General features: G+C 46.0%; 7 protein-coding genes and 1 long non-coding RNA gene across 9 annotated transcripts; 2 read left to right on the top strand and 6 right to left on the bottom strand.

Annotated features, from left to right (window-relative positions):
* Positions 1–33303: 33303 nt before the first annotated feature.
* On the top strand, positions 33304–44142 carry dcaf8 (DDB1 and CUL4 associated factor 8). The gene is made up of 13 exons (XM_066723035.1): positions 33304–33879; positions 34810–34890; positions 35118–35231; positions 35336–36150; positions 36615–36755; positions 36996–37090; positions 38027–38137; positions 38315–38445; positions 38566–38673; positions 39504–39634; positions 39795–39914; positions 40873–40989; positions 41097–44142. The coding sequence occupies exons 2-13, from the start codon at positions 34854–34856 to the stop codon at positions 41211–41213; spliced, it is 2037 nt and encodes a 678-aa protein (XP_066579132.1). The 5' UTR covers positions 33304–33879; positions 34810–34853; the 3' UTR covers positions 41214–44142.
* A 584-nt stretch (positions 44143–44726) lies between these two features.
* On the bottom strand, positions 44727–47535 carry LOC136768710 (uncharacterized). The gene is made up of 4 exons (XR_010822014.1): positions 47270–47535; positions 45278–45385; positions 45074–45187; positions 44727–44853 (listed from the first exon to the last, which is right to left on the bottom strand). It is a non-coding gene; the product is annotated as an uncharacterized LOC136768710 (long non-coding RNA).
* Positions 47536–57490: 9955 nt separating this feature from the next.
* Positions 57491–63115, bottom strand: LOC136768707 (L-asparaginase 1). Its single transcript, XM_066723043.1, has 11 exons — positions 62973–63115; positions 62644–62737; positions 62109–62235; positions 61732–61857; positions 61295–61390; positions 59278–59404; positions 59085–59191; positions 58470–58649; positions 58171–58281; positions 57826–57876; positions 57491–57635 (listed from the first exon to the last, which is right to left on the bottom strand). Exons 1-11 carry the CDS (start codon positions 63064–63066, stop codon positions 57630–57632), a joined length of 1119 nt encoding a protein of 372 aa, XP_066579140.1. The 5' UTR covers positions 63067–63115; the 3' UTR covers positions 57491–57629.
* Positions 63116–71285: 8170 nt separating this feature from the next.
* LOC136768705 (L-asparaginase 1-like) lies at positions 71286–82513 on the bottom strand. Its single transcript, XM_066723040.1, has 11 exons — positions 82400–82513; positions 79668–79761; positions 79331–79457; positions 78905–79033; positions 78503–78598; positions 76184–76310; positions 75919–76055; positions 73079–73258; positions 71979–72086; positions 71721–71771; positions 71286–71527 (listed from the first exon to the last, which is right to left on the bottom strand). Exons 1-11 carry the CDS (start codon positions 82485–82487, stop codon positions 71432–71434), a joined length of 1233 nt encoding a protein of 410 aa, XP_066579137.1. The 5' UTR covers positions 82488–82513; the 3' UTR covers positions 71286–71431.
* Positions 82514–90767: 8254 nt separating this feature from the next.
* On the bottom strand, positions 90768–100897 carry LOC136768704 (L-asparaginase 1). 2 transcript variants are annotated; one of them, XM_066723038.1, is made up of 12 exons: positions 100573–100897; positions 96425–96518; positions 96036–96162; positions 95638–95766; positions 95138–95233; positions 94623–94749; positions 94464–94528; positions 94112–94234; positions 92572–92751; positions 91666–91773; positions 91322–91435; positions 90768–91067 (listed from the first exon to the last, which is right to left on the bottom strand). In XM_066723038.1, exons 1-12 carry the CDS (start codon positions 100826–100828, stop codon positions 90972–90974), a joined length of 1515 nt encoding a protein of 504 aa, XP_066579135.1. In that variant the 5' UTR covers positions 100829–100897; the 3' UTR covers positions 90768–90971. The 2 variants fall into 2 exon arrangements, with proteins under 2 accessions (XP_066579135.1, XP_066579136.1); XM_066723039.1 differs by lacking the exon at positions 100573–100897 and adding an exon at positions 99605–99846.
* Positions 100898–101466: 569 nt separating this feature from the next.
* Positions 101467–106407, bottom strand: LOC136768706 (L-asparaginase 1). Its single transcript, XM_066723041.1, has 11 exons — positions 106234–106407; positions 105905–105998; positions 105341–105467; positions 104410–104538; positions 104013–104108; positions 103396–103522; positions 103175–103281; positions 102521–102700; positions 102222–102332; positions 101860–101910; positions 101467–101616 (listed from the first exon to the last, which is right to left on the bottom strand). The coding sequence occupies exons 1-11, from the start codon at positions 106325–106327 to the stop codon at positions 101611–101613; spliced, it is 1122 nt and encodes a 373-aa protein (XP_066579138.1). The 5' UTR covers positions 106328–106407; the 3' UTR covers positions 101467–101610.
* A 7729-nt stretch (positions 106408–114136) lies between these two features.
* LOC136768708 (zinc finger protein 271) lies at positions 114137–122129 on the top strand. Its single transcript, XM_066723044.1, has 3 exons — positions 114137–114357; positions 114923–117371; positions 120009–122129. The coding sequence occupies exons 2-3, from the start codon at positions 115014–115016 to the stop codon at positions 120630–120632; spliced, it is 2982 nt and encodes a 993-aa protein (XP_066579141.1). The 5' UTR covers positions 114137–114357; positions 114923–115013; the 3' UTR covers positions 120633–122129.
* A 218-nt stretch (positions 122130–122347) lies between these two features.
* On the bottom strand, positions 122348–141907 carry znf219 (zinc finger protein 219). Its single transcript, XM_066722194.1, has 5 exons — positions 141587–141907; positions 133031–133136; positions 130233–132879; positions 129292–129438; positions 122348–128752 (listed from the first exon to the last, which is right to left on the bottom strand). Exons 2-5 carry the CDS (start codon positions 133130–133132, stop codon positions 127488–127490), a joined length of 4161 nt encoding a protein of 1386 aa, XP_066578291.1. The 5' UTR covers positions 133133–133136; positions 141587–141907; the 3' UTR covers positions 122348–127487.
* Positions 141908–142243: the final 336 nt, after the last annotated feature.

Here is a 142243-nt window from a genome sequence, read left to right as displayed (position 1 = left end):
CCACATTGTTAAGCATCTCTCACAGTATGTGACTTTCATCCACATTACTATTATAAATATATAATTTGTCTTAGTTGATCAACTAGGAAATCAAGTCATGAGAGAGCAGCAGATTCCCCACTAGAGGGCAGAATTTCTGAGGGAGGCTGGTTATTGCAGTGTAGGCTCTGGGCATCACTGGTGACACTGATTTGTGTTGTTTTCCCTTTAACAGAAAACATTTCTAAAGACAACTATAAGTATTTAATAGTCTCATTAGTTTTCCTAGTATGTCATTTGTTATTTTATTTATTTATTTATTTGGGGGAGGGGGGCGGTCATTTCAGTTTAGGTTTATTTCTGCTTAAATTTAGCTTTTATATAGAAATGTATTTTTTTTTCATGTTCATTGTGTTTGGATTGTGGTCTTCTATTATTTAGTTTTTATTTAGTATTTAGTATTTTTTGCATTTCTGTATTTTAATTATTTAGTTTAGATTTATTTCTGTTTAATGTATTTTTTATGTAGAGATTTTTTTTGTTGTTCACAGTAGTTGCTGTCCTTAAAATGCGCTGTAGACACTGCTCATTCTCATAACTTTAACATCAGCATAACTATGTTTGCATTGTGGACTTCTATTTCATTTTTTATTTTTACAAGAATTTATTAATCTTAAAAATATGTTTTAGTTATGATTTTTAAAATACTTCCTATGCAATGTAAATTAGATACCAACAGAAAACTGTCTGAATTCTCTCATTTCCTCCTCTGCAGCTGAGCTTTTTAAACAACTGGGTGAGAAGCAGCCAGTGTTTGTTCTTCTTGTGTTTCTTATAGTCAGTATCCTTTTTCCTCTAAATAACCTCATGTGCTTTAACTTTGTTGTCAAGATTTTCTCTCTTTTTCATGATTGTCAGCCCCAGGGGCCTGGCCATGGGGGTCAGATTCACCATCATAGGGAGTCATTTCTAATGTCAGGAGGTGGATGATGGGGTCTGGTTTCTGCAGATCTCTGCTATTGCTGCTGTAGTGTTTGCATCACTGGTGTGACTGATTGTTCGTTTCCCTTGACAGAGAAACTTAATAAGGAGAAGAGTACATATGATACATTTTTTTCATTTCCCTAAGGTTATCAATCCCTTTTTTATATTTAAAAATTAGAGGTTTAGATTATTTTGCTTTGAATTAACTTACAATACACTAAAGTTATATGAATAGTTTAATTATCCCCTGCATGTATTGCTAATTACAAATAAACCATTAAACCTTTACATATAAACATGTGTACATGCCATTGCAATTCCCTGAAGTGCTACTGTCAGAAAGTCTTTATTTTGTGGCTAAATGCTGCCACCTTGTGTTCGGAATTCGTTACTGTTCGGTTTGTACACATCATCTCAGTGAGACGCTTTCCTTGTGACTCATCATAGTTAGATGTTCCTCTGTATTAACCCAGTCAGCAGACGCTGTATATTTCTCTTTCCTTCAACATACCATGTGTCAGTGCAGAAACACCACAGATAAACACTCTCGGGTTGCTAACAGTACATAGACTGGATAGGATCCTCGGATCACTCAGTTATTAAGGGACACCAAACGAGCACGATGGGTCGAATGGCCTCCTCTCGTTTGTAAACTCTTATGTTCTTCTTCTTATTATTATTATTTGGATTATCTACTGGCTGAACCTGAATAAATTCACCCCTTCTGGAATTCCTCTGTCTCTCGCCTCAGTAATCTGATCGTGACTCCTATCCTTGGTCATCTGTTGAACTTTTCCAGACGAGCTAGCCTAGCCTAACGAGGTCCCTGCTCTCTCTTACAGCTGCCTCTGACTGTTTCAGAGCAGCGCAGGTTGATTATTGTGCAGAGATTACTCTTTCAGTGACTGAGCTCAGTGGCTGAGTGAATGAAACTAAAGAAATCTGACTATTGTGCTGGACTGTGGATGCTGAGGACTCGAGCTGCTGCCCACACTAGTCAAGGCCGGGTCAGATTCAGCATTTAAGAGAACAGGGGGGAGTAAAGTGGCTTTCAGTGTGTGGATGTTCTTGCTATCGCTGCTGGCTTCACTGTTTCACTGGAATTGTTTGTGTTTTCTCCCTTGTTTGTCATGCACAGCTTCTCTCTCTGCTCAGAAGGCTATGTGTACAGCCTGTCTTCTGACACACCTTTTAAAACCTTTTGGTTTTTATTTTAGTTAATATTGTTTCTGAAATGGAAGTTTAATGTGAGGGAAAATGTTTTAAAAGCTGTTTTCAATAAATTGTTAATACTGTTTAAAAAACAGTGAGATTACTTTTTTGTAAACTGTTTTCTCTCACCTGCAGATCACTTTTTCACTGAACTGAGTAAGTCCTCTGTATTAGAGGTCTTCACGGGTCCACAAATATATGCCCGAACCCGAAGAGACCCGGAAATATGGTACCCAGACCCGGCTATTATTTGAAAGTTTGGACCAGGACCTGTGCAGAACCGAGAAATTATGAAAATGTACAACCCGGACCCGACTCGGACCCGACTATTATTTGAAATCCGGACCCGGACCCGGCCGGGACACACAGACCCGATTGAACCTGATCGGCACAGATCCCACAGCTAATCGCTATTAACGAGTTAATTTACAAGTTGTGACGTACACAGTCCGGCCTCCTCGCCAGGACAGCTGGTAAAATGACATCCATGTTGTATGCCTTGCTGTCTGAACCAGCAATAAAGAGAAACAAGTTGTTCTTGATACACAGTAATGAGATAATATTGTAAATATATATCTCTCAAAGGTTTAAGTGAGCTACACTAGCAAATTGTATTCATCTCTTGTGTGTTTCTGTTGTAAAGCCTCTTTCTGGTTTCTACATGTTTATACATCATTGATTTTATTTTTGCTATACACTCACCGAAAGGATTATTAGGAACATCTGTTCAATTTCTCATTAATGCAATTATCTAACCAACCAATCACATGGCAGTTGCTTCAATGCATTTAGGGGTGTGGTCCTGGTCAAGACAATCTCCTGAACTCCAAACTGAATGTCTGAATGGGAAAGAAAAGTGATTTAAGCAATTTTGAGCGTGGCATGGTTGTTGGTGCCAGACGGGCCGGTCTGAGTATTTCACAATCTGCTCAGTTACTGGGATTTTCACGCACAACCATTTCTAGGGTTTACAAAGAATGGTGTGAAAAGGGAAAAACATCCAGTATGCGGCAGTCCTGTGGGCGAAAATGCCTTGTTGATGCTAGAGGTCAGAGGAGAATGGGCCGACTGATTCAAGCTGATAGAAGAGCAACTTTGACTGAAATAACCACTCGTTACAACCGAGGTATGCAGCAAAGCATTTGTGAAGCCGCAACACGTACAACCTTGAGGCGGATGGGCTACAACAGCAGAAGACCCCACCGGGTACCACTCATCTCCACTACAAATAGGAAAAAGAGGCTACAATTTGCACAAGCTCACCAAAATTGGACAGTTGAAGACTGGAAAAATGTTGCCTGGTCTGATGAGTCTCGATTTCTGTTGAGACATTCAGATGGTAGAGTCAGAATTTGGCGTAAACAGAATGAGAACATGGATCCATCATGCCTTGTTACCACTGTGCAGGCTGCTGGTGGTGGTGTAATGGTGTGGGGGATGTTTTCTTGGCACACTTTAGGCCCCTTAGTGCCAATTGGGCATCGTTTAAATGCCACGGCCTACCTGAGCATTGTTTCTGACCATGTCCATCCCTTTATGACCACCATGTACCCATCCTCTGATGGCTACTTCCAGCAGGATAATGCACCATGTCACAAAGGTCGAATCATTTCAAATTGGTTTCTTGAACATGACAATGAGTTCACTGTACTAAACTGGCCCCCAGAGTCACCAGATCTCAACCCAATAGAGCATCTTTGGGATGTGGTGGAACGGGAGCTTCGTGCCCTGGATGTGCATCCCACAAATCTCCATCAACTGCAAGATGCTATCCTATCAATATGGGCCAACATTTCTAAAGAATGCTTTCAGCACCTTGTTGAATCAATGCCACGTAGAATTAAGGCAGTTCTGAAGGCAAAAGGGGGTCAAACACAGTATTAGTATGGTGTTCCTAATAATCCTTTAGGTGAGTGTATATTATTATAGACACTCTTATCCAGGGAAACTTACATTTGTATCCATTTATACAGCTGAGCATTTTACTGGAGCAATCTAAGTGAAGTTCCTTGCTCAAAGGTACAACAGCTCTGTCCCACCTGGGATCAGAACCCACAAACTTCCAGTAATGAGTCCAGAGCCCTAATCACTACTCCACAGCTGCTCCTTATGTTATATACATCTTTTTTGCTTATGTGTAATACATATTATTCTGATTTTCTGAAATACATTTCTGAGAATTCTCCCGACTGAGATTTAATTAAAACTTGATTTATATATTGTGGGGAAAACAAATATCTCACCTGCAACGAATACTGGTTATGATTTTAGATGACCAGCAGAGGGCGCGCTAAGCCTGCAGCAAGACCTGTCTAGTTTGTGCGTCTCTGCAGCCTTACAAAAACACAAAACCTGGGACCAGGGATATTAGTGTATTTGTATTTTATTATATTAGTTTTGTCCCTAAATCATCAAATGATTAAGCCTTCAAAGTGTGCAATTTGTGGTCTGAATTTATACAGATATTGTCTTCAAGTCTGTCTGTGATGAAACAGGTTTGTCCTGTGTGTGAATGTGGGCGACTGTAGGCTCAGTTCAAATAAAATGTCGATTCAAGAGGAACGTGGCAATGCATTTAAATTTCTGTTCATATTTCATTTGTTCAGTTCCATGTTCACTCTCAGTCCACACTGTACCTATGAGTGATTGATTATGTACACTATTCAGCACCGTGTCCTGGATGTGCCGGTGGACAGATACAGCCCCCCTGCTGTGGGTTTCAGAGCCCTGTGGATGGATGTCAGAGAGGTACACTGGCTCTCTGTGCCAGATCTGGGATCGATCGATTGGCCTCACCAGAAATATCTAATATGTCTGAATCAACGATTATTAAAACAACAACAACAGCAGAGCAGCTGTTCTGTGCTCGTCTCCCACAGCGCTGAGAGAGAGAGAGAGAGAGAGAGAGAGAGAGGCCTCCAGATGGGGGTTATTTGAGGGCAAGGGGGGGTACATATAATAATCTTACTCCTCTGCCAAACCCCACACACCTCTGCGCATCACTCCAGGGGTCCTGGGAGGTGGGGGGGGTATGACAGTCCTGTGTGGCAGTGCTCTGCCAAGCGTGAGAAACACAGGTGCAGTTCTGCACAACAGCCCCCCCGCAACTGCGCTGCTGCCCAAGAGGCTCCTCACACACTGGCAGCGCTGGCACAACAGAAGCCATCAGCCAGAGGAGCCCTGGACACTGAACACTGAGCACTGAGACACACTGAACACTGAGACACACGACACTGAACACTGAGACACACGACACTGAGACACACGACACTGAACACTGAAACACACGACACTGAACACTGAAACACACACTGAACACTGAAACACACACTGAACACTCCCAGGGACAACTTTGTGACGCTCTGCCACACGGCTCCCTCCTGGCTGCGGGGGTAACTGCTGCACCATCAGTCAGCTCTGACGTCTCGGAGGGTCAGAGGCACATACAGTCAGATCAACATATATTATAAAGCACACGCCTTTATCCCACCTGGCCAGACAGGGTTAGGAGAAATGTGTGTGTGTGTGTGTGTGTGTGTGACAGAGAGAGAGAGAGTGTGTGTGTGTGTGTGTATGTGCTGTATATGGCAGGCATTATGTGTAGAGCACAATCACTGTATCGTAACCATTTCTTTGGATACACATGGAGCCCCTTGACATCAACAGTGCATAGAGATAATAGAGAGACAGAGATGAAAGAAAGAAAAAGAAAGAAAGAAAGAAAGAGACAGACAGACAGACTCACTCACTCACTGTTTTCCTTGACATGCATCCAGATTCATTTTTCTGTCCTTGTTTTCTGTTCCATTCTGTGTTGTTTTCTGTCTTAGGATCAGGCCTGGGGGGGCAGTTCTCACACCTGGTGTGGAGTCAGATGTAATTAAACACATGTGGAGTGCGATCTCCTCTCACACAGACCTCTGATGTAACACAGGGGACCCTGCACACGGCGGTGAAAATGAAACGGGAAGGAGTGATTCCTGTCACTGGAGCCCTCATGCTCTCTGTCTTCTCTAAATCTATTTCTCTCTCCCTTTCTAAACCCCACTCTCTCTCACACACACACAAACACACTCCACCTCTTTTCTGCTTTCTCTATTTCTCTCTATTTCATCGCTCCCCTCCTACATCTCCTCTCCCTCACTCCTTGTCCCTTCTCTTCAATCATTTCTCTCTGCAGAGGTGATGTGTGCAAAGTGTTCCTGTACAGACCAGTATCACCGCCCTCTCTCTCCCTATCTCTTTCGCCCCTCTCCTCCCGTCTCTCTCTCTCCCCTCCCCCACTCTCCAACTCTCCCCCTCTCCCCATCTCTCTCTCGTATGCAATTGTGTTTATTTCGCAGTGCTGTGTAAACGCTGCCGCTCTAGTGTTTATTAATAGCGACTCGGCGGCCCCAGCCCCCGCACCGGAGTGCACAGGCCTTCCGGCGAAAACGTGGACCCCACTGAGACGCTCTCCTCCACTCCCACGGAGACTGCCCCCCCGGCTCACTTCACCGCAGCAATTTGGTTGTGCGGCCTCTTCCTGTATTGTATCACTGCCTCCCTCTCTCTCTACTGTCAATCTGCCATACGCTACACTACGGCACAGTCTGTGCTACAGTATCTCTCTCTCTCTCTGATACAGGTGCAGCCAAGTCTTTTTCTCTGCTACAGTTCAATACAGTCAGTCTCCCAGCAATGTGCTCCATTAGTCAGTGTTGTGTGCAGTGCAGTGCAGTGCAGTCTATCCTACAACACAGTTCAGCCCCTCTCTCTCTCCCCATCTGCGGTACAGTACAGTCATCCTTTCTGTGCTTGATAGTTCAATAGTCAGTCTCTCTGCAATGTGATACATTAGTCAGTCTCCTGTGCAGTACTGTACCATCTCACCAACCAAACAGTGCCTCCTTCTGCCTCGCTCCTTCTATCTTTCCCTCCCTCCTCCTCTCTCTCCTCTCCCTCTTCCTCTACTTCATTTACCTTTCCCTCCTCTCTCTACTCTTTTCTACTCTCTGCTATAGTTCCACACAGCCAGTCTCTCCGCAGCGCTGAGGCCTCAGTCAGGGCAGGACCCCTGGGAGCCGAGGGCCAAGAAAGAGCAGGCGAGAGGCGGACCACAAGTCTTAAAGATCCCTTTATTCAGACACAGCTTCGGTGAGAAAAAGTGGCTCAGTGGTGTGACAGGTACAATGATTGACACTTAAGTACGGCTCTTGGAACAGGTGCTGTGGGACAGCCTCCTCAAACACAGTGGGGTGGGGGGGTGGAGGGGGAGAAAGGAGGGACATGAGGTCAGAGTCTGGAGAGATGTGTCTTAATGCTCATAAGCGACGCAGGACCAGCAGGGCAGTGAGCCGCTCCACTGCACTTTTGGACTGTTGCGCCACGGGCCATGAAACCAGAGCAGTTGAAACTAAAACACATTGGGGGGGCGCCTGGTGTCTCAAAGGCCCCCCAGAGGCCACTTACATCACCCCGCGGAGAAAAGAAAATAGCTCGGCAGGGTTTTGGATATGAACAGTATTTCCGGACTGGACTGAGATGCGATGTACTGATGTGGGTGGGTGTGAGGGGGGGGGGAGTTGTCTGTACAATAATGAGCAAAATATTGATGCTAAAAACAAAACGGTTAGGTTTCCTAGACATTTGGAAACACAAAGACGTTGTTTCATTTCCCCTGAGGTAGAGAAATACACTCCGGCTAAACGGACCCCCTGGGAAACAAGGTCTGATTACAGGGGGTGCACAATTTATTTGTGTTTGTATACATTAATTAATGTCTATGTATTTACGTAATTATTTAATTTAAGATCGAGGATCCTTCACCTTCTTAAAATTCCCCTTGCATTTATGTCCCTCTTATTTAAAAAAACAATCTGTGCCATTCCCCCTCTCCCCTCCTCCAGGTCTGTGTCACGCATGACCCCATACCTACGCCCCCCCACGCTGTCCCATGACATCCCTGTGCCGCTCCACCTATTACTGTGCTTTTACCACAGTGCACCCCAATACACTGCTACAGTCGCTTTGGTACAGATGAAATATCAAGACAACCCACTGAAAGTCTCAAATGCTGGGGACGAGATCGGTGGAGTTTGTGCCTTTGTGACTGTGTCCTGGTCTTCGTTTGCTGCTTGTGTGTGTTTATTTGTTTATTATTTATATAGAAAATAATGTATTATACTGTTTTTATGTCATAATGATGTAATAATATGAATAATAGTTCAATAATAGGAGGAGTTTGAAGCAGGTATTGGTGAGTACAGAGCTGCGTGCTACATCGAAGGAACAGGTGCCAGTTTTAAAGGGATGTGTGCTTGGGAACGAAGCGGACCTTAGCTGTCCGTTTCACTGTCGCCCTCCTCATGAAAAGCCCACTGCGTTCTATTCATTGATTCCTCCATTTAGTCATGCATTTGTCTTCTCCCATTTTAGGAGGCAAATAAATAATAACTGATAAAGAAAACTAAACCAAAATCCGTACAGGCGTTTGCTGGGAGGGCAGATTTAGGGAGGTCCCTGTGTCGAACCTGGACAGGTGTGACAGGGATTCCCCCCTAAGGGGCAGCACAGTTTTGGTGGTGGTGCTTTACAACCAGTGCCCCTCCCCCCCTCCACCACTGGTGGATGCCCCCAGAGCAGCCTGTGGGAAGGATGGTGGTTTAAAGAATAGTGAAAAGAATAGTGGAATATGAAACCGAGAAGAAAAATGTAAAATATATATATATACTGTGTATTTGTACATATATCATATCTGTACATATGTTATTTATATATATATATATTTATATTTATACACCTTTATCCAAATGCTTTGTTTTATTGAGTGCGGTTCAGCGTCCCAGTCACGGGGGGGGGCGGGCCGGTCTTGTTCTGCGCAGTGGGCTGTGAATGAGAAGTGTCCTTAGTGGACATTACTCGTCTCACTTGTCATCATTTTTATTATTCTTATCTTCCAAGATATCTGATGAGGGTAGGGGGATCCAAGGGGTCAGGGGTCAAGGGTCAAGGGTGGGGAAGGGGTCAGGGTACTTTGGGAAAGGGGGATCATGCGTGATAATAATCATAGTTCTATCTTCCGCTCCCTCAATATCTATCTCTGTCTGCGGGGGGGAAGCTACTTCTTTTTCTTCTGGAAGCGTCTGAACTGGTTCTGGATGGCCAGCGCGGCCTTCTCGGTCTCGGGGGCGTTCAGGTCGATGTCCACTTCCTCCTCCTCCTCCTCGGTGGGCTTCCCTGCCGAGTTCTGCGCCTTGTCTGGAGGTGAAGACAGAGAGAGAGACAGAGAGACAGAGATGGAGAGAGAGACAGAGAGATAGAGATGGAGAGAGAGGGAGAGAGGGAGGGAAAGAGAGAGACAGGAGAGAGAGAAAGGATGACTTCTTCACTCATTACAAGTTCTTGATTCATTCATTATAAATTACGTGAGAAAGCAGCCCATAACAGAGCAGCGTTTACAAGCATTAAAAACACTTTACAATAGGTCTCCCTAAATACAGTGTTTTACACAGTAATTACATCTTAGTTACACATAAGAACAGTGTATTTATGCATTTGTTAACATGTACTTAATGTGTTACAATGATTAACTGTATATGTAAGTACACGTTTGTCTGGTAAGGATGCCTAAAGCTATTCCGGGTGTAGCTTTAGGGGCGGACGGGACATGTCCCCCCCAGTGTTGAGAGAACCTTAAATTGTCATCCCCAGCATTGCATGCCCAGCTCCATAGGGGTAGGGGACACATGCTTCCCAATATTGACAGTGTTGCCCCCAGTTCTGAAACAAAACATACGCCCCCTCCCGGGAATGGCCCACTTTTTACACATTATGCATGTTAACAAATGCATAATTAAACTGTTGTTATGAGTAACTAAGATGTAGTCACTGAGTACCTACTATGTTAATACAATGTAACTAGGGAGACGTATTGCAAAGTGTTACCAACAGTCTTGCATGTGAAAACATCTCTTATACAGTAAGAGACGCTCTTCATACGACCTATTCACTTGTATAAAATGGTATATTATGGTTGTATGGTGGTCTCTGTTCTATGAGTTTGCTGGGCAACTAGGATGGGGTGGGGTGGGCGGTATCCTGGCCGGGTGCCTGCGCGTCCAGGTGGCTTCCTATTTCAGACTGCAGTTCCCAGGATACCCAGTGTCTCGCCTACACATTTCCACACTGACTACTAAACACACAGGAAGACGCATTGACAAGAGAATCTCTCTTAGAACTCAACAAACACAAAGGGACAGGAGATGCAATGAGAGAGAGAGAGGGAGAGGAGATGAGAGAGCTGAGAGAATCCATGGGGAATAAAGACACACACATACACACACGCTTTAGGACAAGAGAGAGACGGAAACAGAGAATCCCTCACTTATACGCACACACGGTAAGACATTAGAGATGCCGAGACAGACAGAAGATTACACAGAATTCCTCAGTAATACACACAGACGTACACACACATATGGGACACAGTGAGACGGGGAAGAAGAGGAGCTGGCAGGGGGATCCGGGGACGAGCTGGGCTGCCGCGGGAGGCGGTGACCTGTAGTTCGGCGCCGAGTTTAATGGTGTGTTTAAAAGCACGAGCTGTCAGAGAGAGAGTGTGGGCACGACTGGGGCCAGCTGCCAGCTCCACAGTCAACATTCACCATGGCAGTGCAGTCACACCAGTGTCTGAATTCAGTCCGTTGTAATTACACCCCCCGAGAGAGAGAGAGCGAGAGTGAGAGATGGAGATGGAGAGAATGAGAGGGAGAGGGAGAGAACACAAGAGAGAGGAAGTTTGAGAGTAGAAACGAGAGGGAGAGGGAGAAAGAGAGAGAGAGCAGGCATCACACAGACACACGGAAACCCACTGGACTGCTGACACACTGAGAGTTGGTTCAAGACTGAATAGAGAGAGAGAAAGATGGAAGAGGGGAGAGGGAGAGAGGGTTTAAAAGCGAGTTTAGTCTTGGCTTGGCTCTAGCCTAGGGTTGGGTTTTCTCATGACAAATCGTCTTCCTTTACGGTAAGGGTTGGTGTGTGTACTCCTCTGGGTCCATCTGGGACTGAGGTGGGGCTGAAACGCAGTCCAGCAGCATGTCCTCTCAGCATGTCAGCCATCCCGCCTCCAGAACTAATTCTATCCCTTACCCTTTGATTTCTCGCGTGTGGATTCTGACTGTGATAGCCCGGTGGGCGGATAATGGAGATGGGGGAGAGAGAGAGAGAGAGGCAGGGAAGGAGGGAAAGAGCCCATTGTGACACTCTTTGCACATGCAAGCCCCGGGCACGGCACTGCAGCAGTAATAGCATGGTAGACCAAGTGAGTGGGTGTGAGTGGCGGCGGGCGGACAGGGTCTGTAATTCGGTACAAGCAGTTTCAGCCCCCCCCACCCCTCCAACCTCTTCCTCCAGCATCATGCTCTTTGTGTCTGACAATTATAGCCCCCCCAGCCCACTGCGGCTCTGAGAGAGAGACAGAACAGCGAGGGAGCTGCAGGGACAGGGTACGCAGTGCTGCCTGTTCTTCAATGCCTTTATCGCATGTCATTTTATTGCGCATTATGAGTGGTTAATTTATTTCGAATTGCACATATTATTACCAAACCACCCCAAGCACTTCCCCCAGCCCAAGAGAGGGGAAGCAAACACAAACACATGCATACACACTCACACTCATCCTCCGAGGTATATTCTTGCTCTTTTCCGCAGTGCCCACACTTCCCCCTGTGGTGGGAGGACTGAATTACACCCACCTTTATTGTCGGGCACAGGTGCCTCGTTGCTGTTGGGATTCCCAGTTGATTGCAGCTGCAAAAAAAGAAATAGACTGTTAAAATGTATACTTTTATTATAAGACATAGTTGTAGTTGAAATCATAGTAGTAGGAGGAGCGGTAGCGGGGTCTTACAAAGACATCCTGCCTACTCCTGTTATTGCTGTGTAAGCTGAATGATATAACAATTGTAGATGCATTCTCTCTCCTCTCTCTTGCTCTCTCTCACTCTCTCGCTTTCATCCCTTCCTCCCCCTTAGTCATTTCTTGGATTAAATGTTTAATTTTATTTTTGTGCGGAAACGTCAACGCCAAAGTGTACCTCAGATAACCTCTCACCCCCCCTCCTTTTCACTTTCTCTTTCTTTCTAAGCCATTTGTGGATTAACAAATCAAAGTGCCTTTTTATTTTAACAACTGTGTTCACAGATAACCTCTTCACTCACGCGTTCTCTCCATGCATGTCTCTCAACGCAGACCGGATAAGAGAGGGGGAGAGCTTAGAAACGCGGCTGGTAATAGAGGTAGGGCCACTCGGCTCCCCTCTGACTGGAGGTCTCATTTCTTGGCTGTTTCTCTGCCTCCCTTAGGGTCTCCCCTACCTGTACCAACAGCAGCTTATAAACCCTTATGTGTTAATGCTTATACTGACCCTGTCCTCACCAATCACATCACAATGAGGGAGAGAGAGTAGCGGGAACACACACACACTCACATAAACGCTGTTACCAAAGCATAGACAAGTTTACTGTCACACGGAAAACACACGTGTGCACACACACCCAGATGCACACTGACAAACACACACACACACAAACACAGATATGCACATTGTCACACATGCATATTTGTCGCAGAGGCTCATGGGAATCACCGGTGCACAGACACTTTTTTAGCCCGATTTTCTGAAAAGGCCGAAATAAGAAGTTGGGCACGAAGATGATTCTTAAAACCCTGAGTTGCGTAACCGGCTCACTGCATTCCCATCTTCAAAGGTGCAGGAAGGGGATTCAGCAGATTTTTTGTATAAATCCTCCAGAAGGAGATTAAGTATCCCAAATGAGGCTTTAGAAAATACTTCTTATCCCCCACCTTCTTGATAACCGTGCTGTTCATACACACTGGTTCTCTAACGTTTCTGCAAACCAGGTGTATTCCCAGCTAACAAATTCCATTCTAGCAACGTTGGTTAAGGTTATAGTTTGGTTATATGTTGGTTGTGACTGACAATGTCACAAACATATGACCCCTGACTGGTAATGTTCTCTGTCTGTTGCATCATAACCTTGACTGCACATCACAGGTAATTTTACTTCAGCTTTATTCTCTGTATCTACAATTTTGTGTGAATACCGTTTCATTTCAGGTTTATGTGCTAGGTCTCTACACCCGATATACGCAGCAGCTCCTATAAGTGTCTGTGTTCAAGGTGTGTGTGTATTCATTGCACACACGCACACACTCTGACTCCAATAAGAGTCTGTACACCTTATATAAGCCAATGTACCGAACGTAACGAAATGACTCATGCCCTAATTTAAAGCTTTCCATACTTCCCTCCAGGGTAATTTATCCATGTAAAAATAAATTTAGCCCCAAAAAAAGAGAGTATATATTAAATATAAAAAGATTACTGACAGCAAACTTCAATTTACAGCACGTTACAGAGACAGAGAGAGCGAAAGAGTGAGAGGTGTGTGTCTCTCTGTGTGTATGAGAGAGAGAGAGGGAGACAGGGAGATAATGTGAGAGATGGACAAAGAGAATAGAAAGAGAGAAAGAGCAGTTTCCACAGGGTGAGAGAGAGGGGGTGACAGGAAGTGACAGTGTTTTTCATTCAAGTGAAGCGCAGCGTGAAAATACAATATTGTGACACTTACACAATTATTTTTCATGTCATGTTATTCTTCCTCGTTGTTCTCTCTACTGCTTATATATAATCACTCCTGACTGTATTTCTGCATAGAATTTCAACTTTACATCCTACTCTCCTCTACCTTTCTTTCCATCCTTCTTTACCCATTTACTCCTTACTTCAATCTTGCCCTTCCCTCCATCTCATCCACCCTCCCCCTCTCCTGTCCTCCACCTTTCTCTCACTCAATCTTCATTTTCTCCAGCTTCTATCTCTTTCTTTCTGCCTCTCTCTCTCTCTCTCTCTCTCTTTTTCTCCCTTTAGCCTTGAGGGATGGATCTCTGCCTCGGTGCAGCTGGAGAAAAGAAAGGCAGGAATGCGAAGGAGAGGAACGGAGGGAGTGGAGCAAAGGGAAAGAGAAGGACAAAGATAGGATGAAAGAATCAGAGAAGAAAGGAGAAGCACGAACAAAATGCAATAATGGTCGGCATCCTGGGCTGTGAAGAGCGGGAATGGAAGGGCTGAGGGAGAGAAAGAGGAGGCTGGGGGAGAACAAGGTCGCTACGTGAATGACAGTGAGAGAGAGAGAGAGAGAGAGAATCCTCCCACGCACTTACGATAACTGGCTTTCTACTCTCTCTCTCTCTCTCTGTCTGTCTCCTCCTCCTTCACTTTCTCTTTCTTGCTCCTTGATTCACTGAGAAACACCACCGTTTTCATCAGCAGGACTCTCACTCTCTCTGTCCCTGTCTTTTTTTTTTACTTTCTTGCTCCCTGATTCACTACACTTCAGTTTTTATCAGCAAGACTCTCTCTCTCTCTCCCTCTCAATTTCACCATTTCCGGTTGTGTTGGGTGTTTTATAACTGAGGGATTGCCTCTCCCTTCCGTTCCTCTCTCCCTCAGTGCGGTGTTATTGCATGGTCGGCCGTGTCCAGTCTCTCGGTGTGTGTTTATAAGTGGTGATCTATAAATCCCCCTCGCTCCCTCTCTCTGTCTCTCAGTGTAGTGTTCATGCTCTGTAGTGTCCAGTCAGTCAGGGATTCCATAACTCAATGTTATGATCTATGAACATTATAACTCCTCCACGTATTAAATCACAGTAGTGTCACAGTTTTGTGGGACAGCTGAAGGCATCGGTGTAGAGAAATGCAGAGAAAAAATATTGAGCAAAGGGATACAACCCCCCCCAGCCTCTTCACAGGCATAGTGAGTGAGTGACTGATTTAGTGATACATTGACAGACTGACTGATACACTGACTGATTGACTGGACTCTACAGTACATTAACATGCCAATAAGAGAGCGAGAGAGATTAACAGAGACAGTGAGTGATTGGACATGACAGTATATTAACACTACAATGAGAGAGTAAAGGAAAGAGTGTGTGTGTGTGTGTGGGGGGGGGGTACCAATGATGTATTAGGTAAAGACTGCAAGGTAGGAAAACAGTTCATAATAAGTATTTTGAATATTAATTAGGTATGAGACTAATAAATTGCCATATCTGTGTGAAATAAAGATTTTTACGTTTAGGACAAAATCACAATATGAAAAAAAATGAAAATACAAAACTAGAACAAGTCTTAAGCTTTTCCACACAGTTAACTGGACTGTGTGTAGATTTGTAAGGGCCAAGGTTGAGGTGTTGGCGTTGGGCAGGGTTGGGGTTCAGGCTGCTGGTGGGGCTTAAAATAGGGCAGGTACCCCACTAATACAGTAATACAGTGAGTTTTAGTGAAAAGTCTCTCCTTTCTGCACTGCAATCCAGTATCAGAGTTCAGCAGAAGCAGTCTGAATATTATTTAGGTTGATTAATTTCCATCCCTGTATGAAGGGGATATTTCGAAGTTCGAGGTCGGTAGTTAACCTATCGATGCAACGCGATCAAATTTTGGACGGCGCGCTAGAACTGTGCTGTGGGAGAGAGGAGTGAGAGAGCGAGTGAGGGAGCATGGGCAAGCAAGAGGGAGCGGGAGAGAGAGACAGAGAGTCACAGATGGGGAGAGAATTGTTAGACAGAGACAGATTGCTGCATTTAAGTGCCTTGCTCTGGGGGAATCCTGCGAGCGATGGAGAGAGTGGGAGAGGGAGGGAGGGAGAGGGGGAGAGGGAGAGAGCGAGGCGAAGGGAGGCCTGCCGTGGATTATTAAGATGGACTGCTGCAGTCCAGGGCTATTGATAAGACTGCCCCCCCCCCACACACTGACACACACAAGTGCACCACTACAGGTTGCAGCATGCAGACAATTAGATACACACACACACACACACACACACACACACACACACTCACAGACCTGTGAAACACAACCTCTACATACAACATGCACACACACACACACACATCCAGACAGCGGGATATATAGACAAACGGAGAGACCGGACACATACACACTCCCTTTGCCCCTCTAAGTTTTCCTTCTCACTTTTCTCTGCCTCTCTCTCTCTTTTCTTTTTCTTTCTCCATCTCTCTCCAGCGCACTGCGTTCCCTCTCTCTCCTCCCCCCTCCACTCTCTTTCCCCCTCTGTTTCTGCATACTCCTTCTTTTCCTCTTTCAATCTCACTTACTACACCCCCCCTTCCTCTGCCAGGAGGGAGTAGCTAAATTTAATCTCTCCATTTTAAAAGCCATTTATGCATCTCCATCATCCCCCCCCTCCCCTACTGAGCCGCAGAAATGGCATTCCTTAATGGCATTCAAATTTCTACAAATTCAGCACTTCGGAGATGAATATACACCATGAGCACAATACATCAATTCACATCTATATTCGGGGGGAGTCTTGACAGATACTTATTATTGTTTTTATTACTATGATTACCCTCTCTTTTGTATAGGCTGTCACTTTTAAATTCGCAGGCATTGTGCTACACTGCCTTGTTCTGTCCCTCACTGCTTTTCGGCTGTCACTGTGCCATACCACTCTACCACTTTACTGTACTGTACTGTACAACACTGTCACTCTACCGTACCCCAGTGTCACTGTATTGTACTACACTGTCACTGTGTTGTACTACACTGTTACTGTACTATACCCTAATCTCACTGTGCTGTACTACATGGCAAGCCTCTGTATCCCTCTCTCCTCTTTCATTCCCCAGCATGCACAGGGTTAAACTCTCTCTGGCTTTACGTTTCTATTCATTTTTCCTTTTTTTCTATATTTTCTGTTTTTTCTCTCTCTCTCTCTCTCTCTCTCTCTGTGGCTGCAAGCACGGCTTTCAAATGCAAATCTCTGCAGATCCCCTCCACTAATCCTGTTTAGAGGTTTACAGAGAAAGAGAGAGAGAGGGGTGGAGAGGTATGGAGAAAGGCCGGGATAGGGGTAGAGAGAGAGAGAGAGAGAGAGAGAGAGAGAGAGAGAGAGAGAGAGAGAGAGAGAGAGAGAGAGGGAGATAGAAGGGGGGAAAGGGGAGGGAACAGAATAACAGAGAGGAGCCTGAAAGAGAGATATGAGAGGATAAAAGGGGAGAAAGATAGCAAGAGTGATGGAGCAGTGTGGAGAGGAGGGAGAAGAGGGTGGGGGAGAGAGAAAGAGGAGAGACATGGAGAGTTTAGGGAGAGAGGGGAAAGGTTTAGAAACAGGCAAAGTGAGAAAGAGGTAGCAGTTGTAGATGGACAGACCAGACGTTGAGTGAGCAGCAGGGGAGCGGGGTCCAAACACGGACAGGGAGGTCTACCTCCTCCCCCTGATGCACCTCCCCCTTCTCTCGTTAAACAAACCCAGTGTCAGGCGCTCATTAAGGTTTAACGATGTTCCTCTGCCCCCGGCTCCCTCAGATCGTTAGCAATTAACAAGGACTCGTTTATAATTTAGATCATCCCCCTCCACTCCCCCCTGTCCTCCCTCTCTCTGTCCCTCCATCTTCAAATCTCAATCTCAATTCCCTCCAATTTCAATCTCAAAGAAAGAGAAACCTACATGAATGTGTATGTCTCCTATATATACTTATACGGGGGGGTTGTCTCTCTTATTGTGTGAGGGTTTTCTCATTTATCTTCTCTCGCTCTCTTGCTCTCTTTATCTCTCTTTCTGTCTCCTCTCACATTGTGTGTTTATTTCAGAGACATCTGCTAACTCCTCTCTCTCTCTTGCTGTGTCTCCTGTCGTATTGTGTTTATTACAATTGTTCGCGCTCTTCTTCCTCTCTCTGTTCCCAGCCGCTGTGTTTCCTGTCCTATTGACCCCACCAGGTGTTGCCCTTTCGTCCCAAGATTTTATTTCTGAGAATTTTTTTTTTCAGAGGTTTAATCTATCCCCATTTGCCCTAAATATCTCTCTCATGATTATTTCTCTCGAACGACTCTCTCTCTCCCTGTCCTCCCTTTCCTCCTCCCTCTCCCCCTCTCTCTCCCTCTCTCTCTAACTCCCACTGTGACAGCATTGCAGTGGGCACCGTATGCCTCCTCTCAAAACCCCTCCTCTCTTCTCTCTCTCTCCCTCTCTCTCTCTCTGTCTGTCTCCTTTTTTTCTTTCTCTCTCTTTTGACTCCCTTCGCATTTTTTTTGTTTTTCCATTCCCTGAGTGTGTGTGTGTGTGTGTGTGTGTGTGTGTGTGTATGCGTTTGTGATGTACTGGAACAGACAGCAATATTGTGCTGCAGGTGACAGGGTCAGGGCTGGAAGGGGGGGGGGTGGTTGGGGCAGCAAGAGGCTCTAGGTCAATGCTGGTCAGTATTATATGAACTGACAGAGCACAGTGCCCCCCACCCCGTGCCACTCCGCAGTGCTGTATGTGAATTAAAGGCGGAAGCCTCCGTAAGTGCATTGAGTAACCGTGTGGCCGTGACTCACGCAGAAAGCCATTTTACATATCTTAATTTCCCCCCACAGGGGAGAGCACTTACTAAGGAACTGCAACAATGGCCAACACCCCCCCACCCCCAAACTAAACCATTCAGTAAAAAAAATATAATTGCTTAGTGAAGAGGGGGGGCAGTGGAGGTAGGGGTCAACCTTAACTGTCATATCAGAGATGGTGTGGGGGGTTAATGAGTTAACAACGTTACATCAGAGTCCTCAGGATCGCTCTGCATCGCCCTGGCAGCCACCGACAGGGGCTGCACTCGTTAATTAATCACGCTGATCTCGTGAGCGCGGGGGCATCTTGTTAGCGTCGCCAGGCCAACCCCTCAGCCCTGCGTTGGGGAATCAGCTGGCTGGCCGCCAGGCAGCCGGGCAGTGACCAGCTCGGGGGGGCAATGGGAGGCTGGATCGGTCTGGAGGAGCTGGGAGCTACTGGGACAGCTAACAAGTATCAACTGGCATCCAGCAGCTCACACACGCTCACACACACATTGGCGTGGACCACACTGAAGGAGAAAGAACAGCGGAATGAAAGAAATGTATAAAAAGACAGAAGAACTAAGGGAAGACGCAAAGGAAGGCAGAGGGATTGGACTTGACTAAAATACATGTCAAGTACACACATATGGGGGTGCAGGGAATTTAAAAGGCACCTTCGTGCGGCAAAATAAACCCCCCCTCCTTAAACCCGAAGAGTGCTCACAGGGGACGCCTAATGAGTGACTAAAACCTAAGCTGCCCGGTGGGAAAACGATGCAGAGAGAAAGGCCGGAGTCCACGGCTCTCACTGTTGCGGCTGTGGTTTCACGGTCCGTCAGGCGAGGCGAGCGCTCTGGAAAAGCGCGGCCACCGTGCTGGCAACGGGACCTTGTTCATTATTTATGCCTTCCTGTGTGGCTGCTACAGCAGGATGGATGCTGATTCAGGCTCTGCGCTGTGTGTAAGCGGGAAGGGTTCCTGGTGCTGGAGCGCACAGTCACTCTGTCCCTGGTTCAATTTTGCGCAGATTCACAAGGCAGGTGACAGCGTGCTGCCCACGGGTGCACATCCATTTTGAAAACTTGACCGCCTTGCTTTCGTCATACTCACATTGCGTGTGTGTATCTCTCTGTGCATACATTGTATTTGTATTTATATAGGAGAATATAAAGGTAGAGAGAAGGACCGACAGGAATTGAGTACGTAAAATAAAAAAAATCTTATAAATAATAATAAAGCTTTATTGTCCATTAATAAAACATCAAATGGAAATCATAAAATATCACTCCCCATGCCCTCCTATAGGAGACACAGAGTCTGCCTGTGTGTGTATTTAGCCATTCACCTCGTTCCATCATCTGGGATTAAAATTGCAGAGGGAATAAAGACTTTTTATAACCGTTCTTCCGTTGACCTGCTGGCAGTAATTGACCCAAGGGATTCAGGGGATGTTTATCATCTTTAGATATTTGTGTGGCTTTTCCTATCAGATACAGATATGATTGTTTCATTTGTTTAGTGCCCATTATTTTGCTTGCCTGGTTGACAACTCTGGCCAGTTTGGTTTTCTTTTTACTGAGAGATTGCTGTACCGCGGTACAATATGAAAAGTGAGAATCCTGTCGATGAGATCTATGGACAGACACCAAGAAGTCGCTGTTGTGCCTTATTGGATAAATAATCTTCATGAGGACCTGAGGTTTTTGTTCAACACAGTGCCCAGATATTTAAAACTAGAGACTTTTTCCACCTCTTGCCTCTGTATCCTAAGTGGGTCAAAAAGGGGAGATTGTGAGCCTAATGCTTGCCTAAACACATTTATTTTGTTTTCTGAATGTTTAGTTCTAAGAAGCTTTAGTTCTCAGAGAGTCGACATACTGTAGATACCGATACAGCGAAGATTAATCTTTCAGACATGCCATTAGTGCCATATCATCCGCATGTTTAATCAAGGTATAATCCCCCTCCTCTCATTGATGTAAATTGAGAATTAAACAGGGTACAGGAATCGGCCCTGAGGGAGTCCTGGATTTAAAACCAGAAAAAATCCCTCTTTCACTTTGACACGCTGTGGACGATCACGCAGAAACGCCCTGATCTGCCGGACAATCGTTGGATTTCTTTGCAAATCACACAGACCTTTCAGGAATATGCATCACTGCATTGTGCTAAAAGCAGAAGAAAAATCCATAAGCACAATGCGCACGGAAGTGCCTGAGATGTCTAGATGGAAAAGTTGTGTCCTAATTGTGCAGCACGTGCTTTCAGAACCCTTCCATTTAGGCCACCTGGCCCAGGGGCCCGATGTAGACTGATCCCAGGGAGAATTTGCACTACATGCTTTTCCCTCTGGGTCCCCAGCGATGCGACGAGGTAGTGACACAAATCATCACACTCTCTTTTAAAGTCTTTCCCAGCAAACCTAGCTTAACAAGAGCTTCATTCATTTGCAGTTTACAATGTGTGGCTACTGCACACTGTATGTGTGTATATATACTGTACATGTTTAAATAGAGAGGGAGTGACATATTTGAGTAAATAAGCATTAATATTTATACAGAGATAAGAGAGAATTTGCCATTTTTCCCAGTGAATTTCAACAACCCAGATTTATTCAAATAGAGGAAGGGGAATGGAAGAAAGGAAGATGGAGATAGAGAGATGGGGGGGTTCCAATCTCTCTTGCTTTATCCTCATTAGAGACCAAGAGCCTAATGACCTTCTCCCGAATCAACCTCTTTTTTAAGAAATTAATTAGTTTTCTAACGAGGGGATTTTGGCAGAACCTCCCGACAGCACCGCTGCGGTGAGAGACAGGAGTCAAGGACAGACTGCTGCCCCTCCCTCTCTCTTTCTCCCTCCTCTCTCGCTTTCCATTTTCCTTTTTCCTGTTCTAGTTCTTTTTCTTTATTCGTTCTACTAATCCTGTTTCTCTCTCTCTGTGTTTGCATGTCTGTGTGTGTGTCTGTATGTCCATGTGTGTGTGTGTCTCTATGTCTGTGCATGTGTCTCTACATCTGTGCCTGTGTGCGTGTGTATGCGTGCGTGTGTGTGTGTGTGTGTGTGTATAGAGCAGTGAAATGTCAGGTGTGGCCAGGGGCTGTGCAGGAGCAGAGCACAGTTCAGCCAAACGGGCAATCAACTGTCATTTCTCACTGCGCGTCAAGCCCCTGACTGTGCCAGCTACCTACACACACACACACACACACACCACAATGCAGCTGTTTCTCACTCTGAGTGCCAGCCCTGTATGGGGTTGTGACTTTGTGTAACTGCGCTCCGTGCACACTGACCCGGCCACACTCGCACTGACCTGACAATCTGCGATCTCGCTGCGCTGTCTTACACCACATGGCACGGTGCCGCTCCCCGACTCTGCTCCTCACACAGGGCTCAGAAATGCAGAAGAGGTCTCCCTCTCCTCTCCCTCCCCCTCGCCTCTCTCTCTCTCTCTCTCACTCTCTCCTCCGCCTCCCCCCTGCTATGCAACCCCAAGCTGTCACTGTTCCCCACTGTTCCCCCTGTACACAGAGATATTACAGCAGACACTGGGCACTGACTAATTTAAGCTTCCAGTTTTCCAGTCTGTGCCAACATTCAAATCTCAAATGCATACCAGATAGATAGATAGATAGATAGATAGATAGATAGATAGATAGATAGAGCACCAGTTGTCTAGATAGACAGAGAGACAAACAGACAGACAGAGCAAGAGGACTCCGGTTGTCAATGTCGTGCCAGGACAAAACTGACTGGTTTATTGCACAATGCAGTCAATTATACAGCAAAAGGGGATCCAGGACAGGACAGGACAGGACAGGGTACATCAGTCACAGGGAAAGAGCTGCAGGTCCAAAGAACAAGCGACGCAGCAGAACTGAGGGTTGGACAACGGGGCCCCCAGCGCTGTCATCTCCCCGGGGGGCAACGTGAGCAAGACACTCAGCAGAACACAACATGTTAATCATATTCTTGTTCCGCACCTTCCTTAATTAACACCTCCGCCTCGTTGGCTACTTCTAGACACTTTGTCTCACTTTTTCTGAAGGAGTAACAGGACAGCGTACTGTCAGCGCTGACGGAAAAGCACACCCCCCCACCCAGACCAGTACAACGCCATAACACGTTCCATAAGCTGGAACAGCACAGTACTGAGAACAATCCCTGTCTGGACTTCACTCGGCCTACAGGTGTGATAGAGCACCTCTGGGATGAACTGGGGAGACACGAGCGACCTGGCGGTAGACACTAGGGCTGAGGGGAGAGGTGCGGCCAAGTCTCCTTAGCAACTGTCCATCAACAGGGCTGCAGCAACAGTCTCCATATGGCCAAGAAACACAATCTGCTGCATTCATTCTTTTTTTTATCTTTTACGGATACGATAACACTGTTAAACACCGGCTGTGTGTCCCGACTTTATTTCTGTTTTTTATTATCATTTTGTTTGTTTTTCTGGTTTGTTTTCGAGACTGCATCTTTCCAGCATCTGTCAAGGGTCACCATATCCTCCCCCCCGCACCCCTCCCACCTCCCTGAGCCATACTGTACTGCACTGCAGCTCTCAGATTACACACAGCCACACTGCCAAGAAAATGGGTCGCACAGACTCGGAGAGAGACACGTAGCGCGACCGTAAGTGGGATCAGATTTGATTTGTGGAGAGCAGATAATGCAATACTTCAGAGCAAGAACAACAATAGGGGATTAGGATCCAGCTCCTATCCGTCTGCCGGGCCCTTCTGTTTGGGAATCTGCAGGTCTCCAGGGCTCCCAAAACACATGAAAAAACAGGGGCACCTGTGGCCGCATACGGGCACCACATGTGGGTAAAGATCGACACAGCGACACCGTCGTTGCGAGCTTTGGGAACACACACACACAAGGGCGCTTTTGTGTTGTTTCTCAGCTTTGGTCCAGTAATTGGTGCCGTTACCCCAGCACAAAAGGGTCCAGCCAATGAGAGCGCGATCAGAGAGTCGCTCACGCAGAGACTCTGTCTCCTGGGAAACCGCTGGGCTTCTTAATTAGGTAACTGATCTAATTAAGGGAGGGATGGAGGACGAAAAGGCAGGACAGAAAGAAGGGACACATGAAGGAGAAAAGGGAGACGGAAGGGTGGCGAGGGAATGTGGAGGACAGAGAGAATGGAGGCAAGGCAGAGAGGAGGAAAAACAGAGGTAAAGGTAGGAGGGATGAAAGACAGAATGGGAAGGAAAATAAAGAAAGAAAGGAAGAATTTGCTCCCTCAGCTGCGCCAGTGTAGCCCCTTTCACCCAAGCCTGGTGTTGGTATACAGAGGCCTGTAAACCACAGTGGGCTGGACTCTGGCCCCTCAGCACTCAAACCCTCTGCTGCAGACGAGTCCCCGAGCCCGCACTGCCCGTCTCCGCGCGCTGGCGAGAGCAACGCACACTGTGTGCTGCAGAGCCACTCCAGAGCCCCTCCTCCACCTGCAACCCTCAGCACTCACGCACTCCACTCCCTCCCAGGGGCCCTCATCAGCATCCCTGTTCATTCACGAGCGATGCACATGACCCTGTGGATCCTACTACCGGAGTGGTGGTTTTCTTTTTTGGTTTGTTTGTTTGTGTTCCCTGCGTCTCTCCTGTCACTGTTCTAATTTCCTTCACATGCCACTGGGAATATCAGCCCTGGATTCCGCCAGTAATTGACGCACCGACTGCCGACACCTGCTGGGGGCCCCGGCGCCGTCTCTTGCCAGTCCCTCTGGAGGACACACACCAGCGCAGTCCCCCCAGACTGTTTGGCACACTTACACCTTGGGCAGCAACTAGTACACCTCAACATGCTGGCTGTACTTCCCAAAGAAAGGAGACAGCCAGCAAAGAAAAAAAAGAAAGAGAGAAAGAGAGAGAAAACAGAAAGTGAGAGAGAGTGAAAGAAAAAAAGGGAGAATAAAGAAGCCCCTAACAGATTATTACAGCCAGAATCCCCTGGGAAACCTTGACTAGATAGATCATCCTTCCTCCAGGCAGGCAAGCTCCAGATCTCGCAGTGCAGACTGTCAGGGGAGGGTTATGTGTTAATGTGCAGGGCAGCTTCCCATCTCAATGTAAACCATCTGAGAGAGCCCCCCCGCCCCATATTCCCCCACTTATGCACAGAAACACAATTTGCAAGTACAGCAAGACATCCCTTAGTCGGAGCTCTTGAGCTCATTGTCCTGCTCACACCAGGGTCTGCTCATCTGAAATGGACCCGACATTTCAGGATAATCCAGTCCAGTCCAGTCCCGAGGTGGTATTTAGACTGGAAATTAAATATAACACACACCGACTATAATACAAGTAATAATAATGGTAATAATAAAAACGCTTCCCATTATATAGCGACTTTCAATGCTGAGGCATCCCAAAGCACTTTACAAGAAGGACGGAGAAGGGTGGGGGGAAACTAGTGCTGCTAACTCGCGGACCGAGCCGAGACTGAGTCCATGAGCCGTTGGACGGAATGCAGACAGTGACCACTAACCAGTGAAGCCGCCCTTTGACCTTTTTACGCAAGTCTTAAGGAGCAGCTGCTGATTTTAAAGCTGGACAGTGCGGTCGGCCTGCTCTCGCGATCGTGACCCCCCCCCCCCCCACACACACACACACACACACACACACACACACGGGTCAGTACTTAGTCTGTGGTAATAGGTGGCAATGGTGGTAAGTACCACTGCATTGATTTACACAGCAGTCAATAACAGTTTCCTGTAGCAATTCCCCCCCGGCTATCTGTCTCTACATTTATCAATCTTTTAAGTCTACAGGACATAAAGTGGAGACCACTAGAGGATTGCCTATTTTTCACTCGTTCTCTCTCTGTCTCTGTTTCTGTCTTGTCTGTCTGACTATCTTTATATCTGGAGCAGCTACAGACACAACCAGAGCCCTGTTTATGTTCATCTGTATCTTCTGAGCACCTACTTAGCTCATATTTATGTATCTGTCCGTTTATCTGTCTAATCTATCTATTATCTATATATCTGGCCATGATCAGTCTCTCTCTCCTCGGATGCACTGGTTATGTATCGCCCTCTCTCTCTCTCTCTCTCTCTCTCTCTCTCTCTCTCTCTCTGCCAGTCATCCCAAAGCCGCTCTTAATATCAGAAAATCCCTGTGTTACAGAGCGAGAGAGAGGTGGGGATAACAAGAATCAAAGATAAACAAGTAGTCTCTCTCTGTCTCTATCCATATGAGGGCAGTGCAGTAGGCTCGGCATGCCTACATTAATCCCTCTTTCTTTTTATTTCTCTCTCCTGTCTCTCTCTCTGCCTTCCTCTATCTCCATTTCTGTTCCCCCCCAGCCCTCTCTCCCCACTCCTTCACTTTCCCCCGCCTCCTCCCTCTCCTTTTCTCCTGTCTTTCCCCTTTCCCTCCATCTCCTAATCATTGCCTTCACCTCTCTCTCTCTCTCTCTCTGTCTCTCTCTCTGTGCATCTCTTTTTTTTATATGATTTATGCCGTCATTATTGCTCGCTGTGCCACGCGCGGTGCGGGTGTCCTGCCGGGATGCTCGCGCGTGAATCTTCACGTGCTCTGTGCGCTCGCGCTGTTGCTAAGGAGAAAGTGCATGTGTGTAAATATACATCTATATAGATATATCGATAGATATGGAAAAAAAAATCCAGGAAATTACTTTAAGGAAATGCACAAACACCGACGAACAGCATCCACCGTGCCGTCGGCTTTATTGGAATGAGAACTGGACGTTTATTGCGTAAAAGCTCGAAAGAAAAAGGGACGTTCCATTGCCTGTCAATCAAAAGTAAGCAGGTCCGCAATATGTCATACTGTAGTAACAGACGCTGTACAGTGCGGAGGATAGATACATGGATGGGTAGAAAGATAGACGTATAGACAGATAGACATAGAGAGAGAGTGAGAGATGTGCTGGACTGTAGGAGAATTATTTGAATAGAAATCCAAACAGTAATTAATAGAACACAATAAATGGAGATGCTATATCATTTAGTCTTAGTGAAAATACTTAAAAGTCTTAAGTCATAACTATTTAATGATATCGTCATCATCATTATAATTATTAGAATTAGACTTTGTGTTATTATTATTATTATTATTAAAATACGACACAGTCTTCTCGATCAATTAAAACACAGCAGGCAATATAACTAACACAGATAGGAGAGCTGGCTGCACGGTCTCTAACGCCGGTCACTTCAGGTTTATAACGGCGAAAATATAATCGTTCCGACGCGTCCGTGGCGTCGTAGGTTCAGCCGTCTAATTCAAGCCAACTTATCTGACAGCCACCTTCACTGCACTGCACTGTGCTACAGACAGATGGATGGATCGATGGACAGATAGATGGAGAGGAGTCCATGTCTGCAGCTCCTTAATATTGAACGCGATTGGAGCTGCATTGGACTTTAATCACATCCTCATCCCCATCCTCATCTGCGGACACTCCGAGAGACGGACCACGCTCACAATGCAACCGGCAGCGCCTCGCTATCTCTCCACCTGTGCCACCGTACTTTCTGTCTCTTTCTTTCTTTCTTTTTACACTTGCAAGCAGTCTCTCGCCCACCGTGCACATGCCCTGTGTGTGTGCCCGTGTGCGTGTCAGCAGCGCGCATACAGACGCGTTGTTTTGCTCTTCTTTAGTCTGTGTGTCTTTGATTGATTATCAATGATCCCCTTACCTCACTCATGTTGATTGACAGCTGGGGTTGCCGGCGGATGTGGGTCTATTCAGCTCTGTCCTCCTTCTCTCTCTCTCTCTCTCTGTCTTTCTCTCTGTCTTCTCAGCCTCCCTCGGCGCCGACTTATACTGTAGCGGGGGTCTGGGGGTCGCTCCCGGCGGGCTGCACGGCGCTGTAGTCCGGGCGCTCTTCTCGGGTGGCGGCGGCGTTAGCTGGGGCTGATTCCTCACCGCGAAGCCTGCTTGCAGAGAAAAGCCCCGCAGTGCTGGTGCAATTGCCCGCTTCGGTCTGTGTTGTTGCTCAGCTGCCCGCCTGCCTGCTTGCCTGCCTGCTCCCCCTTAGGCGATGCTAATATCAAAATGAAATGCGATTTAATAGAGAGAGCACACGCGGGGGACATAAAGATGGGCTATGCAAATCAACGGAGAGATGAATAGAGAGATGAAGAAATAAGTGCAGGACGAGATGAGCACGCTTTCGCCGGCCCGTGTACAGATGAACTAATCTGCAATGTGCACAGAGCGCCTCTCTCTCTCTCTCTCTCTCTCTCTCTCTCTCTCTCTCTCTCTCTCAGCCACAGTGGGGCGGTGGGCTCAGTGCGCCTGTATTAACCCCTCGTACACAATCTCTCTCTCCTGTGCAAGCCCCCCCTCCTTTCTCTCTCTCTATCTCTCTCTCCCTCTTTCCCTCTCTCTCACACACACGCTCCTTTTAGCTGAGTGTCAGTATGAGTTAGCACACCGTGTACCATGTTCTCTATTACACACTACAAAGTGTTTGAAGCAATTAAGGAATTTGCGTTTTGGCATCAAAAAACAGCGTCTCTCACATTTGATTCAGGGGTTTTCTTTAACATACAAATAAGCAAAGCAAGCTCTCACTCTGAATTTTAGTTAGGCTGTAAGTAGTGCACTGTAGCGGCGCCGCAGTTTGCTGTAAAGTCCATTGTCCAAAATGTGCATGTACTTAAAGTCAAACCACCCAGTTGTTCATATTCAAAATCCAACATCAATGCGCGGGTTTGTTTAAACACAATATTGTGTGTGGGAGAGAGAAAAATGGGGGGGGGGGGGACAATCATATCTGTGTTTCTTTCTCTCTCTCTCTCTCTCTCTCTCTCTCTCTCTCTCTCTCTCTCTCAGGCTCCCTCAGTCTCTGTGCATGTGCTATTCACCCATTCGTAAAAATATATAGCCTAAGCGGTGTGTGTACTGCGGTTCCGAGCGAAAATGCTGCAGCGCTATTTCCTTTCCAAAATCCTAGGCTCTGCAGTCTCTCTCTCTCTCTTTCACCCTCTCCCTCTCTCTCTCTCTCTCTCTCTCTCTCTCTCTCTCTCTCTCTCGTGTGTGCTTCTGCCTTTCCTTTTCCAAACCCCGTAACCTACAGTGAATGAAAAGAAAGGAAAACAAAACACACACAGTTGACCTTATAAAGACCTGTGGGGCTTAAGTGTCTCCGACTCAATCGGCTCGCACTGTGCGGGTTACCCGTGTTGATGTCCCGCTATAGCCTCCCGGTACTTAAGGGATCGGGGCAGTTGGCACAACAAACCGCTGGGAAACCGCTTAGTTTCAGGGCAGCTGAACGGGCAGTTCTGGGGTGGGGTAGGATAGGGTGGGGCAAGAAGCCCAGTTGAGCTAAAAAGCCCATATATCCCTAGGCATGCATTTAGACTTTAATGATATACGATACTGTCATAATCTTAAGGGGTTCTGTAACTGTCTGCTTACGTTTTCAGCTGATTTTATTACTAATTCCGTGACATTACCCCTCCCGTAATTGCTAATATGCACAGGCTCTACAGTTTTTAAGTAATTTTTGCTTTACATACTGGTAATGTTTGAGTGATAATAGAACTACATAATGCATTATAGATCTTTTTGTTAGAAAGTTCAAATGGGGCAAAATGCCCAGAAAGCATAAGGGGCAAAATGCCTACTGTGGGCATTCTGCCCCATCTTAGAAAACATATTTATTTCAGTACTTTTGCATTTTCTATTCACAGGCTGCAATTAAATAGAAAAGGAAGGCTAAGAGGGGAAGTTATGAAAGTGAGCATCTGTTTGCTGCATTGGAGGCCATAGAGGATTCTGGCATACTTTGAGGTGTCATTTCAGACCCAGGCACAGTCAAGCTAGGTCGACAACCAACATTATCAGAAGAAGCTGAAATAGCAGCAGATGACAGATGGAAAAATTGGAGTGAAACCTCCTTTGTAGGAGGACACCAGAATGGCAGGCAAAGACTGGCTCTCCTTTTTCTGTCTTGAATATGCATAAGCATAAGCATCAGAGAACCATAAGGAACAAACCTAACCCTGCAGTGGCTGTTTTTTAATTGTATATATAAGTACTGGAAACACAGACCTTCTCTCCTCCTCATATTGCAATTACAACAGTCCAGACACCTGGTGAAAGTGTAGCTTCCACAGGTGTGTAATTACAGTTACAGTGCTCTGTGTGATGAGTGTTGCAAAACTAAAAACTACTTCTTTGGAGAAAAACAACAAAGTGGGTCCAAAAATGAGTAATAATTACTCATATTCATAAGTTACTTCGATAAAGAGCAAAAACGTCAAACTTCAGTCTGAGTCACTTTGCAAGCAGCAGCTTTCCATTTCCAGGACCGGACAGCGGCTGCTATAGGAGTAATCCAGCCCTCAGTCTGTCGGACGGGGCTGGGAGCCTGTATGGAGGGAAAGGAAGCTTCTGCTGATGAGAGTAAAAAAAGAACATGATCATTTTCCAAAATGGGAATGAGACCAAGCGATTTCGAAGCGAGTATGAATGAACAGCAAGCTTGCCAGCGCTGAGGAGGCGGACACCGGCACCGAAACCTTAGTTTAACCTCTCTCTTTTATAGATATATATACATTAGCAAGCTGGCACCCAGGAGGCAGAATCAGAATGAAAAGAAACACTTATTGATACATACATCAATTAAACCTCCCAGCCCGGGCTTCCTAAGGGGCCTTATCCTGTCACACTCCCTTCCCCACAAGAGAGACATAGGCCAGCCAGCGTTGCATTGTCTCCCCGCACCACTCGAAGAACCCAGGCTGTTTTGGTCTTCCGGACACCCAGCTGTGGCCCTGGATGTCCAGCCCCCTTCCTGGTACAGGCTGACCGGGGCTCTGCCAGGCCAACCACAGACACAGACACATATAAGAAATTCTGTTCACTCCACCATTCAGCTCAATCCTCCCTTTTCTCCTGGAGAGGTCACACCCTGAAGCTCTGAAATATCTCACTGACCTGTCAGAGGTGTGCAGTGGGGACTCTGTAGAGCACACGTGGGATCAACACCACTACACACACACACACATTCCTCTTCCCATATTCACACTCCTATAGGCCCCAGTGTAGATCAGACAGACAGATAGATGGATAGGCAAGTGAGACAGCCAAAGAGTTGGTCAGATATTCAGGCAGCTAGCGAGGCAGACAGGATAACAGACTGTGGTAATACATAGGGGAAGAAAGGGTAGGCTATATTCAAACATAGCCTTAGAGGTATCATGTGTTGTTTATGTAATAATAATAATATTACACAACATGCGTGTTGTCTGGTTGGACTGAAATAATGACATTGACTTAATAATAATAATAATAATAATAATAATAATAATAATAAGAAGAAGAAGAAGAAGAAGAAGAAGAAGAAGAAGAAGAAGAATAATAATAAGAAGATGATAATTCATATTATTATATGATCTCATTTCCCCGCACTCAGTGCAGAGATACGGTGGTGATATTACAGTGGCCCTGTGTGTTATACAATCCTCTCCCTCTATTACCGGTGATATATTTAAACCCAGCGGTTCCGGTGCGGGGGTTACTATGGCAGTATAGAAACAGCCCCCCCACAGCACCCCCAGTCCCCCCCCCACAGCCCGTCTCTCTGTACGTCGGCGGCGGCTGCTATGCGACGGCTGTCTGAACTGCTTATTGTTGACAGTAATTGCAATCATATTTTTTTCCATTTCCGCCAAATAGCCTCATTAAAATCCAGTTCTGTGCGCTGGGTGATACTGTGTGCCTCAGATAGAAAACCCCAGAGGACTTGCTGGTAATTATGTACACACACAAATACATGCTGAAAACAAGTGCATGTCATGTCCAAACAGGGAACAACTAAATATTTTAATTTATTATATATATATTTTTTATATATGTAAGTGGTACTATTGTGTTAAGTATTATTTGTATTACTAGTATAGTAGTAGTGCCCGTTGCATTAAAACTACCTGTGTGTCTAATACTTAATCAGTCTTCAGGCCCGGCTGAATTACAGTAATATGACACTGGCAGTGTGTGCAGGCAGATCTGGCACAAGGTTAAGTGACGGTCCTGACCCCCAGCCCCCACAACGCACACATCAGTCACACAGTCCGTGAATAGTGGCCGTGCTATTATGTAGGTTATGTATGTATACCTCAGAAGCGGTGACTTTGGGGTATGTACTTTAGTAATTAGTGTTTAAATAATTAATTTAAGTATTGTACAAAGCAACGGCGTGTCATAGGGGAGAGGTGTGTGGGAGAACAGTAAAGCCTCTGGCCCATTTGATTTTAACTAATTTTTACCATGTTTTCCCTATATTTTTAAGATGATTTGACTATGTTTTTACTATGCTTTAACCATGACTTCACTATTATTTTACCACATCAATTTTACCACAATTTTTACCATGCTTTAACCACAGTTTTACCACGCTTTACCATGGTACACCACACATTTTTAATCATATGTTTAACATGCACCACCACACTTTGCCATACTGTATTTTATACCATAGTACACCAATCTATGATCTGAAACAAAAGAGTCACATATTTGGCCTATGGTCCCATATAATATTTCTTGTACTGTATGACATGTTTAATAGTAATAATAAGTATACTTATAGTAAGATACATACAATCATGAACATAAACACACCTATTATACTACAAACTACTAATCTTCTTAGTGTTACATACTATAAGCTCAATTCTACTACTACTTAATGTCAGTACAAACTGTTCTGGTTACTATGGAATCTTAAGCAAAGGCAGAGAATCAGAAACACACCACACTGCATGTTACTGTGTTTTTACCACAGTACACCACACCACACCTTACTTTTGACAGCTTACGACGTGATTTTACTGCTGTCACGGTCGACACAAGGATAAGTGATGGCACGGGCAAGGGGTGTCAGACCTGAGGGGGTTGCAGTCTCTGCTGTTTACTTAATTCATGTCATGATTTACTCAGGTAGGCTTCTTCTTTTATTGAACCCACAGAAGGTTTCAGAGTCTGGTTAATTGATTAATCAGACCAATTAGGAGACAAGAGCTGGGCTGGAACAAAACCAGGCACTGCGGGCTCTTCAGGACTGGAGTCTGACACCCCTGGCATAGGCGAACTGTAGCTATAGGCGCCCACTACATAGCCCCCTCCCCGAAAAAATGTGTACCAATCGCACAGTTTCACTTGGCCAGGTTTAATAATAGCTGTCTGCACTGTGGCTGTAATGTCAAGATGTCCACAGGAGGGAGCAGCTGAGCCCCGCAGCGGTTAATCCAAGGCTTCCATTCGAAGTACTGTTTGTGGGTATTGCATTATGTATGTCTGTACGTGTACATGTATGTATTTATGTCCACATATATGTGTTGTAATCGTTTACCTTATGTCATGACATTCTTGCCTGATCGTTGAGCTTATTGCATTAGAGTAGTGCCTCATTTGCATGTGTGGGCTGAAACTACATTACTTCCAATCTACAAGTCGCGTTGCATTATTAAATTATATATATATTAAGGAAGGGAAACATTCGTATTGTTTTCATAACATTTATTTAAATACATCTTTTAAAATGTACGTCTTCTTTCCATTGTGAAGTAGAAGAAGAGTACCCGTTACAAATGCAGCCCATGGACGCCATTTTGGCTCCAAAAGGACACACCGGTGAACTCACACCTGTAGAATGCAATTGTACTTCCACTCGGTAGCGAAAACAGACCCAACCAAGCAAACAAAACTACAATTCCCACAATGCAACACGGATAGGCAGGCCCCGTATCGACGGTGCTTCCCATTAAAGTTGTGTTTGTTTGGGTTCTCCTGCTGGTCCCCCTTCTTCTCCCGAAGGTTTAATCCGGAAAGAGACCCCGGTTTCACCTCCGGAAGCACAATTTCCCAGGAAAAAAAAAAAAACCAAAACAAGACGACGATCAAAACAAAGCCCAAAAATACCCGAGTCCAGCCGCAGCTCGGTCCGCTCGCACCTGGGCCGCTTTCCGCGTCGGAGAGGTCGCTGATGCCGTGCGTTTGTGGAGACGCACGGCCGTGTCGGGGCTCATAAACGGCGGGTCCGAGCCGAACTGGACACCGAGGATTAGGACCAGACGCAGTTGCGGCCTACGGCAGCGCTCGCGTTTATGAGCGGAGCCGGAGACTGTCAAAGTGTATCCGGCCCGTGTGCCTATCACACCGCCGGCTGAGAAATAATGTAACTCCGCCGTCATGCAATTGTTTCTGATACAATAAACGGGAATAAAACCATAATTTCAAATCAAAACACAAACGAGAAGATCAAAGAGGCCGAGGACAAACAGACAGACAGACGTCCAGGATCGACTGCGGTAACTGCACGCATAAATATATATATTGTATTTTTATTGTGTTTTTGTCTGGTTTTGTTTCTGATACCCTTATACGGGAAAATACCTGTTTCAGATGCTGTTTAGGGGTCTTTATACTGGTTGCTCTGTGGTTTACAGTCCAAAAATACATCAAAATAGCGTATTTGTATCTGTGTGTTTACACTGTGTATTCAATATAAATAGATCTAACGGGGTGACACGGGAAGAGCCTTTATTGACGCGTCCAAAGTCTCGTAGTCGTGGCTCTTGCTTTGCTACCCGTGTGTTTATTGAGCGCCATACTGGGGGCTTCGTGTACTGGTGCTCACAGGACTTATTTATACATCAGCCCAAGTGCAAATATAGATCACGGCGGGGTCACGGAAGTTGAGGAGGAGAGGGCAGGCATGTGAGTTAGATGTCACTGCTCGGTCCGATCAGAAATATTACACGACCCAAACCGTTATATAACTTATCAGTCGGTGCAAAAAGACATGCACGGATTAATATGTCGCTTTAACTACCTACCTACCTACCTGGTTATTGCTTAAGGAGCCCTGCAGATGTACTACTACAATGCAAATTAAAACGAACCATAATTGCACCGCTTGGGAGTTTAAAACTTGTAAGCTGTAGTGTGCATGAAGTATAGTTACTGGCAAATTTAAGGAGTCCTGTGGCTGTGAAAATACCTAGGTCTCATAACATATAACAGCCAATCACATTGCTACACAAATATAGCTATATGTATATACATGCATACATATAACATAAGCTTCTTCTGCTTGTGCTGCATAATATGAATTGTCATTGTTTTGAGGGTGACATTTATTATATGTCCTAGGCAAATGTATTGTAAGGACTGGGGGGATTCCCTCGTCATCCTCCTCCACCTCCCATTCACTCTCTCCCTCCCTCATTTCCCTCCAGGCCTCCTTCTTTCAGAGAGGGACAGACGAACACGTACAGACAGAATGACGGATAAAGGTGGGAAATCTAGTCTCCTAAACGGTGAGAAAAAAACGCCCTCTCTCTCTCTCACATCTGTACACAAGCAAACCTTTCTCTCTGAATCGGAAAAGGAGTATTTCTGATTTCATGCTCCTGAACCCCCATTCTCTCTCTCTCTCTCTCTCTCTCTCTCTCTCTCTCACCTTTTCTGTCCCTATTCCCCCCTTGGTGTGTGAAAGGAAATCAAGAAATCAAGGGCCTCACGGTGTCTTCACCACTCTTTCCAGGTGGCTCTGAGGAGTCGGAGCCTGGAGAGGATCGGGGCGCTGGTTCATCCTCGGCCCCCCCAGACAGCTCTGCGTCCCCCCACCCCCCAACAGGACAGGCAGACCCCAGCACGGGTAATAAGCCACACACACACACGCAGAGTCACGCAGTCTCCCACTTCCACACTCCAACATAAAATTCTAATCTGTGCCCTTTTCCCCCACCCTTTTAATTTCAGGTGCTCCGGAGACAAATGGTGAAGGAGGAGGAGAAGAGGGAGGCAGGAGAGCGAGAAACGGAGGGACAGAGGGAGGTGTCGAAGGCGAAGAAGTTGGGGAGACGGGAGAGGGGAACAACAACGATGATGAAGACACTGACAGCATGGATGGCACAGGCCTCTACTTTGTGACTGAGGACGGGACTCGAGAGGGCGAGGGTGGAGGAGGAGGAAGAATGCGAAAAAAAGGGAGAGAGGGAGATGGAGGAGGGGGCAGCGTCCGAGAAGCCAGGAAGAGACGGAGAGGTGGCGGCTGCGGCGAGCGAGAGAGTGAGCGCGATCACGATCGAGAACGGGGACGGCTGCTGAACAGGAGTGCCTTAGGAGGGGTGGCGGAGCCGGTGGGGGGCGGGCGGCAGAGCTCCAGCTCCGAGGACGAGGATGACGACGACGAGGAGGACAACGAGGGAGAGGACGAGGATGAAGAGGAAGAAGAGGACGAGGAGGACGAACAGGCCCTGGAAGAGTGGCTGGAGGCGGACAAGCAGGAGCTGGGCAGCCCGGCCTGGCGCGCGGTCCCCTCTCTGCGGGCGCGGGAGATCGGCCGGGGCTCACAGTTCGCGCAGCGCGTGTGCGGCGCCCGGGCGCTGGTGCAGAGGTTCCAGCTGCAGGGCCGGCTGGAGCGGCACGCCGGCTGCGTCAACACACTGCACTTCAACCCCGCCGGCACGCGCCTGGCCTCGGGCAGCGACGACCTGCGCGTCATCATCTGGGACTGGGCGCGGCGCCGGGCCGAGCTGGAGTTCGACAGCGGCCACAAGAGCAACGTCTTCCAGGTGAGCGAGCGAGGGAAGGAGATGGAAGAGAGAGAGGGATGATTTAACCACACCTGCAGATTTTTTCGGACTCTCTGTCTGTTTAAACATCTCTCTCTCTGTCTCTCTCGTATATGTGTCTGTGTTAACTCCTCTCCCTCTCTTTTTATCAGTTTCTCTTTCCTCCTCTCTCTCTCTCTTACTCATATATCTGATAACTCATCTCCCTCTGTCTCTGTATTTCTCTCTCTCTCCCTCCTCCTCTCTCTCTCAACAGTACTCTCTCCCCCCTTCCTTCTCCCCTTCCTCACTCACTCAATTCAATTCAATGCAAGCTTTATTGGCATGACATTTGAATACAACTGTTGCCAAAGCATGTGATATAATTGATGCATATAAACAGTGAAATATATATTTATAGAAAATTAAAAAATAAATATAGATTTCAAATAAAGATCTAAAATACACTCTCTCTCTCCACACAGGCGAAGTTCCTCCCTCACAGTGGGGACTCCACCCTGGCAATGTGCGCCCGCGATGGACAGATCCGTGTGGCAGAGCTTTCAGCCACCCAGCGCTGCAAGAACACCAAGAGGGTGGCGCAGCACAAGGGTGCTGCACACAAGGTACCCGGGGGGCTGTGTGGGGTTTTGGTTCGCTGTGATCAGCACCTACAGCTGAAATTGTATCTGTGCCTGTGCTTTTATATGAACTGCTTCGGGTGGGCAGGCAGGGTGTGTCTGTGGCGCTCAGTTATTTATTCGTGTTTTTCAGTTTAGCTCTATGAAAGTTTAGGCTGTTGTTGGGGAGCATGTGGGCGGGCGGGCGGGCCGAGTGCTGACGCAGTCTCTGTCTCTCTGTCGCAGTTGGCTCTGGAGCCCGACTCGCCCTGCTCCTTCCTGTCGGCTGGGGAGGACGCTGTGGTGTTCGGCATCGACCTGCGGCTGGACAAGCCCTCCAAGTGAGTCTGCTGCTCTGGCACTCTGATTGACTGGCACACCGACTGACCGACTGGCTGGCTGGCTGACTGGCACACCGACTGGCTGGCTGGCTGACTGGCACACCGACTGGCTGGCTGGCTGACTGGCACACCGACTGGCTGGCTGGCTGACTGGCACACTGACTGACTGGCTGGCTGGCTGGCTGGCACACTGACTGGCTGGCTGGCTGGCACACCGACTGACTGACTGACAGACTGACTGGCACACCGACTGGCTGGCTGGCTGACTGGCATACCGACCGACCGACTGACTGGCATACCGACGGACTGGCTGGCTGGCTGACTGGCATACCGACCAACTCGCTGGCTGGCTAACTGGCATACCGACCGACTGGCTGACTGACTGACTGGCACACTGACTGGCTGGCTGACTGGCACACCGACTGGCTGGCTGGCTGGCTGGCACACCGACTGACTGGCTGGCTGGCTGGCACACTGACTGACTGGCTGGCTGGCTGGCATACCGACCGAACCGACTGACTGGCATACCGACGGACTGGCTGGCTGGCTGACTGGCATACCGACCGACTGGCTGACTGACTGACTGGCACACCGACCGACTGACTGGCACACCGACCGACTGGCTGGCACACCGACTGACTGACTGGCTGGCTGGTACACCGACTGACTGGCTGGCTGGCACACTGACTGACTGGCACACCGACCAACTGACTGACTGGCACACCGACTGACTGGCTGACTGACTGGCTGGCACACTGACTGACTGGCACACTGACTGACTGGCACACCGACCAACTGGCACACCGACCAACTGACTGACTGACTGACTGGCACACCGACTGACTGGCTGACTGACTGGCTGGCACACTGACTGATTTGGTACACTGAGTGATGCACATAACTGATACATTCTCTCTCTCTCTCACTCTCTCTCAGTAAGCTGGTGGTGGTGAAGGAGGGTGATAAGAAGGTGGGACTCTACACCATCTTTGTGAACCCAGCCAACACGCAGCAGTTCGCAGTGGGGGGCAGAGACCAGTACATCAGGTAAGGCCCAGCCCCTTCTGCCCAGCTCACTCGGTGTGTCGTGCCCAGCCCTGACTGCCTCCTTTCCAAATCTCTGAATTTTCTCTCTCACAGTCTTCCCTTTTCTCTCCATCTCTTCCTTATCGCTTCTCCCTCTGTCCACCTCCCATCTCTCCCTCTGTCCACTGGCCTGTCCAGGATCTATGACCAGAGGAAGATCAGTGAGAGCGAGAATAATGGGGTCCTGAAGAAGTTCTGTCCCTCTCACCTGGTCTCCAGCGAGTCCAAGACCAACATCACCTGTCTGGTGTACAGCCACGACGGCACGGGTGAGCTCGGCGAGATGGCGCTCCTCTGAGTCACAGACTGTCATGCCATCTTCTACAGTGCAGTGTAGTATAGTGTGACAGCAGTGTGCAATACCTCTATCTGCACCCCTTCCCCCGCAGAGTTGTTGGCGAGCTACAACGATGAGGACATCTACCTGTTTGACACGAGCCACAGCGACGGCGCCGACTTCCACCGCAAGTACAAGGGCCACCGCAACAACGCCACAGGTGAGGCCGAGGGAGACGCACTCGGGGTGTTTTTGTAAACCTCTCTCCCGATGCAGTGATAATGCACTTTATTTTCTAGTGGGTGTGTCTCTACTCCTCTCTCTCTCTCTCTCTCTCTGGCTGTCCGCTGCTTCTCTCCCAGTAGGGTGGGGATTTTATTATGGTCAGACAGGAGGTTCAGTTCTTGAATTCGGTTTTTAAATGTAGGCCTGTATATCTGCCGTATGTGTTTGGATGGAGCAGGACAGCAGGAATTGTCTCTGTTTCTACTTCCCCCGACAGGCGCCCTGGCTGCCCAGGACTTCTTGTGTTGGCCAGGCTGTGGTCACTGAGTCTGTACTTTGTCAACGATTGTCTTTCTCTTATATTTTTAATCTTGATTGATGGTAGCTCTGTGTGTTGGCCTTGAGGTGGGCCCAGAATTTGACTGTCCTCTTCTGGATTGGGGTCAATAATGGGAAAACTCCCAGGTCGGCTCTGCGTGCATTATCTGAGGTGTTTCTGTGGACTCCATGTGTAGTCTCAGTTGGGCATTTGTCCCAGTTGTTTGTATTTTTATTCAGGGTTGGTCCCCAGATCTTACTGCCATACAGTAGAATGTGCTGAATTATGCTTTTATGTATTTTAAACCAAATTCTGATTGGGCCTTTGATGTTGGAGAATTGACTTTATGGCATAGAATGCCCTGCATGATGTTTTTTTGTTTTCTAATAGCCAGTCTGGATGTATTTGATGCCCTGATTGTGAGACCCAGGTATGTGTAACTGGAGCAGTGTTCACTCACTTTCACTTTCTCTCTCTCTCTCTCTCTCTCTCTCTCTCTCTCTCAGTGAAAGGGGTGAATTTCTACGGGCCGCACAGCGAGTTTGTTGTGAGTGGCAGTGACTGCGGACACATCTACCTGTGGGACAAGAACTCGGCACAGGTCGTCCAGTTCATGGAGGGAGACAAGGGAGGAGTGGTAAGAGAGAGAGAAGTGGGGGTGTGACAGACTAAGGACGTGGAGAGGGTTAATGCAAAGAGCGGGGTTTCCTTGAGGGCTGAGCGGAGAGGGGCAGGCAGTGGTTGTGACTGTCAGTGTGCTGATGCCTTTTCTCTTCCCACACTCTCTCCCTCCCCAGGTGAACTGTCTGGAGCCTCACCCTCACCTGCCGGTCCTGGCCACCAGCGGACTGGACCACGACGTCAAGATCTGGGCCCCAACTGCCGAGACCCCGACCGGACTCAGGGGCCTGAAAGAGGTACTGCACGTGCTCCCGGTGCCCCACACTCACTGCAGAGTCTGCACTGTTTCTACCATATTGCGTGGGAGATTTATGTATTTATGTGTATATGTATTTTGTGTAGTTTGCTACCTCCTGGGTGTTTCCTAGCTAGCTAGTGTGGATAAAGCTTCATGTGAGCACAAAGTGGCTGTAGATATAGTGAATTTAAAAGAGCGATGTTGCGTACTGCACCCAGAGCTGTACATTTACATATTTAACTTATGATTAATTTCACATTTTTTGAATTGAGTGGAAATAAACATTATCCAGATGTTGTATTGATGAAACAGATGTGCATTATCCATACAAGAACTATTTAACAGTGTCCACAGAGTAACACCTTAATTGATTAAATTTGAAATAATGACTTCTTCAACACATTACAGATTTACACAGAAGGACTGATGGACGGTTCCATCTGTTGTTTTAGTGGCCTATATATTATGTTTCAGAGTGAAGTGTCCCTGCTACTGGGTGTCAGTCTCTGTCTCTTTACCGGACACACTTCACTTGCTAAAAATACATCTTATTCATGTTTTCACTGCCATCCAATTCTTTGGGATGAAATATTTTCAAAACTTAGATGTAACTGTGTATCACAAATAATAAACCCTATGTTACGTGTATTTCTGATCACAGGGAATGTCACCAGAATACATTTTGAATGTTTTTCGTAACAACTAAGACTTTTTTTTTTTTTTTTATATCTGCCCATCCTTCTATGGTAGACGGGAGATAAATTGCCTTGTTTTAAAGTGGTTTATTGCGCTCCCAGCATTGTCATTTAAAAACCATGTTAGCCGCAGGTTCTTTACACTTTGCTGGAAGTTGGTCCCATTGCACAAAGCACAATGATGCATAGGAATACAGTGGATACACTGTCACCACACTCACTGTATACACTGAGACTCTAACACTGAGACTTGTCCCCCAGGTGATGAAGAAGAACAAGCGGGAGCGCGACGAGGACGGTGTGCGGCACGGCGACCAGTACGACACGCAGCTGCTCTGGTTCCTCATGCGACACATGAGACAGAGGCGGCCACAGAGGGTGAGTGTGTCTCTGTGTCTCTGTCTGTGTCTGTCTCTGTTTCTGCCTCTCTGTCTCTGAGTGGTGGGTGTGTCTGTATTGACCCCTCATATCTCTGTCTCCTGTAGAGCCGGCGAGGGGAAGGTGGGGGTGGGGATGGAGACTCGGATGAGTCGTGGAGCTCCGCGGACTCCTCGGACGAAGAGGACATGGGGCCTGACCACGTCCAGTGCATGTCCTCCTGAGACGCAGAGGGACGCGCGGACTGACACACTGGCGGACGGACAGACAGACGGACTGACTGACTGATTCACACACTGTAGCGACTGCCTTGCACACTGACGGCGAGAAGCGAGCTCTGACCCTGTGACTGATGCACATGCGCGCACATACTCTGCACTGACTGACAGCCTAGATATTAAGAGAGGAGAGGGAGCGAGAGGTGGGAAGAAGGGAGAAACGGAAGATTGTTTTTCATCCCCCAAAAACCAGCACCTTCTCTCTGTCTCCCTCCGTTCCCTCTCTCTGTCTCGCTCTCTCTCAGACCCGAGTGCAGGTATATCTGTCCTGTATTGCATAGAGAGACTGGGGCCCCCTAATTTATCTGTCTACCCCCCCCCCCCCACACACACCCACACAGTCCTGGGCTGTGCAGTGTGCCTCACTCACCTGCACAATGTTTATTTAATTTTATTTAAGGTCTACACGTTCCTTTTCACTTTTTCCCCCCCCCCTTCTCTCTCTCAAACATCAGCAGAAAAATGTCTAACCAGCAATTATAGACTCTATATGAGAGTCTCTGTCTCTCTCTTTGCATCACCACAGCCAGCCCAGCCTCCGATAAAACCAGACAGACGGACACACACCATACACACGTACACTCGGACGGACGGACAGACAGACAGACCCTCTGCCACCCACCTCTTCAGGACTGTATCCCCTCTCTTGGGCAGAGCACTACTGACTGAGTACTGATCCGCTCCGCAGCCAAACCCCCCCCCTCCCCTCTCGCTTATGCTATGCACTTTAACACAGAGCCCCAACTATTTTTGGCTGCGGAGGCTGGTGCCCGGCAGCTGGGTGGGCGGGGGTGACGAATTGAGTGGTGAGTGTTTTTTTAAGGCCTAGCCCGGCGTACCCCCAGCTGCCCCCCTGCCCCGAGTCGGACAGGCAGTGAACTGAACCCTGCAGATGAAAAGATGAAGATTCGTCTGAGATTCTGGACGCACCCTCGTGGATTATTATTTAAAAAGCGGTGACGATAAATTTTTACGCAGTTCTGCGTGACAGGAATCTCGATGAGTGTTGAAACGCCGGATCCCCCCTCGAGGTCGGCTCTCCCCGGCGTTTCTCCCGATACGACCAACGAGAAGATGGGAGTGTGAATGTGAAACTCTGGATTTTTTTCTTTTCTTTGTTTTGTGGTTGTCGTTGTCGTCTTTGGAAAGGCTTCCCTCCTTGTGCCGAGCGCGGGGGAGTGCATTCGAAGCCAAGTTATTTTTCACACCGGAGGAGGATCAGTCTGAAGCTGCAAATGGAGCTGCACCTGCTCTTCGCGTGAAGTCCTCAACGCTTCTGAGCATGAGAGCCCATGGGTCTTGCAGGAACAGACGGTGGACTGCGTTTGTTTGCCACCGCTGTTCCACCACTCCGCTGAAAATGGCGGCAGAGTTCCTCACTGTGAGCGACAGGATGAATCTGGGTCGTCTGGGTCGTGCGCACAGTGAGAGACCAGCGCTGCCCATGCAGTGTTTTATGATGCCTGTTTGTGAAGACGCTGGATGGATGACCCTGTTACCGTGCTTCACAGCAGCAGTATAGCGCCCCTGGTGGTGCCGGGCAGGTGCAGTCAGGAATATTCCCTCACCCCTCCCTCGTTGAAAAGACCCCACATTCAGAGATTTGTTAGACTCTTCCAGTTACTTACTATACATAATATAGTAAAATTTAAGTTAAACATTTACCACCGTTATTTAAATCTTTAAAAAAGAATCAGTAGGTATAGTTTAATGCACCATTATTTATTAATTAAAAGTAGGGCCCTGTGTTCTGCACTATCTGTCCATTTAAGTTATATGGTTATATAAGTTAGCGGAACACAGGGCCCTAATCATAACTGAATCGCATTGAGCTACCCAGGCCCAGTTTATCTATAGAAATATTTTGTTTCTGCACAAATTATACATTTGTTGTCTTGTGGCCATCCTGACTTGAAGGGTGCTGGGCGGCCTACTCTCCAATGCAGAAGTGGGTGGGGTGTCTTTCTGTTTTAGTGTTTCCTTTATTCTTCCTCCGATACGCATTTGTGACGTCCACCAGATCCGAAAAGAAAAAGAACGGCAGCTCGGCCTTTTAGCTCGGCTATGAGATGTTGGGTGGACAGAGGGTGGGGGGTGCTGTTCGTCTCCGTGCTGTCCCTCTCTCCTCGGCGTCCGCACGTCCAGAATCGCACTGGCGCACTTGGAAAACACTTCCCGAGAGACTTTGCGGTCCAGTGAGTGCACAAGCTGCCCCTGTGGCCCCGTACAGCAGCGCAGACCACGTGCTCTGGAGGTCTCCTGTTTCCACGATGCTGTGGGTTTGGAATCTGCTGATTGACTTTGGCACTTTTTTTTTTCTGGTGTTTTGGAGAGGAGGGGAAAAGGAGAGGAGGGAGTGAGCTGAGGGTAAAAATGAAAACATGCTCGTAAAGCTTAGCTTTTTTTTTGGAAAGGAGCTCAGTTTTTTTGTATGAGAACAAAAAAAAAAAAAAAAAAAATTAAAAAAAAAAATAGCTAATGATGGGTTTGACTTTAAAACTTAAATAAATGATTATTACAGATTGATATTATTGATATTAAATGTATAAAAAAGCAGAAGTTTATATTATATATAAGGAGAAAAAAAAACAATGAGTTTTAAATGAAAGAAAAAAAAAAAAAAAAATACATATGCTTTTGTGATCTGGCTTTTCAGCCATTTTTGATGTCAGCATTACATTAAGCTATTCATTCTTCAACTTTCTGTTTTGGTTTCCCCCTCAGTTTTCTTCTGGGTTTTTGATTGTGTTCACAAGATCCATCCTTTTTTTTCATTTGTTCTTATGATCTTTTTTTTTCCAGCTGCTTATGACTGTGTTTAACAATTTCAGTTTGAAACATGTACTTCTCACTGAATAAACAGGAGACAAAAAGACGTGCAGTTGTTTTTGTGAGTTCATTGATCATCAGAGTCCTTCGTAATCTTAATTTCTGAGCAGACGCGCCCTCTCACTCGCAGCGGGTTGACGGCTGCTCACGCGTCATACACATGGCAAGGAATGGTGCGGGAAGAGACGCAATCAGAGGTCAGCTTTTAGTTTCTAATTGGAGTCAACAACTTTAGGGTGAGCTTGAAATATTGATTCTGCTGAGGGGACACTGGCAGAAAAGACGCACATCAGCCGGGGCAGTTTGCGAGTGTTCAGACAGACAAATTCAGTGGTGGGGGAGAGAGTGGGAGTGCGTCTGAACTGCAGGTGGTGGTGTTCCCCATTCGACTGAGTGGCATTACCCTGGTACGGCATGTTGCCTTGCCTCTACCCAGTGACAGACTGTGATAATATGACACACACCGAGAGAAGAGAGGCATCCATAGAGTGTGCAGGCTTTATTTTGATGTTGACATTATTGTAAAGAAGTGCTAACAATACATCAGTACAAGAGAGCATAAGGAGGCATAGTTTAATAAAGTGCATAATAGCAGGAGTCCTGAGCAGCGCAGCAGAATAGGCTGCTGTATTAGTCATCTTGAGTTATTGCGGGTAGGTGGTCAGGGCCTGTGCAGTCCTGGCCTTGGTGAGGGGATAACTGGATGGAAAAACGGTAGGCAACACCAGGCAGGGCCAGCATCCTCACAGCCATTGTGCTGTGGAAATCAAGAGAGAAAGTTACAGATCTTTACCCGTGAGTGTGAGATTGTGTAACCGTTTATACTCTCTCTCCCTCTACAATTACAGTGACCCATCTAGCTAATAATGCCTGGATCTGTCTCTGCACCAATTTGTCTATTTAACAATGGTTTCCCTACTAATTATAATAATCTTTCTTCATCTATATATACAGTACATGTAATATATTTTACTTACAGGGTCTGTCCATCCATTCTCTGGAGTCCAACGGGGGGTGAAAATGTGCACTGTGTTTTTCACCGGAGGCTCTGGGATGATGGTCATCTCCCCACAAACACTCATCTGCATCACCTACAGAGAGAGATAGAGAGAGGCTCACAGAGTCCAACCACACAGCCCCAAATCAGCAGGAGGGGAGCTGGTGCTGACCTTGCACCTTACCTTGCACCATTGCTTGCTCTCAAAGTGCTGCAGGACCCACTGCATCTTGGTCAGAGCCGCTTCAGTGGTGATGTCATACCCAGACAGCACCCCGGCCTTCTTCAGCCACTGAGAGAGGGAGGGAGAGAGGAGTGCGCAGAGTGGCTTAATACAGCTCATGCAGAGAGGAAGCAGGGTTCATGCCATACGCTGAAACGGACAGACAGACAGAGGGGCAAGACCGCCATTGTAACGATCACGCTGCTCGACTGTTAAGCAGGCACACTGTCCTCCAAATGGAGCTATTACTGGCCCACTTTATATACAGTTAAAATACACTCACCTAAAGGATTATTAGGAACACCTGTTCAATTTCTCATTAATGCAATTTTCTAACCAACCAATCACATGGCAGTTGCTTCAATGCATTTAGGGGTGTGGTCCTGGTCAAGACAATCTGCTGAACTCCAAACTGAATGTCTGAATGGGAAAGAAAGGTGATTTAAGCAATTTTGAGCGTGGCATGGTTGTTGGTGCCAGACGGGCCGGTCTGAGTATTTCACAATCTGCTCAGTTACTGGGATTTTCACGCACAACCATTTCTAGGGTTTACAAAGAATGGTGTGAAAAGGGAAAAACATCCAGTATGCGGCAGTCCTGTGGGCGAAAATGCCTTGTTGATGCTAGAGGTCAGAGGAGAATGGGCCGACTGATTCAAGCTGATAGAAGAGCAACTTTGACTGAAATAACCACTCGTTACAACCGAGGTATGCAGCAAAGCATTTGTGAAGCCACAACACGTACAACCTTGAGGCGGATGGGCTACAACAGCAGAAGACCCCACCGGGTACCACTCATCTCCACTACAAATAGGAAAAAGAGGCTACAATTTGCACAAGCTCACCAAAATTGGACAGTTGAAGACTGGAAAAATGTTGCCTGGTCTGATGAGTCTCGATTTCTGTTGAGACATTCAGATGGTAGAGTCAGAATTTGGCGTAAACAGAATGAGAACATGGATCCATCATGCCTTGTTACCACTGTGCAGGCTGGTGGTGGTGGTGTAATGGTGTGGGGGATGTTTTCTTGGCACACTTTAGGCCCCTTAGTGCCAATTGGGCATCGTTTAAATGCCACGGCCTACCTGAGCATTGTTTCTGACCATGTCCATCCCTTTATGACCACCATGTACCCATCCTCTGATGGCTACTTCCAGCAGGATAATGCACCATGTCACAAAGGTCGAATCATTTCAAATTGGTTTCTTGAACATGACAATGAGTTCACTGTACTAAACTGGCCCCCACAGTCACCAGATCTCAACCCAATAGAGCATCTTTGGGATGTGGTGGAACGGGAGCTTCGTGCCCTGGATGTGCATCCCACAAATCTCCATCAACTGCAAGATGCTATCCTATCAATATGGGCCAACATTTCTAAAGAATGCTTTCAGCACCTTGTTGAATCAATGCCATGTAGAATTAAGGCAGTTCTGAAGGCGAAAGGGAGTCAAACACAGTATTAGTATGGTGTTCCTAATAATCCTTTAGGTGAGTGTATATATATACACATATACATACATACATATATACATACATGACAAAAGAAAGACTGCAGAGTACAACTACAGAATATAAGGATAGAGAATGGATATGAATAGATATATGGAAAATAATTTGGTAAAGGTAGACAAGTACTTGGAATACAACTAGTGAAAAAGAAGAGAAAGAAAGTGAAGCAGGGGTTCAAAACACTCACTAACATTCAGACCATCCACAGACAAACAACCCAACAAACACACCCTGTAGGAAACAATTACAATACTGTGACTGGGGATACATGAGATTGAAATGCATGTACACAGTCCAGAAAACACAACTGAAAACAGGCTAAAGAAATGCAATGAAGGCAAAATGAACAGTCCTGCAAAGTAACAAAAGAAATGAACAATGTCCAAGTGTTGATAAAAATGATCATGAAAAACAAACCAACAACAGGATGCAGTGAGCTCACCCTGCAGAAGTCCAGTGAAAACAGCAATGAATGTGGAAGAGATTGATTGGAAAAATTGAGAGCTTTGCAATGATCTATCCAGGTATGAGGAGTGGAGATGAATGCAGCAGGTCAAAACAGGCCAACATGATTCCACACTATACAAAACAATAAACACCTACATGAACAACAGTGCTAATAGGAACAAAGAAGAATAGAACTATCTGAATGCCCTGTTAGTAGGTTTGCTCAAAGTGAACACAATAGAGAAAAGGATTGAAAAAGGACTGCAAAACCATGGAGTTACCCCAGCTATGACTGCCCTGTATATACTAACAGGTGCTGCCTAGACTGTGATTGGACAGTGGAGGATTTGAATGAGCCAATGGGTTGGAGAGATGGAAGTTTTTACCTGGCCAGGCTACTGTCTCTAGTTAACCACCCACTTGTGTAACATTGTGAATGTTACACTGTAACCTTGTCTTTTCAGTCAAGCAATACTTTTTTAAGCTAGAGTAGGTTGGTGGGTTATTGCAGCACCTATCCACACTAGTAGACAGACAAATAGATGGTAACTGCAGCACATATCCACTCTAAAAGATAAACAGGCAGACAGAGAGGTGGTTAATGCAGTCCATGATCCACACAGATGGACAGACAGACCGGTGGATACTCTGAGTCACTCAGACAGACTGAGGGAGACGGGTGGGAGCTGTCTTACATCTCCAGCCTCGTAGATGGGCCTGACGGAGCCCCGGTGGACCTGCGTGCAGTTGATGATGAGGACGCCGCTGTCCGACGCGCGCTTCAGGGCCTCAGAGAACCATTTCTCCTCCGGGGCGTTGCCATTTCCATACGTCTCCAGGACGATCCCATCCGCCTGGTCCAGGAAGTTGTCAACCTGTGCAACAAGGCTACTGTGTCAAGGGGCAGCATGCATACTGGGTCACTGTGCAACATGCTGCATGAACTACTGCACAACAAGTGCACAAAATGTGGAGGGGAGAGGGGGGCGGGGATGAGAGAGAGGGTCCATTTAATGTTACAGTTAACATTTTTTAGATAAAGTGGTTTTGAGTTTTACAAAACAATTTATTTAATGAAATACAATAACATAAAAACAATAATCAAACTCAAGTCAACTCCCATAAACTTGACACTGAAAAAAAAAAGAAGTGAGAAACTCATCCCAGAGTGAAGAGGAGCTCTCCATCCCTGAGGGTGCGGAGTACTTCATCAACACCACAGTCTCTGGAAAGACTCAAGTCCTTATTGAGTGAATAAAACCTATAATCTATTACATTCTAGCCTTTATAAGTACCTTAAACAGCACAGTGTTGGTGTTGGGGGCATCTTGGCACTGTGCTCTTGGTCCAGTTCACAGAGGAGAGTCTCTTAAAGTCTGAAAGTGTGGCGCTGAGTCACATCAGCTGGGCGCTGTGCCATCAAGACTGGGGCCATCATGGCCAGCATGCTAATCACAAGCAACCTCCCCGTCCGACAAAAACCTACCCTTCAATTTCCCTACTGGAACTCAATACAGCATTTTAAACAACTGTAAAAACGATAACAATAATAAAAAAACAACAATGAAATGAACAAGAGCTCCTCCTCCACACTCTCCCACACTCACACTAGAGAGAGCGACCAACTGGTCTTGCAGACGTCTTACAGTCTCACACAGATCTGTTCTTTAAAGATCTTCTGTGTCTCTTTCTTAAGCTGCCTGAGAGAAAGAATTAAAGAAATAAGGGATAAGTGGCCTGCACTCACGCAGGACTTGGTGATCCCTGGGAAGATGCGTAGGACTCTGGTGACAGGCATCTTGTCACATCTCTTTTTGAGGGGGAACAGCAGCACAGGCTGGGAGGCATCCACTTCAACACAGGGAGCAGACTGATGGAAGGAGACGAGAGGAGAAAAAGAGAAAGGATAGAGAGGGGTTTCTGCCTCTGTTTACAGTTAACATTTTTTGTAAACTGGTTTTATAGACATCTTCCAGTTCTACACAGATCTCTTCTGGATGAACAACTCTGTCTCTTGCTTAAGCTTCTTGAGAGATAGAGAAAGAGAGAAAGAGAATACAGAAAGAGGGAGGGATATTTTGAATCAGAAATGGCCTGCACTCACCTTGGACTGTTTCAGTGATGGCTTAATGATGGCACTGGTCTTTTTGAACCTGAAGGGGAGCTTCACTGCAACACAGACAGACAGACAGGGGTAGAGCTTAAGTCGGGGGATTGGGAAGGGGGGGACAGTCAAGACGCCATGTGCTGTGCAGAGTAACTAGACTCACCCTTTATGGTCGGACCAAACACAGCCAGCGGCTCCATGTTGGGGGAGTCGAAAGCGTCAAAGGCATCACAGTCAGACTTTTGGACTCGGTTCCCCTGGAAGAGCTTATTGTGAAAGAACACGCACACCTGAGAGAGAGAGAGAGAGAGAGAGAGAGAGATGTCCTGGAGCACTGAGCAAAGAAGGTTCCTTAAAACAGAATACAGAGAAAGAATGAAAAAGAAAGAAAGGGTAACTTACAAGAGGGAGAATGTGTGAATGTGTGATAATCACACATTACTAATCCAGTAAATTTTCATGATTTGTTTTTATTTCCAGTTACTGATTTATGACAAGTAGAGAGAGTGGTTTCTGACAGTAAAGTAAACAGGGATGGGGTATAGTAGGTCTGGCAGGGAGGGCAAAGTATCGATTGGGTCTGGGGTTGGGGGGGCGGGGCGCCGGTCACCTGCTGCAGCGCGGGGTTCTTGCTGTAGCAGCCGGCGATCAGCAGAGAGCCCAGGATGTTGCTGACGGCATCGGAGCGCGGCTCAAACAGAGACCTCTGTCAGCCCGACATGCCCAGCAGAGAGAGACATGACCCGAGGGTAACACACCCAGCAGGGAGACACAGCCACCGGAGAAAGACATTCACCAAAGAGGCACCCATAGACACACCCACCAGAGAGAGAGAGACACAGGAGGTCATTAGGAACAGGTGGGGCAGAAAACTGAACTGTCTGAAAGAACAATTCCTCAACACAGCAATAAATGTAACAATAATAATGCTTATTAAATAATGCATCTATATAATCAAGCATAACAAGACTATTACGATAAAGCTTATTATTATTAATAATAGTAATACTGATAGTAATTATGCAGTTATGGAGCCCTGTCTGACATCTGCCTGCCCATTGCTTGGTGGAGAGCCTACCTGTGCCCCAGTCACCACCACAGGCTTGTTCAGTCCCTGCAGCAGGAAGGACAGAGCTGAGGAGGTGTAGGCCAGGGTGTCGGTCCCGTGGAGGATGACAAAGCCATCGAAGCCTTTCTTATCCTGGTCCTAGAAGGGTCAGAGGTCAGAGGGTGCAGGTCACTCATATCACACTCCTGCTTCTATCATCATCATTTATTTATTTATTTTTAAATTGTGTAAATTCAACATGCTTTGCATCGTGCAGATGCAGTGAGAGAGAGAGTTAGAGAGTGAAAGAGACAGTGACAGGGAGAGAGAGAGAGATAATAAAAGAGAGAGAGAGAGAGTGTGTGTGTGTGAGAGAGAGAGAGAGAGAGTGACAGTGAGTGAGAGAGATAGATAGTGCAGGGACAGGGTGTGTGTGTTACCAGGATCTTGTGGGCAATGTTTTCCCAGTCTGCTGGAGTCATCTTGGAGGAGTCGATGGGCTCCAGCACCTCCTCCACCTGGTACTTCACTGAGGCAAATTCTCCACACTCACCAAATGCCTTCCGCCTGGAGTCACATGATCATCATGAGCAGAAGCACAATCATATGTTGCTCTTGGCTTTGATTTATTAGTTATGATTTTTGAAAGAGAACAATTATTATTATTATTATGCTTATTTGCAACTGACAAGCAGATAGACAGATTCAGACGGGCAGTGATGAGGACAAACAGACAGACAGACTTACGGCAAAAGGAACCACCCATTGTCCTTCTTGCTGTAGAGCTCAGGGTGGTTTTGGAGCTCCTTGGTGAATTCACCTGGTTGTCCTGGATGTTCTCCTGAAACACACAAAGCCCCCAGAGCCTGTCACTCAGTACCACACAGGCCCACACTCACACTGACTTATTTATTTGATCATGGACAAAGCAATATACTGTCAGGCCTGCTCTCCACACTTCCCCTGTTCACCACATGAGGTCATCCTCATCACCAGAATACTAGCCAGTCTCAATAAGCAATCATCCAATTAACATTTTTTGTCTGCCCAATCTATTTACCTCTGGACTTTTCTTGGCTACGCCTTTTGGATATCCCCTTTGTACTTCTGCCTTTGCATTTGAATCCACCTCTGTTAGTCTCCAAAACATTACACATACATTTTTCCTGGTTAAAAACACAGAACAAATGCACTGCATAGAGTTCCCAAACCAGTCCTGGGGGACCCCCTACCCTGCTGGTTTTTGTTCCAACTGAGCTCTCAATTACTTAATTGAACCTTCATTTAATAATGAATTATTCACTAATAATTTCCTAAATCAGAGACTTTTAATTATTTTAAACAGTAGGGGTTTTAAGTTAAGTATAGAATTATATTAAAAAATGTATTGAAGAAACAACTATTTTCTTACACAATTTAAAAAGCAAAATCTAAGCAGATTGTTACTTCAATTAAGGTTCAATTAAGTAATTGCGAGCTCGGTTGGAACAAAAACCAGCAGGGTAGGGGGTCCCCCAGGACCGGTTTGGGAAACAGTGGCATAGAGGGTTTCTAGTTAAGCTGATTTCCACCCCCTCTCCATGGTCAGGCTTTAGTTATAAATAAAACACATGAGTTATAGTTAATTGATTTCCAGTCTTAATTTACACAGTTTATGCAGTGTAATAGTGTAGTGTTTATGCACAAACACAGCTCCTGTGCTGAACCAGGCATCTATACTCACAGCACAAACAAGGGCACTGGCAGTGTGTGTGAGTGAGAGTAAGAGGGAGGGACACCAGTCTACATGTTGCTAGGAAAATATATAGCGTTTTTTAATGTAGAAATTAGGTGGATTGTAACATTTCGTGAAACTGTTGCTTGCAGCATTATCAAATGAGTTTTCGTTTGGTAGAGCAAAATTAGACAACAGAATCTAATGTGACTATACCTGGTTCGCCGCTAGATTAATAAATATGAATGAAAATGGCGGAAACAAATAAGATGGAACTGGTGTGGGACACTGTCAGGACAAGGACACTCCTCGTGGATTTGTTTCAGGGTGGATATATGTATTTGTACTTAAAAGTAGTAGAGGCCCGTTAATCAGTTTTAAAAGCTCTCCCTTATTTTAACTTGACACGTTGTCTCCTGCGGAATTAGTTTGACAGTACTTCATTGAATGACCCGATTCAATATTCTTGCTAAATTTATTTGGGGATAATTTCATTATTATGTTGAGCTGACACTGATTGGACAAATTGATCGTGAAGCTTGTATTTGTATTGGCATTTAATTTTAAACAGCACAAGAAAAAGCAAGCATTTCTATTACATAAATGTTTCCAAACAATTGCCTAAATTGTTTAATGATGTTACTGTAGAAAACATGGAACAAAACACATTTAAACATATTCCTATTTTCAGATTAGTTCATTAACACGTTTATTTGCTCATTAATATTAATTATTATAGTAATTACAGTATATATAAGCTAATAATAAATAATGAAAAATATTGTATAGCCTACGTATTTAACATTTAATTCCTAATAATATAATTGGCTAAATAAATATTCTACCTACATTCTCCACGAAATGTAGACTGATCAGATTAAGAATAGGAAGGCATTTATCTTGGCTGCTATTTCCGAGATATTGCTCTCCCGTATTATTTTCTGCACCCGGTAGAACGGTACGCGTCATGATACGGTAGATCGCGTCATGATATATCATATAATCGGAGTGAGAATAAATCAAACATGCCGAAACTTTGGTTGACAGAGATTTATAGAATGATAAAATATTTATAGAATGAATTAAATATATGAATCTATTACCCGGGGAATAGATGGAACAAATTGATGACTTAGTGATCTTTTCAGCACCGTCCCCGGGACAGCGCCTTGTCCGCCCTGCTCACATCGCGCTTCAGCTGCGGCTGCGCATCGTCAGGTCAAAGCGCGTCAAACTGCAGCCACAGCGAACAGCCGGTTTTCAGACACTGGGTTTCAATTCACAAACCACGTTTTTAAACAAACTATTGCAATCTATATCACTATTAAAAAACACTGAATCATGCGACACATCAATATATTTTTACTGTGCTTGAATAACAAGTCCAACCCGCGAGCGGCCACTCCTCCCCCCTTGGATATTGCGATATGGATCAACCCAAGAGATGAGTGGACTGATGTCACAGAGCGACACTGACAGCTTCATAACAGGTCATTCTCAGCAGTGGGGGGATAATAATAATAATAATAATAATAATAATAATAATAATAATAATAATAATAATAATAATAATAATTACCGTCTTGCCCATGGACCATGCCCACGGTGCCCCCGGTGTAGTACATGAACACTGTGGGTGAGGAGAGCCCTGTATTCCGCTGTGCCATCGTCTCCCTGCCCTCCGTCTGTGTCACTGCTGGGCACTGTGGCAGCTGGGTGCTGTTCCAATGAGCTGCCCATCTATTTGTGTATTATTTTTATAGTGTATGGGCTGAACACGTGGTGTCATTGCCTTACGTTTCTCTTTTACTTTCCTATTCTTTTAAGCTTCTTAATTATTCGACCCATTTATAGGAAAAGCTTTGCAATCAGTATTTAACTTTTGTTTGAAAAGTGTGGGGGGGCTCATATCGGTTTTTTTTCTTGAAAGCCTGCTGCGTGTAAAAAGTGTGCAACACAATGCACTATACCAGGGGTAGTCAATTATTTTGTGTCAGGGTCCAAATTACTTGGTCAAGGTATAATCAAGGTCCAGACATCGGGGGTCACACCTTAATGCCCCTCTCCAACACACACACACAATTCTGTGAATTAGTAATATACCCAATTGCTTATATTTAGTATTGACAAAGTACAAAAATAAAAACGTTGAAATGAATGTACATATTAGTATTAAAACGGGTTCAGACCACTTTTAATTTTAATTTGTTAAAGATTATTGTAGGCATATAGATAAACATGATAGACACTTTCAAGCCACTCTTTTTAGTGTCTTATTAGATTGAAGTCTTTAGCATTTTCCCCTCTGTCCCACTGTGCACTGCACAAAATTAGTGTTGAAAAATGAGGGCGAAGACGATTGAGTAATTCAGGGCTGGGGGTCTGGGGGTCCCCCAGAAGAGTTTGACAGCTGGAGACGTGAAATGCGCGATTAGGAGTCGAAAAACAGCTCAACATCTCCATGAAATCAGGCAGATTTGGACTCAAACATATATTTGCTTCACAACCACACATCACCAGCGAACAATCCCAGATCAACCGACATGCAGCAAACGGTTGTGCTGCTCAGCCTCTGTGTGCGGTGTTTCCGCCGCTGGCGCAGCAGTTTCTGTGTGAACGCAAGCATCCCGGCAGCACTCGACGTCGTGGCTGACATCTAGTTGCGACGTGGATCAGCAAGAATACAGCTGCTATTCAACGTGGATTTGGCAACGATTCATCAAAGAAGAAATATACGTTGCTTTCAGGGTGAATAGACGTCGCGACAGTCAAAACAACCAAACACACCCCAGATAACAAACACAATATCCTCTCAAATAAATGTATTTCCCCAGACCGTACTTTTTTCATGGGTGTATTTTGAGTGACATGGTAACAAATGCGCAAAATTCCCCTTAATAAAATATATATATATATATATATATATATATATATATATATATATATATATATATATATATATATATATACATATATACAGCATACATATACACTCACCTAAAGGATTATTAGGAACACCTGTTCAATTTCTCATTAATGCAATTATCTAAACAACCAATCACATGGTAGTTGATTCAATGCATTTAGGGGTGTGGTCCTGGTCAAGACAATCTCCTGAACTCCAAACTGAATGTCTGAATGGGAAAGAAAGGTGATTTAAGCAATTTTGAGCGTGGCATGGTTGTTGGTGCCAGACGGGCCGGTCTGAGTATTTCACAATCTGCTCAGTTACTGGGATTTTCACGCACAACCATTTCTAGGGTTTACAAAGAATGGTGTGAAAAGGGAAAAACATCCAGTATGCGGCAGTCCTGTGGGCGAAAATGCCTTGTTGATGCTAGAGGTCAGAGGAGAATGGGCCGACTGATTCAAGCCGATAGAAGAGCAACTTTGACTGAAATAACCACTCGTTACAACTGAGGTATGCAGCCAAGCATTTGTGAAGCCACAACACGTACAACCTTGAGGCGGATGGGCTACAACAGCAGAAGACCCCACCGGGTACCACTCATCTCCACTACAAATAGGAAAAAGAGGCTACAATTTGCACAAGCTCACCAAAATTAGACAGTTGAAGACTTGAAAAATGTTGCCTGGTCTGATGAGTCTCGATTTCTGTTGAGACATTCAGATGGTAGAGTCAGAATTTGGCGTAAACAGAATGAGAACATGGATCCATCATGCCTTGTTACCACTGTGCAGGCTGGTGGTGATGGTGTAATGGTGTGGGGGATGTTTTCTTGGCACACTTTAGGCCCCTTAGTGCCAATTGGGCATCGTTTAAATGCCACGGCCTACCTGAGCATTGTTTCTGACCATGTCCATCCCTTTATGACCACCATGTACCCATCCTCTGATGGCTACTTCCAGCAGGATAATGCACCATGTCACAAAGGTCGAATCATTTCAAATTGGTTTCTTGAACATGACAATGAGTTCACTGTACTAAACTGGCCCCCACAGTCACCAGATCTCAACCCAATAGAGCATCTTTGGGATGTGGTGGAACAGGAGCTTCGTGCCCTGGATGTGCATCCCACAAATCTCCATCAACTGCAAGATGCTATCCTATCAATATGGGCCAACATTTCTAAAGAATGCTTTCAGCACCTTGTTGAATCAATGCCATGTAGAATTAAGGCAGTTCTGAAGGCGAAAGGGGGTCAAACACAGTATTAGTATGGTGTTCCTAATAATCCTTTAGGTGAGTGTATATCCGTTAATATACATACATAAATATGTATGTGTGTGTGTGTATAATGGTACTCTATGAAATTACAAATGACGAATCAGAGTAATTAACTAGCAAAATATTTCAGTGCAGGATAACAAAACTGTATTATGTGTGCATTAATCAAATGTATTATCAAAATAGTAACTACAATTAAAATATGTTATCAGTGACCGTTGATGATATTTGAAATGTGAAAAATGTCGGTGCATATATATATATTTTTACTTCAACTTTAATTGAACTGGAGACCTGTATAAAACATATTGTAAAAACTGTGGGTGTGTATAAAAGTGCTCTCTAACCATAACTTGCATGGAACTAGTTTTAAAAAGATTTATAGCATTTTTAAAATCTGTTTTTCAGGTTTAATATACAGTGTAGAAATTCTACACAAATAATGTGTTAATAGTACTATGACACATTTTGTGTCATTTTCTACACAATATGTGCAGGGTTCTGTCTTTACATGACAATAAAGTAATTTCAGCCAAAAAACGATGTTTGGAGTTTTCATTGTTCATCCTGAAGTTGTACACTGTTTTTTCCTCTACTGTTTGTGTATAGTTAACATCAAGAAAGTGTATTTTAGTTGTTTTCTTTTCTTCTCCCCCCAGAACTCTCTGTCATCACTCACTCTCTCTCTTTCTGTGGTTGTTTGCATTTGCTGATTAAATTGATGTTGAAGGAATTGACATTGATTCCATTTGCAAATCCAACCAATTTGCAACTAAATTTCAATGTTTTATACATTAGATTACATTAGAAACAACGTTGTTTCAACGTCATATTTCAACATTGAATATACATTGAAAATTGATTGGATTCAACGTCAATTCCATTCTTGTGTGTCGTGTTTCATATCTCTCACCCCCGTGTTTTTATTATTTGATTTGTTAAATTGTATTTCTATCCTTTTATTATTTTGTGAAGTGCATTGAAACTTATCTGTATGAAAGGTGCTCAACAAATATTACTACTACTACTACTACTACTACTACTACTACTACACCAGACTGCCACTTCAGTACTGTGATGGCGTTAACCCCTCTACCTAGTGACAAACAGTTTGATAATATAACACACACAGAGAGAGAGAGAGAGAGAGGTACACATACAGTCAGGTTTTATTTCTTTGTTACACATTGGTGTGGGGGGGGGTATGAAGGAGTGATTTCAGTGGGAGTGGAAGGGACACAGTGGGATGGGGTTTGGGCTGCAGACAGGATCAGCATTTTGCTCCATGGTGGTACTTTTACTGCTGTGGAAAGGGAGAGAGACAGAGACAGAGTGAACGAGTTGGGATCTCAAACTTCCTGCTGTCAATTTTAATCTCCTGACAACATAAACTGTGGGGCGGGGGCAAAGGAGCCATGATTTTCAAAGCATTGGCAACAGGACAGTGAAAACATCTGCCCTTCCTCTGGAGACCAGCAGTCTTTCTCTCTCACCTTGGGCTCTGCTATGATGGTCATCTCTCCACAGAGACTCTTCTTCATCATCTGCAGGGAGAGGGAGGGAGTGAGAGAGAGAGAGAGAGAGAGAGAGAGAGAGAGAGAGAGAGTTGGATGGGGTATTTACATGGGCACTGTGTAACTGCACCACAGACCACACAGAGAAACAGACAGACAGACAGAAAGCAGTGAGTGTGTGTGTGAGAGAGAGCGAGAGCGAGAGAGTGAGTGTGGGTGTATGTTAAAGAGAGAGTGTGTGTCTGTGTCTCTATTTGTGTGTGTGTACAATATGTGTGTGTGTGTGTGTGTCATGGGGGTGGGGTTAGGGGAGCTGGTGCTGACCTGTATGCGCGTTTCCTTGTCCTTGATGTACTTATGGACCCACAGCATCTTGGTCAGAGCCGCTTCAGTGGTGATGTCATACCCAGACAGGACCCCGGCCTTCATCAGCCACTGAGAGAGGGAGGGAGAGAGGAGTGTGTGTGCAGGGGTTAAAACAGCCCATACAGAGAGAGGCAGTAGAGTTAATGCAGCACATATCCACTCAGAGAGAAACAGGCAGACAGAGAGACGGTGGATGCAGTCTGTAATCCACACTGACACACACACACAGTGAGTGAGACGGGTGGGAGCTGTCTTACATCTCCGGCCTCATAGATGGGCCTGACGGAGCCCCGGTGGACCTGCGTGCAATTGAGGATGATAGTGCCGTGGTCAGTCGCGCGCTTCAGGGCATCAGAGAACCAGTCCTCCTCGGGGGCGTTGCCATTTCCGTACGTCTGCAGGACAATCCCGTCTGCCTGGGCCAGCAAGCAGTCCACCTGCACAACCAAGCAAGGGGCATCGAAACTGTGTCACTGTACAACGCGCTGACTGCGTCACTGCCTGGACTACTACACATCAAACACCTCACCCAGGACATGTCTCTGAATAACACTCCAGCTGTGTCACTTTAACACATGCACTCCTGGGAGGCTACAGAGACAGGAGTGAGGAGGGAGAAGGGAGAGAGAGAGAGACAGTGAGATTGAAAGAGAGAGAGAGAGAACAGGAGAGCAGCAGGAGAGGGCTCAGCAGGAGGAGCTTCTTCTTGTCTGATTTCAGCACCTGAATAGTCAAGAAGTGTCTCAAGCCGTGGTTATACACAGACCAGTTCTTGAAAGCACTGGCATGTCTCCTAGTGTGAGCTGAAAGAGAGAGAGAGAGACAGAAACACAGAAATGGGGCGACGTGTGCAATCAGTATCCCTCACTCACGTAGGACGGGTGGATGCCTGGGAAGATGCGGAGGACTCTGATGTCAGGCTCAGCCTTGGTCTTTTTTGAGACCAGCAGAATGGGAATCTCATGCTGGCAGGCGTTCACTGCAACACAGACAGAAGGGGGTGTGACAGCATGCTGGGGTGAGAGACACATTTTGGGAGTTAAGGATCAAGAAGCGCTGGGTTACCCTTTATCTCCGGCCCAAACTCCACCAGAGGCTCCATGTTGGGGGAGTCGAAGGCGTCAAAGGCGTCACAGTCACACTTTTGGACTCGGTTCCCCTGGAAGAGCTTGTTGCCAAAGAACACGGACACCTGAGTGAGAGAGAGAAAGAGAGAGAGAGAGAGAGAGAGAGAGAGAGAGAGAGACAAAGAGAGAGACACGATCACTGAACCAAGCCTGTTACGCATTTTATAATACTGTACAACATACATACTTATTGGTATATAGAGAGATGGATGGATGAATATGGGATAATTAGATAGAAAGATCATGTGAGGTAAAGAGTGTGTGAGCAGGGCCTAGGAAAAATGAAAATAAACTTTCACCTACCTGAAATAGCAAATCAGGACAACCAGTAACCTATCATGTTTTAGTTTTTCTTTTACATACTTAAATCTAAAAGAAGAAGAGAGTGGTTTCTGACAGTAAAGTAAACAGGGATGGGGTACAGTGGGGGAAAAAAGTATTTGATCCCCTGCTGATTTTGTATGTTTATTCACTGACAAAGAAGTGATCAGTCTATAATTTTAATGGTGGGTGTATTTTAACAGTGAGAGACAGAATAACAACAAAAAAATCCAGAAAAACGCATTTCAAATTGATTTGCATGTTAATGAGGGAAATAAGTATTTGACCCCTTCGACTTAGTACTTGGTGGCAAAACCCTTGTTGGCAATCACAGAGGTCAGACGTTTCTTGTAGTTGTCTACCAGGTTTGCACACATCTCAGGAGGGATTTTGTCCCACTCCTCTTTGGAGATCCTCTCCAAGTCATTAAGGTTTCGAGGCTGACATTTGGCAACTCGAACCTTCAGCTCCCTCCACAGATTTTCTATGGGATTAAGGTCTGGAGACTGGCTAGGCCACTCCAGGACCTTAATGTGCTTCTTCTTGAGCCACTCCTTTGTTGCCTTGGCTGTGTGTCTTGGGTCATTGTCATGCTGGAATACCCATCCATGACCCATTTTCAATGCCCTGGCTGAGGGAAGGAGGTTCTCACCCAAGGTTTGACGGTACATGGCCCCGTCCATCATCCCTTTGATGAGGTGCAGTTGTCCTGTCCCCTTAGCAAAAAAACACCCCCAAAGCATAATGTTTCCTCCTCCATGTTTGACGGTGGGGATGGTGTTCTTGGCGTCATTCCTCCTCCTCCAAACACGGCGAGTTGAGTTGATGCCAAAGAGCTCGATTTTGGTCTCATCTGACCACAACACTTTCACCCAGTTCTCCTCTGAATCATTCAGATGTTCATTGGCAAACTTCAGATGGGCCTGTACATGTGCTTTCTTGAGCAGGGGGACCTTGCGAGCGCTGCAGGATTCCAGTCCTTCACGGTGTAGTGTGTTACCAATTGTTTTCTTGGTGACTATGGTCCCAGCTGCCTTGAGATCATTAACAAGATCCTCCCATGTAGTTCTGGGCTGATTCCTCACCGTTCTCATGATCATTGAAACTCCATGAGGTGAGATCTTGCATGGAGCCCCAGACCGAGGGAGACTGACAGTTATTTTGTGTTTCTTCCATTTGCGAATAATCGCACCAACTGTTGTCACCTTCTCACCAAGCTGCTTGGCGATGGTCTTGTAGCCCATTCCAGCATTGTGTAGGTCTACAATCTTAAGAGAGTGCTCCTAATCTCAGCTCGTTACCTGTATAAAAGACACCTGGGAGCCAGAAATCTTGCTGATTGATAGGGGATCAAATACTTATTTCCCTCATTACCATGCAAATCAATTTATAACTTTTTTGAAATGCGTTTTTCTGGATTTTTTTGTTGTTATTCTGTCTCTCGCTGTTAAAATACACCTACCATTAAAATTATAGACTGATCATTTCTTTTTCAGTGGGCAAACGTACAAAATCAGCAGGGGATCAAATACTTTTTTCCCTCACTGTATATACAGGGTTTAGTAGGTCTGCGATTGGCAGGGAGGGCAAAGTATCGATTGGGTCTGGGGTTGGAGGGGCGGGGCGCCGCTCACCTGCTGCAGCGCGGGCTTCTTGCTGTAGCAGCCGGCGATCAGCAGAGAGCCCAGGATGTTGCTGACGGCATCGGAGCGCGGCTCAAACAGAGACCTCTGTCAGCCCCGACATGCACATTAGAGAGAGACATGCCCACCAAATAGACAGCCACAGAAGAGGCAACAGTGGAGACACACCCACAAAAGAGAGACAGGAATCACACCCACCACAGTGAGACGAGAGAGAGAGAGAGAGAGAGAGAGAGAGAGAGAGAGAGAGGAAGAAATGGGAGAAGGTCATTAGAAACACAGTGTAAAACTGAACTGTCTGAAATAACAATTCCACAAAATATAGCAACAAAATTTACACAATAATAATGCTTATATACTGATAGTAATTATGCAGTGACAGAGCCCTGTCTGAGATCTGCCTGCCCATTGCTTGGTGGAGAGCCTACCTGCGCCCCAGTCACCACCACAGGCTTGTTCAGTCCCTGCAGCAGGAAGGACAGAGCTGAGGAGGTGTAGGCCAGGGTGTCGGTCCCTTGAAGGATGACAAAGCCATCGAAGCCTTTCTTATTGGCCTAGAAGGGTCAGAGGTCAAAGGGTGCAGGTCACTGATATCACACTCCTGCTTCTATCATCATCATAGTTTATTTATTTATTTCTAAATGGGGAAGGGGGTTAATTCAACTTGTTTTGCTATTCTGATACTGTGTAGATACAGAGAGAGAGAGAGAGTGTGTGTGTGTATGTGAGAGGGAGAGAGATGCAGGGGCAGGGGTAAGGGGTAAGGGGAGAGGTCAGTAGTTTGTGCAGGGTGGGGGTGTGCTACCAGGATCTTGTGGGCAATGTTTTCCCAGTCTGCTGGAGTCATCTTGGAGGAGTCGATGGGCTTGGGCACCTCCTCCACCTGGTACTTCACTGGGGTGTGGTCTTCACAGTCGTCCACCGCCTTCGGCCTGGAGTCACATGATCATCCTCGTGAGCAGCAGCACAATAGTATGTTGCTGTTGACTTCAATAATTAATGGTAATGCAACTAATGTTAATACCCATGTTGCTACTGCTAGATAAACAGTAGCAAATGTATCAGTAATAACATATGTATTAACATTATTAATGCAGCTAATAAAACTAATCATTATCATTATACTCAATTGAATCTGGAAACAATAGTACTACCACTACTGTACAGATACTGTCAAGAAAAAGAAAGATATCAAAATGGTGACTAGAGTAATGAAAGTACAAGAGATACAGATAGACAGACAGACAGATACAGGCAGGGCTACAGACAAACAGACAGAAATACAGACAAAAAGAGAGAGATACAGACGGGCAGAGACGCAGACAGGCAGACAGACTTACGGCAAGTAGAACCAATTATCAGCCATGTTGCTGTAGAGCTCAGGGTGGCGTTGCAACTCCTCTGTGAATTCTCCTGGTTTCCCCGGATGTTCTCCTGAAACACACAGAGCCCCCAGAGGCTGTCACTCAATACCACACTCACACGCACACTGGCACACTGACACACTCACCGTGCACTCACTCCCTGGCACAGTGACATGCCAAATTTCAATTCTTGCAGAGAGAAAGAGAGAGATAGATACAGAGATATAGAGATAGACTGGAACGCATGGTTTAGTTCATTTTGTCCCCCCTCCAGGTCTCCCATCCTCTCCCGTCCCGTCTCTTACCTTCTTCCCCAGGCACCATGCCCACCGTGCCCCCGGTGTAGTAGACAAACACTTTGAACTCTCTTTGCTGGGTGCCTCTCATCATTTGTGTCATTGTCTCTCTGGCTCACTCTGCTCGGTGCTGAAAGCTGTGAGTGTCTTGTGTGTTGTCTGTTCTCTGTCCTGGTGCCTTTTTAAAGGATTCCTGGATAACGATCTCTAACCCCTCCCCTCCCCTCCCCTCCCCTCTCTCCCACAACCAACTCTGATGACTAATATCTCATAGGCCCCCTTACTTCCTCCACCCTTCTCATTTCTATGGAATTGCTTTGTTTTTTGGGGATTTGTTTTTTTCATTTAATTATTTTGTCACTTCTGTTTTTTCGAAATGTGTGCTGTGCTGCCAAGAAGTGTGTGCAGTTTTTATCATTGTTTCACATTAAAACAGAAGCTGTAATTATTTTTAAATGGGAGCAACGTCTGCCCTCTGTATCAGTGTAGCTGATGTCACATGTCAGTTTGAGACAAAGATGACCATCCAGAAATGTTTCACGGTGCCAAGAGAGATTCACTGAGTTATCGGAATCAGGTTTCGACATTTTCATGTTGGCTAGGGTTGAGCATCAGCCTGCTGTTGGTGCTAAAATTGTGCAGGTACAATACTGGTATCATTAACTGGGTTTTAGTGAAGTCTCTTCTTTCCTCAATTAAATTATTATTAGCTAAAATATATTTGCACTGCTGCATCATGGGTGAAGTAATCTGGTACGGTTGCTGATTCACCATGGTCTGAGCGGACTGCCAGTAAGGGGATGGAGACGATCTGCCCTGTGGAGTGTCATTTGTACCTTCCCATTGTTGACCAAATCACATACATGCACACGCTGCATTGAAAAAAAAAATTATACACCTATACATATATCGCTGTTTGACCATAAATATAATTTAAAATGTGCCAACAGGTAATCCTGCCAGCTACACCAATTGTGGAAGATTTTGAAGATTAATACCCCAAGATTCTCCACAACAAGTATGAAAAAGAGAGTCTGCGCACTGTAAAATGGTATCTATACACGTATATTTATTTTGGACAGAAACTAAAAAGTTAAAAACATACAATAAAAATTATAGTTATTTCTTAGCGTAAAATACCAGTTAAACTCCAGTTTAGTCTGGTCATTAAAAGGTGAACTTTCCGGTTCTCAGATGTCTCTTCAAAGCTGAGAAGGAGCAACTACTACAATGCAAAATTAAACTAACAATTGTAATACATGTGACAACAAGATAATCAACACAAACATGTTACTAAGGAACTATTGACAATAAGGAAATAAAGAAAGGTTAAACAGAAAAATGAATACAGCAACATGCAAACATTATGAAAAGAAGATCAATAGACTACACTCCCCAGAGACAGCTATCCCAGCTCAACTGTGACTTCAAGTGAATTACTTCAGCTCCGTCCAACCTGTTACTGAGACAGCTCACACAATCTAGCTTTCAATACAACAATATTAAAACCGCTAGTATCCAGCGCTCATATACGTATATGTAGAGAGAATGTGCAAATAGCAAAAATTTAAACTTTAAAAAAAATAGTGATATGTGTAGATTCAAGAAGTCTCCTGCTGCATCTCTTCCATGCAATTCCCTTTGTGCATCTGCACCCCACCTGGCTACCATAGTTTTAAATTAGGTCATGTGCATTAAGCGCTATAAAGGAATTCAAACCTGGTTCACAGAACAGGTGACCGGTCAACACATTAATTTCAAGGGATTAAATGTGTACTAACGATTAAACATAGGTGGAAGGGTTGATATATTATTGATAAGGGAAGCTGTTATTCCTGTTGCTATTGCATGTTTTGGTTGACATTATATTTTTTGGTGAAGCGGCTAGCACTTGCACTGCTGATTCCTAAAAACAGAAGCTTTGTGGAAACTAACAGAATACATACTGTATGAGGCCTTGATAGAAAATGTCTCTGTAAACTATTCTGTTTGTTCAGAAACAATTGTACACCTGTGTGTCCCTTATTGTATTATATTTGTTTATAAATGTACTGTATATTTAAGACATTAATTGTTTTAAGTCTTTTAGATTGTGCAAACAGATACAATTAGGTCAGTAAGCTCTGTCTCATGACACATGGGGTTCATCATATGAACACACCACTGTTGCCATAGTTGTTTTTCTTTATGATTACCTCTTTTATATATCTATAATAATTCCCATGGAAAGGATGCAATGATCTAAACATGTTTTTATCTGTCAGCATTGGTGAATTTCGCAACTATAACTAACTGGATGGGGTGGTGTGTTCTTCCTTGGAAACCTGCTCAAGTGCAGGTGACAAGGTGCAGCTGTCGCACGTGTTGTGACTCGTGGAGAGCTTCACGTCTGACAAGTAATTACACCACTCAGTGAAATTCACTCAAAGATATAGTTGTAGATAAGACCCAGCTCCCCTGCACTTCTCCATGCACCACCTTCTCCTTACACTGTGCTTTCTCTCCTGCTGCTCTGCCTCCCTCCTCCTGCCCCGACTCAGTTCTAAATCCCCACGGCCATTGTCCAAGGGGGGTGGAGTTGATGCTAGGTAGTACCGCTGGCCAGTCACGGGTATACCCCAATCTGGTGCAGGGGTAAGTGCTTAGTGAGATACAAAGAAAGAAATTAATTAAATAATGAGTGTGCACACGTGGAACTAAGGAATGTGAAACACAAAGCACTCTCCAGCAATCAATAATAAAACATGCACAAAAACAAGCAAATAATCCAACAAAAACCCAATAATTAAACTAAAACCATTCGTCACCATTTGACATTTTCACACAAATGTCAAATTCTTTAAACCGTTTATGCTAAACCCAACACACAGTTCTCTTCATAAAGCACAACCTTCATCAATGACAGCTCATGTGTTTATGTAGAAAATATAGATAAGAGATTATTTGGCAAGACAAAGAATAGGATGAAGCACAGAACACGAAGTGCAATGCAGATTTTCAAGATGGCCAAATGCAGTGAAAGACATGTTTGGAAGAAAACATTCTTATAGGTAACTTAGTAGACCTGTGTGTGTAATATATATATATATATTGTGAAAGCGTGAGTCCCCCCCCAGCCACATGCACTTGCTGAAGCACCTCTCACAAAGATCCAATCTCTTCTCTTCCCTTGACTATGCCACTCCCCTTTTTGTTCATGGTTATGGAGGGAGATCCTCACATCCCCCAATACTATCCCCCACACAGGTTAGACCCTGACCAGTCTCCCAGAAAGCGCAATGGAACCATTTGAGTCAATCAATCACATTTAAAAGATAAGAGGCAAAAATGCAGAGAAAACTATTCAGAATCCTAAAATCCCTAGCTAAAATAATAAATCCCTGGGCTAACTAATTCTCAATAAAACAAAAGAAAACGTATTAAACTTAAAAATATGCTTCCTATACAAATAAAACACTTTATAAACATGGAAGACAACAACAGAAGGAACAGTCCTGTTTCTATACAGCTTACAGCCGCAGCGTCCTCTCCCTCTGAAGTCCTGCGTGGTTAATTCCATTTTCCGGACTCTCTCGTTTGCTACAGCAGTCCAGCCCGTCAGATCTCTTTCCTTTCCTCTAGGTCTGGGGCTCTCTGTCTTCCCAACTGCAATGCTCTGTCCTCTTTCATCTGTGGTGCTCTCTTGGCTCCTGTTTGCCTGTTTGACTTGGTGTCCCACAGCGCAGAGGGCAGGGGCATGCAGTTCCAGGGGCATGCAGTTCCAGCACCCTGCTCTTCCCTGCCCATTCCCAGGCTCCTGAGTGAGCGGTCATAGACTCTAGAGCCATGGGGCTGCCCATCTTTCACCCACGCTGCCACAGGCACTACGGTGCGCAGTCAGGACTAGCACCCACCATCTGCTCACCCGTTCTTCTGCCCACTCAACCCCGGGTGGAGAGTCAGGCCAAACTGAGCGATCGGGGGGGAAGGGCCTTAGTCAGGGAGGTGACCAAGAACCCAATGGTCACTCTGACAGAGCTCCAGCGTGTCTCTGTGGAGAGAGGAGAACCTTCCAGAAGAACAACCATCTCTGCAGCACTCCACCAATCAGGCCTGTATGGTAGAGTGGCCAGACAGAAGCCACTCCTCAGTAAAAGGCACATGACAGCCTGTCTGGAGTTTGCCAAAAGGCACCTGAAGGATTTTCTGGTCTGATGAAACAAAGATTGAACTCTTTGGCCTGAATGGCAAGCGTCATGTCTGGAGGAAACCAGGCACCGCTCATCACCTGGCCAATACCATCCCTACAGTGAAGCATGGTGGTGGCAGCATCATGCTGTGGAGATGTTTTTCAGCGGCAGGAACTGGGAGACTAGTCAGGATCGAGGGAAAGATGAATGCAGCAATGTACAGAGACATCCTTGATGAAAACCTGCTCCAGAGCGCTCTGGAGCTCAGACTGGGGCGAAGGTTAATCTTACAACAGGACAACAACCCTAAGCACATAGCCAAGATAACAAAGGAGTGGCTACAGGACTCTGTGAATGTCCTTGAGTGGCCCAGCCAGAGCCCAGACCGATTGAATATCTCTGGAGAGATCTGAAAATGGCTGTGCACCGACACTCCCCATCCAACCTGATGGAGCTTGAGAGGTCCTGCAAAGAAGAATGGGAGAAACTGATCAAAAATAGGTGTGCCAAGCTTGTAGCATCATACTCAAAAAGACTTGAGGCTGTAATTGGTGCCAAAGGTGCTTCAACAAAGTATTGAGCAAAGACTGTGAATACTTATGTACATGTGCTTTTTTAGTTTTTTATTTGTAATTTGCAAAAATTTCAAACAATTAATTTTGACAGAAGAAAAATAAACACTTCGACACATCAATAATCTGCTTCAGAATAAATCCTATTCATTTCTAAAACCCCCCTCAATAACAATAAGCCTTCCTTGCCTCCCCCCCAAAAGTGTATAATTCTAAAAATTCCCCAAGTAGTATAAAAGTGTTGGGGGGAAACAAAACAAAAATAAAGGAAAACACAAAAGAAGCATAAGACAATAAAAACTTCCCATCATTATGCTCGCCTCCCCAAATGAGGTGAGCAGCAGGCCTCTACCAGCACTACTCACTGCTTCCATTGTTACTGTCTATCCTCTTTCTCTATTTCCACAACTCCCGACTAGAAAGCAATACCATATAATGTAGAACACTTTAATTACATGAGAAGTAAGTGTACTTGTGAATTTGAACCAATGACCAGTAGAAGTCTCAATACTTTGATTATGTTCCCCACCCTTCCATTACCCCTCTGCTCTGAACAGGGTATGCCACTATCAGCAGCCCTGCACTCCAGTATTATTGCAACATGAAGGGATACATAATAAAATATAGATTTACACACACACACACACACACACACACACACACACATAAAAAAGGTACAAAACAAATATATATATGACATTCAGAATGCTGATGACTATGCCACCTAGTGTTTTTTTTATATTGAGGAATTGTGACCTCAGTCACTCCTCAATTTCCCTCACTGTAGTTGATTCTTTTGAATCTCCAAGTTCTCAGCACACAAGCCACAGGCACTGAGACGCTTTAACCAGGGCACACAACAGCTCTCCTAAGAAAGTTTATTGTAGTGTGTGTAGTGGTTTTAGTAAATCCCAGGACAGAGCGATGAATGTGTGATGTGATATGGGGAAAATAACAAGAGATGTGAGCTGGAAGAAGCTTCTTCTTCTTGATATCTTGATAGACAATAGGCTACAGTCTTCTCAATCAAATCCAGTTTTACAAGTTCAATCCACCACATCCCATGGAAATTCAGTTGCACAAGTTACCCACATGCATACTAATACAGTCGTTGATTAAGTATCCAAAAGACAATAGCTGTATACAATTCAAGAAACAATGAACCTTAAGGCGGAGGCAGGGTAACCTGACTTTGGTAGATGTCTGTAGCATCCTTAGTTTGGTAAGAAGCTACAGAACAAAATGTTTTAGCAAACTAATAAGTAACTCCCCCAAACGGGTAATTACAAACTAATGATTTGCTTTATAGACAGAACTGAAGTAACAACATGAAACAATTAATAATACAAATATAAATAAAATAATAAAAGTAAATGTTCCCACTACAATGGGTCCCTGAAAAAGAAAGACAACCATTACCGAATGGGAATAGCCTTCTGACATGCCGATCATGCTAAAACTTGTACCAAAGCTGCCCAATAGGGGCCCTGCTGGGAGGAAGAGTCCCACCCCCATGTCTGTGAAACGCAGCATTACACAGGTCCTCCAGTGAGGCGCCATAAAAAAGAGCCCACGACATGGGCTGTCCCCTTGTGGAGTGTGCCGAGATGTGCTCCGGCACAGGAACCTTTGCATTTCATAGGTGAGACAGATCGCATTCTGCCACCAAGTGAGCCAGTCGTTGTTTTGTCATCGCCCACTCCCAGACACAAAGTTAGCCGGAGCTGCGAAGTGTGCAGTCCTTTCCATGTAATACCTCAAGGCCCTGACCAGACACAGTGTGTGAAGTCTGCAGTCCTCATCCAACATGTGTGGAGGGGGGTGAAATGGCTAAAGTGAAATGCCGACATAACCTTGGGTAGGAAGGCCGGGTTCGTCCTCAGTGTTACCCTGTCGTTGCTTCCAGAGAAGATCAGACAGTTTTTTTAAGGCATGAATTTCACAGATTCTCCATGTCGAAATGATCACTAAAGGGAAGGAAACCTTAAATGAGAAGAAGTGGAGCTCTCTTGTGGAAATGGGTCACCAGCAAGTGGGCTCCTGGGGAGGCAGTGTCAATCTTATCATAGCATGCTGTAATAGCAGACAGATAAACCTTCAGAATGGATACTTATTTCCCTTCCTCAAGCAGCTGCTGCAGGACGCAGAGCACAGTCATCTTGGGGCACGACACCAGAGCCACATGTCTGGAAGGCTGACCACTTGTAAGCAGATTGAGCTCTGGTAGAAAGGGTTCTGGCAGACTGCAGCGTCTCCACAACGCTGTTTGGCAGTTCCAGTGACATTAGATGGAGCCTTTCAGTGTCCAAACCAACAACTGCAGCAGTGCGGGGTTGTGGTGCCACGGAGTCTGTCAGGGAGCTGCCAGGGTACTCCACTAAGTATCTGCTCTAGTGTTGTGAACCATAACTGTCTCGGCCACCGGAGGCCAATCAGGAGGACTTGAGCTCCTTCCTGGTGAACCCTCTCTCATGTCAGTGGAAGAAGTGGCAGTGGGGGGAAAGCATATAGCAATTCCCGAGGTCACTAGTGAGCAAAGGCATCCACATCAAGGGGACCCCCTCCTACTTTCAGAGAGAACCACAGGGGGCACTGAGTCGACTCAAGCTCGTCCCAGCCTCTGCCAGATCTGCACTTGAGGGTTCAATCTCCATTCTGTGCTGTCCAGTCCTCCCCGAGAGAGGAGGTCTGCCGTTGTGTTGGACACACCTGACAGGTGTATTGCTATGATTGATCGGAGAGACCCCAGGCCCACAGGAGAAGTGAGCATGCCGCATGATGCAGTCCAGGTGAGCACAGGCCTCCTTGGTGGCTGATGTAAACCACCACTGCCGTGTTGTCTGTCTGAACTAGGACAAGCTTGTTCGACAGGATGTGCTGAAAGTGGTGCAGCGCCACTGACACTGCTTGCAGATCCTGTGCATTGATGTGGGCGGATGACCAGAGACCAGAATCTGATCACCTTTGACCTGAGGGGGGCCAGGGCTGTGTCCATGCACCAGCAAAAGGCCGAACGGCAGCACACAGGATTCGTATGCTACGTCATAGAAGGCGATGCATAGATATTTCCTGTGTGCTGGGAGGATGGGGACGTGGAAATAGGAGTAACTGAGGTCTATCAACATGAACCAGTCGCCCAGTCAGTCGGACTGGAGGATACGCTATGCAGACAACATCAGGACGTTTATTTTCTTCAGAAACATGTTGAGATGTTCAGATTGAGAATGGGTCTGAAGCCTCCATCCTTCTTTGGCACTAGGAAGTACCCTGTGTTCTCTCGGTCCACTTTTCTTGCATCACTGTGATCTCCTGAGTTCTTGCCCTTTCTGGGCATCAGGTTTTCAGGTAGCATCAGAAAAGCACCCCATTCCACAAAGCAAATGAAGTTACTATCCCAGACTGCCACTTCAGGACTGTGACTTCCTGCCAGACCACCTACAGGGTGTCCCCTGACTGCATGGCATTACCCTGGTACGGCATGTTGCCTCGCCTCTACCCAGTGACAGACAGTGTGATAATATAACACACAGAGAAGAGAGAAGCATCCATAGAGTGTGCAGGCTTTATTTTGATGTTGCAATTATTGTAAAGAAGTGCTAACAATACATTAGTACAAGAGAGCATAAGGAGGCATAGTTTAATAAAGTGCATAATAGCCGGAGTGCTGAGCAGCGCAGCAGAATATGCTGCTGTATTACAGTAATCTTGAGTAATCGCCAGAAGGTGGTCAGGGCTTGTGCAGTCCCGGCTTTGGTGATGAGATAACTGTATGGAGATACCGTAGACAACACCAGGCAGGGCCAGCATCCTCACAGCCATTGCGCTGTGGAAATCAAGAGGGAAAGTTACAGGTCTTTACCTGTGAGTGTGAGATTGTATAACAGTTTGTATTCTCCCTCCCTCTACAATTACAATGACCTGTCTAGCTAAAAATACATGAATCTGTTTATGCTCCAATTTGTCTAATCATCAACCGTTTTACTACTACTACTAACAGTGTGTACTGTGTTTCTCACCATAGGCTCTGGGATGATGGTCATCTCCCCACAGACACTCATCTGCATCACCTACAGAGAGAGATGAAGAGAGGCTCAACCACACAGCCCCAGCAGAACTCAGGAAAACTGACATCAATTTAACTAACAAAATTGGAGACTAATTAATTAGAATTACAAAATGGACAACTGCAACCCTGGACAGAAACAAAGTGTAATTCAAAAAATAAGAAATTCACTGACAGACAGACAGAAAGTGTCAAGTGTGTGTCACCTTACCTTGCACCATTCCTTGCTCTCAAAGTGCTGCAGGACCCACTGCATCTTGGTCAGAGCCGCTTCAGTGGTGATGTCATACCCAGACAGCACCCCAGCCTTCTTCAGCCACTGAGAGAGGGAGGGAGAGAGGAGTGCGCAGAGTGGCTTAATACAGCTCATGCAGAGAGGAAGCAGGGTTCATGCCATATGCTGAGATGACATTGACCCTCACCTACCGCTGTCTCGACCACACTGCACCAAGCTACCTTCAGACACTCGTCTCCCCATACATCCCCTCCAGACCACTGCACTCCTCCATTGCCAGAAGACTAACTCTGCCTCCTCTCCACTCTCCTTCCTCCAGAGCCGCTCCTTCTCATCCCTGGACCCTAAGTGGTGGAACGACCTGCCCACCGAAGTCAAAACAGCAGAGTCCCTGACCTCCTTCCGGCACTTACTCAAGACGCATCTTTTCAGACAGTACTTGTAATATTAGTCCTTTACTCTCCTGTAGGATAGCACTTTTCATTTGAACATGCTTCTTGCTTTACTTGTACTCGTATTATTTTGATTTCCCCTTTGCTCGCTTTCCTGTAGCCCTTGACTCTGACCTAACATCTTGTCCGCACTTAGCTTTTACTCTCCAGGATGTAAGACCTAATTTATTGTTTTCACTTGTGTAAATTGGAATTTGTACAATGTATTATGCTCTGAATTGCTTTGTATTATGTAAATGTGAATTTGTAATGTTTGATGCCTTGTACTTAACTGTATTTTTGCACTTTGAATTGCGCTTATGTTTTGTAAGTCGCCCTGGATAAGGGCATCTGCCAATAAATAAATAATAATTAATAATAATAATAATAATAAATGGACAGACAGACAGAAGGGCAGGACCGCTGTAACCTTGTCTTTTCAGTCAAGCAATACATTTTGAATCTAGAGTAGGTTGGATTGGTTATTGCAGTACCTATCCACACTAGTAGACAGATAAATAGATAGTGAATGCAGCACATATCCACTCTAAAAGATAAACAGGCAGACAGGGAAGTGGTTAATGCAGTCCATCATCCACGTAGACGGACAGGCAGACCAGTGGACATAAGTGGGAGCTGTCTTACATCTCCAGCCTCGTAGATTGGCCTGACAGATCCCCGGTGGACCTGCGTGCAGTTGATGATGAGAACGCCGTGGTCAGTCGCGCGCTTCAGGGCCTCAGAGAACCAGTCCTCCTCGGGGGCGTTGCCATTTCCGTACGTCTGCAGGACGATCCCGTCAGCCTGGGCCAGGAAGTTGTTCACCTGTGCAACAAAGCTATGGCGTCAAGGGGCAGCTTGCACGTGCGACATGCTGTATGTACTATTGCAGACAATGGGGGGAGGGAGTGAGAGAGAGGGTCCAGTTATTGTTATAGTTTTGAGTTTTACAAAACACTTTATTGAATTAAATACAATAACCTAAAAACAAGAATCATACTCCCATAAACTTGACATAGAAAAAAGAAAAGGAAATTAGAAACTCATCCCAGAGTGAAGGGTGCAGAGTACTTCATCAACACACCACAGTCTCTGGAAAGACTCATTGTCCTAATTGAATGAATAAAACCTATAATCTATCTAACGAGAACCACTCAAATTTAACTGAGGTTAAGTCCCACAGGGCTCAGTCCTCGGACCTATACTTTTTTCATTGTACATGCTCCCTTTAGGTGATATCATTCGACGACATAATTATAACTTTCACAATTACGCAGACGACACACAATTATATCTGTCAGTAAATCCTAACAATACCATAGACCTAGAAAAACTAATCTGCTGTCTGTCTGAGATTGAAACATGGATGACAAAAAAAATTCTTATGCTTAATTCTGACAAAACAGAAATCCTAATTTTAGGAGACAAAAATCGAACTGTTCATCATGCATTGACAAAACTGAGTCATGATAACTTTAATTTCTCCCCTAAGGAGATGGCACAAAACCTGGGTGTCATCTGTGATGATAATCTATCCTTTGAATCACACATTCAGAATGTGTCGAGATCTTCCTTCCTCCAGCTTAGAAACATTGCTAGACTGAGACAATTCCTCTCGTTACAGGACACTGAGAAATTGATACAGGCATTTGTTACATCTAGATTGGATTACTGCAATGCCATTCTGTCAGGCAGCACAAACAGAGCTATTTCTGCACTTCAGTCCAAAATGCTGCTGCAAGAATCCTAACAAAAACAAAAAAACATGATCACATCACTTCAGTATTGGCTTCTCTTCACTGGCTGCCCGTGCGCTACAGGATAGACTTTAAAGTGCTCTTATTAACATTTAAAGCACTAAAGAGACTGGCACCTCCCTACCTAAAAGATCTCCTTATCAAATACACTCCAGGGCGGCCATTGAGATCCCAGGAAGCCGGTTACTTAGCGCTCCCTAAAATACACAAGAAAAGCGCAGGTGGTAGAGCATTCAGTTATAGGGCCCCAAAGCTGTGGAACGATCTTCCAGGCAACGTAAGAGCTGCCCCCTCTGTCTTAGCCTTTAAATCACGGCTGAAGACTCATCTGTTTAGTCTCTGTTTTTCTAGCCCATAGTGCCGCTGGTGTGCCATGGACATGCAATTGCACAACTGTCTTTGGAAATGTCCTGCACTGCATGACCAGTATCTGAGCACGACTGCCTTCTTGTCTCCCAGCAACAGCCTCCTCTGAGGGTCCAATGAAGCACCTCGTCCCCCAGCATGGAAGTCTGATGAGGCACAACCCATCCCAGAAGCACCTCACTACGGAGGGCCAACAGGGCATCCACACCCAAGGTCTGACGAGCCATCGCAACCCAAAGTCTGTTGATGGTCCAACCCCCCCACCCCCGATGGCCAGCGAGAGGCCTCCTCCAGAAGGAAGAGCACATTCAGCAGCACCGATAAAGAACTTTCTGATCTCCTTGCTGCTTTAATAACTATACTGCCTGGAGGGGAGGCAACCATTAGGCCTAGGCCCTAAGCTGTGGACCCCCAGAGATTCATTTTCTCCTACATGCCATCCATAGGAGTTATTTTGTTTTTCTCTCCTCCGTGCCTAAATGGTTTATTTACTTAAATGTTCACTCACTTTATTCTAGATCATGTAAAATGTTTACAGGTCTATATTTTATTTTATAGTATTTATGCATTTTATTTTGCTGTATGTTTGTTGTATGTTTTCCAGTCTGTAAAGCGCTCTGTGGCTCCCCTGCGAAGGGTGCTATACAAATAAAAATTGATTGATTGATCGATTGATTACATTCTAGCCTTTATAAGTGCCTTAAACAGCAACACTGCATTCTCCTCTGTATTGGTGTTGGGGGCCTCTGGCACTGTGCACTTGGCCCAGTTCACAGAGGACAGGCTCTTAAAGTCTGAAAGTGTGGCGCTGAGTCTGTCCATGTCCCCCTGACTCCCCACCAGTAACCTCACATCATCAGTGTAGGCAGAGAACCAGGTGGACACGAGGGACGGAGAGCCCCCCACCACTGTGCGCAGCTTCTGTTGCAAGGGCTGAATGGCCAGGGAGTACAACATCCCCAACATGGAACAGCCCTGCCTGATCCCCCTGCACACCCTGAAGGGGGTTCTCAGACCCCCACCGTACAACAAAAGCCTATACTCCAGTCCCCCTACTGGAATCCAATCTGGCATTTTAAACAACTGTAAGAATGAAAACAAAAGATTAAAACAACAACAACAACAAAAAGAACAGAAAAAAACAGTACAGACCTCCAGTGCCACTCACATAGAGCTCCACCCACACTCTCCCACACTCACACTAGAGAGAGAATAACTGGTCTTACAGACGCCTTACAGTCTCACACAGATCTGTTCTTTAAAGATCTGCTGTGTCTCTTTCTTAAGCTTCCTGAGAGAAAGAAATTAAGAAAGAATACAGAAATTGAGGGATATGTGGAGTTGGAAGTGGCCTGCACTCACGCAGGACTTGCTGATCCCTGGGAAGATGCGCAGGACTCTGGTGACAGGCACCTTGTCACATCTCTTTTTGAGGGGGAACAGCAGCACAGGCTGGGAAGTGTCCACTGCAACACAGGGAGCAGACTGATGGAGGGAGACTAGAGGAGAAAAAGAGAAAGGATAAGAGGGGTTTCTGCCTCTGACATCTTCCACTTCCACACAGATCTGTTTTGGATGATTAACTGTGAAGCGTTAAAATCATGTTGTGCAGAGGAACCAGACTCACCCTTTATGGTTGGACCAAACACAGCCAGCGGCTCCATGTTGGGGGAGTCAAAGGCATCAAAGGCATCACAGTCAGACTTTTGGACTCGGTTCCCCTGGAAGAGCTTGTTGTGAAAGAACACGCACACCTGAGAGAGAGAGAGAGAGAGAGAGAGAGAGAGAGAGAGAGAGAGAGAGAGATGTCCTGGAGCACTGAGCAAAGAAGGTTCTTAAAACAGAGAAAGAAAGAAAAAAGAAAGGGAAACATACAAGAGAGAGAATGCGTGAGGTGACCCTAGGCCACATGACAAGAAACTTCAACCTGCCTGTTAAAATCACAAACTACAAATCCGGTAACTTAATATGATTTTGTTTCCCATCATTGATTTATTTAATTTAGAGCGTGGCTTCTGACAATGAAGTTAGGGTATTGTCACAGCCAGGCAGTGGACAGGTGGTTCAGACCCATGTGTGGCAGCAAGTGGGGGGGGAGACAAAGTCGGAGACAGGCAAGGGTGCTTCAACTCGCAGGCAGGTGAAAGAATGGGTTCCGTAGGGGTTGGTGTGGTGTTGTGTCAAACATCCAGGACAAAGCGTCTGCCTTCGTGTTCTTGATGTCAGAGCGTTACGTAATGGTGAAGTTGAAGCATGTGAAGAGAGCCCAGCGAGCCTGGTGCAGATTTAGTCCCAATGCATTCTAAGTTAAGAACATAAGAAAGTTTACAAACGAGAGCAGGCCATTCGACCTTTCATGCTCGTTTGGTGTCCATTAATAACTGAGTGATCATATCCAGTCTATTTTTGAATGTTCCCAAATTGTTAGCTTCTACCACATCACTGGGGAGTTTGTTCCAAATTGTGACGACTCTCTATGTGAAGAAGTGTCTCCTGTTTTCCGAATTCAATGCCTTGAAGCCCAATTTCGATTTGTGTCCCTGGGTGCGTGTGTCCCTGCTGATCTGGAAAAGCTCCTCTGGTTTGAGGTGGTCGATGCCTTTCATGATTTTGAAGACTTGGATCAAGTCCCCACGTAGTCTCCTCTGTTCCAGGGTGAAAAGGTTCAGTTCCTCAGTCTCTCAGTAGGACATTCCCTTCAGACCTGGAATAAGTCTGGTTGCTCTCCTCTGAACTGCCTCTAGAGCAGCGATATCTTTCTTGAAGTGTGGAGCCCAGAACTGCACACAGTATCCAGATGAGCTCTAACTAGTGCATTTTACAGTCTGTACATTACTGCCCTTGTTCTCAATTGTACACTTTTGACAATATACCCTAACATTGTGTTTGCCTTTTTTTATAGCTTCCCCACATTGCTTGGATGGAGAAAGTGAGGAGTCCACATAGACTCCTAGGTCTTTCTCATGCGTTACTTCATCTAGATCTGTTCCTCCCATAGTGTAATTACAGTTGACATTTCTGTTACCTGCGTGTAATACCTTGCATTGAATTTCATCTGCCAGGTGTCGGCCCACAACTGAATATAATCTAAGTCCCTTTGAATAGCCTGTGCTGCCGAGATTGTATCTGCTGAGCCACCTATTTCAGTATCATCTGTAAATTTGACAAGTTTGCTAACTATCCCAGAGTCCAGATCATTAGTATAGATTAGAAAAAGCACAGGCCCTAGTACTGATCCCTGTGGAACTCCACTAACAACCTCACTCCAGTTAGAAGCGACTCCTCTAATCGACACCCTCTGTTTCCTACACATCAACCAGTTCATAATCCATCTACTTATATTACCCTGAATGCCTACAGCTTCCAATTTGAGGATCAGTCTTTGGTGTGTATATACAGTGTTATTTCGATACGTACTGCAGTTCTGGGCAGGCAACACTCCACACACGCCCACACAGGACTGGAAGTGCTGCTTCTATTAGCTTTTATTAGCGGAAATATTACAGTTCACACAATACTGTGTGTGCGTGTGTGTGTTTCCTGTACAATGTTTGATTGTAAAAATAACATACGTTATAAAACCTGTGTGATTGTAACAGGAAGAAACAAGTTATAAATCTTGTGTGAGTGTAAATATACAATGAAGACACTGAATACATTATAAGCTGTTGCGTCTCCTTGTTAAGGACCTCAAAACTACTCGCTATCCATTTACTAACTCTTCTACTATTAACACACCACCGAGACACATTTGAATGCCTGACAGTTACTCTATGACCTATGACAGCGCTTCGAGTCCTATGTGGGCGTGTGTGGGGCGTTGCTTGCCCAGAACTGCATTATGTTTTGAAATAAGGCGTATATACAGGGTTTAGTAGGTCTGCGATTGGCAGCGAGGGCAAAGTATCGATTGGGTCTGGGGTTGGGGGGGCGGGGCGCCGCTCACCTGCTGCAGCGCGGGGTTCTTGCAGTAGCAGCCGGCGATCAGCAGAGAGCCCAGGATGTTGCTGACGGCATCGGAGCGCGGCTCAAACAGAGACCTCTGTCAGCCCAACATGCCCAGCAGAGAGAGACATGACCCGAGGGTAACACACCCACCAGGGAGACACAGCCACCGGAGGCAGGTGGGGCAGAAAACTGAACTGTCTGAACAATTCCTCAACACAGCAAAAAATGATTGAACAATAATAATGCCTATTAAATAATGGAACTATATAATCAACAGTAACAACAAGAATATTACTATAAAGCTTATTATTATTATTAATAATAGTAGTACTGATAGTAATTATGCAGTTATGGAGCCCTGTCTGACATCTGCCTGCCCATTGCTTGTTGGAGAGCCTACCTGTGCCCCAGTCACCACCACAGGCTTGTTCAGTCCCTGCAGCAGGAAGGACAGAGCTGAGGAGGTGTAGGCCAGGGTGTCGGTCCCGTGGAGGATGACAAAGCCATCGAAGCCTTTCTTATCCTGGTCCTAGAAGGGTCAGAGGTCAGAGGGTGCAGGTCACTCATATCACACTCCTGCTTCTATCATCATTTAATGTTTTTTTTATTTATTTTTAATGTGTTTGGGGGTGGGGGATTACATTCAACTTGTTTCGCTACACTGATGCATTGTGTAGATACAGAGAGAAAGTGAGAGAAAGTGAGAGAGAGAGAGAGGCAGTGAGAGAGAGGGTGTGTGTGTGTGTGAGACAGAGAGAGAGACAGTGCAGGGGCACAAGAAGGGAAGGAGGAGGTCAGTAGTTTGCAGAGGCTGGGGATGTGGTACCAAGATCTTGTGGGCAATGTTTTCCCAGTCTGCTGGAGTCATCTTGGAGGAGTCGATGGGCTTGGGCACCTCCTCCACCTGGTACTTCACGGAGGCAAACTCTCCACACTCATCAAATGCCTTCTGCCTGGAGTCACATGATCATCACAATCGTATATTGCTGTTGACTTCTTTGATTTAGTATTGATGACTTTCTTAAGAGAAGAAGACTGCATGTTTTCACGTGCAGAGTAATTATTATTATTATGATGCTTATTTGCAAATCACAGGCGGACAGACAGAGATATTAACAGACAGATACAGATGGGTAGGGATGAGGACACACAGACAGACTTACGGCAGATGGAACCACCCATTGTCCTCCTTGCTGTAGAGCTCAGGGTGCCTTTGGAGCTCCTTGGTGAATTTGCCTGGTTCTCCTGGATGTTCTCCTGAAACACACAGAAACTCCAGAGCCTGTCACTCAGGCCCACACTCACACTGATGCGCTCTCACACTCACTCGCATATTGGCAGTCAATGTACTTGTGCACAGACACACACACTCTCACACACTTGCATGCACAAACACAGCTCCTGTGCTGAACCAGGCATCTATACTCTCACAGCACAAACAAGGGCACTGGCAGTGTCATAGCTCTCAAGTTTTCAAAACGTCAATGCTATTTGTCACATTTTAAAAATGCGGTGACAGATCTCTCCTGCAGGCAAAACAAAAGTAGGAGCATAAGGGGTTGTGCGTGTATTTGTTGAGGTGGGGTGGAAGGGCAATTTTGGGGCAAGTGTCAGGGACAGTAAAAGGAGTACAAATTTAATTTGAGTTGTCTATGATAAGTATGTAAGTATGTAGTAATGAAGGAATAAAATAAATTGTGTATTTTTACATTTTAAACTGGTGTCTGTGTTGGGTGTCCCAGGATCCGAACCGGTTTGTGGAGAAGTGAGTGGTGGCTTTGAGGTTTCCCTTCCCTCTAAAATAAATAGGGGTTGCGTAGTCGATTAGCAAGGAAGCCAGTGTTGCGTACCATCCGTGACACAAATGCGTGAGATTTTAGCAACAATGCGTGAGATAAAGCCTCACTGCATGACACTTGAGAGCTATGCAGTGTGTGAGAGAAAGAGGGACACCAGTCTATGTTGGTAGAAAGAGCTTTTTTATTGTAGAAATTAGGTGGATGCTACCTTTTCAAACAACTTTGTTCCTTGCAACATTAACAAGTGAGTTTAGTTTTTGTGCAAGCAAAATTAGGCAATAGATTTTTTAACCAATTGAATGTGTGAGAAAAGTCATATGAGTATACCTGCTTCACTGCTAGAAAAGATTAATAAGAAGTGTGTTTTTGCCAGTCTGAAACCGGTGTGCGAGACACCGTCAGAACAAATAGACTTTCCTTGCGCATGTTTTAGGGTGGATATATGTATTTGTACTTATTAGTAGAGGCCTGTCAAACAGTATTAATGTCACTATACCCATAGGGCGTGGAAAGACAGGGAGATAGAGGTCCAAAAAGCAGTGTGTGGAAGAAGTGGTCGGAAACAGGCCGAGTTCAAATACCTGCAAAACAGGGTAAACAAAGGCAAGGCAAAGGCGTAGTCGAGGGCATAGACAGTTCAATTGATCGGGCAAACAGGGTGTCAAAAGGCAATCCAGACATTGTGGAAGCACGCAATCAAAACAACGGGAACTACTTGGAAAGAAAACACAAGGAATACAAGACTTTGTGATGAGTGTGAGCCAGGGTGGGGTTTAAATAGAGAGGCAGATGACCAGAATATGGGAAGCAGGTGTGTGGAAAGTGATCTGGGTGATTCAATGACTGACCGCAGGATTTGAGAGGGGAGACTGGAATGCGAGAGGCAATGGTGACCTCTGGTGGGGAATTGAGGAAGTGCTTTAGACTAGGAACTGAGGTGCTCTAGATTTGGGCTGTGACTATTAAAAGCTCCTGATTTTAACGGGTATAATTAGTTTGAGTAACTTACTTGATTGGCCTGATTCATTGTTCTCTCCATTTTTTAGTGGGGATAGTTTAATCATGTTGAACTGACACTGAAAATTGTATTTTTTTAATGTATTTATTAACTGAGACATTTGATTGCCGATGGTTTTACTGGTATTTGTATTGGCAGCACAATAAACATTGCATTTGCATTTTATGTATATAGAAAGTAAACCATAGTTTACTCATACTAAAAAAAATAAGTTACCACCTTGCACTGCTGCTTTTGTCTGTTTCAATGAAAAGTTGTTGTATATCCTAAGACAACACATGTTGTGCAGCAATAGTTCATTGATTGCTTTGTTTAATAATGGTACTGTAGAAGTCATGGAATAAATACATTTAATCATCTTCCTAAGTACAGTTAAATTCATTAACACGTTTATTTGGTAATTCAAATTAATTATTATAGTAAATAATTATAGCCTAATATTAATTAAAAATATATGATACGTATTCAATACTTTAATTATTAATATAATTGGCTAAATGAACATGATATCTACATTCTCTCCGAAATGCCAGCATAAGAATAAAAACCATTGATCGTGGCCACTATTTCTGTTTAAATATTATATTTGTTATTATTCACTCCTTCTCCAAGTAAATTCGAGATATTGTTCTCACGTATTCGTTTCTGCACCCAGTATAAATATACGGTAGATTTAACTCGGGACAATGTCCAGTCCAGTCCAAGCCCGGATCAGTGGACCAGGGAAACGAGACATCACAACAAAGCGGACCTTTTCACGATATTCAAACAGCAACTGCAGGCTATCGTCTCAATTCACAAACAAACTCTTGCAATGTATAACACTATTGAAAACCACTTCACTGAATCATGCGACACATCAATATATTTTTACTGTGCTTGAATAACAAGTCCAACCCGGGAGCGGCCACTCCTCCCCCCTTGGATATTGCGATATGGATCAACCCAAGAGATGAGTGGACTGATGTCACAGAGCGACACTGACAGCTTCATAACAGGTCATTCTCAGCAGTGGGGGGATAATAATAATAATAATAATAATAATAATAATAATAATAATAATAATAATAATAATTACCGTCTTGCCCATGGACCATGCCCACGGTGCCCCCGGTGTAGTACATGAACACTGTGGGTGAGGAGAGCCCTGTATTCCGCTGTGCCATCGTCTCCCTGCCCTCCGTCTGTGTCACTGCTGGGCACTGTGGCAGCTGGGTGCTGTTCCAATGAGCTGCCCATCTAAATTGGCTTAAATAGGCTTTCATCAGCATAACAGAATACACGTTTGCTGCGGTTTTCATCACTTCAGCACTTTAGAGCACTTCCAGCACTCAAGCCTAGATTCAATTAAGATTACAATGTAGCGTCTACCCAGAAAGCACAGGAAGTTGGGCCGACGTCGGCATATGGTTGGCATGATTGGACAGCAGGATGTTCGGAGAGATGGGTCATAACAGACTAAATGTATTTGTATTTTTAAGAGGACACTGAAAGCTACGACTGTAACTTCATGGCTACAGGACAGAAGGGAACTGTCTCATAACTATTTAACAAAATGTAAATATTTTACATTAATATTAGTTATAAAAATAAATAAGCCTTGTACTTATTGAATGCCTTGCAGTTTACGCTACAGTTATTTTTTGTTTTTCTGTTGATTGGAATTGGACCAGGACGTGTCCAGAGGATTCTGTGCAGTTCAGTTCACGAAAGTAGTAACTGGTTCGTCGCTTATTCTTTTAAATGTTTCATCTACTATTTGTGAATAAAATTGGTGTATGTTATTCCTCAATAATGGAAGGTATTTTACAAATATTATTACCACAACACCAGACTGCCACTTCAGGACTGTGACACCTACATGGTGTCCCCCGACTTCGTGCATTAACCCTCCCCTCTACCTAGTGACAAACAGTGCGATAATATAACACACACACACACACACACACACACATACAGAGGGAAGAGAGAGGTACACATACAGTCTGCTTGAAGTCAGATTTTATTTTTTGTACACATTGGTGTGGGGGGGGTATGGAGGAGCGATGTCAGCGGGAGTGGAAGGGACACAGTGGGATGGGGTTTGGGCTGCAGGCAGGATCAGCGTCTTGCTCCATGATGGTGCTTTTACTGACGTGGAAAGGGAGAGAGAGAGAGACCAGAGTTATGGTTTTCCAGAAGAAAGCCCAATCTCAGGGAAACAGGTATGGCTTCAGTCTAGGAATCACCACCCTAGAGCACTGCACAAGCTACACATACCTGGGCCTGACCATCAGTCCATCAGGGAGCTTCAGCCTGGCTATAAATGCATTAAAAGACAAGGCATGCTGGGCATTTTATGCCATAAAGACACGATTTGGGAAAACAACAATACCAATAACTATCTGGATTAAAATATTCAGCTCCATCATCCAACCAATCCTGCTATATGGGAGCAAAGTGTGGGGTCACCTCATGAACCTCAATTATAAAAATTGGGACAAAAGCCCCACAAAAATATTCAACCTCGAATTTATTAAAAACATCTTAAAAGTGCAAAGAAACGCAACAGGACAGTGAAATAATCTTCCCTTCCTCTGGAGGAGGTGCATACTCTGTCTCTCTCACCTTGGGCTCTGCTAAGACGGTCATCTCTCCACAGAGACTTATCTTCATCATCTACAGGGAGAGAGACAGAGAGAGGTGGGGAGGGAGAGAAAGAGAACGAGAGAAAGAGAGTTGGATGGGGTATTTACACAGGCACTGTGTAACTGCACCACAAACCAGACAGAGAAACAGACAGTCAGCCGAGAAAGACACTGAGCAGACAGAAACACAGGGGACAGAGAAAGTCACACTGCGGGTGCTCAGGGTTGTTCGACAGTGGTACCGCAGTCACACAGACAATATAGTCAGTCAGACAGACAGAAAGCAGTGTGTGTGTGCAATAGTGTGTATGTGTATGTGTCTCTCTATATATGTGTGTGTGTGTGTGTGTGTGTGTGTGTGTGTGTGAGTGTGTCTCTATGTATGTGTGTGGGTGTGTGTGTGTGAAAGACAGTCTGTATGTCTTTGTCTCTATCTGCCTGTGTGAGTGTGGGTGCATGTATGTATCTTTATGTGTGTCTCTATGTATGTATGTGTGTGTGTGTGTGTCATGGGGGTGGGGTTAGGGGAGCTGGTGCTGACCTGTATGCGCGTTTCCTTGTCCTTGATGTGCTTATGGACCCACAGCATCTTGGTCAGAGCCCACACCTCCTGCACACACCTCCCTACGCCCCCCACCCATCAAATTCACATATCCCCCCCAAGCTGCTAGAGGGAGCTGTTTCTGTAACCGTATTTTGAGCAATGTGACAATTCTCACGCATTGACGCTTTGAAATACTTAGTGCCCCCTTAGTCATTTCTGATGCCCTCTTGCTGAGATCATCCTGCCGCCAGGCCTGGGAAACACCACCCCAAGAGCGCACTGTGCAGCTGCTGTAGTAGGGGCTCGATGGTCCTATCCTCAGTTCTTAATCTTGCACAGATCATCTTTCTTGGGCTGTAAAGCCACCACTGCCCTCTTGCAGCTCAGGGTTAGTTCCCCCCTCGTCAGGCTCTCCTGCAGCATGGCCAGAAGGTCTTCCCCCAGCAGAGACCAGAAGTTGTTAAACAATTCTATGGGATGTACATGGGAACACTTTATTCAGTTCCTGCAGGGAAAACTTTCTCTCCAATACAGCCCTGTCTCCCTCAGAGACCTGTGGCGGCCCAGAGTTAAAAGCCTTTGCTTTGCCTGTGCCCTCCTGCAGCTCACTGGAGAAGATCTGGGAATAAAACTCCTGTGCTCTCCTCCTCCTGCCCTGTCTCTGAGTACAAGCAATGGATCAATTTGCTCTGTCCACTTTTCTTCTCCAGGACAAAGAAATACTGCGTGGGGGCATCCATCTGTGTGACACCCTGAAACCGTGACCTCACCAATGCCCCCTGTTCCCTCACGCCCAGCAGGCCAGCTAGTGATGTCTGTTTTGCTTTGAGACCCTCAAGCCCACTATCCGATTGTTGTAAGATTACTGATGTTACCGTTAACTCTAAGTAAATGAAAAAATACATATAAATGCGCAAGGTGTCTTAACTCACTGGAACTGTACAGCCTGTTATTTCCGGTTGGCTGAAATGTGGGATTCGTTTTTCATGCAAACCGAATTCAATTCACCTCCTGATTGGGTGGGCCACACTTCCAAGTGTGTGGGCCCAGGCCTTCGCCAGTGCATCCAAATACTTCTCCCTCCACCAACACACACTGTTCTAACAGACAGAATACTTCTGGGGTAAACTTGACTCCATGATGCTGTGCACATTTTTAAAAGTCTGACCCCAGGGGATCAGCCCCCCCTGAGGCAGCCATAATGGCCACAACAAAACCCTAAACTCCCCATCAAACTAACAATAAACCACAATAAATAAACAAATAAAAAATCGTATAATATAAAAAGTGCAAAAAACAAACAGGAAAAGAAACCAGAGAGAAAACAGACCTGCAGCCACCTGCGCTTGCTCTCAAGCTCTGCCCACAGACTCCCAGCATGCAATGGCTGTTCTCGATAGCACTGGTATGTCTCCAGAGAGAGAGCGATGGAAAAGAAACACAGAAATAGTTGGACATGTGCATTCAGGAGTGACCCCCAGTCACGTAGGACTGGGAAGATGCGCAGGACTCTGATGTCAGGCTCAGCATTGGCTTGGGTCCTTTCCAAGAGGGGGGGAAGCTTGGCAAACACTTGCCGGTGGGTGTTCACTGCAACACAGGCAGTAGGGGGGAGTGATGTCAATGAGCAGCTAATATTACGCAAATACCGATTCAACAAACAGACCATTTTAGATATATGTGACATTGTGCACAATGATCTAGAATCACCCACGAGAAGGAGTCATGCAAGTCCTGTATTGACTGTGACCACAGCAATACATGTTTATGTCTAAGGGTTGTCACAGACCTCTAAGTGTAACGGTGACCCAAAGCATTTAACAGTCCTCAATATCTACATTTATCAATTTATTGCGGAAAGTCACATTGGTTCAATATTTCAGAAAGAGATCAAGTAAAGACCCAATGGAATCCCAAAGGTCATGGGATGTATCGACTTGACTCCAAACATGAATGATTCCATGTTCAAAATCGCAAACCATCTTTACTTCCATCCACTGCAAAACTGAGAACACACCTCATTTAAATAGGGTGGTTCATTGCAAATTAGCTGAATTAATGATGCGTTCATTTGGTTCCACCTGGCCCAAGTTACATCTGCATTCTGCTGCATTGCCAGGCGTAGAGGCCTGCGACCTTTTTAAATTGCCAACTAAAAGCTGAACACAAGGCGAGTGTAGCATTTTAACTCAAATACAGTGAGATTGCGCACTTTTAAAATTCCAGCTGACAGTTCTTTCTCATAAACTCATTATACACATAAATACATCACAAATTGCCGTGTATACATTTTACCCAGTTTCTGTACAATCAATAACTCAAATTAGACAACAAGTGTCGATATTTCAGAGTTAAAATCACTATTTCAGCGATTCGCTCTCAATCCCGCTATGGGGCAATATTAGGGAAGGGGATCTCAGCAACCTACTTCAGCAGGCAGGTTAATTATGGTACCTTGTGGTCAAATACAGGAACTGCAGGAAGTGATAATAAAGGCTTGCAGGGGCAGCACTCTGCACATCCCTGAGCCCTGTACTGCTCTCTTGTGTCAGTCCACACATTTAGGCGACTGTAAAAATGGTGATCAATGCAGCTGTGCTTGCTGTGTAGAGTTTCATAAATATATATATATGTACATTTGAATTACTACAATTAAACAGCTTGGCCCCAACAGACCAGACACTCATATTACTCAACAAACAAGGGACAAGTGGAAAACATTTTCAAGTGCATGGTAGGATAAGAAAACATGTGTACCAAGATCCACTGACCAAGGTAAAGGACCCCAGTGCAGACAGGAAAGGGAGAATTTATCAGACAGTTGGTCAGAAACCAGCAACAGGAGTATAAAGGGCTTGGCAAGAATCAAGGTCAAGAAACAGGCGTCAGGTCATTGGATTGTGCGAACAGGATAGAGAGGGCAAAACCAGATCCAGTGAATATCCACTTGCTCCACCAGTATTAATAGCCACAAGCTGATACTGATAAGGGCAGCATGCTGGGGTGAGAGATACATTTTGCCAGTTAAAGATCGAGAAGCCCTGGGTTACCCTTTATGTGCAGCCCGACCTCCACCAGTGGCTCCATATTGGGGGAGTCGAAAGCATCAAAGGAATTGCAGTTAAACTTTTGGACTTGGTTCCCCTGGAAGAGGGCCATGCTGAGGGGGGCCTCCTGTCACCCAGAAATACCACACAGCATGTTCCTTCCCCTGTGTCAGTAGCTCACTTCCATAGCACCACAGGCCCTCTTGCTTAAAGTCAGCAATGTGCCTTGGCAGCAGCTCCTTGGCTCCACTTATCGTGTGTGTGTGTGTATATGTGTACACTACCCGTCAACACCCCCATGTTTCCAGTTTTTATTGCAATGTAAGCAGTTCAAGTCCAGTGAATAACCTGAAATGGTACAATGGTAAGCGGTAAACTGCCAGAGGTTAAAAAAAGTGTAGGTTACCAAAAACTGAAAAATAATGTACATTTCAGAGTTATATACTGTGTTACTACACCCTCTTAAGCATTATTTGGCTGTGATACACGCAGCTCCTGTGCACAGAAGTTACACTGTATTCCTACAATGTGCACATCGTTTGAAAGCTTATTCTCTTGCCTACCAGCACGTTTCATTCTCAAACACATCTGATTTATAGTTTCCGTGTCGCCCGCCGTCATTCAGAGCCCGGGGGGTAAACGCACAATCTGATCGGGGGATGGGTTGGGGGGTCTCATTCAGACGTCACAGATCACACATTTTTGTTTGATGTTCTATCAAACACTGAGAAATTCAGATCAAATTATGTAAATGTATATTAGTACACTTTAAACAAACTTTTCCATCTTGACATTTTGAGCTCTCTACGGGTGTGTGTTGCTTCTACCAAAACATGGATGATCTTGTTTTGATCAGTAGAATGTCTGGTTCCAGAAAGTCATAATTGTCAATGTTAAAAAACACATTTTTCATATGAGAGAATGCTTCATGTTGTTACAAAGCTGAGAGTTTCATCTTTCATGGGATACCAAACACAACAGAGAAGCACACGGATTTGGTGCCCTTTTAAGGCTACCAGAGGGGTTTGTCAGCTTAAGGGGTTACATTTAGTTATTATTTAGTAACTATTGCATGATTTATTTATTTTTCTCCAATTGTTTATTTGTTCTCTGCTTTAATTTCAGAGTACACTGAGACATTAAACTGTGTACATTTCAATACAAACTGGAAACACTGAAGTGTTCTAAAACTTGTGACCGGTAGTGTATTACTGAAGTAACTACTACAATCACTATGTCTTCCATTGACTTCAATAGGGGGCTGCGTGCAATACTGAAGTAAACAATGCGTGATGAGATGTGCTGTATGTTACTTCTTTATTGATATATAAACATAAGTAAAGATAATTTTCCTTAAACCGGGAAACAAAAATAAAGAATAAGTAAGCATCACTAAGCCATAGCAGATCTTGGAGCCTCCCGCTACATGATGTCTATTACTTATAAACATATCTATGTATAACGAATAAGAAATGAGAATTGTAATATGTTATTGTATCGATGTGTAAGTATCAGTGTTGTCCTATAAGTCCTAAAATTCATAAACAGGGAAATAAGAAAGAAGTCACAATTATTTAATAAAAAACATGGAAACACAAAAATAACCAACAGGGAAACATAAAAATAAGTGTAACGTACCGTGGGGCACAGGAACAGGGGACCCAGTTGCGGTGCGTGGTAGAGGTGCCAATAAGCATCCGTACAAAAATATACATTTTTTTAAAATAAGAAATCAACTTCACGGAGTTGAGGAAATGGAGTCCCCATAGAATAAGTACACAAACAAAAAACATCTCACAGACGTCTACATTGTAATAATATACTGTAACGACCCAGGGGTGGGGGTGATTACTAAACTAATAAAATGCAACAGAAAGGTTTCCAAAACAAAACAATTCTTAATTGGCCAACCAGGGTACATTAGCTTTCAAGCTCCTTGCATGTCTGCACCAGCACAAACAATCCAGTCTTCTCATTGGTTAACTCCTGCTTGAACTCTGTGCGGCACGTCATCCATGCCTTTTATTCCCTGCACCCATGTGACCCCCACAAACCCCAATCACCGCTCCATGGCCAAACCAACCCCAGAGACGAGGGGAAGCCATGAAACCCCACAACTGGCTAATAATCTAGAACAGCCCTCCCCATCACCCAACACATAACACCACAAGAAGAACTGTAATCCCCCGACACACACATTATTAAGGGTCCTCGAACTGACCCACCCACCCTCCATACAAACTCTAACACTATAACATGTGGATGGTATTGGAAAGTTCAAGAAGATCAGCTTCTACCATTGCCTGTCATGAAAAATTGTAAAACAAAGTAAAAAAAATGCATAACTTTATTTATCAGGTGCAATTATATAGTAATTCAGTTGAAGTGTTTATTTAGTATCAGTAAAGAGTTGCATCATTAAAAACATGTACTTAAAATATTATAAAATTACATATGGGAAACCAGCCAATCGCAGAGCAGCGTTGCCAAACAATATACTTCTTATCTTGTGTATCAGTGTCATCCCATTGAATTATCAGTTTTGAAATAATCTTCTCTTGCCAGTGATGTTCCTGCAAACTTCAATCTGAGTGGTGCAAGTTTCACATGATATATTTGTTTTGACTAGTTTTGTTATGTTTCACCTGCATGAAAACAAAACACAGATCTTTTTTTTTCCAGCTGCTTATGACTGTGTTTAACATTTTCTGTTTGAAACATTTACTTCTCATGAAACTAACAGGGGACAAAATGCTGTGCGGTCATTTCTATGAGTTAATTGATGACCCAAGTCCTTCATCCTGTTTATTTCTGAGCAGACACGCTCACTTGTAGGGGAGTGACAGCTGATCACACTTTGTATGTACTGCAAGGAACTACGTGGGAAGAGAGAGACAAACTGACATCACATTTTAGTTTCTGTAGTCAACAGGACTACATGATGAGTTTGAAATACTTGCAGAAAGACACATCCAGCCGGGGCAGTTTGAGAGTGTTCAGTCAGTCAGAGACTAATCCATTTGTGTGGGAGAGAGTGTGAGTGTGGGGAGCAGCAGGTGTTTAGGTAGCATTAGAAAGGCGCCCCATTGCACAAAGCAAATGAAGTTACTACCCCAGACTGCCACTCCAGGACTGTGACTTCCTGCCAGACTATGCATTGCCTCGCCTCTACCCAGTGACAGACAGTGTGATAATATAACACACACCGAGAGAAGAGAGAGGCATCCATAGAGTGTGCAGGCTTTATTTTGATGTTGACATTATTGTAAAGAAGTGCTAACAATACATTAGTACTTTAGTACATTTTGTACATTAGTACAAGAGAGCATAAGGAGGCATAATTTAATAAAGTGCATAATAGCCGGAGTGCTGAGCAGCACAGCAGAATAGGCTGCTGTATTACAGTAATCTTGAGTTATCGACGGAAGGTGGTCAGGGCCTGTGCAGTCCTGGCCTTGGTGAGGGGATAACTGGATGGAAAAACGGTAGGCAACACCAGGCAGGGCCAGCATCCTCACAGCCATTGCGCTGTGGAAATCAAGAGAGAAAGTTACAGGTCTTTACCTGTGAGTGTGAGATTGTGTAACCGTTTATACTCTCTCTCCCTCTACAATTACAGTGACCCGTCTAGCTAATAATGCCTGGATGAATTTGAACCAATTTGTCTGCTTATCAACAGTTTTACTACTACTACTACTACTAATACTCTTACTATTATATAATAATATAATAATCTTTTTTCATCATCTATATATACAGTATATGCAATTTATTTTACTGACAGAGGCTGTCCATCCTTTCTCTGGAGCCCAGTGGGAGGCAACAATGTGCACTTTGTTTTTCACTGAAGACTCTGGGATAATGGTCATCTCCCCACAGACACTCATCTGCATCACCTACAGAGAGAGATAAAGAGAGAGAGAGAGAGAGAGAGAGAGAGAGGCTTACAACCACACAGCCCCAAATCAGCAGCAATCAGGAAAACTGACATAAATTTAACAAACAAAACTAGAGAAAAATGAACTAAAATTACAAAATGGACAACTGCAACCCTGGAATGAAACAAACTGTTATTCAAGGAATAAGCAGGGGGGTGGGTGGTAGGGTCAGGGTTGCTGGTGCTGACCTGTTTGCTTTCCTCGCTCTCAAAGTGCTGCAGGACCCAGTACATCTTGGTCAGAGCCGCTTCAGTGGTGATGTCATACCCAGACAGCACCCCAGCCTTCTTCAGCCACTGAGAGAGGGAGGGAGAGAGGAGTGCGTCGAGTGGCTCATGCAGAGAGAGGAAGCAGGGTTCATGCCATATGCTGAGATTGACAGACAGGCAGACAGAGGGGCAGGAGCGCTGTAACCTTGTCTTTTCAGTCAAGCAATACATTATTAATCTAGAGCAGGTTGGTGGGTTACTGCCAGAGGCGGCTCATCCAACTGAGGCACGGCTTCACTAAGAATGAATGGTTTAATTACAATACCAAAATGTTAAAATAAAAATAATAATGATAATAATTTAATGCATATACAATTTGTTTTTTAATTAGTTAAATGAAAATACAAAAAATGATATGCAACTGAACATATTCTTTGTATAACTTCCCTATAAGTGTTATATTGACAATATTGAGAACAGGCTCGTCAACCCGGAAGTGCAGCACTAGAGCACAGAACAGAACTTGATTGTCCATGAGGCTAGAAACAAGACATGAGCAAAGATCTTCTATTTAAACAAGATTATTTAATTAATTATAGTAATTAATTTAGAGCAATTTGCAGATTATATTTTTCACTTTGACATTATGGACATTTTCTGTGTTGATCAGTGTCAAAAACTCCTGATTAAATCCATTCTGATTTCATGTTGTAACACAATGACATGTGGAAAAGTCCAAGGGTGGTGAAAACTTTTGAGAGCCACTGTAGATGGTTAATGCAGAACATATCCACACTGAGAGACAAACAGGCAGACAGAGAGGTGGTTAATGCAGTCCATGATCCACATAGACGGACAAACAGACATGGGTGGGAGCCGTCTTACATCTCCGGCCTCGTAGACGGGTCTGACAGAGCCCCGGTGGACCTGCGTGCAGTTGATGATGAGAACGTTGTGGTCTGTTGCGCGTTTCAGGGCCTCAGAGAACCAGTCCTCATCAGGGGCATTGCCATTTCCATACGTCTCCAGGACGATCCCGTCAGCCGAGGCCAGGAAGTTGTCCACCTGTGCAACAAAGCTACTGCGTCAAGGGGAAGCATGCATACCGGGTCGCTGTACAACACGCTGGCTGTGTACTACTGCAACAAGAGTACAAAATCTGTTATAGTTAACATTTTGTTTAAACAAAGTGGTTTTGAGTTTTTCAAAACACTTTATTGAATGAAATACCATCATATGAAAACAAGAATCATACTGAAGTCAACTCACAAACTTGACATGGAAAAAATTAAAATAAATTAGAAACTCATCCTTTATAAGTGCCTTAAACAGCAACACTGCATTCTGTTCTGTATTGGTGTTCTGGGCCTCTTGTCGCCGTGCTCTTGGCCCAGATCACAGAGGAGAGGAGAGTCTCTTAAAGTCTCAAAGTGTGGCAATGAGTCTGTCCACGTCCTCCTGACTCCCCACATCATCAGCGTGGGTGGATAGGCAGAAGGGCGCTGGATAGCAAGGGATGGAGAGCCCACCCACCACTTTGCACAACTCCTGCAGGAAGGGCTCAATGGCCAGGGAGTACAACATCCCCGACAGCCCTGTCTAATCCCCCTGCACACCCTGAAAGGGGCACTCAAGCCACTGATTATTTTCAATATACTTTGAGTGTCACCACAGAGCACCCTGGTCATGGCCATGAACCTGGGGCTGAACCCAACTTCCAGCACAGGTGGTATTGTTCAACCCAGTCAAAAGCTTTTTCCTGGTTCAGCTCAGTGAGACCAGCCATCAAGCCCAAAAGTCTGGATACCTCCATGATGTCCCTGATCAACAGGATGTTGTCCTGCATGGATCTACCGGACTGGTCAGGGTGGATCAGGATGGTCCTCAGCCTGCTGGCGAGCACTCTGTAGAAGAGCTTGTAGTTGGTGCAGAGCAGAGCCACCAGTCAGACCTTGATCTTCCACAAGTCACCTTTCTTAGGCAGCAGTGAGATGATGCCAGGGCTTCCCCATGCTGATCACGAGCAGCCCCCCCCAAAAAAAACCTACCCGACAATCCCCCTATGGAACTCAATCTGGCACTCTAAACCACTGTAAAAATGATAACAATGATTAAAAAAATCAACAATGGAAAGAACAGACGGAAAAACAGTAGACTTCCAGTGCTACTCCCACACTCACATTTAGCCCCGCCTACTACCACATACTCATGTATAGCGCCGCCCACAGTCACATATAACTCCCCCACACACACTCCCACACTCACATCAAGCTCCACCCACACTAGAGAGAGAGAGAGAGAGACCAACTGGTCTTGCAGATGTCTTACTGCAAGACATCTGTTCTTTAAAGATCTGCTGTGTCTCTTTCTTAAACTGCCTGAGAGAAAGAATTAAAGAAATAAGGGATAAGTGGCTTTCACTCACGCAGGACTTGGTGATCCCTGGGAAGATGCGTAAGACTCTGGTGACAGGCATCTTGTCACATCTCTTTTTGAGGGGGAACAGCAGCACAGGCTGGGAGGTATCCACTGCAATACACAGAGCAGACTGATGGAGGGAGATGAGTGGAGAAAAAGAAAAATGATAGATAGGGATTTCTGCCTAACATTTTTTGACAAAACGGTTTTACAAACATGATCCAGTTCTACACAGATCTGTTCTGGATGATCAACTGTGTCTCTTGTGTAAGCTTCCAGAGAGAGAGAGAGAGAGAAATATAGAAATATAGAATATAGAAATTGAGCGATATTTGGAATCAGAAATGGCCTGCACTCACCTTGGACTGTTTCAGTGATGGCTTAGCAATGGCACTGGTCTTTTTGAACCCGAAGGGCAGCTTCACTGCAACACAGACAGACGGGGGTAGAGTTTGAGTTGGGAATTAGGAAGGGGGGGCTTTGAGTCACCATGTGCTGTGCAGAGTAACCAGACTCACCCTTTATAGTCGGACCAAACACAGCCAGCGGCTCCATGTTGGGGGAGTCGAAGGCGTCAAAGGCATCACAGTCAGATTTTTGGACTCGGTTCCCCTGGAAGAGCTTGTTGTGAAAGAACACGCACACCTGAAGAGAGAGAGAGAGAGAGAGAGAGAGGGAGGGAGAGAGAGTTAAATGTCCTGGAGCACTGAGCGAAGAAGGTTCTATTAACAGACTATGGAGAAAGAAAGGAAAGAAGTAAAAAGATAGAAACATACGAGAGAGAATGTGTGAGGAGGCCCTTGGCCACATGACAACAAACTTCGACCTGCCTGTGAAAATCACAAACTACAAATCCGGTAAATTATCCTGATTTGTTTTTTATTTCCAGTTATTGATTTATGAAAAGTAAAGAGAGACTTCTGACAGTAACATAAACAGGGATGGGTATATACGGGGTTTAGTAGGTCTGCGATTGGCAGGGAGGGCAAAGTATCGATTGGGTCTGGGGTTGGGGGGGCGGGGCGCCGCTCACCTGCTGCAGCGCGGGGTTCTTGCTGTAGCAGCCGGCGATCAGCAGAGAGCCCAGGATGTTGCTGACAGCATCGGAGCGCGGCTCAAACAGAGACCTCTGTCAGCCCGACATGCCCAGCAGAGAGAGACATGACCCGAGGGTAACACACCCACCAGGGAGACACAGCCACCGAAGAGGCACCCATAGAGACACATCCATCAGAGAGACGTGCCCATCAGATAGAAATACACCCACCAGAGAGAGAGAGAGAGAGAGACACAGGGGGTCATTAGGAACAGGTGGGGCAGAAAACTGAACTGTCTGAAAGAATAATTCCTCAACACAGCAGGAAATTATTTAACAATAATAATGCTTATTAAATAATGCATCTATATAATCAAGCATAACAAGACTATTACGATAAAGCTTATTATTATTAATAATAGTAATACTGATAGTAATTATGCAGTTATGGAGCCCTGTCTGACATCTGCCTGCCCATTGCTTGTTGGAGAGCCTACCTGTGCCCCAGTCACCACCACAGGCTTGTTCAGTCCCTGCAGCAGGAAGGACAGAGCTGAGGAGGTGTAGGCCAGGGTGTCGGTCCCGTGGAGGATGACAAAGCCATCGAAGCCTTTCTTATCCTGGTCCTAGAAGGGTCAGAGGTCAGAGGGTGCAGGTCACTCATATCACACTCCTGCTTCTATCATCATCATTTATTTATTTATTTTTAAATTGTGTAAATTCAACATGCTTTGCATTGTGCAGATGCAGCGAGAGAGAGAGTTAGAGAGTGAAAGAGAAAGTGACAGGGAGAGAGAGAGAGATAATAAAAGAGAGAGAGAGAGAGTGTGTATGTGTGAGAGAGAGTGAGTGAGTGAGAGAGATAGATAGTGCAGGGACAGGGGGTGTGTGTTACCAGGATCTTGTGGGCAATGTTTTCCCAGTCTGCTGGAGTCATCTTGGAGGAGTCGATGGGCTCCAGCACCTCCTCCACCTGGTACTTCACTGAGGCAAATTCTCCACACTCATCAAATGCTTTTGGCCTGGAGTCACATGATCATCATGAGCAGAAGCACAATCGTATGTTGCTCTTGACTTTCATGTATTAGTTATGACTTTTGTAAGAGAACAAAACTGCATGTTTTCACATGCAGAGTAATTATTATTATTATTATTATTATTATTATTATTATTATTATTATTATTATCATTATGCTTATTTGAAAATGACAAGTGGACAGACAGAGCTTTCAACAGACAGATTCAGACGGGCAGGGATAAGGACAAACAGACAGACAGACTTACGGCAGAAGGAACCACCCATTGTCCTTCTTGCTGTAGAGCTCAGGGTGCCTTTGGAGCTCCTCTGTGAATTCTCCTGGTTTCCCCGGATGCTCTCCTGAAACACACAGAGCCCCCAGAGCCTGTCACTCAGGCCCACACTCACACGCACACTGGCTCACTGTCTCACACTTGAATGTACAAACACAGCTCCTGTGCTGAACCAGGCATCTATACTCACAGCACAAACAAGGGCACTGGCAGTGTGTGTGAGTGAGAGTAAGAGGGAGGGACACTAGTGTACATGTTGCTAGAAAAAGGTAGAAAGAGCATTTTATTATTGTAGAAATTAGGTGGATTCTAAACTTTTGAGCAACTTTATTGCTTCCAACATTATAAAATGAGTTTTGGTTTTATAGAAGCAAAATTAGGCAATATAATTATTTCACCAATCAAAGGTGTAAGAAAAGTCATGTGACTATACCTACTTCACAGCTAGAAAATAAAAATAAAAATGGTGGAAACAAATAAGCTGGAACTGGTGTGGGACACTGTCAGGACAAAAAGACTCCTTGTGGATTTGTTTCAGGGTGGATATATGTATTTGTACTTACGTAGTAGAGGCATGTCAAAAAAGGTTCAGGTCCTCAGTCTCTCAGTAGGACATTCCCTTCAGACCTGGAATAAGTCTGGTTGCTCTCCTCTGAACTGCCTCTAGAGCAGCGATATCTTTCTTGAAGTGTGGAGCCCAGAACTGCACACAGTATCCAGATGAGCTCTAACTAGTGCATTGTACAGTCTGAACATCACTGCCCTTGTTCTCAATTCTACACTTCTGACAATATACCCTAGCATCCTGTTTGCCTTTTTTATTGCTATAAATACTATTTTATAATTATAGTGGACATTTTTGTTACCTGTATGTAATACCTTGCACTTGTCCACATTGAATTTCATCTGCCAGGTGTCGGCCCACAACTGAATATTATCTAAGTCCCTCTGAATAGCCTGTGCTGCTGAGATTGTATCTGCTGAGCCACCTATTTTAGTATCATCTGCAAATTTGACAAGAGTCCAAATCATTAATGATAGTACTATAGAAAACATCTTCCTATTTACACTTCATTAACATGTTTATTTGCTTATTAGTATTAATGATTATAGTAAATAATTATAGACTAATATTAAATAATGAAAATAATTGTTATACATATTCAACATTTAATTATTTATGATATAATCGACTAAATAAATATTCTATCTACATTGTCCGAAATGTAGGCTGATCAGCGAATAGGAAGCCATTGATTTTGGCCGATATTTCTTTCCATTGTTTAAATATTATTATGATTTGTTATTATTCACTCCTTCTCCAAGTAAATGCGAGATATTGTTCTCAATTATTCTTTTCTGCACCCAGTGTAAATATACGGTGTGGAGACTTTAGTTGTCAGATAATTAAAAAATGACTACATATGTAAATCTATTACTCGTAGAATAGACAGAACAAGTTGATGACTCTGTGATTGACTCCCCACGCTTTTCAGCACCGTCCCCGGGACAGCGCCTTGTCCGCCCTGCTCACATCGCGCTTCAGCTGCGGCTGCACATCGTCACGGTCAAAGCGCGTCAAACTGCAGCCACAGCAGCGAGGTGAATGCTGTGGTAGATGTTTACAAGCATCTATATGCTCAATCCCTATCTCTGCAGGCACCTCAGAAATGGGAGGCACTTGTGTGCCTTTTTAATGATGGCTTCCATGTTGTGGGTCCAGTCAAAGTCATCATACTTTGTATCCCCAGGAACCTGAAGCAGCTCACTCTCTACCTCCTCTGTGTTGCTGATGATGGGAGAGGGGCTCCTCTTGCCTGTCCTTAAATCAACAATCAGCTTGTTTGTCTTGTTTGTGTCTTGTTTGTGTTCAGGTCTGGAGGGTGTAAAGCTCTCATTTTTAACTAGGTTATTTGGTGAAGCAGGTCTTCAGAAGATTCCAAACAGAAGCCAATTTCTTTGCAATAATACTTTACTGTAGTTCTTCAAAGTTATTCAAAGACCGAATAAATTAACTGACAAACCAATTTACTAACAGACTCCTTAACCAATAAATTAACAATGATAAATTAAATACTGTTATATATATATGTATATATATATATATATATATATATATATATATATATATATATATATATATATATATAAGGTTGCATATACATACTGTCATTGTGACTAAATAGTTGATTTATTACATTCTTCATATTGTATAAGAAGCATGGATCAAACATAAACTTTAATAATCTAAATAAACTGTAATAAGCCTCTTCACAGGGTCAGGTTGTTGTACTGGCATCACATTGTTAGGTCTGACACCTCCCTCCTGTAGGCTTATGTGGAATCTTTGGAGGGAATCAGAACAACCATAGAAGTTTAATCTGCCAACCTGATGATGTGGTTGCTACTCTGTTTGTCTGTACAGTCATAGGTGTACAGTGAGTGCAGCCAAGAGCTCAGGTAGCAACCTTGCGTAACACTTGCTGTGGTGGAATATATTGATGAGGTGAATCACCTAAGGTGAAGCACTTGTGGAAGAAAGAAAGTTCTGTCCATATCTACAAGAAGGGTGTGACTATCAGTTTAGGTTATGGGTTTTTAAGTATTAGGCAACCAGCTGATTAGAGAGAGTGACCAGTTCAGACACACAGCGGTACTTGCAAAGTCTCTGTGAGGCATAGTCAAAGGAGAGAATTTATAGTGACTAGAGAACTTATCTTTTATATATCAAAATACTAGGTTCACAGGGAAATAGTAAACATGTTGTAACCCACCAGTGATGTACTTCTCCCCTTGGCTTAATCAGTGACCAGACCACCCACTAGTGGCACAAAGTCAACTTACTGTGTGACGAACTAAGGAAATAACGAACACACGAAGACCAATTCCTAGATCCTAAAATGCTATTTTATGATTGTGAAAGTTGTAAAAGGCCATTCTGCACTTAATGAAAGTGGTTTGAAGTCCCTACCTACAAAGACAAAAAAGTTATTAGGAAAAGAAAGGGAAAAAATGCAATGTTGCACCCTTTTCGACCACAAGGGTGAAAATGAACAGCTGTGAAAGTTGTGTGGTGTCTTCCTGCACATAAAGAAGTTGGTTGTATGTCCCTATCATCCAAGAGGGAAAAGCTCTCAGGCTTTAAAAACTCACCAATAGGCACTTTCACCCCGGTCCCTGACTCTCTGGCGTCTCAACCCCCGTGTGGCCGGTGCTGACCCGGTACCGCGCACTTACAACGTCAACCTGGAGGACATGGTTCAATTCAGCTTGTGAAATGTAGTGCTCATGTCCCCCTTCAAATCACAAGCAATTCCGAAAGCTATTGGAGACAGCAGTCCAATGCCTGTTGAATATCGAAAATAAAACGAACAGCGGGGTGTCAGACACACTGGGGCGATTTTATTCTGGCCGAGTCTCTCCGTGCGTCAGTGGAGTAACATGATAATATGCTGTGTTTACGACAAGTAGCAGCTTCATTGACAGTGATGTCTAACGGGCAGCTTGGATTGCAGCTGCTCTGACTGTATAAACACCGTAATTGAATAGTTTTTATAAAACCACTAGCAGTGTATATGCAGTTTTTGCGTAGCAGCTTCATTGACAGTCATCGATGCGCAGGACTGAGTGCGCAGTGAATCCGCCTCCTGTTTTGCGGTTACAGTTTTTGTCGCACATTACTGCGGCTTTAGTGACGCACTCATTTAACTCGGGACAAGATCCAGTCCAGTCCAAGCCCGGATCAGTGGACCAGGGAAACGAGACATCACAACAAAGCGGACCTTTTCACGATATTCAAACAGCAACTGCAGGCTATCGTCTCAATTCACAAACAAACTCTTGCAATGTATAACACTATTGAAAACCACTTCACTGAATCATGCGACACATCAATATATTTTTACTGTGCTTGAATAACAAGTCCAACCCGGGAGCGGCCACTCCTCCCCCCTTGGATATTGCGATATGGATCAACCCAAGAGATGAGTGGACTGATGTCACAGAGCGACACTGACAGCTTCATAACAGGTCATTCTCAGCAGTGGGGGGATAATAATAATAATAATAATAATAATAATAATAATAATAATAATAATAATAATAATAATAATAATAATTACCGTCTTGCCCATGGACCATGCCCACGGTGCCCCCGGTGTAGTACATGAACACTGTGGGTGAGGAGAGCCCTGTATTCCGCTGTGCCATCGTCTCCCTGCCCTCCGTCTGTGTCACTGCTGGGCAGACAGGGTTCTTTTGGGAACAGCTGCCCATCTCCTTTTGGTTTTTATTTATTTGTTCTTGTATGCGCTGGCAGGTTGCTGTGCCATTGCCTTGCCGGGTTTTGCTATTACTTTCCTTTTCTCGTAGGTTCATTTATATTCTTCACATGTGCAGGAAAAGTTTGCAGTCAATATGAAACTGCACGCTTACACCAGTGGCGGATCTTTCGTTTTGAAAAGTGTGGGGGGATGACGCCGTGTTGTCCAGCAGGGGAGATTTGGGTACAAGCGCAAGAAGTTTGTGTGTGCAGGGGGGGGGGGCATGTCCATACTTATACATAAGCCCGTCTTTCAAAAAGACAACATATTACACCTATGACTTGCGCTGTGCCTTAAAATGGTAGCTGTTAGTTTTGGTGCTTATTGTGAGGTTTAGATTGTGTGGGGGATCCCCAGTACCCGCAACATTTCAACAGCTAATACCGTGTGCTAGGGTGATTTTTGTGCTGACTTGTTTTACTGTCTTTTATTTATTTTATTTGTTAATTGTACCTCTCTCCTTTTATTATTTTGTGAAGTGCCTTGAAACTTCTCTGTATGAAAGGTACTCAACAAATATTATGATTTATTACTACTACTACTACTACTACTACACCAGACTGCCACTTCAGGACTGTGACACCTACAGGGTGTCCCCCGACTGTGTGGTATTAACCCACTATCTACCTACTGACAAACAGTTTGATAATATAACACACACACACATACATAGAGAGAGAGGTACACATACAGTCTTCTTGAAGTCAGGTTTTATTTCTTTGTTACACATTGGTGTGGGGGGGGTATGGAGGAGCGATGTCAGTGGGAGTGGAAGGGACACAGTGGGATGGGGAGTGGGCTGCAGCCGGATCAGCGTCCTGCTTCACGGTGGTGCTTTTATTGCTGTGGAAAGAGAGAGAGAGAGAGAGAGAGAGAGAGAGAGAGAGAGAGAGAGAGAGAGAGAGTGAGCAAGTTGGGGTCTCGAACCAGGATCTTCCTGCTGTCAATCTTAAACCTCCTGTCAACAGGTGGGGGTGGGCGAAGGAGCCCCAATATTTAAAGCAGTGGCAACAGGACAATGAAAACACCTGCCCTTCCTCTGGAGCCCAGCAGGGAGTGACAGTGTGCACAGCCTGTCTCTCTCACCTTGGGATCTGCTATGATGGTCATCTCTCCACAGAGACTCTTCTTCATCATCTGCAGGGGGGGAGAGAGAGAGAGAGAGAGAGAGAGAGAGAGAGAGAGAGAGAGAGAGAGAGAGAGAGAGAGAGAGAGAGAGAGAGAGAGAGAGAGAGAGAGTTGGATGGGGTATTTGCATGGGCACTGTGTAACTGCATCACAGACCACACAGAGAAACAGACAGTCAGACAGAAAGCAGTGTGAGAGAGAGAGAGTGTGTGTGTCTGTCTCTATATGTGTGGGTGCATGGATGTGTCTTTGTGTTTGTCTCTATGTATGTATGTGTGTGTGTGTGTCATGGGGGTGGGGTTAGGGGAGCTGGTGCTGACCTGTATGCGCATTTCCTTGTCCTTGATGTACTTATGGACCCACAGCATCTTGGTCAGAGCCGCTTCAGTGGTGATGTCATACCCAGACAGGACCCCGGCCTTCATCAGCCACTGAGAGAGGGAGGGAGAGAGGAGTGTGTGTGCAGGGGTTAAAACAGCCCATACAGAGAGAGGCAGTAGAGTTAATGCAGCACATATCCACTCAGAGAGAAACAGGCAGACAGAGAGATCGTGGATGCAGTCTGTAATCCACACTGACACACACACACAGTGAGTGAGACGGGTGGGAGCTGTCTTACATCTCCGGCCTCATAGATGGGCCTGACGGAGCCCCGGTGGACCTGCGTGCAATTGAGGATGATAGTGCCGTGGTCAGTCGCGCTCTTCAGGGCATCAGAGAACCAGTCCTCCTCGGGGGCGTTGCCATTTCCGTACGTCTGCAGGACAATCCCGTCTGCCTGGGCCAGCAAGCAGTCCACCTGCACAACCAAGCAAGGGGCATCGAAACTGTGTCACTGTACAACGCGCTGACTGCGTCACTGCCTGGACTACTACACATCAAACACCTCACCCAGGACATGTCTCTGAATAACACTCCAGCTGTGTCACTTTAACGCATGCACTCCTGGGGGGGTGGGGGGGGCAAGGGAGGCGACAGATACAGGAGTGAGGAGGAAGAAGGGAGAGAGAGAGCGAGAGAGAGAGAGGCAGAGACAGAGAGAGAGGGATGCATTGAGATTAAGAGAGAAAGAGCAAGTGAGATTAAAAGAGATGAGAGAGAAAACAGGAGAGCAGCAGGAGAGGTCTCAGCAGGAGGTAGCTTCTGTTGTCTGTGATTTAAGCAAGAAGTGTCTCAAGCTGAAGAGCTGAGAGAGAGAGAGAGACAGAGAGAGAGACAGAAAGGAAACATAGAAATGGGGGAACGTGTGCGTTCAGGAGTGACCCGCACTCACGTAGGACTTGTTGATGCCTGGGAAGATGCGCAGGATTCTGATGTCAGGCTCAGCATTGGTCTTTTCCAAGACCGGCAGAGTGGGAATCTCATGCTGGCGGGCATTCACTGCAACACAGACAGAAGGGGGAGTGACGTCACTGAGGGCCTAAGAGCATAAGGACAGCATGCTGGGGTGAGAGACCCATTCTCACAGTTAAAGATCAAGAAGCGTTGGGTTACCCTTTATGTCCAGCCCGACCTCCACCAGTGGCTCCATGTTGGGGGAGTCAAAGGCATCAAAGGCATCACAGTCAAGCTTTTGGACTCGGTTCCCCTGGAAAAGCTTGTTGTCAAAGAACACGGACACCTGAGAGAGAGAGAGAGAGAGAGAGAGAGAGAGAGAGAGAGAGAGAGAGAGAGAGCAAGAGTGAGTGTGTGTGTGTGTGGCACAATCACTGAACCAAGCCTGTTTTGTGGATATATAGTTATGCATTTTATAATATATATAGATGTATAGGTAGATGCTTATTGGTATAGAGAGAGATGGATGGATGAATGGATGAATATGGGTATAGATAGATAGAAAGATCATGTGAGGTAGAGAGTGGGGGAGCAGAGCCTAGGAAAAATTAAAAAATGAGCTTTCACCTTCCTGTGGAAATTACAAATCATGACAACCAGTAACCTATCATGTTTTAGTTTTTCTTTTAAGTACTTGAATCTAAAAGAAGAAGAGAGTGGTTTCTGACAGTAACATAAACAGGGATGGGTATATACGGGGTTTAGTAGGTCTGCGATTGGCAGGGAGGGCAAAGTATCGATTGGGTCTGGGGTTGAGGGGGCGGGGAGTCACTCACCTGCTGCAGCGCGGGCTTCTTGCTGTAGCAGCCGGCGATCAGCAGAGAGCCCAGGATGTTGCTGACGGCATCAGAGCGCGGCTCAAACAGAGACCTCTGTCAGCCCGACATGCCCAGCAGAGAGAGGCACGACCACCAAGAAGACACAGCCACCACAGTGAGACCCCAGAGACACACAGGAGGTCATTAGGAACAGGTGGGGCAGAAAACTCTGTGAAAGAACAATGCCTCAACACAGCAATACATTTAACAATAATAATGCTTATTGAATGTATCTATATAACAAGAATATTATGATAAAGTTTATTATTAATAATAATAGTAATACTGATACTAATTATGCAGTTACGGAGCCCTGTCTGAGATCTGCCTGCCCATTGCTTGGTGGAGAGCCTACCTGTGCCCCAGTCACCACCACAGGCTTGTTCAGTCCCTGCAGCAGGAAGGACAGAGCTGAGGAGGTGTAGGCCAGGGTGTCGGTCCCGTGGAGGATGACAAAGCCATCGAAGCCTTTCTTGTCCTGGTCCTAGAAGGTTCAGAGGTCAGAGGGTGCAGTTCACTCATATCACACCCCTGCTTCTATCATCATCATTTATTTTATATATATATATATATATTTAAATTGTGGGAGGGGGTCAATTCAACTTGCTTTGCTACTCTGATGCACAAGCAGAGAAATAGACAAAAGAAAATGTGGTAAGTGTTGACTCAAAGACATGACATCGTATTAAGGGTAGAAAAACACAAATATAAATATATTAGCAGGTAAAGACATTTTACACTGAAACAATAATTGCTTTACGATAATTAATATTTACACAATAATTAAGTGCTTAAATAAAAAAATTACAATAAATACTTATTCTGGAAACTACCACAATGCATTGTGGGAGAGTTTAGTTATTTGGTTTTACACCAGTACAGTGTTAATTCAACACTCTTTATTTTGACACCCAGTATTAACACTGACTCTCAAGATGGTTTAACTCTCAGAGTGTTAATTTCACCCAATGAGTGTTGAAACGAACACTGATTTTTAACATAACATTTTAACACTGTCATTTTAACACTATAGATTTTGCTGTGTGTGTAGATGGAGAGAGAGACAGTGAGGGAGAGAGACAGTGAGAGAGAGAGAGAGAGAGAGAGAGAGAGAGAGAGAGAGAGACAGAGAGAGGGAGAAAGATAGAGAGTCCCTGCAGCACCAAGAGGTCGAGGCAGAGCTGCACTTTATTCTAAAATGTGAAAAATATGAACATTTACAAGCACAATTTATTCCCAAAATAGCAGATCTCTATAAGAGATTTCCAGACCTGCCAGACTCTTACCAGGATCTTGTGGGCAATATTTTCCCAGTCTGCTGGAGTCATCTTGGAGGAGTCGATGGGCTTGGGCACCTCCTCCACCTGGTACTTCACTGGGGTGTGGTCTTCACAGTCGTCCACCGCCTTCGGCCTGGAGTCACATGATCATCCTCGTGAGCAGCACCACAATAGTATGTTGCTGTTGACTTCAATAATTAATGGTAATGCAACTAATGTTAATACCCATGTTGCTACTGCTAGATAAACAGTAGCAAATGTATCAGTAATAACATAGGTATTAACATTATTAATGCAGCTAATAAAACTAATCATTATCATTATACTCAATTGAATCTGGAAACAATAGTACTACTAATAGTACTGTACAGATACTGTCAAGAAAAAGAAAGATATCAAAATGGTGACTAGATTAATGAGAGTACAAGAGATACAGATAGACAGACAGACAGATACAATCAGAGATGCAAACAGACAGATACAGGCAGGGCTACAGACAAACAGAAAGAAATACAGACAAAAAGAGAGAGATACAGACGGGCAGAGACGCAGACAGGCAGACAGACTTACGGCAAGTAGAACCAATTATCAGCCATCTTGCTGTAGAGCTCAGGGTGGCTTTGCAACTCCTCTGTGAATTCTCCTGGTTTCCCCGGATGTTCTCCTGAAACACACAGAGCCCCCAGAGGCTGTCACTCAATACCACACTCACACGCACACTGGCACACTGACACACTCACCGTGCACTCACTCCCTGGCACAGTGACATGCCAAATTTCAATTCTTGCAGAGAGAAAGAGAGAGATAGATACAGAGATATAGAGATAGACTGGAACGCATGGTTTAGTTCATTTTGTCCCCCCTCCAGGTCTCCCATCCTCTCCCGTCCCGTCTCTTACCTTCTTCCCCAGGCACCATGCCCACCGTGCCCCCGGTGTAGTAGACAAACACTTTGAACTCTCTTTGCTGGGTGCCTCTCATCATTTGTGTCATTGTCTCTCTGGCTCACTCTGCTCGGTGCTGAAAGCTGTGAGTGTGTTGTGTGTTGTCTGTTCTCTGTCCTGGTGCCTTTTTAAAGGATTCCTGGATAATGATCTCTACTCCCTCCCCTCTCTCCAACAAAAAACTCTGATGACCAATATCTCACTGACTCCCCCTTACTTCCTCCATCATCCACCCTTCTCCTTTCTGTAGAATTTATGTTTTTCTTTTTTGTTTCGGGAGCAACGTCTGCCCTCTGTACCAGTGTAGCTGATGTCACATGTCAGTATGGGACAAAGATGACCATCCAGAAATGCTTGTTCAAGCTCCGTCAAGTTGGATGGGGACCTTTGGTGATCAGCAATTTTCAACTCTTTCCACATATTCTCAGTTGGATTGAGATTTGGTCTTTGACTGGGCCACTCCAGGACATTTACCGATTTGTTTTTAAGCCACTCCAGTGTGGTGTTGGCTGTATGTTTGAGGTCATTGTCCTGCTGGAAGATAAATCTTCTCCCAAGTCCCAGGTCTCTTGCAGACTTCAGCAGCTTTTCTTCCAGGTACTTTGTACTTTACTGCATCCATTTTGTCATCTATCTTTACAAGGTTTCCAGGCCTTGATGCAAAGAAGCATCCCCATAGCATGACACTGCCACCACCATGCTTCACGGTAGCCATGGTGTTCTCAGGATGATGTGCGGTGTTAGACTGTTGACAAACGTAGCTGAGATTTGATGCAAGTTTTATTCTCTCCTATAAAGGCCACTTTTGTGAAGCACCCGGGCTATTGTTGCCGTATGAACAGTGTCTCCCAGCTCAGCCGTGGAAGACTAACTCCTTTAGAGTTGCCATAGGCTCCCTGACTATTGCCCTTCTCGCCCGGATACTCAGTTTTTGAGGACGGTCTGATCTAGGCAGATTCACAGTTGTGCCATATTCTCTCCATTTCTTAATAATGGACTTTACTGTGCTCCGGGGATATTCAATGCCTTGGAAATGTTCTTATATCCTACCCCTGATTGGTGCTTTTGAAGAACCTTATTCCAGATTTGCACTGAATGTTCCTTCATCTTCATGATGTAGTTTTTGTTAGAAATTGTTTAAATCAACTGTGGGACCTCCCAGAGACAGGTGTATTTAACCTGAAATCATGTGACACACTGTATTTGCACAGAGGTGGACTCCATTCAACTAATTACATTACTTCCAAAGACAATTTGTTTCACCACAGCTCAATCAGGTGTGTCATAGCAAGGGGATGATTGCTTATGCATTCAATTATTTTGTTTGTTTTTTGTAATTAATTTAGAACAATTTGTAGATTATATTTTTCACTTTGACATTATGGACATTTTCTGTGCTGATTAGTGGCAAAAACTCCTGATTTAAATCCATTCTGATTTCATATTGTAACACAATGACATGTGGAAAAGTCCAAGGGGGGTGAATACTTTTGAGAGCCACTGTATATGTATATATATATATTACTGTACAAAAGTTTTAGGCAGGTGTGAAACGCTGTAAAGTAAGAATGCTTTCAAAAAAAGACATGTTAATAGAATATATATATATATATATATATCAATTAACTAAATGCAAAGTGAGTGAACAGAAGAAAAATCTACATCAAATCCATATTTGGTGTGACCACCCTTTGCCTTCAAAACAGCATCAGTTCTTCTAGGTACACTTGCACACAGTCACACAGGTGCTAATGATCATCAATTCAATATGTAGGTTGAAACACAATCATTAACTGAAACAGAAACAGCTGTGTAGGAGGAATAAAACTGGGTGAGGAACAGCCAAACTCAGCTAACAAGGTGAGGCTGCTGAAGACAGTTAACTGTCAAAAGTCATACACCATGGCAAGACTGAGCAACGAGACACAAGGTACTTATAGTGCATCAGCAAGGTCTCTCCCAGGCAGACATTTCAAGGCAGACAGGGGTTTCCAGATGTGCTGTCGAAGCTCTTTGGAAGAAGCACAAAGAAATGGGCAACGTTGAGGACCATAGATGCAGTGGTTGGCCAAGGAAACTTACTGCAGCAGATGAAAGACACATCATGCTTACTTCCCTTCACAATCAGAAGATGTCCAGCACTGCCATCAGCTCAGAATTGGCAGAAAACAGTGGGACCTGGGTACACCCGTACACCCCGGAGAAGTCTGGTCAGAAGTGGCCTTCATGGAAGACTTGCGGCCAAAAAGCCATACCTCCAACATGGCAACAAGGCCAAGCAACTCAACAATGCATGAAAACACAGGAACTGGGGTGTAGAAAAATGGCAGTGGGTGGTCTGGGTTGATTAGTCAAAATTTGAAATATTTGGCTGTAGCAGAAGGCAGTTTGTTCGCTGGAGAGCGGTACACGAATGAGTGTCTGCAGGCAACAGTGAAGCATGGTGGAGGTTCCTTGCAAGTTTGGGGCTGCAAGGCCAAGGCTCATTGATGCACGTGGGCAGTGAAGGCTGGCCTGTGTGGTCCGATCCAACAGACGAGCTACTGTAGCTCAAATTGCTGAAAAAGTGAATGCTGGTTCTGATAGAAAGGTGTCAGAACACACAGTGCATCGCAGTTTGTTGTGTATGGGGCTGCGTAGCCGCAGACCAGTCAGGGTGCCCATGCTGACCCCTGTCCACTGCCGAAAGCGCCTACAATGGGCACGTGAGCATCAGAACTGGACCACGGAGCAATGGAAGAAGGTGTCCGATCAATGGAGGCCCCACCTCGCAACTTACAGGACTTCTAGGATCTGCTGCTAACGTCTTGGTGCCAGATACCACAGCACACCTTAGTGGAGTCCATGCCTTGATGGGTCAGGGCTGTTGGTGGCAAAATGGGCACCTACACAATGTTAGGCAGGTGGTCATAATGTTGCTGATCGGTGTACGTAATAATTCCTTGTCCTCTTATCTAATGAGGGAGTACATTTCTCCCCACAGTCTGAGTAGTAAAGGTTCTAATGAAAACCCTTTTGGATTCCTGTGGTTGATACTGTGGATGAACCCTGAACGGTTCTTATTAGAACCCTTTACCAAGGTTCCTTGCAAACAAGGATACTTAAAGATCCTTAAATGGATCTTAAATCAACAGCGCTCATGATGAAACAGGGTTCTTAAATGATCTCTTGTTTTCACGACAGACCTCACAGTTCTTAAACGAACCCTTTAATGAAAATGAACTAACGAAAAACCCAAAGGTTCTTAATAGAACCTTCATTTTCATCAGTATCAGTAACTGCGTGTGCATGTGTGGTTATGTGTTTCGCAAGAGCCTCATTTGGTACTAATAAGAGTCTTTTCAGGTGCTCTTTAGTGGACAGATAATGGCTAAAAGCTAGATACTCAAATAAAGTATTATGAATTATTGATTTAATTCAGAACTCAACTAACTATGGGATCATCCCCAAGTAATATGTTGCATTTGGTCTGTTGCTGTTGGCTCCCTGTTTCAGTTTGGGGTGGACAAGTTCTATTTGTTTGTTTCTTGCTGAAATGTCTCTGTAATCTGTTTGCTCAGAAACAACTGTACACCTGTATTTCTGTGTGTTTGCAGTCTACACCATTTCCAAACTGAGAAGGATAGAACATGAAATGATAGCATGACAATTCCAATAAATAAGTCAAATCTAAAATTCAATTAAATTAAATGTTGAGTCAGGTCTCTTCTGTTTTTTTGTTTTATTTTTTCTGTGAAACCCTCTAATGTGAATGTGAACTCATAGGAGACCCTGTCCCGACACTATACCAGGAATCTGGAATGGAGGGTGCAGTTTTTCTTCTGCTTTTTCTCACAGTAGCTTAACTGGTCTGTTTAAGCTGATTAACTAAATAAATAAATAGAAACTTGTCTGGGGGCTGTACACGATGTGATAAGTTGGGGCACCTTACTTATTATTATATTTGTTTATAACTGTACTGTATATATTTAAGCCATTCATTGTTTAAAGAGCCTTTAAATTGTGCAAACAGATACAATTTGGTCAGTAAGCTCTGTCTCATGACACGTGATCAACCCTGTTAAAACACCACTGTTGCCATAGCTGTTTTTCTTGATGATTACCTAATTTGTAATATATGTTTTTATTTTTAAATAAATAAATTCAGAGGAAAGGATGCAATGATCTAAACGTTTTTTTCCTGGCAGCAATGGTGAATTACACAACTATATCTGTAACTGCATGGGTGTCATGAGCCCTGTTCTTCTTTTCTTGGAGAAGTTAGACTTGTAAAGAGAAAAAATGGATTGGCTGTGCCGGTCTGGGAGGCTTCGTTGACTGATTGGCAGCACATTGTGGCCTCGTATACAGAGACTGAGACTGGGGAAAGCAAGAGACTGATTGCTACTGAACCTGTGAGTTTCATTATTCCAAACCCACGTGCTGCAGAATTTGATTTTTGAGTCTTTGTAAATTAAAAGCTTTATTTTTGACCTTTATCTTGTCTCCGCCTCCTGCCTCCTGGGTGCCAGCTCACAAGATATAAACACTTTCACATAAAGCATAAGCATCAATTTACAATTGTTTATTTGCATTGTAGATTTGGTGCAGTGTCTCTGGCAGGGTCAAGTATCAAGAGGGGAGCCACAGGTAAAAAGCAAATGAAATTACACAAAAAAATATTAAAATGGTGAATTAGATTTTATATCAATGTTTTTATTGATATCTAGGTATTCCACATATGAAATAGATACTGTATACATATTTATGCTGTGATCTAAATGACTAAATTAAGATACTGTGAAGAGAGAGAGCTGGTGAAGCCTGATATGCCAAACTTTGTATCAATTACACTGATTTGTTTGCTTTTGTTATGTAATTTCTTGTTTTTTTGATGTTGTAACCAGCTTCATTCGATGTATCAAGAACTTTCCTGTAACTGAATATTGTAAATTCTTTCGTCAGCATACTTTTTGCTGTTGAGTAACATTTTTTCTACTTTGGTCTTTTTGATCTGAGTCACTCAGAGATCATGAGTACAGCTCATGCCGTGGTGAAGTGTTTACTAACCATTTATGCTTCATTTTACAAACAAGCAGCAGAAGTGAGTGTTTATTGTGCCATTGTGAAATGACTGATGGAAATAACTTTTCATTAGATGACAAATATACTGTTCTGATGGACTGATTTCATTCTGTGATGTGTATTTGGTGTTTTGAGAGTCTGAGTGTATTTTGCTAAGTATTTTGTCATTTTGGCCAAACGTGTTTCAGTTTGGAGATCGTGTTAATTGTTTTGAAAAAGTACATTTTGATTGGTGAAATGTGCTCAAGCAATCAAGAAAAACTGTAAAAACATGTACTTAACATATTATAAATCACATATGGGAAACCACATATGGCCAATCAAAGAGCAGCATTGCCAAAAATACACCTCTATAAATGTAACCCCATGCATTGAATTATCAGTGTTTTAACAATCTTCAATTTTCAATGATGTTTCTGGAAACTTCAATGTGAGTGGTGCAGGTTTCTTTGTTATGAATAGTTACATTATTTTTAACCTGCATGAAAACACAACACAGATTGTCCACTGTAGGTCAGTTACAGTGGATCCTGTACTAAAATGTTTTTAGTACAAAAAGTGGGGAGGGGGGGGGCGATAATTAAAATGAATGTTATTTTCACTGTAAAGATGTGTGTGTCTAATCCTTACATGTGAGATTTCAAATAAGTGAATAGGTTGTGTGAAGGGTATCTCTAATTGCATAAGAGACGTCATTTCACTCAATTTGTGCAGCTAAACTTCGCGGTCCTCACACCCAACCTGTACGAGGTAACATCTCTTACACAATTCGAGACTTGCTTCAAACAACCTAATAACATAAACAGGTTTACTATCAAATACCACAAATTGTTTCTGCAACTTGTAAATCCATGATTTCTTCAGGTGTCCATTGAATAATTCAGCCCGCTTTTATGGAAAAAAATATACTAAATATGAATGTATGGTTCCATTTTATAGCTACAGTATATTATATTATGGTTACATAAATTAATGTGAAAAACTCAAGATCAAATACATTTAATAAATTATATTCTGTGTATCATTTCCAATCATTCTTGCTGAGAATTGTCTATTTAAAAGACATTAAACAAATGTATAGATATATTCACATCTGATGATGTACTGACTTCTCATACTTGAACTCTAAGTCACTGTGGCAATATCTAATTGGCGTCTGCATTACTGCAAGCAAACAGTTTTCACTTCCTCTGTCTGCTCTTATGAGAAGCAAGCAGCCTGAAAATAAATATGGTAATGTATATATCAACACTTCTGTATTAAAAATCAGCAATAGGAAAATGCACAGAAAACAAATAGGTAAGATTGGAAAATTAATCATTCACCTGCATAAAATGTGAGAAGGCATCTGAGAAGACCACTTGTCCAGTTCTCTCATCACTTCATGCACATCATTCATAGGACAGAAATGTTTATTATTATATGTTTACAGTTTATGATATTTGCACATTACAGCTCTCACATGAATACTAATGTTAAACACTATTCTGAATTTATCAAATTAATCTGCTGTCATAATTACAGTGGTGGTTGTCCTTTTGAACCCCTGACCCTTCTGTGTTGACCTTTGTCTATCTACCCCATGTCTTGTCTGAAGGTGCCTGACCACATCTCTGCCTTCTCACCTCTGTCAGCGTTTGTGTTCATTCTGCTGATCTTGCAAGATCTTGCAACTGCAGTTCCTGAAAAGTGTGCACTTTCTGTTTCAGATTGTTCAAATGCTTTGGAACCGATTGTTACAATACTGTGATGAACATAAAGGAACCTGGGTTCCATTCCTCATAGCTAGCTAATTGAGTTATCATCCATGACTTGACCTCAGTTATTCAAATATGATCTGTGAATCCACCTGCCTCATTTCAAGTATTGAAGCCAAGTGGCCAGGCTCTGTCCACGACTCAAGAATATTCTACATTGAGTCTACATTGTGTGACAGATTCGAGGAAGGTATAGGAAATGATCTTATTTGTCGGAAATCATTGCTAAAATATGTTTTATTAAGCAATCTAACAGTGTTCATCTCGTAGGTCACTTTGATGAGATCATTTCCTGTTAAATTGGCTACAGAGGGGAAGAAACCATTTATATCAGACAGATAAGTACAACATAATTCTACAGTATTATACTTTAAAAAAGGACAAAGGCAAAATATGACAAAACAATAGTGATCTAACCATTCTAATGCAGCAAACTCTCAGTCCATGTTGCATTCAATTACTACAAGCATGTCGTAATTTAAATTGGATGTGTGTGAAATTACTATATAGGGATAAATACATAGCCTGTGTAATTATATATATATATATATATATATATATATATATAATTATTATTATTTTTATTTCTTGGCAGACACCCTTATCCAGGGCGACTTACAACATAAGTGCAAACAAAGCGCAAGAATACAGTGATATATATATATATATAAATAAAATTACGCAATTTTGATGCCATGCTTCCTCAATAGACAATATTATTGCACTTTGTATTGCTCTTATATTTTGTAGGTCGCACTGGACAATAACAATAATAATAATAATAATAATAATAATAATAATAATAATAATAATAATAATAATAATAATAATTCAGTCCGAAGTGTTGCAATACATTACGCAGTACTGTCACATCTTCAGATAATTTAAACTCGAGTCACAAATGAAGGACGTAGAGCTCGTTCTTCTATATTTCGGAATCTGTTCGTGTGTGGCGCCTTTATTCGTAGTATTACGGTAATCGGTGCACGCCTGCCCCTCTGCTCTGCGACTGCCCGCGTCACATGACGGTGCAGGGTTGTGTCATAGGTCAGCTGTGCGACAGAGAGCAGCGCCGCTCTTAGTATCGGTACAGATTCATACATTTATACATATATTACAGTTATTGGGAGAAAGTTCACTTTGCAGAAGAAGAGTATCTGTTCCCCGGGAGCAGCAGACGGATGGTGTCTGTGTAGCTGAAGGACAGACCGCCGGAGAGCCGCTCCTCGCCCCGGGTAGACCGGGAGAGAGGCGCACGGTAATGCCGCTGTTTACTTGTGCTGTATGCATGTCCCAGTGTGTCCATCTTACTGTGAAAGTCCCTCTCCAAAGGTACACCGCATGTGCACCCCGTGGTTGAGATGCTGTTGCTCTCAGAAGAAGCATGGTTAGGAATGGTAAAATACAGGATGACCTTATCCAAAGAAAATGTTTGAATTCCGTGCCTCCTTAAAAAATGCGCATCAAATAAAATGCTACGTCCTATTTTAAATATATGTATGAGAGAGAGAGATGTACCGGAGACCTTCATATTGCATTGAGCCCGGATGACATGTTCCAGTCACCAGTAATTCTGTACAAACACCACGACCACTTCAAAACACAATGAGACGCAGACAGTGGTGTAACAATTACATGTAGGTTGTTTAGAGAGCATTATGTTCGGTAATTGTATTTAAATTAAATCAATGCATGCAATTTGGGTTACATTATGTACACCCACACCATGACACTTTAAGGTCTCTCTCCTGTGCTTTGACACTGCTGTGGGTCTGTTCTGAAAGCTGTTGTTTAATGCCGTGCTCTCCTGTCATGTCTTCCAGCGCTCCCTGTGTCTCCCCTCGGTCTGGGGCCGGACCCCAGAACCAAACCCACTGGAGTACAGGGCAGCTCAGTGGACTGGGGTCTGTCCGCATGGCAGAACCGGGGACCGAGGGCGTCCACCCTCTGGTCACCGAGCCCTGGATTAAAACAGAGCCGGACGAACTGGACTATGTTATTAAATCAGAACCGCACCATGGCCCGCAGTCTTCCCACTGTGCCGAGCTGGGCTCTAGCGGAAACACGGTATATGACACCGGCCTGCTGTCAAAACACATTAAACAGGAGAGCGACGGACCCCGCTGCATAAAGACGGAGCCGGACCCCGAGGTGGGCTGTTGCGAAGCCGCGTCTGAGCCTGGGTTCGTGTGGACTCGGATCAAGGAGGAGGACGAGGGGCTGGACTGTGTAAAGACGGAGCCAGACCCGGATTTCCAGCCCTTCCCCGGCGCAGAGCTGAGCTCGGATGTCAAGACGGAGATCGGCGGGCTGGAGTACCTCCACATCGTGCAGGTCGGGCCGGAGTGGCTCGAGGAGCAGCCTGGCAAGCTGGGGCAGGAGAGCACTGTGGAGGAATGGGGCCAAGTCCAACTGGGATACAGACTATTCAATCACGGTCTTGAGCACTCTGTGGCAGACCCTGAAGCCCAGAGAGAGGGGCGGTTGGCCGCGTGTTCGAGCACAGCGAGGGGCAAGAGCCGGTCATCGACTCAGCGCAGGCAGCCGCGGCAGCCTGGGCTCTCGCTCTCCATCTCCTCGTCCTCTTCCTCTACACCCCCTCAGTGCGCTGGGGATGTCGGGGCCTGCCACCGCTGCGGGTTGTGTGGCATGGCGTTCGGAAAGCCGCGGAACCTGGCGGTGCACCGGCGCATCCACCGGGGCGAGCGGCAGTACGTGTGCTCGCAGTGCGGCAAGAGCTTCCGGAAGCCCGGGGTGCTGAGGACGCACCAGCGGGTTCACGCGGCCGGACGCTGCTACCTCTGTGCCCGGTGTGGCAAGAGCTTCCACCACGCCGGCAACTTCAAGCAGCACCTGCGGATTCACACAGCACATGGAGCACCGGGCCCGAATCAACAAGCGCCTGAGCCTTCATCCTTCCCCCCCTCCACCTCTCTGTCGGCCAATGCCAGCGCTGCCCCAGAGTTCAGCAGAAATGCCCAGGGCTGCCTCTGCTGTGCCCGCTGCGGGAAGACATTCCGGTACTCGGGGAACCTCCAGCTGCACCTGCGCAGCCTCGCCGGGGGGCGGCCGCTTCCCTCCGCCCACAGCAGCAAGAGCTTCCATAGATCATTCCTGCGCCAGAAGGTCCACAGGGACCGGGGGGGAGCGCTGGACTGGTGGTGCCGGCCCTGGTGGTGCAAAAGGAGGCCCAGTGTGTCACGGGAGGGGCCATACCGTTGTGACCAGTGTGGGAAGGCTTTTGTCTGGGCCAGGAGCCTCCAGAACCACAAGGCCACCCACGCAGGGGAGAGTTTCCCTGACCCCCTTTGCCTCGAGGAGCAGAGTCCGCTTGCCCGTGCCAGGGGTGGGGAGAGCTTCAGGGAGCAGGAGCAGGAGCAGCCAGCGACGCACCAACACGCCCCCGACAGGCAGAAGCCGCACGCCTGCCAACACTGCGGGAGGAGATTTGCCTACGCCGAGAATCTGAAGACACACCAGCTGAGCCACGCAGTGGTGGAAGGGGGCGGCAGTCAGTGTCACCGCTGCCAGCAGTGCGGAGAGACGTTCACCCACCCGGCACAGCTCAAGAGCCACCAGCGGGCGCACGGGACGAAGAGGACGTTCAGCTGCGGGCAGTGCTCCAAGAGCTTCGGAGACAAGGAGAACCTGAAGCGTCACCTGCGCACCCACACGGGGGAGCGGCCCTACCGCTGCGCCCAGTGCGGCCACGGCTTCAGCCACTCGGGCAACCTGACCAAGCATCAGCGCATCCACACAGGGGAGCGGCCCTACTGCTGCAGCCAATGTGGCCAGAGCTTCAGCCAGTCGGGCGTGCTGAAGCGGCACCTGCGCATCCACACGGGGGAGCGGCCCTACGCCTGCGCCCAGTGCGGCAAGAGCTTCATCCAGGCGGGCGCCCTGAAGTCCCACCAGCTGAGCCACACGGGGGAGCGGCCCTACGCCTGCGCCCAGTGCGGGAAGACCTTCACCCTGGCCGGGGCCCTGAAGTCCCACCTCATCATCCACACCGGGGAGCGGCCGCATGCCTGCCAAGAGTGTGGGAAGAGCTTCGCCATCCCCAAGGACCTACGGCGCCACCAGCGCACGCACACGGGGGAGACGCCCTACTGCTGCGCCCAGTGCGGCAAAGGCTTCACCAGCTCCCAGGGCCTCAAGACCCACCAGCGCGTCCACACGGGCGAGCGGCCCTACCACTGTGCCCAGTGCGGCAAGAGCTTCAGCCACTCGGGGGCGCTCAAGAGACACCAGCAGATCCACACGGGGAAGGGAGCTGCAGCGGGAGTGGGAGCGGGTGGGAGTGGGGGTAAAAGTCACCAGTGAGACCAGAGAAAGAGAATGTAATTTGTGGTGGCGGGGGGGAGGCACAATTCTGTACAGTCTCACGCTCCATGGGGGATTTCACATTAAATCACAACTGTTCCAGTAGTTGGCCGTTAACCACGTAGCACTTTTCGACATGTTGACCACAATGTATTCATTTTAAAGTCAACACTTACCTGGAAAGAGATCTCTCTAAATATATTTTTGTATTGTTGTTATTCAAAACCCCTATGAGGAGTGACTTTTGTGCCACCTTGAACATATATATGTAATATATACATAATACAGTATATGATATACAGGGTACTAATGTAGTATCATAATGTACATATGATACAGTAGCTCACCACACAAACATAAGTAAACTTAAAGCGTTTTTTTGTTGTAAAGAAATTCATGATTTAAACAACTATAGCCATTATTGTTAAAAAAGGATATTATTAGAAGAGAGAATAAGAGTGAAAGCACTTTTACGTGAGGAGAGCAATTATTTCAATACACTTTGTGTTGAATGTCAAGTAATACTTCATTACAGACCTGTGTGTACATATATGTGTATAAATAAATATATATATATCATATATATATATGTGTGTGTGTTGTTTTTAACTGCATGCTAAGTCATGTTTTGTAATATACTGTTGTTATGAGTGTCCGTTAGTATAAACATATAATAAATGTGTGGTGTGCCAAGAAACTTAAAAAACAACTGCATGTCCTTTGCTCCAATAACACCTTCCTTTGTTTTTTATCTGTACATTACATACACGTTAACGCTGGCCAAAATAAACAAGTATTACTTTAATAAGAAACACCACACGCAGACACACAAACACCCCATTGTAATGAATTATTACGATATATACGGATATTACGGTATCTCCGCATGCTTCCCTGGGTCACATGACCGTCCTGCGGGGTCAGAGGTAACGCTGCAGAAACGGGATACTTTATAAATACATTTATGCAATCAATAAATAAATTTATGCAATCAAGTGCTTCAGTCCAAATTAACACGTTATAACGCATGTCGGATTCAAGCCTGTTTCTTGATTCCCACAGCGAGAAGCGAGAAGGGGCGACAGCGCAATGCAAGGGGATACGAGCTGCAGCAGCCATATGTTACAGATGCAACCCATGGTGATCATAAGCATCCAGAGCAGCTGGGGGGCAGAGGGGCAGTAAGGGGGTCTGTGGGGCGGGTCTGCGGGAGGAGGAGTAGCGGGGCCGGGCTGGGAGCTGGACGGAGCTGCGGGGCGAGCGGGGCAGACTGGAGCGCAGCGCGGAGAGGACGGTACCGTTAATTCATGTACTAAATCTGTAGAAAGACATCGATACTGTGTAGAAGTAGGTTACTACATTGCATATGTCCGATAAATAAACCATAAACTAAACCAAACCAATACAAAATAATCTGGCTGATGTGCTTCGTTGCCTTTTCCCAGTGCATCTCCACTGGGATACAGACAGACACGACCAGTAAGGTCTTCTCTGATGTGTATAGGCAAGTCTGGCATACAGCCCTGTGTGTCCTAAGCACACTCAATATATTTTGCAGCAATAAATAAATGTTTATATATCATTTCATATATGATGTATTGTATTTTACACTCCCTGGACACTATAGGATGACCTGTATCTCATATATAGTACATTAGCTGCTTGGAAACTATATTAGGACCCGATCTAGTGACCAATTTATGTTCTCCTGTTATGTCATTTTTCCCAGGAGCTGCAGAGGCCAGCACTCGCTGACTCGACCCCATTCGTCAAGATCAGGGCTCCCGTCTGTGGCCGGACCCCAAGCCCACACCCACTGGTGAAGAGCAGCTCAGTGGACCGGGTTCTGCCCACATGGCAGAGCCGGGGATGGAGTGTGCCACGTGGGGACTGGACTTGCTGGGATCTGACGCTGTGGTGGGGTCAAGGGCCACAGCCGCCGGTGTGGAGAGCCAGCCTGAACTGGACTCTCTCCACCCTCTTGTCGCCAAGCCTGGTTTGGAGCCTGACCGGCTAGGAACAGAGAGCGGGGGCCCGGAAGGAACTGGACCTGATCCCCGGCTCGGTGGGGGTGGCGGCTGGGGAATAGCGCGGTGTGAACTCGGTCCAGCGCCTCTGCGCGGTAGGACTGAGGCCAGCGGAGGGGGGCCGGCGCTTGTGGTGCGGGGCAGGACGGGGTGGTTTCGGGACCGGCTCGTCAAACTGGGGCTGGAGAATGTTATGGAGGGCCTGTACAAACTGGGACCTGATCCAGAGTCCCCTGCCCCCGGGGGAGAGAGGCAAGGTGCGGTGACGGGGGAGAGCCTTTCGCCGAACAGTTTGTCTTCCTCCAAACTGTCAGAGCCGGAAACACACCGACTAGTAACTCACCCTGCGACTGCTGCGGGCCTGGGTTGGGCAGACAGGACCCGCCGTAGCCCTGAGAGCATCACCAACGTCCTACAGCAGCAGCAGATGGATGTGAAGGAGAAGGAGGGAGAGGAGAAGGAGCAGGAGGTCCTGTACTGCTGCCCTCAGTGTGGGAGAAGTTTCGGGCAGCTGTCACAGCTGGAGGAGCACCAGCGAGGTGCCCACGGCGCACCCCAGCCCCACCGCTGCGCCCAGTGCGGCAAGACATTCGGCCACGCGCAGAACTTAAAGCGTCACCAGCGCGTGCACACGGGCGAGCGTCCCTACCGCTGCCCCCACTGTGGCAAGGGATTCGGGGACACGGGCAACCTCCGCAAGCACCAGCGCATCCACACCCTCGAGCGGCCCTACCGCTGCGCCCAGTGCGGCAAGGGCTTCAGCCAGTCCGAGGTCCTGAAGAAGCACCTGCGGGTCCACACCGGCGAGCGACCCTACCCCTGCGCCTGGTGCGGCAAGAGCTTCAGCGACACGGGCAACCTGAAGAAGCACCTGCGCGTCCACACTGAGGAGCGGCCCTACGGCTGCCCCCAGTGCGGCCGCAACTTCAGCCAGTCCTGCGACCTGAAGGTGCACCAGCGCGTCCACACGGGCGAGAGGCCCTACGCCTGCACCCAGTGCGGGAAGAGCTTCAGCCGCTCGGGCCACCTGAAGAAGCACCTGCGGGTGCACACGGGCGAGAGGCCGTACTGCTGCACACTGTGTGGCAAGAGTTTCAGCCAATCCGGGGTGCTGAAGAGACACCAGCTGATCCACACCACCGGGGCCAGGGAGGCGAGGAAAGGAGGAGGAGTGCAAACATGAAATCAAGAACTCTAATGCCACTCTACCCAGCTCAATTTTCTGTAGGAAACAGGTGCACTTTTTACATGTTTTTCACTGTGGTTGTTCCCTGGGTTTCCTATGGGCTCCACTTGCCTTCACTGCACTGGACCATGGGGGAATGCCAGTGACACACCATGAGAAGTATTTTTATGGCCTGTTTACCGCAGGAGTGTGCAGTAAAGCCCAGCGAAGGCCTGTTAAAACCACAGGAACCCACTGTAAAATGCAGGGACAGCCACAACAAAACCATGTGAGGCCTATGGTAAAATTCAGCAGGGAAAATGTTCTTGAGGGGAGCTGTGACAAATAAATAGAAGGAATTGAGGGGAGGGGGTGTTTCTCTGTCTGTGGAGCGAGGGAGGAGGGAACACGTGCAATAGGTTATTAGAAAGGCCGCTTCACTTCCGACTAAGTGCACAAACTAGATCAAATGTCTTTGTTTTTATAGACTAGAAAGGATTTTGATGTATTGGGCTTAAGAGGAAAAGACTCCTTGATATTGTCGAGTGTGTATGTATTTGTTGTTTTGGGTTCACCAGCAGTTCCTTCTTGGGTTAAAGTTGTACCCCAGTGGTGCCCAGCCCTGGTCCTGGTGTCCTGTAAAATGAGTCCATCTGAAATCTTTAGGAGATCAGCCAATAGCTTAAGGCGCTGTATGACGCAGAATTTCATTAAATGCATGCTTCACTGTATTTCCTCTCTGATGTCTGATTTTTTTTATCGCATTTTACATTGTGATACGTGCCGTGTAACGTGTTGTTGAAACTCATGTCGTTCTAGCCAAAAGATAACGGGTACATTTGCAGCATAGCCTTGTCATGTAAATGTCAATAAAAGATTCAAAAGCTTCAGCACGTTCAGGGCTGTAAAGTGTAGGAACCTCCCCTTTAATCCCAGTGGCTGCGTAGACTCATTTTTCAGACAGACGAATTTTACATGACCCCAGAACTGCCCAGGTCTGCTGACCGGCTCCCACTCCAGCGATTGTCACCTGAACTTTCTCCCACCTGAGCGCTGGGACGACTGACGGGGCTGAACTGAGAACCGTTAGGAGGATGCAATTCACAGGCGTGTTTGTGTCTGTGGTGTTTATAGCTCCACATCAGTAATCCTCACTGTTCAGACAAACTGTTCACTTGCACCTCTTCCACTATATCGCTGTATCTGGTGCTGTTTTTAGTTTTCTCTGTGTAACTATGCATCTCATACTGTTTTATATTGAATTCAGTCATGGCTCTACCACATGTAACCCTTACACTACATGTTTTTTCAACTCCTTGTTCAATGGAAGCTATAATAATAATAATAACCATTTTAATTTATGAATGAGGTGCCAATCGAACAATGATGGGTGTTTGACATTAGAAGGATGTTGTTCAACGTATGTTATCCTTGTATGTGGAATATCCTGCCACTTGTATCTTGCACACATACGCAAAGCAAACCAAGTAATCAAATAAAACGACAACCATTTGACTAGTCTCTTCTGATTGGAAAATAATTAAGAAATGCGACGCGACAAAGTTTTTAACATCCGTATCAATGAGAGGATCAAGACTGGAAGGAAAACAAGTTTTAAGCTTTTATTTTCACTCAACTGACCTGGCATTTGTAGCTCGGTGTTCCAGATGGGAGTAGAACAGCAGAAGGTGACCTGACAGACCAAAGCACAGACGGACACGGACAGGCGGACATGGTTTTTTAAACTGTTTTATTGGTTCCTGTCTAAAGGCTCTGTTCTGTAGATATTAGTCGCTACATGTTAGATCAGTCCCCTCACTGCAATAGCAGTCAGCTACAGCAGACCACAGACCCAGCGTGCCTCCCACTCTCTCTTCAGGGGAGGAGGACAAAGGACAGGGGTAGTGGAAGTATTGTTTTTTATTATTAGAGTGCAGACTGACTGAGACAGACAGACTGCCTAGCAAATTCTGCGTTGGGGATAGGATCGCTGAATAGCAACATGGACTAACCCTCCTCATACACATCCTGGAAATTTCCTAGGAATATTATCTCCTGCCCCCTCCACAGCAAGTGTGTGTGTGTCGCTCCTTCACCCAGAGAGGGTGGCAGGCTGGCACTGTTTGCAGCTGGGTCTGTAATCTCATATAAACAACGACAGGTCTAGAGCTATCTGTACAACATTCAACAGACACAAGTCCAGCCAATAATAATAATTATAATAAGAACAGTACAGCATCGACCACCTAAGAAAAACCATCACACACTCTGAGCACATGAAACAGGCATTAATTAACAGTAGGTCATACTATGGGCTGCTGTGGCCGCCGGTCCACCCCCGCTCTCTCCGGATCAGACTCTATTTCAGTGTCTCCTGTTGTGTGTGTTTAACACTGAGTGGTTGTTTAATCTCCTCTCTTTCTCTCTCTCTTGTCCTATTGTGTGTATTAGTAAGAGAATCTCTTATCTCCTCTCTCTCTCTCTCTCTCTCACGTGTCTCCCGTCCTATTGTGTGTGTTTCATCACTGGCTGATCCTCTATAGGTCCTCTCTAATCCCACTACCTGTGTCTCTCATCCAAAGGGAGATAACCCAGAGTCCCTCAATAATAAGTACACACTCGGTAGTACATGAGGCTAGGTGAGAGAGAGAGAGAGAGAGAGAGAGAGAGAGAGAGAGAGAGAGCGCGGGACAGGGAGAGGATGGGAATATATCTAGCGAGACGGACTAGATCTTTCAGCGGCTCGTGAAACAGACTGCAGGAAGTGCTTTGCAACAGAAAGGCACTTGGGCGCTCCCCGGCAGGTGTCCCTGGTGTTGAAAAATAACCGTGATTGTGAATTGTACTTATCTGAACAACAACAAAAAATGCAGTCAATGACTTATTAAGGTAAAGCCAACAGGTAAAGCTAGGCTACTCAGTCAGGGACCACAGACAAGTCTTAGCACAGTGTCCATGCAGGTGTACCTACAGTCCATATATATAGCATTTATAGGTACAATTATAGGGTCCTAATATAGTATCCAGGGCAGTGATTGTAGTGGACATTGGGTACAGATCCTCTTACAGTATCCAGGCAGTATATAGATTGATAGATAGCATCACAGATAACTTGATAACTTCCTCCAGCTCTCTGGCTCTGCACCAGAATCATACAAGGACACTTTTCAAAGCCTGAGCTTTGTTTGTTTTGCTCTCAGTGCAAAAATCCAATTAAAAACTCAAATTAAGACCTCAGAATTGACTGCACATTTTGTCTAGTCTTAAACTGCTCGCGTGGGGTCTCTTTATGGCTCAACTGAAACGGATAATAATTTTTGTTTAGAAAAAAAACGACAGAAACCCATTAACCCCTCGAGGACTGGACCCTGTGGTCCTACCCGCAGGCAGTCAATCCTGGTCCAGTAGAGACACAGTCCTGCAGCCGCCCCCAGAACCCTCTCAATCGCCACTGACTGGACACCTGGGCAACTGCGACCAAGTCCGCCCATCTCTGAATCGGTTCGTGTACTTGGGGGCAAAGAAAAAAGAAAATGTAAACAGCAGGGCCTACAGGCTGCTCTGCCCCTGGGTTCAAGGGGGTGATTGTCTCTCTGAAGAGCGGGGGAGGAAGCCAGTGGGGAGTCTAAGGTTTTCTGCACGCTTCATTTCATTGCGCAATCTCCACTGACACACACTGTACGGTGCTCCATTAACAAACCCTCCCCGCCCCCACACTCATACATAAATGTGTGTTTTAATGTTCATGCAGGTATTGATATTGTTGTACTAAAGCAGATGCTCCAAACATGTACGCCAATTTCCCAGTTATCTCTCTCTTGCCCTCTTGAAACGTGTCTCCTCTGTCCTAGAGTTGTGTGGGAAGTGAGGGATTTTCTAACAGTGAGACATGAGACAGTGTGTGTACGTGTGTGTGTGAGAGAGAGATCAGACAATCCCTCAGTGATAAACACACACTGCGCGAAAGAGGCGGTGGACAAGGGGAACCAAGCAAAAGATACAGACGACAGCTTTCCCTGGCAGCCAACAAACTCCACACAAATACTCATTCCCCCCCAGGGCCAGCAGGTCTGGTGGTTAAAAAAATAAAGATGAAAATAAAATCAATGAAACATTGTTTTGGAGAGATGACAAAAAAAATAAAGAATATATATATATATATTTTTTTTAACTAATACAAAAATGTTTTTAAAAAAATACACACAGTGCTTATCATTTCCATCTCAGTCCAGAGTCTTCACTATTAAGTATAATTATTATAATTATTATTACCATCATCAATACGCTTTACCATCAATAACATTTTATCAAAATAATAACCCAAATTAAAATAAAAAAAACATTTTTTTTTACTTTTTATTATTTCTTTTTATAAAAGCTACACATTTCTACTGGGTTCCTATCCATATTTTGTTAGTGTTTTAATCGTTTTAAAATTAATAACTTTATTTCTTACTTTTCTGTATTATTATTATTCTTTTAACTCTACACACCTAAAAAGATGGAAAGGCAAACAAGGATCCTCACATGGAGTTTCTGCCAATTCGCAGTTTTCTGATGTTGACAGTGAAGTTTGTGCCATTCAAAGTTTCAATTTTCTTTTTATCCCCCAGAATAATATTTATTTAAAAGAAAACAAAAATAAGAAACTAAATTAGGATCCAACAGTCCAAATCTCCCCTCTCCCTCCCGCCCTCGATATCATTCAGTCTCCTGGTGGGTTTGTTCAGTGTCCTTCCTCCTTTAAGGGAACAGTCTTGGTCATTTTTTTCTTCCTTTTTTTATTGACGTACTTATTGATTGATCCGTGTATTTATCAACGTCCCTGCTCGGCTGCACACACATTGTCGTCCTCAATACTGGCACTTAGTGTAAACGTGAGAATAGAAAAAATGACTCCCCCACCGCCCTGTACAGAGAGGTTGTGAGGGGGCGGAGCTCAGATTCCTCTTGCCCCTTCGCTGATGCGGTTCCTCAGCCCCTCTCATTCTTCAGTGCCCCCTGTCCTTAGACCCTCCCACCCCCCACGTGTCAGTAGTGGATAGGGGGCTGTGGGTGGGGGTGGAGAGAGGGGTCAGCTTATTGAACCACCACACTCTAGTTTTTCTCCATCGGTGAAATGTCACACCACTACAGCCGGATTCGAGACCGAGAACCAGAACAAACAAACCCAAAAAGACAGATTATTGATTATCTGGTGTAAAGACACAGGGGTGCCACCCTCTTCCAGCTAAACTGTAGTCGGCCTAATCAGACAACCATCTCAGAACGAAGTAAAAACAGACGGGACCCTGGGAGACACTGAGGGGCCCTATTTGGAATTTTAAAAGATAAGGCAACAAAAAGACAAAGTTATAACCTCACATCTCTACGTTCATATCAACCTTTTCAGTTATGTCACGTCCTCGAAACCCCTTTATATAAACTAACTTCCCCTACTTGCAGGTCAACTCCGAATCTCACGAACCCTTTTTCCCCAGAGTCACCAACATTCAGCTCAAGAGTTTCTTATTTCTTTTTAATAAATAATAAAAGGAAATAAAAATCAAATGAAATGGCTCTTTTTAACTGGAAAGGGTTCGTTTACCCCTTTTGCAAGCTTGTTATGATGGAAATCAAATGTTAACTGATGCTCCCGTGTTGGAGAAAAACTATAAATTAAGAAACACAAATAGAAAGATATATATATATATATATATATATATATATATATGAGTTTGTTCATACATGACGGACCAAAGTTTATACATAAATGTGTTTATTTATTGGTTCATTTATCAATGTATTTATTTTTGTTTTATATATATAAATATATATATATATATTAGATATTATTGCCTAATCTTTCAGAAGCAGCTGGTAAGTGTTTAGTAAGACATAGGCCTGATGTGTGTGGTTAATACTGAGTGCTGTCACTTTCCTTTTATGTACTCTCGGCTCATACTGTTCTGTACTTCCACTGCATATGCTAACAAAAAATAAATACATTTAAAAAATAAATAAAACAATGTTCGGTCACGCGATCGAGAGCTCAACAGAAACGGAAAAGGAGTGACGCCAGGAGTGCTGGGTGAACGATACGGAAGTGAAAGGTTCCTCTCGCGCTGCCGTTCTCCCGATCAGAACGACACACGCAGATATTGAACTACTTTATATATATATATATATAGACAGAGCTGTATAGATAAGATATATATGTATATTTAATTCAAGGCACCTTCAGTTGCCTGTATCCCAGACAGAGAGAGCAGAGAGCACCACATCTGGCGAAATAGTACAATCTTTGCGATCTTTGAAAATCAAGAAGAAAAGAAGAACTATAATAATAATAATAAGAATAATGATGATTAAAAGAACCAAAAGGCCTCTGAGTTTGGGGGGGTAGGCAGACACGGTATTTTCCTTGGACGTTGACAGAAGAGGGAGGTGGCGGTGGCGGGGTGGCAGAGGAGGTGGCGGGGGGTTTAGCGGAATGTGTATCTGGAAGGATCCTGGAACCCGCCCGCCCTCCCGCTCCTCACCCACCACCACACCCCCTACACACTGTGCAACAGGACTTGGGGTGGGGGGGGTGCGGGGGCTGCTTCCCAGACCAGAGCCTGGTTTCAGTCATTGGGGGGCAGTGCGGGAAATATAAAAAATGTAACTAAACACTAAACAACCCTGCTGACCTCATATCGTGACACGGGGGGGGGGGTGGGGGAGTGTCTTCGAGGCACGGCGCCGGCAATCGGAGCAGCGGACCGTTCACAAGGTCTGTCCCTGTGGCCGTCTCCCCTTCCGCCCCAGTCGCTCTCTCTCTCTCCTTCCCTCCCCTCTTCCTCCTTTGTCTCTTCCCTTCTGCAGGTCTGTGCTCCTCCTCTGGGGGTTGCGCTAGTCCTCCCTGGCGGAGGAGGGGGACACTTCGGAACACAGGGTGGGAGACTGGGGGGTCGGCGCAGCTGGGGCAGGGCTTTCGCCGGGGCGCGATAGGGATTCCGCGCAAGGGCTGCTGCTGCTGCAAGCCTCCTCATCTTCTTCTTCCTCTTCCTCCTCCTCCTCCTCTTCCTCCTCTTCCTCTCCTTCCTCCTCTCCTTCCTCTTCCCCGCACTCCATTCCTGGGGACCTCCAGGTTGTTCCCTCCCTCTCTGTGTGGTCGGGGGTGACCTTCACCAATGCCTCCTCCTGGAGCATCCCGTTGACTTTGCGCCCCTCCCCTACCGTCTCAGACAGCGGAGACCCCCCATCCACCGGGGACTTCCATGTGCTTAGGAGAAGGCTGTCGCCCAGGTCGCGGTGGCCCCCCCAGGAGAGCGCCTCAGCGTGGGCGGCTGCCGATGCTGACCCCATGTAACGCCCGCGGTCCTTGCGTCGGGACTTGCTGGTGTGGTTGACCTGCATGTGCATGGCCATGAGCTCGGCCGAGGAGGTGCGGAAGGGGCAGAACAGGCACTGGTGCAGGGTCACGCCATCCTCTCCCCCCCCGGGCGAGTCCTGGGGGGTGCGACGGGACAGGTCCAGGGGTTCAAAGCGCTCCCCTCCTGCTCCAGCCCCGGCCCGCCTACCGTTGGCTTGGGTGGCCGGCAGCAGCCTGCTGGTGGTGAGCGGTTTGCGGCGGGATGTTTTGGGCAGCCTGGCGCGGGACGCTCCACTGGGCCACAGCGGGAATCCCGGGAACACGGCTCCCCTGGCTCCATCCAGCCCCCCACTCCCCGCCCCCCCGCCGCCTCCTCCTCCACCTCTCTCCATCTCCGCCAGCCCCAGGAAGCGGAACCCCTCCTGCTCTCCGAGGGACAGGCCACGCTGGATCTGCTTCCTCTTCCGGCGCTCGCGGGACCCCAACTGCCAGGACTGCTGTTGCTGCTGCTGCTGCTGGGGGGACAGGCTGCTGCTGCGGGGGGACTCTCCGCCCGAACACGAGCCCCCTCCCCCGCTGCCTCCTGCCAGATCCAGCCTCCCGAAGGAGCCGTGGTGAGCCTGGGAGGAGGGACGCGTCCGGGTGGAGGCCAGTTCCCCCGGAGAGACGCGGCCATCCGGGACCCCAGCCTTGGCGGCGGCGGCGCTGCGCTGCTCTCGGTGGTGCCGTTGGAGATGGTACTTCAGGGAGCCAGACTGAGTGCCGGCGTAGTCGCAGTGCGGGCACTTGTAGGGCCTCTCTCCTGCCAACACAAGAAGGGCAGAGAGCTCGTCAGCGGCGGGAGGGCAGCAGCGTGGGACACGGTACAGGGGTCGCCTGCTGAGGCTCTCCCAGTCCTGTGCTACCCACCTCCTTCATCCGTCCCCAATTCACCTCCCTCTATTTTGCGTACGGTGATACACTCCACTTCATAATTGCTGACAGTGTGCCTGAAGGGGCAATTATATCAGAAAGGCCCCCTGTAGGGTTAAGTTACTATTAAGTAAAATATAGAAATTGTGCTGGCGTAGACCCTTTTTATTGTGAAGCATATTGATAGTTAGATGTCATTACACAGAATAACCACATGGTGGAGCTATTCCACCAAATAATAACAATAGTCATACTAATATCTATGCAATTCTGTCGCTGATGGCATTTGATGGAAGGATGAGATAAGATGACAACAAGAGGAAGATGGCAGCATCTGCACACTCTTTTTCTTTTCTTTCTCCCCGCAGACGCCGCAGCAGGGCAGTGCTCAGGTGTGGACAGGGCAGTGCCCAGGTGGGTGGCGCTCACCTGTGTGGACTCGCAGGTGAACCTTCAGGTGGTGGGAGGAGCGGAAGGTTTTCCCGCAGTAGGGGCAGTCCTTCCCTCCTGTGCCCCGCACGTGCTCCCTCAGGGCCGAGGATGGAGCCGACGACACCCCCCTGAAGCCATTCTCACCTGGGGACAGGGAGGGAGGAGAGGAGACGGGGAGAGAGGAGAGGGAGGGGGAGGCAGAGTGGAAAGACAGAGAGGAGGAGAAGCAGGGAAGAAAAGAGGGCAAGAGAGGGGCGAGGAGGGAGACAGGGAGGAATGGAGAGAAAGTAAAAGGAGAGAGGTGGCGGAGGAAGGGAGGTACAAAGGACAAAGAGGAGCAGGAGGAGGGAGGAAAGAGCAGTGAAAGAAAGAGAGAGGAGAGAGAGAGAGGTGGAGAGAGCACGTGTAAGGTTGGGAGCAGACTGTAAACTGGTAATGCAATAATCACATTCAATTTGCCACAGGCCTACGGAGAGTGATAAGAATTTGCAGCTGAATTGCAGGGAGAGGGAGAGAGAGAGAGAGAGAGAGAGAGAGGAGCCCGAAACCCTGTGCAGCGATATGCAATTAATTACAAACGCAAAAACCACTGCAGGTCTTACTAAATAGTCCCTGAATAGTAATAGTGAGGGCTGCAATGACCTCGTCCTCTATTGGTAACAATGGATTTTTCTTTAATTGATTTCTGCCCCCCCACCCCCCACCCCTTTGCAGTCCTCACATTCACAGGCTCGTTACAACACACGCAGAATTAATACCTCACACTAGAATTACACGATACGATTCAAGGTATTCAAGGCACCCCGTCTGGAGGCGGGGCTTATGGAGGGGCGGGGTACGTGGAAAGGGGGTGGGTCAGCGATGGGGAAGGGAGAGTGGTGTGTCATCCTGATAAATACATAAACAGTCATCTAGTTTCTGCCAGCTCAATCCCTTACCTTGAAAGTGAGGCAGGGCTGTGTGGTATCCTCCTGATGCTCCTGCAATCTTCCCTCCTCCTCCTCCTGAACGTCCTCCTCCCCCTCCTCCTCCTCCTCCTCCGCCGCCTCCTCTCTCCTGCAGCGCCTGGCCCCCGTACTCCAGCCGTGCTCCTCCCCTGCTCTTCTTTCCTTCCTCTCCCTCCTCTCCACCGCCTCCTCCTCCTCCTCCTCCTCCTCCACCACCCCTTCCTCCGCCACCTCCTCCTCCCCCTCCTCCTCTGTTCTTGGGCGGCCGCTGCACATGTACGCGGGCGTGGGCCACCGCCTGCTGCAGGGTGCGGAAGAGCTTCCCGCAGTCAGGGCACTCCCAGGGGGCCGTGGCCGTCACTGCCGCCGCCGCCTCCTCCCCGGCCATCAGGCCTCCCAGGTAGGCCCGCACCTGCTCGGCCTCCCCGGCTACCGAACTCTTCTTCTGCATCTTCTGTCGCTGCTGCTGCTGCTGCTGATGATGTTGCTGCTGCTGCTGTTGGTGGGCCTGCTGGGCAGCTACCAGACTCCGGGCTACCAGATGCCAAACGGCTGCCTGGTTCCCTCCGCCTCCTCCTCCACTTCCACTACCACCTCCTCCTCCTGTTGCTCCCCTTTCTCCTCCCCCCATCTCAGCCACCTGATGGGCGGCCGCTTGCAGCCTCTCCACGCAACTGCCTCCCCCCGTCTCCCCCGGCAGGCCCAGGTACCCCAAAATGGAGGCCTTGCTGACCCCAACGCCACCTCCGCTGCCACTTCCGCCACTGCATTCAGCCACCCCGGCGCCCAGCAGCTTCCCAAGGGCCTCCCGCTCCCTCTCCCTCTCTCTCTCCGCTCCCCCAGCCCGGGCCAGCAGGAGTCCGGAGTACAGGGCCCCAAACGCCTGGTTCTGCAGGAGCTTTCCTGGGTCGCTGGTTCCCGCACCTCCGCCACTGCCGCCCCCGCCTGCCCCAGCCCCGGCCCCGGCCCCGCCAGTCACCAAGCCAGCCTTGAGGCCCAGTTTGTTGAGGTGCACCTTCATATGGTTCTTCAGGAACCAGGGCTCCTTGAACCCACGTCCGCACACCTGGCACTTGTGGTCCAGCGAGTCCTTGTGCTTGCGCATGTGCCCCTTCAGGAACCAGGACTGGGTGAAGCGTTGGCCGCAGGTTTCGCAGCGAAACGCCGGAGGTGGAGGTGCCAGGGGAGGGGGTGGAGGGGCAGGCGGAGGAGGAGTCTGAGTCGGGGTAGGGGAGGTGGGCTGGAGGAAGGGGAGAAGAGGGGCTTCGGAAGCAGCGGCCGAAGAGGGCTCGGCGTCGGGGGAGGATGGGGAGGAGGAGGAGGAGGAGGAAGACAGCGAGAGGTGGTGCTCGCCCTGCAGGTGGGCCGCCAGCTGGTCCTCCAGGCTGGCGGAGAAGGGGCACAGGGAGCAGCGGTAGGGGTTGTGCAGGATCCTCACGTGGCGCGAGAGCTCCGGGGCCGTGCGGAACTTCCCCTTGCAGGCGTGGCAGCGGAACCCGGGGGGCGGGGCCTGTCTGGAGGGGCGGGGTGTGGGTGGAGGGGTCTGAGGCGGTGGAGTGGTTTCGGAGTGGAGCGGAGCGGCCAGGAGCTCGGCGAACGTGGATCGGGCTGAGGGGGGAGGTTTGGGAATTGGGGGCGGGGTCTGGCTGGAGCGGGAGCGGCGAGGAGGAGACTTGGAGGGCGGGGCTGTGTCTGTGAGCGACGCTCCGCACTGCAGACGACGCTTCCGCTGCTGCTGCTGCTGCTGCTGCTTTTCAGGTGGCAGCAGGAATAGGAAGCTGGGTTTCTGCTCCGGGGGGATATCTGCCACAGCATCGGCTCCCGCACCCGCTCCCTCTCTGGTGCCCTGGTGTGACTGGAGGTGCAGGCTGAAGCCGGCCCTGTTGGAGGAGCGGTGGCCGCAGTAGGGGCAGAGCAGGCTGCGGCCAGCGGCGTGGGTGCGGGCGTGCAGGGACAGGATGCTGTTGAAGCGGAAGCGCTTGCCGCACACCTTGCAGGGGAAACGGCGCCCCCCCCCTCCGCTGCCACCGCCAGCCTCACCCCCCCCTGCATCATTTCCTGCGCCCCCCCCAGTCCGTCGTCCGTTGTGGAACAGCTGCAGGTCCAGCTCGTCGGTCAGGCTGCCGTCGTGTTCCGCGGAGAGGGCCGCCTCCAGGGCCCCGAACCCAAACCCCACTGTCCTGTCCGGGGCGGGGGAGGGACTGCGGGGGCACTGGGGCAGAGCCAGAGGGAGGGGGGCTGGGGGGTCCGGGGCGTCTGGTGGGGTCTCCTCCTCCGCGGCCGGACTGGCAGTGTCCTGCCCCCCAGGGAAGACGGGGACGGCCGGAGTCGGGGAAGGAGGGACAGACACCTCCTCTTCCTCCTCCTCCTCCATCGCCTCTTCTTCTTCTTCTTCCTCCTCTTCTTCGTCTTCTTCTTCTTCTTGTTCATCATTCTCTTCTATTTCTTCTTCTTCTTCTTCTTCTTGTTGGGGGAAGGGGGAGATGCCGGGGGAGAGAGGGTACCCAGGGAACGGAGTGGGGGAGGGCAAGGGCGAGTCAGGTTCTTGGAGGCAGCGATCAGGGGATGGTGGAGGGGGAGGGGAGGCAACGGGGTGCTCAGAGAGAGCCGGGACACACTCCATGGGCGATTCCATTTTCTGCGAGAGAGAGAGAGAGAGAGAGAGAGAGAGAGAGAGAGAGAGAGAGAGGGAGGGATGCTTACACTGAGTCCAAGTTAATACCACTGCCAAAATCTCCTTGGGAGTTTTGAAAAGGCACTATAATCATGTCGGGATGGGGGGGGCTTACCAGTGGGGGGTGTGTCCCATGCTCCAGACTCGCTGTCCAGCAGTGAGAGGCGCGGTGCAGAGTTGTGGTGCTGTGTCCAGTCTCCCAGGCCGCCTCCGACATTCCACTGCGCAGCAAACACAGGAGGAGACCACCGGTCAGCACCCACACACAGCAACACAGAGCAACACACAGCAACACACAACAATACACAACATCGGAGCAAACAATACAGGGCAATACACAACCAACCACAACAACACACAACAGTCCAAGGAATTACACAGTAACACACAATACACAGCTGGGCTCTTGCAGTCCAGACAACCTGTGCCCTATAGTCCAGACAGTACCAGCTCCAGTCTGGCCCTTGTACTATACTATACTATACTATACTATAGTCCTCACAGGCCAGGCTCCAGTCTGGCCCCTGTACTATACTATACTACACTATAGTCCACACAGCACTGGTTGTGTTACAAGCAGACTTTCACAAGATCAGTGTTGGGTGGGTCTCAAGTGAGTTTCCTTAGTTAGCTAGCTAGCACCCAGCACCTCAGAGTCCCTTGCAAAGCAATTTATTTTGATTACAATCAAAAGTTTGTTGTATTTCATTACAAAAAGGGATGGCGTCTGTCTCAATCTCATCTCCCTGTGATCTTCTGTCACCTACCCAACACAGGAAACGGCCCACGTGCTTCTTAAAGCACCATACATGGGAAAGCACCAGGGTGTCTGAACTCCTCTGAACTTAACTAGGGGTTAAGATCCCCCTTTAACTGGCAACACCCTTCCAATTCCTTTCCAGCTTGTGTGCCCACCCCCTGCTCATCCAGGTGAAGCCCTTTCCCTGCCCCCGGCCGCCCTCACCAGCCCGGTGGAGACCAGCGAACAGGCGAGGCGGATGGGGAGGAGCTGTGATTTAGAATATCTCACCTTCGACGAATGAGGTGGGGGGGGGGGGTGAAACGCAGCCTGAAAAGTATCTGAAGAACACTGCCAATGCTTCCGACGCCGAAGTCTGTCTGACAGAGAGCACGGAGCTGGGGACTTCCCCCACAAACTGTCTACAGCACCTCCCCCTGTCCCCCGAGCGGAAGGGACTGGCAGGCCAAGGAAGGGTTAAAGCCAGCCGTGTCTCTGTGTCAGCAGGTCGCTACAGGACACCGGCTATCCCAAACAGGATGGGCGCGCGATGCTTTGACTTCCCCACACACCCCTTCCTGAATACATATGCTCGAAGCTTATACAATACATAACGCCCAGGAGCTGTGCAATGGCTGCTACAGCTATCGGGATGGGGCGGCTGTTGTTTGGTGGTTTTTATTTGTTTTCGCACAATCTTCCGAGCTTTGTGGTTTTCGGTTGTGGTGTTATGTCTGGTAGGTATCCAGGGCGGCTTGTGACAGTGTGGGACAGTACAGTGACACAGTTGTGCACTGCAGTGGCAAGGCAGTGACTGTGTGTTAAAGTGCAGTACAAGTGTGGGACAGTACACTGCCGTGCAATGACAGTATGACACAAAAAAGTGCTGTGACAGTGTGACAGTGCAGTGACAGCGCAGTGACAAGGGCACTTCAGTACAATGACAGTGTGGTACAGCACAGTGCCAGTGCAGTGCAGTACAGTCACAGCGTGGGACAGTATAGTGACAGTGTGTTCCACTACAATCGCAGCACACTTAACCCATACCCAGACCCCCTCACTCTCTCCCTATCTGTCAATCTCTTATCCTCCATCTAAACCCAGCCCACACTCCCCCCCCGCCCCTTATCTCTCACTCTGTCTCTGTCTCTCTCTCTCTCTTGCTCTGTCATTCTCCTCCTGGTTTTGCTTCAATCTCCCTCCCTCCCTTATGCATTCTCTCCCCCTCCCCCTCTCTCATTCTCTTCCTCGCTCCCTCCCTCCATTATTCTCTCATTTTCTTTCATTCTCTCTCTCCCTGCCCTCTGCAGTGCCAGTTGGCTCGATGCCAAGGAATGCTGATATCAGCTGGTAGAGCAGGCTTGCCAACACTGAGACAGAGAGAGAGAGAGAAGGAAAGGAGGGAGAGAGGAGACAATACTGACAGACGAAACACAGAGAGAGAGAGAGAAACAGACAGAGGGAGAGAGGGAGAGAGAGGGGCAAAGAGAGTGAGAGACACAATACAGACTGAGAATCCCTATGTAAAAAAACACACAACACAATAGGACAGGAGACACAGTGAGAGAGAGAGAGAGAGAGAGAGCGAGAGAGAGAAGAGAGAGGGTGGGGGGGGGGGAGGGCATCATACAGACATGCAGACAGACCTGGCACAGGTGAGGTGAGCAGAGGAGAGAGAGAGAGATAACCGAACAGCGATCGTACAAGACACCCAGTGCCCTCTCACCTCTTGTCGCGGTCCAGACTGGCCAAGCAGACAGCTTCACACGCACAAGAAGTACAACCACTCCCTGCCCTCTCCCTACGTATAAAAATAGGCTGAGCACGAGCTTGTGAAGCATAATAAACATCCTCTACACAGGCCTATCCTGACCCCAGGCCCTGCTAAACTGGCAGCCTGAGAGATTTATAGGGTGAGTTAACAGGGAGGGATGAAATCTGGTGGATTATATAGGTCCTATTAGGAGCTGTGCACCTGTCATCACTGACATCATTACGGCAGGGGGGCCGGGACGCGGTGGGGTTTAATGATCTCCCCGCCACAGAGCAGGAGGCCCCCCAGGTCTGCGAGGCCTGGATTCCCACCGTGTTTCGTTTTCCTCGACGCACCATTCAATTAGCGGCTGATTAACACCTGGAAACGACAGGTGAGCTCACGTGTCACCCGCATAATTAGCTCAATTAAGTAAGTAAGACCTGGGGGTGGGAACCACCCCCTGCCCCCACCCTAAAAGGAAAACTAGGCCAGGGCCAGTGACTTCTGGGCTTGTCATACCAAACGGGAGCTCCTAGTCAATCGATGGGTCTTAGTTGGTAAATTGTTACACTTTGAACAAGGTTTTACTGTGGTGTTTACCCTACTTTCCAAGTAAAAAGCCCCCACCTCACTGTGCCCGGTGGTACGCCACTCCTATTATAGAACAAGCTGTGGAGGACTGTACGCACTGTGTGGGCAGAGGTGACTGCGTAGGGCAGCGCCGGCAGTGTGCCATGTGTCTGTGTCAGTCTGTGTGGGTATGTTTGTCTGCGCCTGTGTCTGTGTGTGAGTGTGTGTGTCTCTCTCCCTGTATGTATAGGAGTGTGTGTGTGTCTGTCCCTGTGTGTGTCTGAAATGTGGGCCTGTGTGTCTGTGTGTGTGTGTGTGTGTGTGTGTGTGTGTGTGTGTGGGCTGCTAGTTCAGTGCAGTATAAATCAGGGTTTGTGGTTTTTCTGCCACGGCGGCACGACGGACCTCCACACAGACGGAATTCATTTCCTGCACTTCAACTTTCCCTGAACCCTCCGTTCCCTCTCTCTCTCGCGCTCGTTCTCTCGCTCTCTCTCGCTCTCTGTGTCCCTCTGTCCATCTCTCTCACGTCCTTCCCCTCCATTACCCCCTCTCTCTCGGCCCGTTGTGAAGATACTGGGTGAGCTGGACCGGGGCCTGAGCCAGAGTCCGTCCCCAGAGTCAGCGTGGACGCAGACAGGGAGTTTGCTGTGGCCCAGCCCAGGTGAACCAGTCGGTCTGGTCTGCGAAATGAATAACTTATTCAGATACAGCCGATTCATATCATTATGGTCTCTCTGGACACAGCAGCACTGGCCCTGAAGTCAAAGGGCACAGAACAGCCACAGCACAGTCTGTATTCTTCATTTATTTTTATTTTTGTATCATTCTTCCTCCTTAAACTCCACCAACCCTTTCGCCACTTCAGCCTGCTCCAGTGAGACCCCCTATCGTCCATCTCTGGGGTTTTTTTCAACCTGTACCCCTCTTTTGGAAGCTCCAGTGTTCAGGGGAGAGGTTTGTGCAGGTACCCTTTATTAATTAGCAACATGATAAAGAGCGGGAAGGCATGGGGGGAGCTGACACGCTGTCTCAATAACAACTTCCCAGTTCGGCCAGTAAGACCTTGCAGGTGCAATGAAGAGCAGAACCCTCTGCGGCCCCCATGGACTGGAAATTGCTCTGCCCACATGTAGGCACTGTTATCAGCAGCACAGCACTGCAACTACACACTGCGCATTGAATACTGCACACTACACTCTGCACGCTACACACTGCACACCGAATACTGCACACTAAACACTATGCAAACTGCACACCGCACACTACACAGTGCAATCTCCACAGTGCACATTGAATACTGCATACTACACTCTGCACGCTACACACTGCGCATCGAATACTGCACACTACACACTGCACACTGCGCATTGAATACTGCACACTGCGTATTGAATACTGAACACTGCGCATCGAATACTGCACTACACACTGCAAACTGCACACAACACACTGCACATCGAATACTGCACACTACATACTGAACACTTGTCTTCTCATATTACACTACACACTGCACTCTACTCTTCTCATATTGCACACTACTGCAAACTCCGCATCGAATACTGCACTACACACTGCAAACTGCACACTGCACACTGTGCATTGAATACTGCACACTGGATACTGCACAATACTCTTCTCATATTGCACAACACACTACACTCTATCTTATCATACGGCACACTGCTCATTGCATGGTGTGTTATATTTTTTGTAAAAACTACTTTTCACGTCACCTTTGCGCTGACACTGTTGGTAGCCATCATGGATAAAGGTATCAGACATTAATATTTTTTGTGTCTTTGCTTTGTTGTAAACAGTTCAATCCCCTCTCCCATTCCAATCTCCTTCTCCCATTAACAACAATAATAATAATAATAATAATAATAATAATAATAATAATTATAATAATAATAATAATAATAATAATAATAATAATAATAATAATAATTTCCACTAAAAACTCTCCCCAATGGCCCTTTGTGGTCTGGGGAAGTGGCACATTTTGCCCCTAGTAGTGGCTGTGGTGGTTTGAGGTGAAAGCGAGAAACCAGAGAATCAGAGAGCCAAGGCTCATAGTGGAGAGATTCAGAGATTCAGACACGAGCGAGGGGAGGGCAATTGACCTATGTTTAGTGGTGCCGTAGGGCTGACACTGAACAGCTCTGGCACAGAGAGAAACCCCCTCCCTCTGGCGGGACGGCAGCCCGCCTCTCCTTACTGAACGTTTCCAGAGTTCCACACAGGTCGTTAACACTCATTAACATTCTGACCTCGGGTAGCCTTCGAGAGCTCCCACTGTCTCGCACTCAACTGCAAACGACAACGGAAACAAAGTCGAAAACGAGCAGATCCAAACCTAGTTTCAAAGCAAGGACCAACGACTTCCGTTATCGCAGAGAACACCTCTGGGAGGCACTGGAGCTGCGAATGGGGGATGGAAGGCAACTCCACTAGGGTGTAGTGCACTGCGGGGAGAACTGCACAGTGTTCCTCCGGGCAGCTATCAAAAAGATGATGGACACAAGCAGTGATTCAGGCCAGGGGTAGGACTGTGCTACACTGTCCCATCTTGAACATCCCGTCAACAGCTGGCACTGATGTAGTTTGCCTGTTGTTGTAACTACACTTTTGGTTATAGTCTGAATCAACAGCTGAAGTCTGTTTTATCTGTCCTCTATTAAACAAACTTGAGAAGGCCCAGTATTATATATTTTATATTTATATAGTACAATCTGTTTCTGTACTGTGCTATTATTAGTCTGATTACTAATGCTTATATCCCTGCTCATACATTTTTGTTTCTCTTAATGTGTGGAGCACTCTTGTTGTCAAGGGCGCTGTACTAAATTAGATCATTTAACTGCATCGACTAGACATGTCAGGATTCAAAGGTACCTGCCCTTGTCTATGGAATATCTTTTAAAACCCAACACACACAGACTGCCATCTGCTCCCATTCGGCACTGTAATCCTACTACATGCACACAAGCACTCTCTCTCTCTCTCTCTCTCTCTCTCTCTCTCTCTCTCTCTCTCTCTCTCTCTCTCTCTCTCTCACACACACACACACACACACACACACACACACACACACACACACATAGAGATACAGACATCAAGCCCCTATATGGAACATGCGTGGGACCTCCTCGGCTGGCAGACCCTGGCAGAAAGCATCACGAGGAACCCCACCAAGTAACCCACTCCCCTCAGCAAACACCAGTGCCAGGACTGGGCTGAAATGCCACAGACCAAGACAGCTGATCTGGCCTGTATGGTGTGCCAACGTGTGCCCGCCTGGCATCAGGGTATACATAGTGTGGCATCACTCAGGGTTCACCTGTGGGGATAACTCCAGTATAGACAGGGTTTTTATCCAGACCTGTATTTTTATTATTATTATTATTATTATTATTATTATTATTATTATTATTATTATTATTATTTATCACATTATGTTGCAGTATAATTTCCACTCCAATGCCCCAATTATTTTTGAAACCAGGCCTACATATGATTTTAAACTTATACTTGTTATTATTTACAAGCAGATATCTATTGTAATATTCTGCAAAAGACACCGGCTACACTTCTCCCTGTTTTCCAAACCCCGGGCATGTATTTCTCTCCCCCCCCCAGTCCGTGCTAAAGCTTCCATCAACAATTGCAACCCACAAACAAACAAACAAATAAATAAATAATATGCAAAGTACGAGAAACCATTTTCTGCCTCGCCTCTCGCGGCCATCTCAATTAATAAGCCTCTTTAATGACAGAAATAAATAAATAACGCGGAGGAGAAGAAGAAAAAAAAAACACAGAGAACAAACAAATAATACCGGATCTCTCCGCTACCCACTAAATACCCATTTCGTAAAGCTTTTCTCTCTCTCTCTCTCTCTCTCTCTCTCTCTCTCTCTCTCTCTCAAATCCTATTAAGTGCTCAGCGGTAAATATATGAATTATGATCACTAATATTAATTTGTTTGTTTGAAGCAATGCGCCATTGTGCCGGAGCTTCGATACATTTACACAGAGTGCCACTGCTGGGTCGCTCTTCTCTGACACTGTTTCAGAACAAAAGATTACGAGGGAAAGAGAGAGAGAGAGAGAGAATGAACATGAAGTGCCATCATGGATTTCATTTTGAATCCCTCTCTCTCTCTGTCTCTCTCTCTGTGTGCTCGCTGCCAATCTATCCTCCTTTTATGCCACAAACTACAGCAGCGAAATAGGGCTCTAGCGGGACGCCGGGGCAAAGTTACCCTTGTTACATTGTGTTACAATTGTATCCACTACTACAGATCGCAAACACGAACATAGCCGCAAAGTAACTTGTGCGAGAGGGTGATGTTGGGACACTTAGCTTGGGAGGAGGAGTGTTAGTGGCTTTAATGGCCGTTTGGGACCAAGTTCACGGCGGACCCCCAGAGTCATGATCTTTTTTTTTTTCAAACCCCCAAAACGGGCACACCGGCCGTTTCATCCCCCCCCCCACCCCCCACCCCTCCATGCTTTTCAACCCCCGATCTCCGGCACCTCTCCGTCAATCTGATCTAGTGTTTCAAACGTGCCAACGCGAAACGGCAGCCTCCAAGATCCGGTGTGTGAATGAGAAGAAATCAAAAAGAAGAAGAAGGGAGACAGAGAGAGAGAAAAACTTCGCCCAATTCCATTGCTGTGTTATTGTGCAAGCTGATCTATTACTATGATCCACAAAGTTAACAGACCAATTCTCTCTTTCAAAGTTGATTTTTTTTTATATACGGACACTGACTTATATATCCTCTCTTTTTTTTATCTTTCTGCCCACCCCCCTCTAAACTTGGCCAAACTTCATGTGCAAATGCTGTAAGGTCGTGTGTGGACGTGGGTTTCTAGTGCCTGAGCAGCACGACATGTTTTTACACTTTCACACTTCATGAATGCCATCCCACTTTGGGCAGTAGTAGTGGTACAGTACCGGTATAGTATATTTAGTATATTTTAGGCCCATACTTCAGCATTTCGCAAGATATCCTCTCTCTCTCTCTCTCTCTCTCTCTCTCTCTCTCTCTCTCTCAGTCCCCGCTGTCTACACGCTGATGAAAAGACACATTGACTCACATTGTACGAGTCCAAGCGTGTTTAGTCAAATCCATGTAGACTACTATTATTATTATAACCAGCCCAAACTGCAAGCCTGGCACATTAATTAACACACGCACACACACCTTACAAAAAAGAGACTTAGATACAGAAATAGCACAGAAGAGCGCAAAACAGGCAAAAACACACATTATGTTGATATCCCCGTGCTAAAAGTCGGCAAGTCAGGTATTGCATATGATAATTAGTCTCATAATTAATACTCCTTGTTGTTGTTGTTTTTTTTCGTTGTTGTTTTTTTTTTTCCTCCGTTGTGAAAATAATCTTAATTAGAAAACCGGAATGCAAAAACGTAGTTGTTGCTATTACTGTACGTCTAGCACTCTCTATATATAGATCCGCGGCGGATGTGTGTATGTATATACATCTCTATATATACATACGTGGATATGTATATTAATTTGGTAAAAGAACCGGATTTTTGGTAATGAAAGTAAACGCAATGTACTTACGGTAGTGGTGGCGGGGAGATTAATGGTGCCGCACGTCATGATTACGTTCCACTTGAATTAAATACATTACGGGAAGGGGAAAAAAATGGAAAACTGCTAGTGCTGTGTGTATACCACAATCCGCCGACCCCCCCCCTCTCCCTCTCTCCCTCTCTCTCTCTCTCTCTCCTCTCTCACTTTCCCTCCCCTTCTCTCTCTCTCTCTCTCTCGCAGTTTTTTTTTTCAAAGCTCCCTTTATTGTGTGAGTGAGTGAATGAGAGAGAGAGAGAGAGAGAGCGATGTAGGTTGCAAATACAATTATAATCCGACCGCACTCCATTTTAAAACATGCTCACATGCTAAAAAAAAAAAGGAGCTTCACTTTATCTCTCTCATTCAGTTTCTGTTTCAATCTCTCTCTCTCTCTCTGTCGCTCTCAGGATAGGCAGAAGTGGTGGTGTGAACAAGCAGTGAATCTAGGTGTGATACTTTTATTTGAAATGATATATAAGATAAATAAATAAATACATACATAGAAGAGGGCTTGTTTTTCTTGTTTTTTTTTTTTTTTTTTTTTAGATGTATGTTCCAGTGGATCATCCCATACTAGATGTGGGGGTATGAGGGGTCTAGTGGGATGTTTCTGAAGATTTAGAAAGAGAAGAAAAGAACTGCAGA

This window comes from Amia ocellicauda, chromosome 14 (assembly GCF_036373705.1).
Source record: "Amia ocellicauda isolate fAmiCal2 chromosome 14, fAmiCal2.hap1, whole genome shotgun sequence".
Taxonomy (NCBI): Eukaryota; Metazoa; Chordata; class Actinopteri; order Amiiformes; family Amiidae; genus Amia; species Amia ocellicauda.
The sequence above is the reverse complement of the archived record's forward strand: the minus strand, read 5'-3'. Positions and strand labels throughout refer to the sequence as shown.

What these genes read in the sequence shown, in the direction of transcription:
- LOC136768705 (XM_066723040.1), bottom strand. Translation starts at nt 82,487, where the DNA reads ATGGCACAGCGGAATACAGGGCTCTCCTCACCCACAGTGTTCATGTAC. An exon ending in GTTTGGTCCAACCATAAAGG is followed by an intron (nt 76,056 to 76,183) that starts GTGAGTCTGGTT and finishes TTTCTCCTCTAG; the next exon opens with TCTCCCTCCATCAGTCTGCT. An exon ending in CCATCATCCCAGAGCCTATG is followed by an intron (nt 71,528 to 71,720) that starts GTGAGAAACACA and finishes TGATTTCCACAG; the next exon opens with CGCAATGGCTGTGAGGATGC.
- dcaf8 (XM_066723035.1), top strand. Translation starts at nt 34,854, where the DNA reads ATGACGGATAAAGGTGGGAAATCTAGTCTCCTAAACG. An exon ending in GGCAGAGACCAGTACATCAG is followed by an intron (nt 38,138 to 38,314) that starts GTAAGGCCCAGC and finishes TGGCCTGTCCAG; the next exon opens with GATCTATGACCAGAGGAAGA. An exon ending in AGGGAGACAAGGGAGGAGTG is followed by an intron (nt 39,635 to 39,794) that starts GTAAGAGAGAGA and finishes CTCCCTCCCCAG; the next exon opens with GTGAACTGTCTGGAGCCTCA.
- LOC136768706 (XM_066723041.1), bottom strand. Translation starts at nt 106,327, where the DNA reads ATGACACAAATGATGAGAGGCACCCAGCAAAGAGAGTTCAAAGTGTTT. An exon ending in TGGTGGTGACTGGGGCACAG is followed by an intron (nt 104,109 to 104,409) that starts GTAGGCTCTCCA and finishes TCGGGCTGACAG; the next exon opens with AGGTCTCTGTTTGAGCCGCG. An exon ending in ACAAGGAAATGCGCATACAG is followed by an intron (nt 101,911 to 102,221) that starts GTCAGCACCAGC and finishes CCCCCCCTGCAG; the next exon opens with ATGATGAAGAAGAGTCTCTG.
- LOC136768704 (XM_066723038.1), bottom strand. Translation starts at nt 100,828, where the DNA reads ATGAACCTACGAGAAAAGGAAAGTAATAGCAAAACCCGGCAAGGCAAT. An exon ending in CCGTCTACGAGGCCGGAGAT is followed by an intron (nt 91,774 to 92,571) that starts GTAAGACGGCTC and finishes TCCCTCTCTCAG; the next exon opens with TGGCTGAAGAAGGCTGGGGT. An exon ending in AGAGCGAGGAAAGCAAACAG is followed by an intron (nt 91,436 to 91,665) that starts GTCAGCACCAGC and finishes CTCTCTCTGTAG; the next exon opens with GTGATGCAGATGAGTGTCTG.
- LOC136768707 (XM_066723043.1), bottom strand. Translation starts at nt 63,066, where the DNA reads ATGACACAAATGATGAGAGGCACCCAGCAAAGAGAGTTCAAAGTGTTT. An exon ending in GTTTGGGCCGGAGATAAAGG is followed by an intron (nt 59,192 to 59,277) that starts GTAACCCAGCGC and finishes TCTGTGTTGCAG; the next exon opens with TGAACGCCTGCCAGCATGAG. An exon ending in ACAAGGAAACGCGCATACAG is followed by an intron (nt 57,877 to 58,170) that starts GTCAGCACCAGC and finishes CTCTCCCTGCAG; the next exon opens with ATGATGAAGAAGAGTCTCTG.
- znf219 (XM_066722194.1), bottom strand. Translation starts at nt 133,132, where the DNA reads ATGTCGGAGGCGGCCTGGGAGACTGGACACAGCACCACAACTCTGCAC. An exon ending in ATGGGACACACCCCCCACTG is followed by an intron (nt 132,880 to 133,030) that starts GTAAGCCCCCCC and finishes TCTCTCTCGCAG; the next exon opens with AAAATGGAATCGCCCATGGA. An exon ending in AGCCCTGCCTCACTTTCAAG is followed by an intron (nt 129,439 to 130,232) that starts GTAAGGGATTGA and finishes CCCTGTCCCCAG; the next exon opens with GTGAGAATGGCTTCAGGGGG.
- LOC136768708 (XM_066723044.1), top strand. Translation starts at nt 115,014, where the DNA reads ATGGCAGAACCGGGGACCGAGGGCGTCCACCCTCTGGTCACCGAGCCC. An exon ending in AGATCCACACGGGGAAGGGA is followed by an intron (nt 117,372 to 120,008) that starts GCTGCAGCGGGA and finishes GGCGCACCCCAG; the next exon opens with CCCCACCGCTGCGCCCAGTG.